Source organism: Amblyomma americanum, chromosome 4, assembly GCF_052857255.1.
Source record: "Amblyomma americanum isolate KBUSLIRL-KWMA chromosome 4, ASM5285725v1, whole genome shotgun sequence".
In the NCBI taxonomy this organism is placed as follows: Eukaryota; Metazoa; Arthropoda; class Arachnida; order Ixodida; family Ixodidae; genus Amblyomma; species Amblyomma americanum.
In genome coordinates this window covers 99,169,828-99,314,006 of record NC_135500.1, presented here as the reverse complement: position 1 = coordinate 99,314,006, position 144,179 = coordinate 99,169,828, and the positions used below count along the sequence as shown (strand labels likewise).

General features: G+C 47.4%; 1 protein-coding gene across 1 annotated transcript; it reads right to left on the bottom strand.

Moving 5' to 3' along the window:
* Positions 1-35,836: 35,836 nt before the first annotated feature.
* Positions 35,837-114,269, bottom strand: LOC144128173 (vascular endothelial growth factor receptor 1-like). Its single transcript, XM_077661276.1, has 21 exons — positions 113,877-114,269; positions 85,093-85,232; positions 83,826-84,006; positions 82,991-83,302; positions 71,255-71,388; positions 68,134-68,326; positions 66,472-66,825; positions 61,913-62,071; positions 60,417-60,578; positions 59,690-59,953; positions 59,203-59,327; positions 58,967-59,117; positions 58,281-58,385; positions 58,044-58,163; positions 57,430-57,595; positions 48,670-48,940; positions 46,646-46,768; positions 39,610-39,680; positions 38,570-38,710; positions 38,370-38,475; positions 35,837-37,520 (listed from the first exon to the last, which is right to left on the bottom strand). Exons 1-21 carry the CDS (start codon positions 113,962-113,964, stop codon positions 37,011-37,013), a joined length of 3,876 nt encoding a protein of 1,291 aa, XP_077517402.1. The 5' UTR covers positions 113,965-114,269; the 3' UTR covers positions 35,837-37,010.
* Positions 114,270-144,179: the final 29,910 nt, after the last annotated feature.

Here is a 144,179-nt window from a genome sequence, read left to right as displayed (position 1 = left end):
TGAGGGTTAATTGGTGTATTGGTGGCTGGACGCCATGGTCCTGACCAGTATGGACAGCTGACTGAAGTCCGGTTGTAAACATCGCAGGCGGCGGCTCGCCTTTTCGACGGGTGTTGAGTCCACGCGTTGAGAATTGGCGTCAAGCATGTCTGCGAAGTCAGCGTGTATGGGACCTGTCACAGCACCTCCACCAAATGTCATCAACAGACAGTTGACGTACGCAGAGCAGGTATACTTAGACGTGCTGGGACGTGCCATACAGCATGGAGCTGGACAGAGGAAGACGACAAACCTCTGCACTGTAAACAAAAATTGCCCGATACGTCAGTAAAAATGGAGTAAGCTGTCCTCTAGCACAGTCCTTTTTATGGAAGAGAGTTCGCTTGAGGACAGCTGTCTTTTTACTTTTACTCCTTTCCATTTAAAGTGTAGCCTCTAGAATGCTCAAGGCTTGCCAAGTGCCAGATCTTACAGTTCGGCCGTGGTACAGCGCCACTAGAGGGGTTAGTAGTGCAGCATCATATTTATACCAATGAAAAAATTACAGGACTGCACTTACGTCTGTCATTTTTCATTTATATTGCCGCGGTATTGTTTACTGTTTGAAATTTTTATCACCTTATCTTTGTTTATTTTTATTTCTAATTTTTAGTTGTTTTTCTTTTTGTATTCTTCTTTCTTTTTCTTTTTATTTCCTTAGTTTTATGTGTTTTTATTTTATTTCTATTCCAAGCTTATTGGATCTTTAATACTAATTAGACCTTCTCACGCACTTATATTGTTTTTCATCGAACCAATCCCGCAAAACCTGCTTCACACGCAGCAAATAATTATACAAATCAATTTTATTCTTTAGCTAATTACAATCCGTCCATTAAATTTCTCCCATTTCAAGATGTAATCACACACCACTTAACAAAATTAAACTTTTTCACACCTGTTTATGGAGGACGACAGGATCGTGCGGAAAAAATCTGCGGACACTTTTAAATGATATAAATCAATTTATTTAATTAGCTAACTACAATTCGTCTACCAAATTCATCCCGTTTCAAGGTGTACTCGCATACTACCTAACAAAAGTCAACTGTTTGACAGCGCGCGACAGCTGGCGCGACACAAGCATACAATGCTCTCACGTTAAGAGAAAAAAACAAAGAAATATTGATGATTTTTTGACCTAATGTTGTTCAAGACCACTAACATTTGAGTACAAGGGCAGGGGAACAGCATGTGGGCAATGTAGCAGGACTGGTGCTGCCCTGCCCTGGAATTTGCTGACGCTGTTCCCCTGGCATAACAAGTATCATGAGGAAGGCGCTGTTTTAAGGCGATAGCCTTTAATGGCTCATACTCGTGGCGTCCGTCCTTTACGTTTTAGGTCACGTGACATGTGTCCGTCTGTTGCATTTTAGGTCGTCACGTGACATCACGGCGCAGTACGTCGTAATGTCACGTGACCTTGTGATGTCACGCGATCTCTCTGCCGCACTCGCGCCTGCTGCTCGTCTCCTTTGTCGTGAACTGATTTCAAGCGCGGCAAATTCAAACCAAACGCAAACGGCTTTCGCATTCCCGCTTTTATGAATGCCGCCAATGAATTTTTTGGGTAGTCGGTAGATCGGGGTGAATTCAAGCCTGAAGGGTGCAACGAAGCAGTGAGTAAAAAATTTGGGCAGTTAAGCTCTGAATTTAAGGGTATGGAGCGAGAGCGTTAATGGGCCCCATCAGAAGTTCCTCTTGCTCTCCCAGACACGGACACTGTTTGCTCTTTCAAAATCACAACTATTATGTGGATGACCACATGACGCACATATGAACCCTCGCTTTAACCAAGCCGTACGAACGGGCCTGCGTGGCCTAGGTTTAGTGTGTCTGACTCTCAATCCAGCAGACAGGGTTTCGATTCTCGACTGATCACCCCAATCTGCCTTTCAGCGCAATTAATTTACTTTATATGGTTGCAGGTCTTAATGACGTCTGAGTCATGTTGAAGCCTTCTAATCATCAGGTTTGCAATGTTTTAATCATGTTTCAAATCTGCTGCTCCATGCGTGACGTACCCACCTTTTCGACGAATCCGTATTTTAAGCCTTTCTTGTCTCACGCGTGGTGTAGACAGAAGCTGTGGACGGAAGTTTGTGGGCGGAAGTTATCCGCACGAACTGTCAGTCATAAGTTGTAGGGTAAATAAAACAAAATGTAAAGCTTGAGTAAGCAATAGTTCATAACCAAGATATATGTATAAAATAAAAACTAAAAATGTGGAAAACAAAACTTAAATATAACAAAACTGAAAAGTAAATAAAAATAAAAAATCGAAAAATGAAACAAAATTGAAAGTAATCAGAACAAAATAAAATAACAAGATTGGAAATTAAGAAATACAGGGACAAACAGGACAGGAAAGGGATTTCGCATTTCCGCTCTTATGCAGACATGAGTAATTCTGTAATTCCTGTAATTCTTTAGAGACGACTGTTTCAAGGAGAGCACTTTGTGTTGACACACGGACTCGTTTCTTTAATGGTCTGCAACATTTTTCGCTCACAATAAAGCCGACGCCGGATTTTCTACATAATGGGGCCTCTCGCTGTCGCGTAAGACACGGCCCAGAAAAGTGTCCAAAAGGTGGTGCCCAATTTGAACGGGCCGCAAGGCATGCTGGGTACTCCGACTTCCGGGTCGTTCGGCGAGATGCATGTGTACAGCGCTTTGCTTGAAATGTAAAACTGCCTAGGTTGAATTGCGCTCTCCGTGCGTTAATACGCGCGAGTGAAGACGTAAAAATGGCCAGGATGCTGTATGTGCTTTATTAGGTCCGTGTTCGACGTTCCGTGTTTGAATTAGTGGCGAAAAAGCGTTGCAAGTGCGAACATTTCGGCGTGCATAGTCTGTTCGCGCAGAAGTCTAAGACGCTTCATTCACTCGCTGAAAACTTCTCCTGTTGTTACTATTATCAGGCACCTGCTACATTGATATTTAAGACATGTTAGGATACATATTTTAAAAAGTTTTCCCGCTGCCAGGCGCTCAATATATGGACTACCAGCAACCGTAGTCTAGCATTACGTAAGAGCTAGTGCACTGCTGCGCACATTGTAGCACAGTGGCTGCGACGACAAAGAGCTTGCATCATGCAAATCCTCGGAGTACTTGCGGTGTTTTTTCTACACTAACCGTGGTTATCTAGTGGTTAGGGCAGTCGGCTACCTAATCGGAGGACCCAGGTTAAACCAGGGACGCGGTGGCCGCGTTTCGAAGGAGGTGAAGCGCGAATGGCACCCGTGTGCTGTGCGATAGAACCCGTCTAAACTAATCCGGAGCCTTTCACTACGGCATCCCTCCTTGCCCATGTATTTCTTCAAGACGTAACGTTATGCACTTTACAATATTTTGCGATTTTATAGCCTTTACAAAGCTTTCACGTGCACTGCGTCTGAGGATTTCTTGCCACGCGGTAGCACCGGAGCTGTTGTTGCCTGCAAGCAAGGTACACCGCATTTTATTTGCTGGCCTAAAATTGGCACAGGCGGGCGTTGAGCTCCTCCCAGAAGTCTGTACTTAACAGTGATTCACAACCTTAGCAAAGGTGCACTATCTGTATTGCGGTCAATTAATGTTCTTGTCAGCTCAACTGCTTTTGTCGACTATTTGCTATGGCTTATGGAATAATGACTGCACAAACTGGCATGCATAACAACTGTCTCAAGCAGTTGAATTTCAGCTCGTCTGTAATGCAAAAATGCAACTGCATGGCAAATTAGTTGCATTTTCAGTCCTACTGTATTCTTTCTGCCGGTACGAATTGCATTGAGCATGCGCCGAGACTTTGTGGCTGAAAACCTGTAGTAATGTGCGTCAAGGGCATGGATATGCAAGTAACATAGCACCTATTCCAACACTGAGAGAGGTGCTCCCATTTACGGAGGCTTTGGTACGTGCATAAGAACCCTACTCACACACAAAATTAACCATGCACCGTTATGCATTGCAATGCATTTCACTGCCTGCATGGTGGTATGGGGCGTTACATGCCATTTACACAAAACTTGCAGCTCTGAATGTTAAGAATTCCTGTGCCTGATTTTCCCAGTGCTAGTTTCTGCATTATGTAGATGAAAAAGAAGTACTAAAATAAATGCGTTGTTTTATGGCATCTCTTGAATTTTCACTAGCTTCAGAGGGTAAATCAATGTGGCGTGCCACCAAGGCAGAGGAGAGCCTGTAGCCATTTTGCGGTCGTGAACTTAATGCTCGGAACCTAGTCGAAGAAGAACCACTAGCCAATGTGCGGACAGATATCTCCAATGGCGGGCACCTCAGCCATTGATGCATATGTACAGAAATGTGGAACTATAAAACTTACGCATTGTATGCCCAATGTTCAAGGTAACGTAGGCAAGGAACAACACAAGCAACTAGGCAGAAGATTAGCTTGACTTGTGTTTCTTTAAATGAAAACCTCAAGCCAAAGCAAAGCATCAAAGCCTGCTGCACAGCTTCGCTACAGGCACCGGAACATAAACAAAGTCAGGCACAAAGACAAAACAGAAAGCAGACCGCAGCCAAAAGCAGAACTAACTCTTCACATAGGCAGCTTTACTGCTGAACTCGGGTCTCCTCGGAAAGCGAACACACCCTTCTTCGGCACAACGTTGACATTGGTCTCTGCTACCTGCCGCAAGCACTTGTTCACAGTCGGTTGGGCTGCGCCGACGTTTTCTTCATTTCCAACGGCGCCTTGAAACCCACCTGTGGCGAAGGAGCGCAGCGCGCACAGCACCTGCCGCTCCACTGACAGCGGCCTCACCCGCGCACCTCCCAGTTCAACGGCGAGTTCGTCGCACAGCCACTGCGCAGTCTCCTTCTTAAGTCGAAGCGTTGAAAAATGTCTTCCCGCGTGTCAAAGTCGTCTTCATGCACTCTCCTACAGCTGCTTGCGCTGTCACCCGCGTATACCACGATGTAAACAGCCGCCATTTTCTGTCTCAAACGCTTTGAGACTACATTTCCCTGTCTCAAAAAATTGTCTTAATCTGCCCGCATAATTACGTGGGCAACACACTTCTGGGCCACTTGCGATATCAGTCAGTGGCGCAAAAAATCAAAATGGCCGCCCACGGCCGACCAATAGGAGAGGGCAAATGAGACTGTTTTGAGACAGTTTCGATTTGTAACGATCCGTAATACGGCCCATGGTGACAACGGCAGGTGAAAAATGATTTGAGTCGTGAGGTGTTCAAGAATGGTTTGGTTGGTTTATGGGGGTTTAACGTCCCAAAGCGACTCAGGCTATGAGAGACGCTGTTCAAGAATGTAGTTATGCAGAGGGTCAACGATATTTCAAGAAAGTATGAAAAGGTCCTGGTATAGCAAAGACCGGTCGACCATGTGCGTAGTTGCTGTTTCCACATTACCTGTAGTCATATCCTGTGTGAGCAGTAAAAGAAAAAGCGTTGTCATTCGTTTGTTCTAATTTTTCATACCACACTAGCATTTCCGCATTAAATTTTCAGCTTAATGTCCCCACATTGGCCTGTCGTCGCATGATCGCCCGTCCTTACTTATACCATAAATTTTTTCATACTTTTAATCAAGAAGTTATTCCTATCGCACGCGATCATCGTATTTCCCGTAATTGTCACCCTAACGCCGTCTACCCTGTGAAAGCCCGCACCGAAACATATCACCAGTCTTCTTTCCTGAAAACAGCCCGAGACAGGAATGACCTTCCATCGGAAGTGGCAACCATCATCGACTACAGCAGATTCAAAACCACCCTCGGACATAATCTGTATTCATGCTAATTGTCTTCTTAGCCTACCCCTCACGTAATGTTCCTCGTGGACCTTTGAGCAACAAATGAATAAAAATAAATAAATCTAGGTTACCAACGAATCAATTTTCACTAATATAAACGCGACAGCGTTAAAGGCCCCGTTACACAGAAAATCCCGCTTCGGCGTTGTGAGCGATAAATAGGCTGGCTTAGAGTCCATGGACCAGGATCCACCCCAGGAGAAGCAACCTAGGTTGGCAACCTAGGCCACATGACCTTGTGACATCATTACAACACACCCACTGGATGTGAGGAAACAAAAACACTGGCAGGTGGCAGCTAAATGAATGGTTGATCGCGATAGGTTGCTAGGGGAAGAGCAACTCGAGTGGCACAAGGCCCATCGCTGCCAGCAACTGCCATCGCAGGGCAGTGGCGCATCCCTTACCGCTGAACCATTGCGCAAGAAGTGTTATGACTCCTGGGAAATATGAATGCAAAGTTGAGATTGACCAATTCCGCATATATGAGAAATGACTCATTAAACTTTCGCGTCATTTCCTTAAGGAGGAGTTTCAGTGCCTCCGCCAATTTAATAGCTCGCTCCTGCAACTTGAGAGGGAGTCTAAGCGTTGCCACGTCACATAACCACGATTAGAAGATTAACTACTGTTGATGAAGCCATCTTGATGGCTTCTGCGTCAACATTTTTCATCTTCCGCTTTCACGGTTAACACATAGCCACAATCGAAACATCCCTTTCGAGGGATATTTGATTACAGCATGACGTGTATTAGTGCGTAAGGTCAGCTTCACCCAATTTATCCTTCCTTTTCAGACTAAAAGGCGAATGATAAGCTAGAAACATAAGGCATGATAATAAAACATGCCCAAGATTCTTGGACAAAAATTTTGAGAATTTGAAAACTGTAAGACACTGGTGTAAGAAATATTGAATGTAATGGTTCATTCTTCCGAAATGTAGAAAAATATTTATTTTACAGTGTTTCCATCGCTTTCATCGGGAGTGCCATAGAAAATCAATAGAGAACGATTTTCAGGATAGCAAAAGTGTTAATAGCAAAAAAATGCAAGCCTGCCGACGGGAGATCTGCGGTTATATATACGAAGTCTTACAATATAGGAAAGAATTGCGATCATAAAATCTTTCCCGTTCAGAAATGCCTTTGTCCAAAATAGCTGGGTTTAATATATACGTACAGGTTGCTATCTTCACTGTGAAAAGATAATTAAAGGTAGTGAAGATGGCCGGCGAATGGCGACAGAGAAATTTCCTTAAATGCAAATGGCAACTGTTAGGGGGATGCATGATTTCGGTGCCGTACACTAACGGGGACAACGTCTGCAGGACGCGCGGAAAGCTATCTAGGCCCATAATGGCCATATATATCAAGGGCCGCCTTATTTGGCTTCGACAAGTAACAGCGAGTTAGTCCAATGGCACCTTGAAGAGGTAGAACGGCATGCTGAAGGCACAAACAGGATCACGCAGCAGTATGGCAAGGCACTGCTTGGTACCCCCTCTACCGACCGATGGCACAGGTTAGCGCCGAGCACGTGTAATGGGAGTGGCTCGAAAGAGTGCACTGCTGTCGAACAGCAAGAAATTCTGCTTTTCTGAAACCGGATCCTTTTCTAACCATACCTTGTACTTTGTGCGGTGGACGGAAGGTTTGTGTGTGTGGTACCGCACCGGATATTACCAAGACGTCGGAGATTACGTGTATTGGCGGATTTCGCCTGCTTTCTTACAAAAATAGATACAGTGCCATATGTATTTCGTGCTCTAGCTTCCTGTTTCACTTGATTGGACACAAAATTTAATTCTTGCTGGAGTTCTTTCTATACCATCCGGTGCGGTTTCTTATCCTAACATTGACATCGTAGCGCTAGGTACGCTGTGTCCTATACACGACCAGTGTTCGGACAGCAATAAAAATAATTTGTTGGGTTTTTTTATGCTGTAAAGAGGGAATTGGAGCGATATCTCTCCAATACAACCTTTGATATTTCTTACAAGCTTCCAGGCGCTTGCAGCAGTAATGAGAAGCAACGTAGAAGCCTTCATTTCAGAGTTGAGAACTTGTTTAAGAATTTGTTTCTGGGCTAGTTGGTGCATGATTCAGGGTAACCGCAGCCAACAGTTAGACGCCACACACGAAATAACTCACGTGCACGAGGCTGAGAACACAAATGCGCCAGCTTCATGAACGTGTATGCTTCCCTGTGTGGCGTCTAATTGGTGGCTGCGGTTCTCCTGGTTCAGAACTTGTTCGTGTCTTCGCAAAACTTGCCCCTGTCATCGAAACGCATTGTTCCGCTTGACTGCTATGTTGTTACAAAAAAAAAACTTTCGGAGTCAAATCTGGGCGCTTTCGTGGGTTTGAACCTGAGGATATACTTCCTAGCTGCCTGAACTGCAAATGTATGCGTTATCGTGATCAAAGATCCAACAAATGGTCATTTTGCCGTGTTCGTGCCCGCAACGGTTGCAGCAAATCAAGAACTTCTTAGTAAAACAATTAACCTGCTGTTTGGCAGTGTTGTGGGACTTTGTCGGGAATGGCATGCATGACATCAAGAAGGACCATAAGCAGCGGCGTCATCCTCCATCTGCTCTCGCAAATACGGCCGGAACGAGGGGGTAGGCTAGGCTGTTTTGTGTTCCATCACAGATGACCGTGCCTCCTCAGTGTCTTAAACGAGATCCGGAATTCCTCTTGAGTGACTTACAAGCAACTGCCTCTTTACTTGAATGAACGCTTTCGAAACGAATTTTCGTCATTGCCGCAATGTGATTTTTCATCCTTGAGCAGCTATATTGCTGGGCGAGTTCGTTGGCAACCAATGTAAGGTTGGTAATCGTATGATATTTGCCTCGTTTGATCCTTGTATAACCTTGCGCATGAGTATCTTTGCCTTCTTTTGCTTGTAAACTTTGTGCTACACTATCAAAGATGCTGTTCGGTTATCCACGAAAATAATGTTGTTAGATAACCGTAGTTGTGTCCACGGCTTGTCCGCCGACCGCCAGCACTGCTTTTCACAAAATTGTTATCCTCCAGTGCTTTTGGGTTTATTATTTTTTCCACTTCAAGGCACTGCCATTATATTTTTACAATGAACAATTGTTGCACTTTTATACTATTTTCACCCTAACAATTGATACTATACCATCGATCCTCGTTTTATTCTTACTTTGCCCTGTGCACCTCTACTTACTGGGTTAAGAAAATGACCTGCAATCGTGAAAAAAAAATAACAGTATAGTAATGAAAGCAAGAACAATATGAAGCATTGCTCTCGCTCACACTTTCTGCGCTATCATGCGCTCAGAGTTTTTTTTTTTTTCGCGTACCGTTTTTCTAAGGCATCCTGGATGTTCCGTGCCAAAAGGCACAACGTATTTCAACAGAGTGACAATATAAGTAAGACATCAATAGCGGGGGTGCTGAAGCAAAGCTGATCGAAGTTGCCGGCACCACCTGCAGCGCAACGTAGTTTTGCAAACACGCACTGACATGACCCCGCCTAATCAACCTTGACAGAACACTGAATCTGTGTACACTCTTTGTTTAACCCTCTGTTTTCCCGCGGTCGATCTTCGTAATATATTTTTCTCTTCAGCAAAGCCAGGTTTCAAGTTACAGATTTGTGCGACGACGCGCTTCAAATGTCTAGAGCCGGTTGCCGGTCTGACGAGGGAATTATGACGTCACGCTGCTCGTCTCGCGTTTTACGAGGTGGCCTTACACGCACTCAAACTATCAGAGAATGAAGCATTCGCTGGAAAACACTCAACCTTGCAATTATATAATGGCGCAATCGCATACCGAGAGTTCATTTCGAACCTTCCTTTTGCTGTCTTATGACTATAACTTATAATAAGAGAGAAATTACTCATTGGCATGCAGGCAAGCGCATTCACATGGCTACAAAGACTGTATAGCTTTTTTTTGTCGCCGGATGGCAGCGCTTGGGTTGATTCCAACGAGTCATTACTCCTTTATTACGAATTTACTCCACCTTGGGGGATTCGCCTAAAACAATCGACGAATCCCTTTAACTCCAGTCTTAACTTGAACGTGGCATGCCACTGTGTCCGCAGTCACATCTTGAAGCTGGTATGGGCGGACTTCTGCTCCAGCCTCGTTGCCGGCTGCATGGCCACGCCACCATCCTCTACGGCTTGGAGCTCGACGACGTAGTCACCGCTAGTAGGAATCAAGCCTGGCTGTCCTAATCTCGCACGCATGAGCCTCTCCGCAAGCCACCATGTGACGCGTTGCATTCGTATGCTGCGGCCACCGTGGTACACAGTGAGAGAGAAGCATGTAGTTCTCTGCATACGAATTCATTGTGCATCGCTTGTTTCTCGAATGTGGCCAAAAATGCAGGGTGGTTGAAAGACTGGCCAAAACTACGATCACAAGACCTTGTATAGCGCTGTGTTTTTTCGAGATGCAGTTCAAGAGTTGTAGCTCCGCTACCTAACAGCTGCTGCGGTGCACTGGTGTCGATTTGTATGGTTTCACTGATTTTCAGTTAACTCATGTTGTGTTTAGGCAGCGCCACTCTACGGGGAGGCTGCAGCTTTACATCAAACCGATTTTTCTTCACCGGTAGGATAGATCAGTCATTAGCTTCTTTTATAGCCTATCTGACTTCCACAATGGTTCGTGAGGCACAAGAAGAGCTGTGTTTCAGCAAGGGGACAGGATATGACCCGCAAAGGAATAGCATGCGGTGACAAAAACTTTTGCCTGAAAACAGCGCCTGTAGCGGCGGGCATTAATGACAGGTAACACGGGAGTGGCTTAGAATGCGCGCCGTAGTGGACGAGAGAAGAGGAGGCTGCTGGTGTACTGTGGTGAGAACATAAGGAGTCTCATATCTGCAGTTGTGCTTTTCCTTTCCTCTGTCCTGGTATTGTATTGTTGAGCGGGGAAATACTTTGATGACCGCAAAAGGATGCAGAACATCTTGCAGATTTGATCTTGCTCACATTTTCACATTGGTGTGGGGACAACGAACATTTGGGGACAGCCATTTGGGGACAGTGAGGACAGCCGTGAATCCGTGTGCACTGGCCCCCATCATGACCACTTACCCAAAGCTATTACTGTTCAAAGTTTTTCTCATTGATATTCACAGTGTACCACACCTACAGCCCACCGCCTATTGGCCCCTGCAAGCAGACCGCCGAAAATGGTCCGCTTCGTTAGGTTCCCATTTTCCTCCCTCAGAACATGCTTCCTTTGGTTTCTGGAAAATAGCAAATGAATAGGAGATGGGGAAGATACAACACTGGATCGGAGATAGCAACTGTTTTTTTTTTCAAATCCGGAGAGAAAAAACCACTCCAAGAGGGCACTCGGTAGTGGAACCCTTCCTGGGCCCCTACCATCACCGTCGACATTATATTACGTCGTAACTCAAAACTGCCGGGTTCGCCAGCTTCCCGAAGACAGCGAAGCCTGCGCCTGAGCCATCGGGGAATATGCGAATGCTCGTGCTGCGTCAGCTGGTCGTCTCGGGTGGCGCAGAAAAGGGTTAACTGGAGGGCGGCGGCACAGGCCATTGACCTGCAGTGGATGTAAATATGCTGATATTAATTATGATGACACGGCCAGTGACACGTTCTTAACAATGTGCCGGCTATAGCCATGTGGTTCAGGTGGAGCAGGGTGCAGGCGCAATGAAGAAGGGAGGGGGTGTTGCGTGAGGTACACCTGTTCTCACTGCCCATAACCGGAAGGACGGCAAGTGTCGTGCCAGTATTTAGGGCACTCCGACTACGGATGGAGCGCCACATATTTTGTGCGTCTGTGTACGTATGTGTGTGGGGGAATGGGAGGGGAGGGGGCTGGCTACATGGCTGAACTGTCAAATTTGACAGCACAACAAAGAGACGAGTAGCGGCCGCTACTGAAGACTGTGCTGGTCAGAACGAGTGGCGGCATACGGAGTCGCCATCGAGGCGCGCAGAATTGTGCGAAACCGGGAGGGGGCATGCTTTTTCCCCACCGTAATCGCTGCCGCACGCAGGAACCAACAGATCATCCGCATTGCGCCCTTTTGTCCCGCCTCGACGGCGCCGCCATCGGATGCGCAGGCTGTCTTTTGTGCCGTTCCTTGATAGCTTGTCGTCAACAAGTCGGTTCCGACGAGAGCTTCGCAGATGAAAACTGGCCGTTTGTTAGCGCATATAAATCTGAAATGAGATGCGCAGCCTGCGGGTAGCGATAGACGCGGTTTGTCCGACAGGCTGTGTTCGCCCGCAGATTGTGCTAACGAGGGTTACCGAGGTGTTTGAGGGATAACAACTTAATAAGTCTGTCTCGGAAACAGGTTTCCGACGAAATTGTGCATATACTGCGTTTTTTTTTGTGAGTATAAACATGCCGCAGCCGTGGGAAAGCGAGGGTGTTCGCTAATGGGGAATGAACTGCTAACTCTGGGGCCTCCGGCCATGCTTTGCTGTCCCGCCTGATGGTGTAGACGCGAGCGATTCAACTGAGGGCAAAATAAGCGCACCGGCGAATACTTTCCCATTTGTGTAATCTCTAGCCATGTTTACATGGATACGACAAGAGCGCATCGTATTTTTTAGTGTATCTCGCGGAAGCGGCACGCCACTGTATACATGTACATCAAGCCATGTGGGACAGTGGTATCTCGCCCATGCGGTGGAGGGGGTCAGCCCCTCCAAGCTTGAGCCAGCACCCTCTGGGGAACTTTGCTTGGTCTGTTTTGGTATATGAGTGAGGGAGTGTTGTTCCCCATGCAGGAGGAGTGGCGCCTACAGACGTGTTTCTATTCATAACGGAAGTCGTCTTGACCTTCTTGGAAGGAGAAAGTCGGAATAATGGTGATGACGTCACTCGCAATGCTGCGTCTCTGCCAGGGATTTCAGCCACGCGTGCCTGCCACGGCTTTCTGGCGACGGCCCGGTTTTCGCACAAGCCAAGTTATGCTCCAGCTTCAAAAGACAGGTTTATTTCAATCTTCGTTTAGAGAAACAGTAAATCACCCTGTTCCGGGGACGCGTAGCAAGCAAGGCGCCACAGCGCGCTCAGGGTGACAAGGACAGCGACACCACCAGCACGCTGCTCATTTGGAGCGCTCCACGCGAAAATGCTGTGATCTTCGGCCGCAAGGCGCGGTAAGTTTGTCGAATATCACTGGACCCTGTAAAGTGATATTAGAGAGTTATAGCATATAGTTACTGTGTTTACGTTACCGTTTACGGGGTCCGGCTACCGACATCTGCGCATGAGCCGGCACTTACTGGTCCTCTAGCACTTTACGGAATGTCTATTAGCTTTGCGGAGAGTTAGCGTTCACTCGCAAACAAACATGGCGGCGCACTGCACAGCCGCTTCGGATCAAAAAGAGCACCGCCGCCGCGTTCTTCGGCGCCATTTCTCGCTATAAATGACGGCATTTGCTTTTAATTTGCAGACTCCCATTCATACGTCGACGTTTGGGTAACAACTAGGCCATGCTTTTGAGATAATTTGCCGATTTCTGAGCAGTTAAGTGTAGATATATGTCGTGTACATAGCCAAATTGCATCCACTACACTGCAGCTCTTCAGTTTTGTGCCCGATTTATCATCTTTCTATATTTTCCTGACTTTTCTCCTAAAAAAAGGACCGGTAAAACTTTTACTACATAAATCAGTAATTGCAGAAATTGAAAGGTTTCTCCAGCCCGGAGTTAGCGCGGCGCTTTAACTTACTCTCACTAGTTGGCGCCACTGTGTTTACATCCAAACACATAAAGAAGCCACGATGCGGCTAGGCAAATATGTGTCGTAGTTGCACTTTTTTTTACAGCGCTCGCAACGCAACGTGCGCTGCGTATGCAAGCTTCCTGAGGTCTACGCATTGAAGTTGTCTACTGGCCAGGGTACGCAAAGGTGTCTAGCTTCACCGGCACATTTGTAACGCCGCTGAGTCGGCTGTTAGCTGAAGTGTAGTCGGCACGTCTTTATATGCAGAGAAAAATATTATTAAAGTCCATGTAGCATCTCACATTGTATAAATGATTGCAATGCACCCCTTTTTTTGTTTGCAATAAAAACAGGGCATCTGCCATCAACATTACTCCTTTTTGCCTTGCGGTAACTTGTTACGGGAGAGGCGGTACGCTAAACCGTCTTCTGGCGTGCGCCGCGCTAACCGGAAAGTCCGGTAACATGGTAAACGGTAACGTAAACACGGTAGCGATATGCTATAACTCTGTATTCACTGGAAAGCTTTCTGGGCTTCTCTCCTGTATACTCTCAACAACTTTCCTTTAATACAGCTAAAGGGGCACCTGCTCACTCTCCTTTCGAACAAGACAGCGAGCATTTCGTCTGCGAATGAGGGTTTCCATTTGGAGCGCTCTCAATGCTATGCAACTTGTGCATGCGGCTACACAAAACGACGTTCATGGCTTCACAAGTGAGCACAATCGGGCAGCCGAACATTCCGGGGACTCACACGATAGAATGAACTTTGACAAAAGAATCATCCTCGCGACCGCCGCAAATTAACAAAAAGTCTCATACCCGAATCTTGGCCCATTGAGACGATCCCTAACCAGAAGAAAAAAAAAACCTGTCATCGACCATCCCGCACATTTCACTTCATCGCTTTCCTTCCTTTGGCCACTTAGCGCCCTATCAAGTGAATTTAAAGATATGCCAGTCACTGAGGAACAGGAGAAACGCAAAAACGCTCTTTTCTGGAGAAAGAAATATTGATTAGAGATTACTCGGAAAGAAACATGTCGAAGTTTAAAGAACTCATTATGCAACAGGACGGGGATAGCGTTACAAAGGAAAAGGATTCTAATAACGCTTATAAGGCATTCGTGATGTTTTTTATTTCTGCGTACAATGAATCCTTCGGTTTTAAAACTCTTAAGAGACACAAGAGAGCAAGAAAGCCCTGGATCTCGCACGACCTGTATAACAAAATAAAAAACCGCAACATCCTTTTTCAAAAGTTTTTAGACACACGAAGTGAAGGCGATCTCCGCGCATTTAAGAAAGCGAGAAATAAATTGAATGCTGATATTAAGAAAGCAAAGAGATCATTCTATGTGAACAAGTTTTCCAATATTGCAGCAAATCCTCGTCTTGTATGGCAAGCGGTCAGAGACATCCCGTGTAAATCGAACTCCCCAAAGCGGGTTTTTTATCACAGCGAATCTATGAGTGAAGAAGAGGTTGCAAACCTGTTCAACGAACATTTTATTAACGTGGGTGCTTCCGCAAATGACTGCGCTGCGATACCATGCGAGGAATTCGTCAAAGCACATTGTGAAAATACTGTATTTTTGTTCCCAACTGATGAATATGAAATACTGGACGTCATTTTGGGTTTAAAGAACCATTGCACCTCTGGAGCTGACGATATTAAACCCGGTCCACTAATAGCCGTGGCAGAAATATTTAATAGTCCACTCACACATATTCTGAACCTTATACTTTCTACCGCAGTGTTCCCAGACGCAATGAAGTTAGCTCGTGTGGCTGTTATACACAAGGGCGGTTCCACTAACGATATGAACAATTACAGACCAATCTCGGTGCTCCCTATCTTTGCGAAGGTAGCGGAAAATATTATACATAAAAGACTAGTAAGCTTTCTGAGTGTAAATAACATAATAGCAAGTGAACAATTCGGCTTTAGAAAAAATAAGTCCTCCGAAATGGCCCTTCTTGAAGTGAAAGAACATATACTCGAAAACATTGAAAGGAAAATATTTACCCTCGGAATATTTCTGGATTTTAGAAAGGCCTTCGACTGTGTCCAACACGACGTGCTTTTAAGGAAGTTGCCATTGTATGGATTTCGCGGCAACGCATGGTCTTTAATAAAAAGCTACTTAACATCTAGAGCCCAGTTTACATGTATAAATGGCGCAAAATCCGACAGCAGACTTGTAAAACAGGGCGTACCTCAAGGGTCATTACTTGGTCCGACACTATTTTTACTATATATAAACGACATTGTAAACATAATAAATAACACTAAGTTAATTTTATATGCAGATGACACGAATGCGTTTTTCTCGGGCGCTGACGTTGTGGACGTGTTTCATCAGGCCAACGAATGGTTAACTGGACTGAACTTATGGCTTCTTTCGAACAGACTCCAATTAAACACAAGTAAAACTAAATACATACTGTTTAGACCGAGGGGAACCCATCCACCCACGAACTTGCACTTAAAATTTCATAACGTTACTATCGAACAATCGACTACAGTTAGATTTTTGGGGGTAATATTCCAGGAGAACCTATCATGGACGCCTCACGTTGACGTACTGCGTAGGGACCTTGGGCGAGCCGTGGGAATTTTAAACAAGATAAGATACCATGTTCCGTCTGCTGTAAAAAAGCAAATCTACTATGCGCTTTTACATTCACGCTTCTGTTACTGTTTCCTAGTATGGGCTACAACGACTAAGACAAATTTGGATTGTCTTTTCTCTTTGCAAAAGCGAGCAGTGAGAGCAATAGGCAATTTAGATCTTTCGGAGCACACTGCAACTCATTTTAAAAGTAATAAAATAATGCCCATTCACAAACTCCATAAACACAAACTGGCCCTGGAAATTTCGCGTCTTCACCAAACAGATATAACATTTCAAACTAAATATCATGCCCAACCTGGTCCTTATTATCTACGACATAACCTAATACCAAGGCCCCGTTCGCGTACAACATACGGTGATCAAAAACTAAGTTATTTGATTCCGGATTTCCTCAATGCGCATCCTGAATTAGTTGAGATACTGTTTACTGCCACCAATGTGCAACGACTGAGAAGAACACTTAGAGACATTTTCTTAAATGAAAACTAAATACCATGCTGTGCTGATAATTTCGTTCGCCTTCACTCCTGATCTTTACCTTCACTGTGATGACTGTTTTTCATAACACCACGCTACTGATCCAACTTATTGTTTCTTATGTACCTGTATTTTTGTGTTTTTCATGCCCTTTCATATCATGCAGTATTGATGTTTCTTTTGCTTTGTAATTATTGTGCTTATGTTATGTTGTTTCCGCCGCAGCCAAGGGGGGCGCGGCCCCGTCAGGCATGTTCTATTGCCTTTTGTCGCGTCCCCCAAGGCATTTCTGTAACGGAATGTCTTCAATAAAGAAAGAAAGAAAGAAAGAAAGAAAGAAAGAAAGGAAGAAAGAAAGAAAGAAAGAAAGAAAGAAAGAAAGAAAGAAAGAAAGAAAGTAAGAAAGTAAGAAAGTAAGAAAGTAAGAAAGTAAGAAAGTAAGAAAGTAAGAAAGTAAGAAAGAAAGAAAGAAAGAAAGAAAGAAAGAAAGAAAGAAAGAAAGAAAGAAAGAAAGAAAGAAAGAAAGAAAGAAAGAAAGAAAGAAAGTGAGCGAATAAATGGGTCACAAGAAGTATTTGCTCGCGCTTGTCTTCATATCGTCTTTCTCCGTTTGATTCAGCGCTTGGTCGATCTAGTGCCACGCTGTAAATGTAAGGCTAATTTTCGCGTTTGCATTACTTCGGTATGGCGCGCAATAATTAAACAAAAAAGAAATTCGCATTTTGCTCCGACATTTGCATGTATGAATACCTTTCTTCCAGATAAGGTCTAGCCTTCTGACTGTGCGTCCAGACGGAGTGTGCTTTGGGAAATTGTATGCATAAAAAAGAAAAAAAAAGGTTTATAATATCGCGCTATGGGTAACAAAACTCTGTAAAGTTTAGACCTAATGACTTACTTAAAGCTAAATGCAAAAAAAAAAATGCTAACACTGCGATGCGATGAGTTCTTAACTGAAGCTAGCCTGCAGGGAGGCCTCCCTGAGAGGCCAGTAGCTGCCCCTCAGGGGACGCACAGATGTGAGGCCGCTGCAGGCGTTTTGCAACTAATTAAGAAACTGCAAAAGAAGAACTACAGCAATAGCGTTACAGCCATACAGAGGTAAAATGCACCGAGACCAAGCGCAGCGGCCAAAAAATATTTTTCGTGTTTCAATAACCTAGAGTGCAAGAGCCACAGAAATTACATATCAGGAAACAAAGAAATTGCTTTGCATAATTAACTGGATTAGAAGCTTAATAAGTATTATGAGCGCACAGGAAACTCGACAGGGCTAATCACGACTGATAGTGATCTTAATGTGACCCCGGGCTCATGACCCGGATTGACATCTCAACATGAGTCCGGACTCACGACTCAGATTATGATCTGAATGTGAGCCCGGACTCACAATCACTAAGATCACGATCTGAATATGAGTTCGGACTCACAACTCAGATCATGATGTGAATGTGAGTCCGCGCTCACTCACGACTCAGATCATGATCTGAACGTGAGTCCGGTCTCACTCACGACTCATGTCATGATCTGAACGTGAGTGCGGACTCACAACTCAGATCATGATCTGAATGTGAATCCGGTCTCACTCACGACTGAGATCATGATCTTAAATGAGCGTGTGTGAGCCCAGGTGAGTCCACTCATGAGAGAGTTCGCCTACACATGCAAGGTGCAGGCAACAACAGCTCCGGTGCTACGGCGTGGCAAGAAACCCTCCGATGCAGTGCACGTGAAAGCTTTGTAAAGGCTATAGAGCCACAAAATATTGTAAATTGCATGATGTTACGTCTGGAAGCGATACATGGGCTCTACATCTGGCGCATAGCCGAGTGTCCTTCAGGACCTCTACTATGGGATATAAAGTTTTACCACCACCACCATGGGCAATGAAGGGCGCCGTAGTGAAAGGCTCCGCATTAGTTTAGACGGGTTCTGTTGCACAGCACAAGGACACCTTTCGAGCTTCGCCTCCTTCGAAGCGCGGCCGCCGCGTCCAGGTTTGAACCCGAGTCCTCCGACTCGGTAGCCGTCTGCCCTAGCCACTAGGCCACCGCGGCTGGTGTAGAAAAAGCACCGCAAGTACTGCGAGAATTTGCATGATGCAAGCTCTTCGCCGTCGCAGCCACTGTGCTACAATGTGCGCAGCAGTGCGCTCTTACGTAATGCTACGCTACGGTTGCTGGTAGTCGATATATTCAGGGCCTGGTAGCGTGAAAACTCTCAGAAATACGTACCCTAACATATATTAGAGATCAATGTAGCAGTCGCGTGATAATAGTAACAACAGGAGAACTTTTAGCGACTGAATGAAGCGCCTTAAACTTCTGCGCGAACAGACGACGCACGCCGAAACTATCGCATTTGCAACGTTTTTTCGCCATTAATTCAAGAACGGAACGTCGAGCGCCGACAAAATAAGGCACGTACAGCAATCCTGCCATTTTTTCGGCTTGATTCGCGCGTATCAACGCATGAAGAGCCGAATTCAGGCTAGTTAGTTCTGCATTTCAAGCAAAGCGCTGTACGCACGCATCTCGCCGAACGACCCGGAAGTCGGAGTACCCAGCATGCCTTGCGGCAAGTTCAGATTGTGCACCGCCTATTGAGAAAAACATTTTGAGCGCTTCATGTCGTCGCCGGTTAGTCGCCACATTTAAAGCTTGAAACAACGCAAGCCCTCTGCTGAACCACTTGTCTTAATCGAACGATTAGATGGGAATGCATATCTGAGGACACGTACTTACGGGGTGTTTTGTGTCATAGTCGCACCGTGTATTTTCCCCACCTAAAGTATGTCACTGCGCCTGTCTCCTTATTTGCACTGGCTCCAGTAGCAGCCTCTAGGAGTGCAACTGCATGCTGAAAAAGTGCTTTCACACGTCCCACATTTGGAACTGATCTGGCATACACGAATGTTTTTTTTTCGTGACTCAATAAGCAATTCCTGCCTATGGCTAACAAGTGCGTGATTGCGAGCGATATTTCAAGTTACGACTTTGGTCCTTACGCCTTGTGCTGCTTTTTTCGGCTTTTAAGGGATATAATTTAATCACGAATCATTCCAGCTTGGCAGGGAAGCAGCATTTGTTTCATAGGTATAATGTATCTCGGGGTTGTATCAACTTCTGACGTTCTGGATACAAGCAAATCTTATAAAATTACTAATCAGTAGCACACGTCCTGAAAGATACCGCAATTTCAGCCGTAATTTTAACATTGGTACTTACTGAACCATTTCATACATGCATACAAGCATGAGTTTAATTTATCTACTTTCATGTTCACGTAGCTCATTTCGAGCGCGCAGGAGTGTGAGGTTCTTACGGGTTCCTCACTATAGACTTCAGGTGCAAAAATGATAATATGGAGAAATTCACCCATGGTAACTCAGGTCATGCAATTTAATACCCAACAAAAGCACGTTCATTTGCGCACTACTTGAAAACACTAGTGTAAGGCTACTGTAAATTTTCCGCGGTCAGTTTTGTTGATGTAATAAGGCGTATGAGATTTGTCGCACTTTCTGTATGCTTCGTAAATTATCTCGAAGTTTAAAACGTGAATGCTGTGCACGAAACACGTTGGGCTCGCTTTGCGGATTTTTGAAAATGGTCGCTTGAGCGTTAGATAAGAATGAAGGCAGCTTTGGCATTTAACATTTTAGTTTCAATATCCATGTCTGCAGTAAGTCTTGCGTGCAAAATAGGGCCGTGTAACGGCATGGTAACAGCAGGCTCAAGCGCCGCTCGTTGGCAGCACTGCCTCCACTGCCGCACCTCCCGTGAGCCGCCCACGAGAAGCCAACATCTCCACTAAGGCGGCTCCCTGGCAGCAGCGTTAGAAAAACCTACTAAAGTTTGTTATTATTTTAAATAATAAACCCCGCGACAAAGGAATGTAAAAAATTAATCCTTCTTGAAGATCGCTGACCCGTGCCGGCTAGCTGGTGGAATCGATAACTGCGATACAGACACGTTTCTGCTCAGTCCTCCATAGTAACTCCCTCCGGTGCGGCGCTGCTCACCTGGTCTGCTTATGCGCCCAACCTGCTGCTAACTCGGCGCTGAAATTAATCATACCTTTCTTTTATCATGGGACAATTGGGTTGAGAATAAAGTGGTACCATGAAGACCGTTTACTATAGCGTTGGCCAATTCCAAATGCTTCGATGCGAAATAATGGAGACCTATACTCCGTTTTATGCATCAGGTGCAACGCTATGAAAGGTGCGGAAGTAGTCCGGACGAGAAAATAAAGGAAGGCGTCTTACTCCGCGCTTGTTTTGTGCCCGAGTGGCCTATGGCGCGAGGAAGTGACAGCGTTTCGTCAGCATTAAGAGTGCATTTAATCAAGATAATGACAAGTGTGTCATGTGGTAAGCCTACAGAGAAAGCATTTGTTATGTTGCGCTCACCACAAATAACGCACTACTTTTTGTCGCGCATGCAGGCAGTGCAAAGAAGAGCGCTAGATTTGACAGCGTTGCGCATGATGTTTGAAACGGAGTATAGTGAATTGCGAGGAGTAGCGCACTGTCAGAGCGCTGTCGTCAGTCCCGCTCGCGGGCAGCACCACTGCGTTGAGTTGGCGGCATCCGGTGCAGCGAGCGTTGCGAAGTTGTCGCCCTACATTCACGATAAAAGAAAAAGGATTGCGGTCACTGATCATGTCATGAAATTCAAGACGTTTCGGAACCTCGAACGGGTTCCGTGATCAAGGAACCCGCACGAGGTTCTGAAACGTCTTGAATTTCATGACATTGTCAGTGACCGCATTTCTTTTTCTTTATTACAATGCCTGGTCAGACGAACTTTGGTGGAACCATTGATTACATTCACGATGTGACCAGAACCGGCCGTTTTTCGATGTCACGGCGCGAGAGTGCGTAGCTTGAGCACCGCGGAACGGTGCTGCAGCACTCCTTTGCTGCGCTGTCTTACGGTTATCGCAGGCAGTATAAGGGTGTTATACCCCTGTCACACGGACACTGTAAAGGTACTTTGAACTAATGCTCCATTACTCTAAGGACGAACGCGCGCTGCCACACGGACGCGCCAAAGGACACCTAGCTCAAAGGAGCTTCGAAACAAGGCAGCTCGAGTTCGTCCTTTGAGGCTTCAAGGGAGTACTCTCTCTCCCAGCGAGTTACAGCATAAATAAATTGAAGAAAGAAACGTTCAAGTTTCGTTTTATAAATTCACTTCATAAGATTAGTGGTGTTTTAAAATATAAGATCATTTGTTTTGTGGCAGTCTCACCACGCCATACTCTCGTTCCAGATATACGAGCGAGTTGGGCTCAGTGTGGCCAGCACTGTGATGTTATGCTCTGTATTTGGAAAATCATGTCATTATTGCAGTTAAAATTGCGTTGCTTTAACATAATACGGTAATAAAACTAATTAACTAAAAAATGTGACATTTATGTATTTACATGTGCAGTGAGGTTTGCAATTTAAATAACGCTTTTCGCCGATGAGGGCGCTAAAAACTTCTTGCGAAGGTCGTTCCGCGACCGTGTAGCACGGACGAACTCCCTTGAAGTAGTGCTCCTTTGGGAGCGTAAAGGAGCATTAGTTCAAAGTGCCTTTAGAGTGCCCGTGTGACAGGGGTATTAGAGGGAAGACTAAAACAATATTCAAAAATAGAATTTTTAAAGTAAAAATTCGGTTTTTGCAGCATGGTTAGTTCACCCTTTTAAAGGTTTTTAACGCTTTGTAAACAGAAACTGTTGTGCTTAAACATTTCTGGCACAGTCAGTTCACCATTCGATGTGTTCCGGCTCGCGATTTAAAACCAAAATACCGTTACTGCATTCCTTTGTCCTTAACCCGGCACGGCAAGCGCACACGTCAATACTATGCACCTGTTTCAATAGTTTGCCAATTAGTGTATTCCGCATGAGAAAAAAATACACCCTGAAAAAAATTTGCGTTATGTTTCCGCGTTGCTTCCTGCCCCATAAATTACGGTGACAAGCTCATACTTTGAAATTGCAGGCTGCCAGCATTGGAGGTAAGTCCAGTTTTTAAATTTTGTTAATGGGCATTGTGGTTCTAAATGTCGAAAGTCGAAAATACGCATTTTAAACTCCTTGAGTTGGCTTTCTCGCATAGCTTATTTGTGAAAATTGGAGCCTCGCATTTCTTATGCATCACATACAGACGCTGTTTATGCATTTGGCGATGTAAAAAAACTTAGCTTTCGCGACAATACCTGCGCAATGACGCCATTTTACATATATGCAATGCGGGAAGTTCAGCCCAACGAGCTTGAAAATCGAAAAATTGGTTTTTGGTGAAAGGAAATGGCGCAGTATATGTCTCACATCTCGGCGGACACCTGAACCGCGCCTTAAGAGAAGTGATAAGAGAGGGACTAAGAGAAGAAAGGAAGAGCGAGGTGCTGTAGTGGCGAGCTCCGGAATAATTACGACCACTTGGGGATCTTTAACGTGCTCTGACATCGCACAGCACACGGGCGCCTTAGCGTTTCGCCCCCATAGAAACGCGGGCGCCGCGGTCCGGTTGAAACCCGGATACTCCGGATCTGTAGCCGAGCGCCCTAACCACTGAGGCACAGCGGCGGGTACCCAACGAGCTTTCAAACCCGTATTTTTGACGTCCGGTATTTCGAACTACCGATTGAGAAAATGTAAAACCTTAGCTTACCGTCTATGTTCACAGCCTCCGATCTCGGTATATAATCTTGGCCCGTAAAATCTAAAAGTAAAAATTGGATTATTTATTTGTAGTTAAGCATTATTTTAACAATACAGTTGTGCGAAGTGCCGTCATTGCAAAAGTGGTGGTTTGTTCCTTACCCGCGTAGCGAAGTACTTATTTGTGGCAGCCCTAAACCTCTGAATCTGTGTAAAGTAAGACGCGCCCTTGTCCTAACGTCTTGAGGGGAGCCGTAAAAGATCCGTTATACGGTTGAGAGGCAAAAACCTGCTGCTTGTCTACTTTTGGAAAAGGGAGTGCGTAATGTCCGTCATCCTGGCAATCCACCTGTACCCATGTCATCAACTTATCCTTACTATTTTTTGAATAAATATCTGTGAATATTAAAAGAAAAAAAACTTTAGGTGTTATCTGTCGGAACAGGGCGGCAACGGCGTGGCGAGAGTAGTTTGAAAATAAAAATGAGTGCGCAGAGGAATACACGTGGGATACGAAACGTGAAACAAAAATTTGTATCCCTTTTCTCGTGTGTCGTTACCATGGCGCCTGTTGTAGTGGGTCCTTCTGCTCAGGCACCGCAGCCCCACGAATGATGCGTTGCCGCAAGTAACCACATTTGGAACCACTTGAAAAACTAAGAATCCTTGCCGGCAGTTGCATTCGATTCTCGTAAGAAGCATAAATGCTTGTTGATCACATCGAGGAACAGAGGGTACCTATAGGCGCACATACGACCAAGGCCTGTTCGGTAGACCTTCCCGAATTTTGCCTTGTTTTAAATGCTCTCAGCATTCATAAATTTGCAGGCTGCTCAAACTTCGAAAGAAGAAACTTCTTGGGTTCCTTTTTTTAGCCGTATTTATTGCCTCTTCGCGTGAAAAGGAAATTTGTAAGCGAATGGTATGAGGGCGACAATCTCATGATTGAAATGAGCTTAACAGGTCTAGTGAAGTACAGGAGATACTGATGATGCGGTGTCTGAGTCAAAAAATTCATAAAATACAAACTGTCAGTTGAAAGACCCACTGCAGCCAGGTGTCAGGCTCCTGTCGGTTTTAAAGCTGCGCGAGAAACCAGTTGTGTGCTTGCGCTTCGTAGTCAAGGAAGACTGCCTGGTACGCAGGATAGCGGACAATGGAAAACTGGTGTTGATTAGGAGTGCGTCTATGCGGTATTCGTATAACCAGGCTAATAGATGGATGCTGGGCTTTCCGGTTATTTATATCAGTTTGACAGTAGACGTACAGTAAGCGGTCGCTGTTGCTTGATCATGACCTCGGAATTAGCCAGGCGATGTCGAATATTTCAAAACGTTTATTATAACCACTAAAAGTGGTTATGTGGGGATATTACTAGTCGACTGAGTTCTGTTATGTCCTTGGGCGAAAAAGTGTTTTATGAGTTCCAAAATTAGTTGCGAACCCTGGAGAAATATGACTGACACAGTAGTGCGAATGCACACAGAAAAAAAAGCCAGACACGTGAAAAAGGCACACACCGGAAATGTTTCGATAATTAAAACAGTGAAACAAGTTTTCTCCACCGACTCGGGAAACATTAAAGCTGTGAAAGCTGAGAGGTTGTTGTATGAACTGTCTGTCTAATGCAAAGTCTAACTAAAGAGTAACTGATGAGATGACGTAATGTTTTGCTTTGAGTTCTTCCTTGCGCTCTACATTCCCTGCCATGCAGACAGTCCAGTCCTAGAAAGAACTGCAATGCAAAATTCTTCCGCATGGGGTTTCTTATAGTGCCTCATCTCACAAATGAATGAATGAATGAATGAATGAATGAATAAATAAATAAATAAATAAATAAATGAATGAATGAATGAATGAATGAATGAATGAATGAATGAATGAATGAATGAATGAGTGAATGAATGAATGAATAAAGACTTTATTGCAAGGGAGGGATGGCTTTCCATCCCCATCTCACCTATAAAGTTTTCTTGCCTGTTATCTTGGGTGTAAGCGTGGACTATTTACACTGCAGGCTCCTGTTCTGCGAAGCCTTTCTTAACGGTAGTCGCTCAATATATTATGCCAGAAAGGTACTGTTTATCTGACGGTGTAATACACTCAACGTAGTGCTGTTGAGTGGTTGTTAAAATAGTGTTTGATTGGGAGCTGTCTTGAGGAGTGAAGTGCGATCCACTGTGCTGATGAAAGGTAACGGCGACCATATTGCCACAGTTATCACCGTTTCCTGGAGCCCGCTTAGTGGCGGGGCATTCAGTAGTGGCTTTCTTGACAGATATTCATGATGGTGAACTTTGGATTGGCAGCACCATTTGTGGCTTGTGCATTCTGGTGGTATTGTTTCCATTCGAACATTCAAAGGTATGTACTTTTTGTGTTCTGTTGCCGTCTAAGCTAACACACCATGAAAACGTATCTCGGTATTGGTGGAAAGCACAAAGTTCGCTTCTTTTTTACATTTTAGAACGCAGCCTCGTCGTTGTCGGAGTAACCAGCGGAGTTGTAGCAAAGCGAAGAGCACAGCAGCCGTAGTGGGGCCGTGGCCTTACGATAACGCAATGATGGCTGCTACTCAGCAAGTGTGCTTTTAAAAAAGGCGAGAGGCAAACGGGCTTCCATATTCAACCTAGAGTGCGCGATGCCGCACTGCATATGAACGCGCTGACCTGAGAAATTGTGCAGGAGGGCAGGTCTTTCCTATGCTATGGCTTTTTCTTTCATGTGCGTGCGTGAATGTGCGTCTGTACTGCCCCAAATTTTATTTTCAACAAGGAGACACCCAAAAAGCGAAGGATCGGCTTTTGGTCTCTCAAAGTACTGGCTAGAGGCGTAGGAGAAGGGATACACACCCTACTCCCCGTCTGCGCTGTAGAATTGCGAAAGACGTAAACTCCGCTGCCCTTCAAGTGCGACACCCCCAACCCCGCTCTCATTAGCAGCCTTCTTTCTAGTGCTGACGCGTTCGAACAAGGGATATCCTGAGCACGGCCCCCATTTCGGGCAGTGTAATCCCAACGCGGCCTATACAGCGAAGCGGCCTCAAAGGTCAGTCACAGAAGCATAACCTATACCGTGCCCTAAATAAAAAAAAAATCCTAAGAAAGAACGTAAATTAGCTTGGCAGCAAAAATTTTAGCTTAATCTCAAAAATAAATTAGAAAAATTATTCAATTCTGCCCTCGGAGTGAGATGAGTTTCAGACCTCTGCGCAAGGTAATCGTGCGAAAAACTTATAGAGCTTGATGAAACGTCGCTATTGTAAGTGTGCGAAAATGTTTTATTTTGTTCTTTCACTCCTGGCTGTCACGCTTTGGTAGCAAAGTCAGGAGGGCTAGTAGCATACATCATTGTGCTTCGCGAAGCCACAAGAAAAGGATAAAGTATGCAGAAAATGAACGAAAGCAAACGCACTATGTTTTTTTTTTTAAACGGAATACAGCGGATAGGATTGAGAGTTTGACGAGTGATGTATATACGCAGAAGTGATTTTCACTCAGATATTGCCCAAGGTTGTATTCGGTTTCGGAAAAAAGAACACTGCTAAAATATTGTTCAACACCGAGGCGCTAAAATTGTCGCGTTATATTTCCTGTCTGTTCCTCGGGATGTCTTATATTTAATGTAGGCTTGAGTATTTATTTTTCTGCTGACATGGATGGAACTATGCAGCATTATTAGAGGATGAAAAAGTTGCGGGGCAAGATTGACGCGCTTGGAGGCGAGACCGTCTCATTAAATCAATGATGAGAACGTAACCAACATGTGTCCTGTAAATAAATCCGAATTGCTCTTTTGCACGCGTATTATACGGCTTCTCAGTCACAAAATTCGGCGTTGACCCACGGTCCACGAGAAAAGGACCAAAACTCCCACGTAGTCTTATGCCGTCATCGGCAGTGCACCTACATCATCAGGAAATAAAAAGAATTTCTTCTGTAATGAGTCTCGAACCCAGGGCGGAGTGAACAGTTCAGCTTCGGTCGCCACTGCATAGAGCGCTACGCTATCCACGTTTTCCTTTTTTACGTGGTTTTTATTAGAGTAATGCAATGTTCTATGTACATAGATAGATAAAGAGGAGGAGGGAAAGGCAGGGATGTTGATGATGATGCTAGGTTTTTAATGGCGCAAGAGCAACTGGGGCCAAACAGCGCCAAACACAAGGTTTATGGTCGACTCGGGCTAAAATGTGTGCAGATGGTAAAGTTAAAACCAGGTGTATAGGGCCTAAGAGTACTGAGTATGTGCATGGTTATAGTTAGAAGAGGGTGTTTAAATATCTGGTGGAATGGCTTAAAGTGATGTAGCGCTTAAAACTTGTTTTAAAAGGAGTTATATTTGAAAGACGAAGCCAGATAGCCTCAACCATAGTCCTTGAATGAGCAAGGAGGGCGAGGCGTCTTCTGGCAGTTATGGGTAAGCTCAGCACTCTCCTCAGCAATGAGGAGGTGCTGAGATTACTTTGAGTATGAAATCCCTCGTAAAAAACCTACACCAGTTAAAAATTTAAAAACCCTATCCATTGAGAACATGCGGTGATCACCTAAAAATAATGAAGGGTGCATTGGTACTTTAAATGTGTACAGTTCAGGGAAGTGATGTCGTCTTTTTGTATCCAGTCTGGGGCATGTGATTAATGTGTGGACAACAGAGATGTGGGCTCCACATCTCGTACATTGCGGTGCCGGAGTATCCTGTAGAAGATGTGAGTGTGTGGTGAATGTATGTCCTATCCTCAGTCTGCAGAGAGCAAGTTCTTTGAATCTATTTTGTTTTTCTGTGGCATACCTCCCAATCCGTGGTTTTATTGTGTGCAGTTTGTTGTCTGTTTCCTCATCCCAATCCTGCTGCCACTCTTTGGGAAGTGCAGTCCTAATATATGGCCTGAGGTCCTGGTACGGGAGTTCTTTTATATCTATACTACTCAGTTCGGCACCTGATGCTGCAAGCCTATCAGCTTCTTCATTTCCGTTTATTCCACAGTGACCTGGTACCCAGCATACTGTAATTTTGAGGTTAAATGTGCATGCAGACTTAAAGCATTTCAAGAGGGAATTCATTACAGGGTTTTTACAGGGTTTTCCAGAAGACAGGGCTATAATCACACTTAAAGAATCTGAGTATATAACAGAGCTTGGGATTTTCTTTTCCAGGATGAATCTAACAGCCAACAGAATACCATGACATTCCGCAGTAAATATGCTTGTGTGTCTATTCATGGTTTTTGTTTCAGAAAACTGACTATTGTAAACTGCACATGAAACTGAGGATGTCTTTGAGGCATCAGTGTAAAACTCTGTGCACTGATATTTTGCTTGTAGGGATAAGAAATGCTGTTTTATGGCAATTGGTGGCCCATTCATACCAACCTCTCGAAAAGATGTGTCGCAGTCAACTGGATACAAAAGGCAGGGATGTTAACCAGAAAGGAGTTCCGGTTTGCTACCCTGCACTGGGGAAGATGAATTAGGGGACTAAAAGGAGGAAGAGACAAGGGGAAAAAGGCATAACACACACACACACACAACGCTGTCACAATTTGTCACTAAATCCAGTCGCACTCAAGTAGGCAAAGAGCGCCTTGTATGCCTTGAGGGCAGCCGACTGCTGTGGCCACGGACCGAAGATCATTTGCTCTGTTAATGGACGAGGATCGAGGCGGTCCAGAGCACAACACAGTGTATGTCTTGTACTCGCAAATGCAGGGCACTCACGCAGAACATGAGCGATGGTCTCCACACAACCACAGTTTTCACAGGCAGGACTGTCGGCCATCCCCATCCGGAAAGCATAGTGGTTGGTAAAAGCAACACCGATCCATAAACGGCATAACAATGTTGCTTCGCGACATGATAGGTTACGTGGAAGACGAAGGCGCAGTCCAGGGTCCAGTGCCTTGAGGCGGAGGTTGCAAAACTCTCCCGTGTTCTACGCTAAAAGTGTGAGCTTCAGCGCCAAAGGGCGAAGCCCACACGCAGCGTCAGGTCTTGATATTGGGATCCTCACTGGAAGTCCGTCGTTGTGAGCATAACGCGCAGCCGCATCGGCCTGGTGATTACCATTAATACCGCAGTGTCCTGGCAGCCATTGAAAAATGATGTCATGACCTTTGGAAACGGTGCCGTGGTACAGTAGACGGATCTCAGCAACAAGTTGCTCCTACGACCCGCGGTGTAGCGCAGCTTGCAGGGTTTGAAGGGCTGCTTTAGAGTCGGTGAAAACCTTCCAGTCATGTGGAGGTTCTTGACTGATGAACTCTACCGCAGCCCGTAAGGCTGCGAGTTCCGCACCAGTTGAAGATGTTGGATAGCTCGTCTTCACTTTCATGAAGATGGATCTGGCCGGTATCACCACTGACATGACAATGACATGACATGTACATGACCTGTGTACAAACCATTGGGAAAACCGTAGCAACCCCTCACGCTCGCTAAACTGCCAGTCTCTCGCGCTCGGTTTCGCTGTGGTCGTCTTCGGCAAATTCCATTCGGGCGTCGCGGATACAGCAGCTTCTCTGGCCACTACAGTAGAAGTAGTACGGCATCACCGCAGCCGAAGACCCTGCACTGCGTGCTTTCGCGTTCACAGCACTGAATTGTCTTATGTACCCACAGCGGTGGCTCAGTGGTTAGAGCGCTCAGCTACTGAGCCGGAGTACCCGGCTTCGAACCCGGCCGCAGCGGCCACGTTTCGATGGAGGCGAAACGAAAAAGGCGCCAATGTGCTGTTCGCTGTCAATGCACGTTAAATATCCCCAGGTGGTTGAAGTTATTCCGGAGCACTCCACTACGGGACCTATTTCTCTCTTCTTTCACACCCACCTGCCTACCTTTCCTCAAGGCGCCGATGAGGTGCCTACCGATAAGTGAGACAATTACTGCGCCATTTCTTTTCCCCAACAAGATCCAAAAAGCCACCCATTAGTATATTCTAGGCGCCACACATTGACGAGGTATCAATTGGCAATGCCTGCGAGTGTCTTAAAACCACCACATTTGGCCCTGGCTACCATCCGAAAATTGACCTTGACTGGAAAGCAACAAAATACAAGAGGTGGTATTAACAGGACGGTGGTGGCAGTGATGGCAGTGGCGCAGCTGTATAGTTAAGAATAAATAACGCAGTGTTTGCAATGGCCAACAAAAGGTGTTTGCAGTGGTTTGAGAAATAGCTGAGCAATAGTTAGTGTGATCTACTGCTTGCTAGAACATTAAAACCTTGCTCTTACATAGCATGACTTGTAATTTATTATGTGTTCTTTTTTCGTTTTTGCACAGTGAGGCTGGCTCAAACATCGGTTATTTGTGATATCATCGCACGCGACGTAACGCATTGAACTGGGAACTCAGCGGCATGCACAAATATCAGCCAGCAGTACGATAAGGAAAGACAAGCTAAGCTGCTCCTATATTGCTGAAGGTTATGAGGAAAGCTCCTCCACCAGCCTGCATTACTTTGAAACACTCACGGCCGTTCCCATCCGCTATCGGAGGGGAGATCGAACGGCGGTATAAGGCTCGCCTCAGCCGACTCTTCCATGACACGGTCTCCCGGTGCGGACAAACCAGAACATCGGCAGCCATGGACTCACCGCAGAGCTGGGTCGTGGCAGCAGCCTGCTTCTGGATAAGCACGTTCTCCTACGTTTTCCTCGGTGCCGCTGGCGTCGTTTACGTGAACATCTAGCAGACCTTCCAAGTGACGAAGTAGGAAGCATCGTGGCCTGTGAGCCTCAACTTCACTCTCTAACTACTCGCAGGTGAAGCCACGCCAAATGGTGCTAAAGAGGTTTTTGTGCAGTTACGCAAACCAGCAGTGGTGCAGCAGCAAAAATCGCCAAAATTGAAGAGAGCACGACAACAGAGGAAAAGCATATTGTTTTGATCGGAGGCTATGCTCCTACAGCTACAGCCTACATCTCTAACCCTGTGTTGGCGGTAATGGTATTACGTGACTGCCACTTCGGATATATAACGGTAAGATAATTACTGTTCCTTCAGGGGAAATCCAGAGCTTTTTGTGATGGGTGGTCTGTTTTCTTAATTTTTGTGGTTTTAATGTACAATTTTTGTGCAGGCGTCTTTTGTGCAACCATGTGCCAGCTGAGCTTCTGACACGCTCTGTTCAGTTCCCCGCACTCATACGGAGAAGCTAATGAAAAGGTGCAACAGCGTGGCATCATGTACAATCAGTTGTGCACTACTTAGTTGTCCTTCTAATCTTTTAGGTGCCATCGATTGCAAAAGTTGCCAGGCACCCATGACTTGCGAGAGGCGACCAACATTTGGCGGAATGATCGCTGTCACTTTCTTGGTGATCAGAAATGTCTAGGAAGAATTTCGCTATTGTTCACGCGGTTACGCGGACAAATTAGCAGGAACCTTTCACAGTTCCTTTTGTACATGAATGTTTCACAGTGTAATGCGTATGTTTTAGCAACTTAAGCGTCTTCATCTCGCAATCTTTGCAAGAACGGGTATGCCGTGAGTGGCTTATGACTAGCTCGCTTTTCATCAATGTCTCCTGACTGTTTCACATTACAAAGCAGCTTCTGGTCAGTGAAGGACAACCGAAGCTTATAGAAACAACGGAAATTTTTTCGTTCACAAGGTACCAGAATGCTGCGCCATAAAACGCTATAGGTACCACTCTCGTCCGCGATAGTGATCCGAACTGTAAGAAGGCGGAAGCGACCACATACGTGCTAACAAAAGAGCTATAATTTGTTTAGTTTATGCGCAGCTTTCGTGAGAATTAAAGACACCACTACTACACATGTGCGCCTGGAACATTCGCTGGGGTGTTCGATGCAACTCTTTTGGCACTCTTATCACACTAAAGTTCTAAAAAGTGAGATAAAGAGCTTCGGATTGCGACATAGAAGGCCCATCACGCAACTCACGTTGCGGTCGAAGTTGTTTGTAAAACGGGCGAAGCCCGCAGTGCATCAACAGGAAGAAACACAAAAAAGCCGCAGCTCTCCTGCAGTCTTTGCTTTTCGTTTTGATCTCTATGAATCTAATCCTTTGGATCATCCTTTAAGCAAACCTCGTGTCTTTCCTTGAACGATAGAAAACTTGAGCAGGTCTCCTGGGTGGTATCCTCAGCAAGTATGCCACCATCCGGACCATCCTGCTCTTTCGCTGTACGGCCAGCGGCATGATGCTGTCATGCTGCTACAGGCCTGTGGTTTTTAATAATAGTACTGAATATTTTACATGGTAGGCACGTCTTCTTTCTCCATAGATCTGAAAAAAATGCCGCACTGACTAAAATGGCGTAGAACGAACATAGACGTCTAAAATTATGTATCAGGTGTAAGACTGCCTCTAGAACTGTATCAGTCGTCTCATTCCTCAAAATGCTGCGCCTTGAGATAGAGCCTCTCAATGCGCCAACTTAAGCACGCACTCATATTCTGTCGGAACAAAAGTATAGCCACGAACCCGCTATTTTACGCAACTTGAAGCAAGAGCTAAGTGATATGTTGCGTGTTGCAGGCACCGCCGAATTCCGCAACCTATCGATTCTATCAATACGAAACGGAGATATTGGTAGGCGCAGGAATTCCGAAATTTGAGCGAATGGGTGGCCCAACTACTTATAGTGATTTTAGACGACACTGGTATTCCAAGGTAATTATAGGAAACGCAATTCTTCCTAAACTGGAGATTCAGGTAGGGCAATTGTCAACGATACTCATGTGAAGCTTAACGCCACCAAAATATAAACATTAATAGCACTGAGAAGAACGCCATCTTACGAGCGTTTTCTTTATCGACAGGTATTTCCGTCGGTTGCATCAGACTAAACATGGTAGCTGTAAACAAACATTTCATCAAGTACCTAGCCACGGCGTCTGGTTTTAACTTGGCCGGTCTCTCGGTGGAAGGATTCATTCTTCCGCCGCTGCTGCAACAGTACTGCTCCATCAGTTCGGCTTCAGAGGAGCGCTGCTCATCTTCGGTGCCATCACGTTTAAGGCCGTCCCCGCGGCTTTCCTACGCGGCGATCTGGAGGCACAGAGGTCCTTGGTATTGTTTTCTACGAGTCAGGAAGTAAGCAGCACACCATTCTTTGAAAACGGACACGATCATGATCACGATAACAAAGAGGCAATGCACGACGTCTGTGATGTTAATGTGAATGCTTCGCACAAGTATTAGAAAATGGTCGGAGTGCACTAAAACCGACAAAGAGAGCACGTGAAGTACAAACGATTTTCTGGGCTGTTGTCGCAGAACACGTCTCGTGCTCTAGAATCGCCGGAAGGCACTGCTCGTGAAGTCAGCCCGAATGATGAAACAGCCTGGAAGAGCCCGGCGGCCAATAGGCTTAGAGTTATTTGCTCAGTCAGCAAATCAACCACCGAACACGCTTTCTCGTTTCCTCTCAACCCACGATTTTACGTGGTGACGTTCACTCACTTGGTTATCTTCACCAACATGGCGACGTACTTGACCGTGGTCATCGACATCACCGTGGACTGCGGTGTTCTCAAGTGGAACACCGATCTTTTAGTGCCTGTGTTCTCCATCGCTGATATCGCGACCCGACTCAGCTACGGGTGGGTGACGGACAGGAAGTACTTGTCGCGGTGCTCGTGGACTGCGCTCTGCCTGCTATGCTGGTCTCTAGCTCTGACGTCGATGCCGCTGGGACCCTCCTTCTATTCGCTGTTTGAGTGCGCCGTCGTATCCGGCTGGTTCAACGGCTCCCCCATGTCTATGGTCCCATTCTTCTCGGAAGTGACGAGTGCGCAACACTTCGAGGTTTGCTTCGGCACTGCTCCAGCCTCGTCGGCCTCGCCTAAGCGCTGCGCCAGTTTCGGCTGAATTTGATTATTGCGCTGCAAAGCACCAATAAAATGTCCACTAACGTTACCGCAGCGCACGTTACTTGCCACAGCATGATGAATCACAGTGCGAGCCTTTAATGTAACCCACCCACGAACAGTGCTGATGTCGGCCAATCAAGTAAGTTTCAGCTTCTCTTCTGGCATAATTCATTCTAATGGGGCTGATAAACCTCTTTAAAAGCACCCCTAGTTCAAAACTGTAAAGAGGTGTAGATGGAAATTAATCAGTTGAAACGCTTTTGTCGAGGCCCAGCGGTACAGGCAGGTGCACCAGTTATCGCATTGCCACTACGATGAGCGAGGACTCAGTGTCCAGCTCCTAGAGCATAGTATAATATGTGGGAAAATTTGTTAGTCTAGATCACGGTGGTATAGACTAGCTGTTTAAAAGAATAAATTTTGCCAGTCTCGACAGCCTTGTGGGTGTATGTTCCGAACTCCTGTGTTAGTAAACACAGGTGTCCAGGTAAATTGTGATTTCCGCACCCGCATAATACCAACCGTGGTAGCTCAGTGTTTAAGGCGGTCAGCTGCTGAGCAAGGGTACCGATGATCAGGTCCATGCCACGGCAGTTGAATTTTCGCGAAGGCTAAACACGAAAAGCACCCCTGAGTTGTGCGATGTCAGTGCTCGTCAGAAATCTTCAGGTGGCCGAAATTTACGCAAAGTCCTCCACCACGCGCCCCTTATAGCCCGTGTACACCGCGTTGGGGATTTAAACCCCACATACCAATTGCCATACACAGCCACAAAGCACGATGCCATAAGAGAGGTTGCTTAGGATAGATTAACTGTACGACAAGCAAAGTTCATAACGTCTAGCGGTCTATAACATCATCATGCTCTCAAACTCATGCGGGGTCTATTGCAGGTTTCTTCCGTGATCGCGTCGGAGGCTACGGAGGCCTCTTATACTATCACGCCTGCTGCACGTGCGTCGCAGTAGTCTTCTGGGTTTGGTTGGAAGTGCGCATCCGGCTCGACGCGCGAAATTTGAAAGTTTGTGCTCTCGGTGACTGCACATGTGACAAGCAAAGGTAAGAAGTGATTCCCCATCCATGTGGAAACCGCGGAACGCAGGCTAAAACCGTACACTTCAATGGCTGGTAGACAGAAGAGTACAATTTTATACTAAGCTTTTTCCTAACCCCCGTCCCTCAATTTTAGACCTAAGGAGAGTTGTCGCTGGTTCAGGGCTGACACCACGGCTAAGTGATGTTTTTGCTAGCATTTTCGTGTCGTTCACCGAAACCGCCTTGCAGTGTAGACGTCAAAAACCATCAACGACTGAGCCAACGAACAACAGCGAGTTTTAAAGCCCTCCACTCACACAAGATGTTGCGCTAAGTGTTAATGGTGCGCTCAGAACACGGTAAACGCAGTTAAGCTGCTAACTCAGTAAACTCTACGGAGCTGATGCTATTTGATACAATTTCCACGCTTCGGTCTTTTCCAACTATTTCTCGGCATGAGTGTCTACCCCGTGAGCACAGTAAAAAAGAAACATTCTGCGTGAAATAAAAAGCGCTCAATATCGTGGGATCATGAATCTAACTGCAGGCGTTCAAAACATGCGGTGCTCCATCACTGCTTCGCTCTTTCAACGACGGATGCTGCTGAAAAAAGAAAACAGTTACAAGTGGCATGGTTTTATTATTTAATTATATTCTCTTCAAAGCAGACCTCTCAGCTTGAGCGCAAAGCACCAACATCAAGAGGTCAGTGTCGTAAGTCTAAGACCAATGCTTTCCAGGGCGCTGTACTTAATGACTAGCTCACACCGCAAGGAGAAAGGTGCTCAGTTGAGCAGAAAGAAAAACAGATCTCATCGCGCTCCTACGTGATCACAACCTTGAGAAAAAAAGACGAAAGTGTGACAAGGTGTCTCATCGATACGTATAACAGAACAGGAAGATGAGTCAAGAATACTGTTGCTGTTGTACTTTTGATCAAAGTCGATGTTCCCAACGAACATTTACAGTCCAGTCGACATGCTATGGTTTGCCGTGACTTAATTAACAAAAAACGTGAAGAAGAACGCGGTCACATAACGTAGAGACAGCAATAAGAACTGACGATGGAAACCAAGGCGTGGAATATGTAAGGGGCGTTTGATGTGTGTGTTTGACGAATTGGTCATTAAATGCACATTTCTATGTTCCAAAGAACGTACAGTGTGTGAATGAGAAACATAAAAACGAGCTTGCATTCAGTTTCAATTAGGACACGTAGTCAAAATAAGTGTTAACGTATTCCTGCCTATTACTGCAAGAACACATCGTAAGTAATATTCCAGGAACCGTCAACTGCTTTTTATAGGGACGATGTGGTCCATTCCTGGGCCAGCACCGCTCCAAGCCGTGCATTATTCAAGTAGCCTGCTGCACAGAAGCTGCTCCCAGTACTGTTAACACGATCAGATCTTCTTTCTCAAATGTGCCCGCTATGCAGACAAGAGGTCTCTGCACATTGAGCCAGGAGATTCATGCACACCGACAACGAGAACGAGTAGACAGTGGCATTATCCTACCACATCTATGAAGACACAGGTAAGGGTGACGAAACAACCACAAAAGCAAGGAGAAACAAAATCTGTATCAACATTATTTACACAAGTTCGACAACAGTCCTAGCTTTTCACGTTGCGCATAAGCGTCGCGTGGTTGTATCCTTTAAACTGAAACTTCGAGTAACACGAGGCAGCATGTTTGCTGAATATTCAGCTCTTTCTCACTGAAACAGTAAAGCTCAAGCGAAAGAGAGCTTAAGCTTTCTGAGCCAAGTTTCTAACTGGAGGACACCTTGCCCATCCAGGCGTGGTCTGAAACCACTCACACCTCTGTGCCGCCACTACCATCGACAATAACGGACAGGTCGGGCACGAGCGATGGCATGGCGCACATTTCGCTCAAGTCGTCCGACGCCCTGGCGTCTCCCGTGGCTGCACCTGGTTGCGGCAGCAGACGCGGTGGTGGACACCGGCGCTTGCCGGCCGGAAGGCACATTTTCAACGTCGGCCCATTGACGTTCATGTTGCTCGGTTCTGTAGTCATGTCATCCTCATGAGTGTCACCGCCGTGGCCTAGTATGGGCATCATTTGGATTCCGTCACTCGCAATGGCGCTGCCGTTGGAGACGGTGGTGTTGGTGATGGCAAGGCTGGCGTAGTTCGGCTCCGAGCACGTCTGAATGCTGGCTAGACTCGTGTTGATGAAGTTTTTGTCGTCAGACTTCATGTCCAGGTAATCCGGGCTTGGACTATTGTTTCCCATGGCGAGGTAGTCGTTGTTCTTCATGAGATGGTTAGCATCGGCGTAGGGGTCGTTCAAGGTCATGTAGTACTGCAGAGAAAGGATTTGGCTTAAAATCTAGAGCCGGCGTATAAATAAGTGCGAAGCCTGAAAGCACGACATTGGTTCATTCTAATTTATTTATGACTTCTTCCTGCTTTGAATATTCGGCTTGCTACAATATTCTTAAATGGTATCACAACGCATAGTTGCGTAAGTCGGAATCTTATAAAACCACTCGCATGCATCATGCATTAAGCTGGCTATGGAGAACTTCGTTGCTTTACGTTAGTGCTTTGTCTGCACTGTGCCGAATGAAAGTTAAAAAATTCTGAAAGGGACCCTTAAGCGCCTACGCTTGAGGTGTATCACGCGATAGCGTTAATGGGTAAATGTCCTTATATACGAAATTGGTCATTCTCTACTTTGCATTCATAGATCACTGAGAGTCGTCATACCACCCCGAGTGCAGTGGTGCAGCGGTAAGTTGCGCCGCTTCCCCGGCAGGTTAAGGCAGCTGCCGGTGGGGGCTTGTAACACCCAGCTTGCTCTTCCCGAGCAACCTCTAGCGACCAATTTTTAATGTACTGCCACCTGCCAAGGTGAGCAGTTTGGTCGCAATCCGGTGGGCAAGGCCTGATGGCTCACCTGCCACCTAGGCGGCCCACCTAGACTGCTTCTCTGGGTTTTTTTTACTCGCGCCGACGACGACGTCGGGGTTTCCGCTGAATCAGACCCTTAACGCTATCGCGTTAATGTAGAAGGAATGGCTTTTTTTGTGCCTTTTTTACAATCAGTGAACAACTGTCTTCCCTCAGCGAAGTCGACGAGATGCGTTTTATTTGCGTGCGATACGCGTAAGAGTGAATGAGAACAGGTATTCATTGCATGTTGACATACATCTCGCACTCCGGCCTGCAGAAGGTCACCGAGTCGGGTGACCAAAGTTGAAAACTCCGGCCGATTTTTTGGCTCTGCCTGCCAGCAGCTCTGCATGATCTCGTACCTGCGTGCAAAAGAAAGTGACGTATTAAGCCACAACATGTGGGCAAGAAAGTCTTTGCAGCGTTTAGCGCATCAGACAGTATGTTGGTGCTTACACGTCGTCGGGTGCGTATTCGGGCTTTTCCATCCGGTAGCCGTTCTCAAGCCTCTTATAGAAGGACTCGTCGATGACAACTCCAGGATAAGGATTTCTTCCCAAGGAGAACATCTCCCAAAGCAGCACTCCATACGACCACCTGTGAATAAGACGAAAGGTCATTTCTATCTCCTTGATTTCATGGCAATCGCAGGCAAGTAAGACAATTTAGGACTACTGTGAGACCGCGTTCAGCTATATTCTCAGCAGTTGGTCCTTCGGCTTTGTTTTCCACGAGCTCTGACGTGCCCTCGCATATGTTCGGTTCAAGCGCTCAGACATAAGAATGCACAATGTGAATCTGGATCCATAGTACATAAGTGTTAACATTGCCTCAACACTACATTTGCTGTTGAAATGCGTTGTATTTCAGCGTGACGGCAAATGATGAGCTACTATTACAGTATTCGACTCGCTCTGGCAAATTTATTTATAGCAAACCTACTGTGGTCACATCAAGAACACATGTGGTCCATACCAACAAGAGGCGCAGAGCAGCTAGTGCCGGCTAAACCCTCGTCACCATCATTATCAGTACGCATGAGTTCACTGCAGGCCAAAGGCCTCTTCCGTTTACCTCCAACTCACCCTGCCTTTCTGAATTACTCGAAAGATGATCAATGGTTAATCCTCACAGCTTACTTGACTGCTCGAAGCAAGAAGTATATACCGCCGCGGTGGTGAGTGGTTATGGCGCTCGGCTGCTGGCCCGAAGGACGCGGGTTCGATCCCGGCCGCGGCGGTCGAATTTCGATGAAGGCGAAATTCTAGAGGCCCGTGTGCTGTGCGATGTCAGTGCACGTTAAACAACCCCATGTGGTCGAAATTTCCGGAGCCCTTCACAACGGCGTCCCTAATAGCCTGAGTCGCTTTGGGACGGTAAACCCCCCCTAAACAACCCATAAACAGCAAGAAGTATATCACTTATGCTGACGGACTCATTCTGGATGAAGCAGGCCTTTTACAATGTTTTCGGATCGTGAAGCAATGGGAACGTACACGTCACTTTTTGTCGTGAACACTCTGTCCATAATTGACTCAATAGCGGTCCACTTCACAGGTAGGAGGCCCTGAAAAGAGGAAGAAGACAGTGCTGCTAGATTATTGTAAGGGAATGGACATGTAGAACGAACTTATTTTAATACAAACACATACAGTCGACAGCGCTCTCTCCAACACTGTGTCGGGTCGTCATCAGGGGCATTTTTTCAGCAAAAAATCGAATATTATTTTCTTACAGTTATGAAGCCCGAAATGCACACAGGCCTTACTAATACCCTTTCCAGCCAAGCATACATTGCCATGAAAACAATGCAAGAAATTAAGTTGATCATTATTTGATTCCAAAACTTTTAGCATGCCAGTTTTATTGCCACTGGCTTTCATACTGCCAATCCTCCGCCGTGCGTAGCTTGGACCACAGGGTCGCATGCATCCCAGTGCTGCCATTTAAGTGAAGCTTTAAAAGGACTGCAATTTCTCAGATGTGTGCAACAAACGAATGTGAGGCGAAATGACGAAAATGCAAGCTGATAGCGGCATAGCAGTAACAACTGGGTCCGAGAAGAACGCACAAGTTATGACTAACGATCTGCTGGTCTGTAAGAACCGTGAGTGAAACGATAGACTACATTATAGTAGATAGATAAAGAGGAGGAGGGAAAGGCAGGGATGTTAACCAGAAAGGGGTTCCGGTTGGCTACCCTGCACTGGGGAAGAGGGATTAGGGGACTAAAAGGAGGAAGAGAGAAGGGAAAAAGGCATAACACACACACGCACAACGCTGTCACAATTTGTCACTCAATCCAGTCGCTCTCAAGTAGGCAAAGAGTGCCTTGTATGCCTTGAGGGCAGTCGACTGTTGTGGCCACGGACCGAGGATCTTTTGCTCTGTTAATGGGCGAAGATCGAGGCGGTCCAGGGCACAACACAGTGTATGTCTTGCACTCGCAAATGCAGGGCACTCACAGAGAAGATGAGCGATGGTCTCCTCACAATTACAGCTCTCACAGGCAGGGCTGTCGGCCATCCCCATCCGGAAAGCATAGTAATTGGTAAATGCAACACCGATCCATAAACGGCTTAACAGTGTTGTGTCGCGACGTTCTAAGTTACGTGGAAGACGAAGGCGCAGTTCAGGGTCCAGTGCCTTGAGGCGGAGGTTGCAAAGCTCTCCCGTGTTCCACGCTGAAAGTGTGAGCTCCAGCGCCAAAGGGCGAAGCCCACTCGCAGCGTCAGGTCTTGATATTGGGATCCTCACTGGAAGTCCGTCGTTGTGAGCAGAACGCGCAGCCGCATCGGCCTAGTGATTACCGATAATACCACAGTGTCCTGGCAGCCATTGAAAAATGATGTCATGACCTTTGGAAACGGTGCCGTGGTACAGTAGACGGATCTCAGCAACAAGTTGCTCCTGCGACCCGCGGCGTAGCGCAGCTTGCAGGGCTTGAAGGGCTGCTTTATAGTCGGTGAAAACCGTCCAGTCATGTGGAGGTTCTTGACTGATGAACTCTACCGCAGCCCGTAAGGCTTCGAGTTCCGCACCAGTTGAAGATGTTGGATGGGTCGTCTTCACTTTCATGAAGATGGATCTGGCCGGTATCACCACCGACCCCGCAAAACTGGTCGAGTGTACTGATCCATCTGTGTAAATATGTATGCGGTGACTGTGATAAGAATGCAGGTGATTCAATGTCAGTTGTTTGAGAGCGGGCAGTGATACACCAGCTTTCTTTGTAATGCCAGGAATATAGAGGTGAACCCGAGGTTCCTGAAGACTCCATAAGGGTGAGCTCGGTCTTGACGCAGGGGTGAACTGCGATAGGAGATATGCGCATTGGGCTTCAATGACTGGCGAATGCAGTACGCGGCCTAATTATTGGGAGTGTTGCGGGGTGATGATAGGGAACTCGTGTAAGGTGCCGAATATGTGTTCTCATGGTGTCAACAGCAATGTATGTACTAACAGGATGTTCCCGGGCAACAAGAACAGTTGCTGCTGTTGATGCACATTTAGGCAGTCCAAGACAGATACGGAGAGCTAGCGCTTGCACACTTTGAAGAGTCTTGATATTTGTTATTCTAATGGAACTGAATATCGGAAGACTGTACCGCATGTAGCCCAGAAATAGGGAACGGTACAGTTGTAGCATCCAGCGCACTGATGCGCCCCAGGACTTTCCCCCGAGGAAGGAGAGGACATGGACAATCGAAATTAGTCTCTTTCTCATGTCGTAGATATGTGGACTCCACGAGAGGTTCCTGTCGATGACAACACCAAGGAATCTGTGACTTCTCTCATAGGGAATGGCTTCGCCATTGATGCGAATGGTGTAACGTGACATTAATTTGCGTGTGAGCGCCACAAGTGAACAATTTTCGGTCGAAATGTTCAGGCCCTGCAAGCGAAGATAAGATATCGATGCCGCTTTTTGAAGTCTCGCACAAACTTGAGGACGGGTCACCCCTGATGCCCAAATACAGATGTCTGCATATACCGAGATCTGAGCAGATTGTGGCAATACGTCGACCAGGCGATAAGAGCAAGGTTGAAGAGAACTGGGCTCAGCACTCCACCCCGAGGGACTCCGTTCGAAGTTCGGTGTAAGGACGTTGGTCCGTCAGCAGTCAGGACAAAAATGACCTCTCTGATAAATAGCTGCGTATCCAGATGAACGTGCGGCCTCCGATCTCAGCAGCTTCCATTGCGTCCAAAATGGCCTTATGCGTTACGTTGTCGTACGCGCCCTTGATATCCAAAAACAATGCCACCGTCAATCTTTTCAAACTTTTGCTGTGGTGCACCGACGTTACAAGGTCAACCACGTTGTCGATAGAAGAGCGGCCCCGTCGGAACCCAGACATGAAGGTTGGATATATCTGATATCGCTCCAAGTACCATTCCACGCGTGTGAGCAGCATTCTTTCCATGTCTTTGCCGACGCAGCTGGCGAGTGCAATTGGACGGTATAATGAAAGGTCGAGCGGTGATTTCCCCGGCTTAAGAACTGGAACCAGACGACTGGTCTACCAATCATGAGGAACTCTGCCAGCAGTCCATGTCTTGTTATAAGTTTCCAAAAGAGCCCGTCGAGCTTCTTGGCCAAGGTTGGCAAGTGCGGAGTACGTCACACCATCGGGCCCTGGTGATGATGACCTTCTACAACATGCCAGCGCAGCATCAAGTTCTTCCATAGAGAATAGTGCATCCATCCGAGAATCCCGTGAGGGTGGAACATTGTTGCAGTGCAGCGTTGCACCTGGATTCGGAGGGCCTGTTATTCTTGCGCAGAAATCTTCAGCTACCTCAACCACACTGTGCCTTTGGTGGAGCGCTACAGATTTGAACGGGTTGCGCTGTTGAGGGGACGTGTGAAGACCCCGAATTACACTCCCAACGTGTGACAAAGGCGTCCGTGGATCAAGTGTTTGGCAAAATGTCCTCCAGCGTTTTGTTTGCAGTGCCTGAATTTTGCGCTGAATCTTCTTCTGTATGCGCCTAGCATCTCTTAGGTCTAGGTGTGACTTTGTTCGGCGGTATTTGCGCTCTGCCCTGCGCCGTTATGATCGCAGTCGCTGCAATTCGAAGTCAAAATCGGTTTATTTAGCGACAGGGTTAAAGGGGCAGGTGGCGTGTTCCATGGCCTCCTTAATTTTTTGTTCAAGACCGGTAGAGAAGCCCTCTGCGCAAGCAGCCTCCATAAGTAATTTAAAAACTATCGAGTCAATGCGCTGCCTACACGTGGCTGGGGAAAATGTGGAATGGCCGGTAATAATCAGATAGGTTGGGATATGGTCGCTGCCATGGGTTTCTACATCCGAAAACCACCGGACGCTGTTGTTAAGGCACTTTGAAACGAAAGTCAAGTCCAAGCAGCTGCTATAAGTCACCCCTCGTATATAGGTCGGGCTTCCGTCATTCAGGCACTGGAGGTCATGGTCAGAGACGAAGGACACAAGCTGTCTTCCCCTAACGTCCATCCTAACGCCTCCCCACATGGTGTGACGAGCATTGAAGTCACCCATAATAACCAACGAAGCAGGTGTAGCTGCCATCAAACCACTCAACCTTCTGGCGTCGAAACGACTTGATGGCGCCAAGTACATTACCAGTAGCGTAAACGTCAGGTCACGGCTCTTCACTGTCAGGCAAACGTACTGATTGTCTTCGTTCGGAGGAACTGAATGTTGCACATATGTAACTTCACGTCTAATGTAGACGATGACTTTGCTGGATCTGTTGCACGTGGGTGATGAAAATGCCTCGTAACCGGATATTCGCAAAATTGCCGGGGTCTTCGGTTCACAAATCACAAGAATGGAGGAGTGATTCTCGTAGACGTAGTGCCGTAAATCGGAAATCTGGGACTGGAGCCCACGAGCATTCCACTGGAAAATGAAAGCTTGCTTGACTTTCTTTTGAAAAGACAGGTCCGAAGGAGCCATGATGCCGTCTACTGTAGAGGCACTAGAACTGGATGTAGCGCGTCCAGCACTTGAAGTGCGCTATGTGCTACTGGCGTGTGTAGGCTGGAAAGCAGAGCACGCATGGCATTCATTAGTGTCGTGAGCATTGCAATCACTTGCATATCTGGGCCATGGCCGTGATCGTGCCTGTTGGCTGGATCAGTCGTAGGCGCTGCACACTGCCCTGAGTGCGCCAACAACCCTGACGCAGTAGGCGTAGAAGGCTTTGGCAGTGGTGGCCAAGTTGCATCTGAGGCAGCAGGTGCAGCCTCACCAAGCGCCGGGCTCCCTTGATTTGGTACGGTTTTTGGTGGAGGCAGACAAGGTGCAGTTGGGTTTGGGGCATTATTGTCAAATGTGACTGCTTTCTTTGACGACCTTCGGCGGCGCGAACGAGGTCGTCGCACCTTTGCGGCGGCTTGTTTGTGCGTAGAATGGTCTTGCACCATTTGCTTCAGTACCGCCCGCTCGGTCTTTAGACGGGGGCAGTCTTTCGAGGAAGAGTCATGAGGGCTGTGGCAGTTGGCGCACTTCAAGGTAGTCGCGCGGCAAACATCACCGCTGTGTGACTCGGAGCATCGCGGGCACACGATGGAGTTGATGCAGACGCCGCTCACGTGGCCGATCCTCATGCACTTCCTGCATTGAAGTGTCTTAGGCACAAAAGGTCGAACTGGATGACGAAAGTGCCCAACATTAATGTACGATGGTATGCAGTCACCCTTGAAGGTCAGCTTGATGCATGGAGATCTGCCTAACCGCTGAACTTGAATGATGGAAATGCCGTTGGTTGCCGGCTTGATCAACATGGGTGAATCTGCATCACAGGTGGCGATATCGACGTTGTAGATTACGCCAGCCCTAGTGCCGCTGTCCTGGAGAATAAGGGGGCGTACACTGATGTTGCCGAGTTTTGTGATTGCGGTTATATTCTCTAGTGAACTTCGCTCCACCACATCAATGGCAATGACGTTTTTGATCGGGTTGATTCTGACATCTTTAATGCCTCCTGGTACAAGGCTCTCCAGATAAATAGAGATGGCTTGCCTGTTCAGTAGGTTCAAGTTGTCCGTTGAGTTCAACGGCACAAGCAAGGCTGTATGCGCCGAGGAACTTCGCGCCGTGATGATCGTTGGCGTTCTTGATAAGGACACCGTTGACGTGCTCGATGAGGACGATTCGGCTTGTCTACGCAACTTGCGCTTGCCCTTCTTACCAACAACCGGTATGAAACCGTCGTCGGCCGAGGACGAGGAGTCTTCACTTGGCACCGAGTACACAACAGTGCCCTGGCTGCTCGAGCCACTCTGGCGGTGCAGGCGCTTCCTCTGAGCGGCTGCTGCCGACCTATCGTGTTCCAATAGAGGCACAGCAGCCTCCACTTCCATCGCCGTGGCAAAAAGGGAGCGGCGCCTCCCTGATTATAGCAGAAATTACCAAAAAACTGCACAGACGTGAAGGCAGCGGTCTGATACAGAACAACTTCCAGCATTATAGTAGCGATAAGCGAACCGAAAGCAATAGGTTACTAACATGGTCCTGTGTTATAATCGCACATAATGTGGCCTTAGAAAGTAACTATTGACAAAAATATCTTTGTCTTCTCTAGAGCCGAAAATAAGCAACTAATTCCTAATCGCATTTTCGTGCCCACATATATGCAAATATATGTTTTTCGAACCACATGACTATTCTGCCAGTGTCGTGAATGAGAGAAACTTTGTAAACTGTGCAGTTTGGGAGCTTATTTTGGTGCGATAGTAAAATTTTGTGTCCACCGAACTGCAAAGCACAGTGAACCCACTATATTGCCGCACAATTTCAGCAACCACACAGCGACAGATAAATGAGTGTAAGCAGAATAACAAAATGAGGTACAGTTGAACCTCGTTACAATGAAGTTGAAGGGGAACGAAGTTGAAGGGGCCCGCCGATTACTTCGTTATAGCCGTAGCTTCGTTAGAGCCGTGTTGGCCGTGTTGGCCGTGTTGGCCGGGCTTCCAATGGGAATTGTCATCCCTTAATTATAACCATTATTTCGTTATAAATAATTCAGTTTTAGCAAGGTTCGAGAGCACTTCTATTCGTACAGAGATCTGTACTGAGCTGTTAATGTTATGTGGCCCCATAAAATACACTACTGTAGTGAGTCACACTTTCAAAAATAGTCAAAGGAGGCCTTCCCACCAATGGCGTCGGGCTACTGTCATGACGTGGTAGTCAACCGCTTCCTACCCGACAGCTACGTGCGGTGCCACCACAGCAGGTATAAGGCGGTTACTCCAGAGTCGACTCCGTTCGTTGGAAAGCTCCCGTATGAAATGTGGGATTTGCGGCTTCATTCTGCAACTGTACCCGACAATAACGCAACCTGCGTTTAGCTGCTCTGATGCTACACAAATTTTTCTGAAGCGCAAACTTGTTGGTTGAAATACTTATTTTAAATAGCATAAAAACTCCAGCGATCGAGCTACACTGTTTTAACTCTCGCACTGCGATTTCGTCAACTCAGCTTTGATTGACAGTGAACAGAACGCATGTGAGGAATGGCTGGAAATAGCGAACTTACGTCTCCCTTCATGACGTAGTTGGAGTACTTGTAACAGTCCTTGGCGAGCCCGAAATCACAGATTTTCACGACGTTTTCTCCACTCACCAGGACGTTTCTCGCCGCCAAGTCTCTGCGAATCAACTGCAAGAAAAACAAAAAGAATAAAGTCTTTTTTTGTATCTGAGTGTCATGACAATACAGAAAGCAGGGAGTTTGGTTGCGCGAAGATAAACTACGATCATCAAGGCGTGCTGAGAGTTAATTTTGTTTTCTTTTGCAGCTATCGCTGTGTTTGATACTCTGCTAATAATGCAGCCCTCTTTTTAGATTTGCTCACGTTCTTGAGTCATAGACATGTACTACATATGCGTCAAAATATATTTACTTTTATGTGTGGGTCTTTGCCCTAAAGCATGCCAAAGCGTTGTCCTTTCGTTTCTAAATTAAGTCGGTGTTAGGCGACTTTTTTATTATTTCAGTCCGCCGGCCACTTCTTTTGTCTTTGAATAAATGAACTCACCAACGGAGTTATCGTGAAACATCTAAGATAGGAAACTGTTTAGAGAGGAGCTAGACTCAGCTGAAGTAGGTTCACTCTGCGGTTCTTCGATGCTAAAACACGCCGTAGTATTTTCTGCGTTGCTCTCCCCACGAAGTTGCTAGAAAGGCCTACAGTACACCAAATTAACGGTACACATGAGAAACATAACTCATGTAATACAACGCTAACACAATAATGTCAACAAAAGCTCAGGCACAGGCTTCTAAACTAAGCCACTACTGTGACAGACAAATCGAGATATGCGTGCAGTCGTTTGTCATCGAATGTTCATGTTTTCACTTTTAAACATAACAATGAACGCATAGATTCTTGTTAGCGCTTGATACCGCTATGAGCTAAACCCAATGTCCAGCAAAAGTTCATAAATAAACACCGCTGCCCACAGCGTACGGATGGCTGAAGTAATCCGCAGTGTAACATGCAGGTCTCGTTTTATCAAATTTCCGACCACTGAAGCCGCACGTTAGCGGAGATGACGCGCAAAAGCAAACGTTTCGCTGAAATTTTTATCAGATGCGTTGTGAACGTGTACAAATGCCCAAAATCGTTTGGTGGAGCAGAACTCCGCCTATGACGCTTCGTTAGAGCTCCGTGTACGCCGATTCACACAGCTATTCGCACACCAGCTCATTATATGACAGACCGGGGTGAAACCGCTAAGCAACTCGACACCCGACAAGATGAGAGCTAAGGGGCGAGCCGATAATGGTCTGTTCTTGCATACGACAAACTTTACGTAATCGGCGTATATAGTGTCAATGCAAAAACTTAATGCACGGGCACTTATGGACGCCAGGAATAAAAGTATAACTGTGCAGCAATAATGAGTCTCCCTTGCTTCATACCCGTTGAAACGATTGGCCATCACGGCTCTGTGCGCTCGGTGCCATGTGTAAATAACGGACTACGAGTGCCACTCGTATGACCGCATGGTCGGCTTTTGACAGATGTCGCTTCGCCCTCAAAAATCATCGGGCTCTTTGACACTTGGAGTGAGCCCACGTCAGCATATTGAAAGGAAGACGACATAGCGCTGCTGCCTCTTGCCATCATCCTCAATTCAAGAGAGAAGGAGTAATATGCGTGAAATGTTTGTAGGAGGCGTACTGCGCGCACACGTATACCATCCTGGAGGCAAGGTTGGCAGCGCTAATGCGAGAAACATATACTGTACCGCGTGTGCATCGAGGAGTGACAGAGACGCCGTCTCAGTAAATCACAGATGGCAAGTGGGACCAATCTGTGTTCGACAGATTCAATGCTGGCATGACTGGTGCACAGATTTAGAGATTTAACAGAATTTGAATTTTTGCGTCATTTTTCTCTTCATCTCTGTCCCTCAAATAACGCCTTCAATTCCCGAAGCCCTAGATACCTTTCACTGGCTCCCGTGGTTAGACGGAAATCGCACTTCGACCAATCACGAAGCGCTTGCACCCAAGCGCAGTTTTTATAGGAACCGAACTGCGCCCGCGCGTACCTTCCTGGAGGCGAGGTACTCCATTCCGCGGGTGCACTGGAAGGCGAAGCAGAGCAGGTTGCAAGTGGTGAGCGCCGCGTCCCTCGGGTCTCCGTGGTCCCGCGGAGAGGAGCCACTCATGAGCGGCGCGTGGTTGCCGCTCTCCGGCTGGAAGCCGTCCGTGGTGCTTCCGCTCTTCGACACCGGGGAGCTGAACTCGTTCCCGTGGCTCGAAGGGTTCGCACTCATCGCCAGGTCCGCGTACTTGAGCGTCGACGCATGCCGCTGTTGGCTGTGAGTGGTCATGCAGAGCCGGTGACTCAAACAGTACATGCAATATGCAGTCGGAATCAGTATGAAGGTAGTCGCTTTATATTTAAGCGACTTCGATTAAATGCTGGGTGAGAGTGCGTGAGGGAACAAACGCGGGTTAATGGCATCCTAGTCGAAACCAAGAGGAAGAAATGGGCTTCGGCATGACATGTAATGCGAAACCAAGAAAACCGCTGGCTCTTAAGGGTAACGAGGTGGGATTCCAAGCGAAGGCAAGCGTAGCAGGGGGAGGCAGAAATATATATGGGTGAATGAGATTGAGGAGTTTTCGCGCAGATGGTGGGCGCAGCTGGCAAAAGACAGGGTTTATTTTAGAGGCATCGGAGAGGCATTTGCTTGGTTTATGCTTTATGGGGGTTTAACGTCCCAAAGCGACTGAGGCTATGAGGGACGCCGTAGTGAAGGGCTCCGGAAATTTCTACCACCTGGGGTTCATTAACGTGCACTGGCATCGCGCAGCACACGGGCCTCTACAATTTCGCCTCCATCGAAATTAGACCACGGCGGCCGGGATCGAACCCGTGTCGTTCGGGTCAGCAGCCGAGCGCCAAGGAGAGGCATTTGCTTTGCAGTGGGCGTAGTCAGGCTGATGATGATGATTATTAAATTCTCTACCACAGTTATTATTCGCAAGATGGACGAAAAAAATCACAGCTGACCTTTTGGTCCCTCTACTTTTCACCATCTCTTGTGTCCGAAAGCGAGTGATCGTTGCACACGCTACATACAAATAACTCGTCTCGTTCGTTCCACACAGAAGTCACCTCCGTCATTTTGACATTGACTGTACATAGGGATAATATGCAGTAACAATACTGTCAATGGTTAACACGGAACAGCCCACATTACAATTATGTTCAAGAGAGTAGTTATCTAGTATCGGTCGACATGACAGTGCCGTTCGGCTACACAACGGAAGCTGTGCATCGTTTTAAATATCTGTAATTGACAATAAATTGGATTCGCACGGCCAAATACTCCTTGAAAGAGCACTACTTCGACCGAAGAATTTCTCCTGTCCACGTTGGATGGCTTATACTTTTGGCCGGTGCTCCAGAGCACACCATAGATGGAGCGCCCGGAAGCAATCACGGGGCACTCCTGAACCCCAACAACAACACAAAGCCGGAAGCAGGAGCCGTGTTACAGTCTTTTTACGAAAGGATATCAGGAATTCTAAGTCGACCGCGTTAAGGGCCCCGTACCGCAGAAAAGCTAGAGCGAAAACGCCAGAAGTAATAATAAATAAATACGAGTAGGAAATTGGCCGAGTTGGGGAATCGAACGAGGGCCTCCGGAGTGCAAGACGAGCACGCTAACCCCTCCGCCACCCCAGCTCGATGGTTTGGGGCGAACATAGGCGTGTCTAGTGAACACGGTGTTGCCTTGGAAGGGTGTTTTTTCTTCATTTACGGCGCGGTTTGAGTGTCCACCGAGATACGTGAGACAGGCGTCATTTCCTTTCCTTAACCAATGCAATTTTTTTTTCATCTCCTTACGGCGCGGTTCGGGTGTCCACCACGATATTTTTTCCTTTCCTTAATATGTCCGGGCAAGGCGTCACGCAGAACGGTCGATGGCGTTCAGTGGATTCCTTGCCACCGCTGCAACACGCTGTCGCCTCCTGCTCTTAAAGACGATGCTTAAGCGTTTAAGCATCGTTTAAACTTTTCGTTTAAGCATCGGACCGATGATTCATTGGCAGAAGTAATGCCGCGAAACTGTTGTACTACTTGTTTGTTTGTGTTTAAAATCGTTGGCGCTCGGGAATATCACTTTGTGATGCGAGATGTGAGCGCGTTATATAGAAGGAATGTAGCCAGTCGCAACTATTTCGCCATTATTGTGGGTTGTTGTAGTTGTTTTTAGCGCCTTATATTGAAGGTTCCTCTTCGATGACCACTGAGCACGTTTGTTGCTATCGGCGTCGCCGAATGCTTATGTTTATTTATGGGCGATAGTCACATCAGTAACTAAATTACTGCTGAAATACTTCGTTTCATGTCTCCTTCCCTACTTATAATTTCACCACGGAAGAAATGAGACTTGGTTAAAGGGTGAGATGTGTGGTTTGCAAAAGCACTGAGATCGTCCTGTTGTTATTCGTAATGACTTTGAACGCGAATTTCGTCATTGCACAAGCGACTACCAACTGTTCTGGACAAAATTGCTATTAGTTGTTTATAGTTAAAAATAATATAAATTGCAATTTAATAGAAGATAGCCACTGCAGCCACGCCAATCGCGTGTGCTCTTTGTGGACACAAAAACGGCAGCGCACCTGAAATGTCATGAGGTCAGGGGTTTGAAAGCGAAAATTCCACACCTCCTTTGGTTTCCGAAATAGTCTCATAATGAGCTCTATTTTTATTTTCCTTTATATATATTATATACTTTTATGTATCACATATATTTATATATGTATTTATATAGCGTCCCTTCCGAGCGTTTTTTTGATTAAAATGTGCGACTTTTGGAAGCGTAGTGCAGGAGTTGCGACTAGGTGTGGCGTATACCGACGCGCATCTAATTGGGAGGATAAAGACGGTTTGGAAACGCTTGACAGATGCGAAACTGGTTCAGAAACAAAACTGGATGATTTTGCCAGCGAGGCCATGAACGTTTGTCATCACGTTATTTACACCACGGAGATATCTATTCTGGAGTAGGGGGCTCGGAAATCCGCGAGCTCTTTCTACAGATAATGTGCACCCATGCTTCCTTGCGTAGAGTGGAGAGCACCTGCACTGATAACGCGAACATTCTGGCAGAGATATGCTTGGTCGCGAGCAGAATTGGAGAAAAAGAGCAACGCTCGACCAAAGATTCGTTAGAGAACCGATGTTTCGGTGCCGATCCGAAAGATTCTGGTTTCATTAGCTTGGAGCCAAATCCGAACGTTGGCTTCAACCGGTTTTCATGACATCGCAGTTGAAGTGCAGCAGAGGCTGAGCAGGAAAAGCAAGGAGACGGTCCTTTCTCCCCGTGATGTGGGCTGTTGCACTGTCATACATAGTTGTCCGCGAGTATAGCGTGAAATCGCAGGTGATTGGCAAGTGCCTCAGTGAAAGGAGGTTAATCGCTACGTCATGACAATCAGCCTCCGCCATTAGCCCTGTTTACTTGAACTTGATAGCGTCGGGTCGATTCGGGGATTGGGTTGAGCATGGTAAATTGAACTCAACCACTGCGTGATTACATGAACTCGATTTTAGCGATTTGATACCGGTTCAGCTGTAGCGACACCGAGCGTCGAGCAAGCAGTAGCAGCCTTCAAGATTGAGGCACGCCATCGCTGTTTCGGAGGTGCGACGGCGCACGTGGACAGCAAGTTCGCATTTATCCTCTCCCCTCTCAATTATCATACTCTTCGACTCAACAGAGTTTACAAGCATATCGGTTTAGGGTCGAATGAGTCACCTACCCCTTGCGGCGGAAGTGACTGGACCCGCCCCGTCGACTTCCGGCTCGGCGTGTGTACCGGTACCGGTTTTCAAACAACCAGGTGTGTGGGTTCATGTAAGCGCCGCTATCAGCTCGAGGCCCTCCTATGAGGAATATCTGCAGCTTCATTCTTGACTTGTGTCGACAAATGGGTCACTGCGCCCTTGCGTTGGGCAAGGAACAATGCTGCTCTCCCACACTGTCCTGAATAGCGAGCCCCCTTCCTGTGTTTTGGCACTAACAATGCCTGTCACTGCCACTGTCACTCGTTAACCCTCTTAAAAGGGTTCACCAGTGACAGCGTCCGTCGGAAATACATAAAAACTTTCAGAAGCTCTAGCATGTCTAAAAATGGCTCGATTTTCAAGAGGTCTGTGGCAGCGCTTTCTTATTTAGTGAATGGAGGAAATGTTGCGGACAGATATAATTTTTTAAGTTTCATCTATTTACAAATCAGAGGTAAATATACAGAAAAATTGCACTTTTATATATGCCGGCTTTCATGTCATCTCGTGAAAAAAACTAAGCCAGATATTAGAATTTCGTCTGCAACATTTCTTCTCTTTTTCTTTCTTGATTGTCGATCAGCAATTTTCATCCATATCGAGCTAAGTGTTAGCGTTTTACAGGTTCTGAAAGTTGCGTATGTACTTTATGCGGGGATTTGAAATTCGCACCACATTTAACTAGCGTGACGTGGCTCCACCTGGCGTCAGAATATTTTGTCGCTACTACAATCTACCACCAACCTTTTGGTTGTCTGAGTTCGTGCGCGCAGGATTTTACTCAGAACTTGGACGGACGTGAGCTCTTTCTTTCCTTTTTTTCTTGCCTGAGCTGTATTCTGAAACAATTTCAGCTGTTCTTTTTTGCTCGAGCTCTTGGTGCGGAAAGGAAGTGGGTTGAGAGGCCACTCACAAAAGCGCCCCCCACCCCTTTCCCCTTCCGGCAGCCACACAATAAGGCATTCTTAGTGCCAAAACACAAGAAGGGAGCTCCCTATTCAGGGCAGTGTGGGATAACAGCATTGTTCCTTGACCAGCGCAGGGGCGCAGTAACCCGGGTGTTGATACAAGTCAAGAAAGCAGGAGCAAATATTCCTCATAGGTGGCCATCATGAACTCAAAACGCCTGGTTGTGTAGTTATCGGGCCGAAAACCGGTACTATGTTCATGTAAGTGCGTGCCGAGTCGGGATTCGACGGGTCAGGTCCAATCAACTCCGCTGCAAGGGGCAGGTGACTTAACTCGACCCTGACCCGGTGTGCTTGTAAACGCTGCCGAATAGAAAAGTAGAGTTTTGAGAGGGGAGAGGATAAATGCAAACTTGCTTTTCACGTGCGCCGTCGCACCTCCGATACAGCGATCACGTGCCTCAATCTTGAAGGCTGCTACTTGCTCGACACTCGGTGTCGCTACAGTTGAACCGGTCTCGAATCGATAAAATCGAGTTCATGAATTGACCATGCTCAACGCGTCCCTGGCGCTACCGGGTTGACCTAGCGCTACCGGGTTCATATGTAAGCATGGCTAAAGGCGTAGACTTATTTTCATGACGTAGCGATTAACCGCTTTGTACTGAGGCACTTGCCAGTCACCTGCGATTTCACACTATACTCGTGAACAACTGTGGCAGTGCAACAGTCCACATCAAAGGGAAGGGGAGAAAGGACCGTCTCCTTCCTTTTCCTGCTCAGCCTCTGCTGCACTGCAACTGCGACGTCATGAGAACCGGCCGATGCCAACGTTCCCCTCTGGCACCAAGCTAGTGAAAGCAGAAGGGGTTGGATCGGCATCGAAACATCGGTTCTCTAACGAATCGTCGGTCGAGTGTCGCTCTATCCGCCCAATTCTCCTCCCGACCAGTCATATCTCTGCCAGAATGCTCGCATTATCAGTGCAGGTGCTGTCCACTGTACGCGGTTAAGCGTGGGTGCAGCTTGTCTGCAGAAAGAAGCTCGCGGATTTTCGAGCCCCCTACTCCAAAATAGACATCTCCGTGGTGTAAATAACGTGATGTCAAACGTTAATGACATGGCTGGCAAAATCATCTAGTTTTTCTTCTGAACCGTTTTCGTATGTGTCAAGATTTCCCCAACAGTCTTCATTATCCCATGTTGATACGCCTTGGTTTGCGCTACATCTAGTCACACCTACTGCAGTATGCTTCCGAAAGTCGCACATTTCTATGAAAAGACCGCTCGGAAGGGGCGCCATATAAATACATATATAAAATATATTGTGGAGGTTGCCGATGAAGGTGTCCGCGGCCACATTTTTTTAGGGCTGCCGGAGATAAGATAGTGTGGAGCTGCGGCGGTAGCGTCCGGCCCTGGTCGTTGTTGATGTTGTTAGCCTATCAAAAGATGGCACGTACCCACACTGGGGGAACGGCCAAGAATCGGGTGCCTATACACCTGAACGCAGTTAATAAAAAGGAGAAACACCTGGGAGCGCAACACCGGTGAATTCTTCCTCATGAACAGAAAAGGGATGAGAGTTTTGATTTCAACCTTTTTCTGCCATGAGTCCCGAGCGTTCTCCCAAGCGCGTGCTGGGAAAACTTCGGCCTCCTCGATATTTCGCTAGTGCCGGCCGCGTGGGTTGCTACAATAAAATATATAAAAACATAAAAAGCAGGCCGCATAACAAGACTTTCCCGGAAAGTATATAGTAGGTGTGGAATTTTCGCTTCAAACCCGTGACGTCATGCCAATTCAGGAGCGCTGCCGTTTTGTGCACAGAAATAGCACACGCGGCTGACGTGGCTGCACAGACCATCCTTTCTTCTATTAAACTATTCTATGAAACTGCAATTTTTATTATTTTTGAAAATAAACCACTAATAGCAACTTTGTCCAAAACAGTTGGAAGTGCCTTGTGCAATGACGAAATTTGCGTTCAAAGTCACCACGAATAAAAACAGGACGATCACAGTGCTTTTGCAATCCACACATATCACCCTTTTACTCAAAGTTTATTTGTTCCGTTGTGAAACTATAAGCAGTGAAGGAGACATAAAACGAAGTATTTCAGCAGTAACTTAGTTACTGATGTGACCATCGCCCATAAATAAACTGAAGATTTGGGCGACGTCGATAGCAACAAACGTGCTCGGGGGTCATCGAAGAGGAACCTTCAAGATAAGGCACTAAAAACAACTCCAACAACCCAGAATAATGTCGAGATAGTTGCGCCTAGCTGCAATCCTTCCTGATAACGCCGATCGCATCTCGCATAACAAAGTGATATTTCCGAGCGCCAACGATTTTAAACACGAACAAACAAGTCGTACAACAGTTTCGCGGCATCACTTTTGTCAAAGAAGCATCGGCCCGATGCTTAAACGAAATGTGACGCCAACAACAGCAAAGACAATAAAAAAAAAACACTGGCAGAGCAAACAATGAGAGCGCAAAAAGCTTTTCACTGAGGCCGCGTAATCGAATCGAGTGTGGACGAATCGGCGTCCACACTCGTACACAGTCACCAGGCTTGTATTGCGTGTGGCGACGGAGGAATACGTGGAATACGAAATAGCCGGCCGAAGTGCCGAAGGGAGGTGTTCCCAAGGTGTGTCAAAAGATTACTCACACTTATCTGTTCTGGCTAGGCGAACCCAAAACTGCTTCTAACTACAGGCTGTATACGCCAACCTGCCATTGTAAATGTATTTTCGCAGAAAACTTGCAAGGCAGCTTAAGGGGACCCAAACAGGGAAACGTACTTTTCCTTGTGGCGGCTCAGTAGTGGGTTACTGCGAAAATGTCAATTCTGGGACCACCAACCTTTGAGACGGGTTATTATTTTGTGCTTCCGTCTCCCAGTTTTGGCAGGATATGCACAGAAGTTCTTGGCCCTACTTTTTGTTCGCGGAAGAACTAATACTGCCATGTCGCAGTCAAGGAGGTGTTGTGGTAACATTTACACAACTGGAGGGGAAACAGAAGTTCCCTCCTAATTGTGGTACTTAATTGCTGCCATCTATCGACAGAAAAAGTTCAAATCTGAGCTGCCTCGTAGCTGGTGAGCCCTCTCAAAGACGAAGCTTAAGCGTCCTGGAATTTTTTAAATAAGATATATCCGCAACTAAGCAAACCAAATCAGACTGAAGGGGCTTACTACCAAGCCAGTGGCCCAAAAGCTGCCCATGTGCTTGTTTCAAGAAGAAATTAAATTTAATTGCTTATAACAGAGGCAGAAACTAACGCAAAGAATTCATCTTCTATTTTTTCTCTGCCATTTTTTATTTTTCCAGCATTTTATTTTAACTAGGGTCAGCTATATTTGCTGACTGAAGTGCGAAGCTCATTCAGACATGAAATAGAGATCTACAGTACGCCTACAGTGCGATAGAATGAGGTTTTAAATCCTCCTGGCCTTTTAAAAGCAGTTTCTTTTCGTTTGCTACGCCGCTTAACATCGCGACAAGACTTTTTTTTTTCATCCACGCGAAGCATCACAGCTGGGTCATTATCAAGCAACAACTGCTCTGCTATGCGTATCCAAGTGCAGTGGTGGAAGAGCAGATGATAAGCACCAAACAGCAGGTAAGCAAACCCTATCGAGTAATGGTGTCGTCTGCGCGTTAAAGGGGCACTGAAAAGAAATTCATCAAATTTTGTTCTTAGTAAATATCGTCTCTATGAATCTTTCGGGCTGTGTTGATTGTTTTCCGGCTGCAAAAGACGCATTTCTTGAGGCAAAAATTGTATTTAAAACTTTTTTCAGCCTCTCGATTCAAACCTACGACGTCAAGACCGACAAAGAATAGCCTTCGCCTTACACCTGCACAGACCGCACTGACGTATCTCTCACAGTTCTTATAATAACAACGTGCAAACGTTAAAACAATAACCGTGTATAATAAGCTGCCAAAAATTACCAGCGTGTGCGCACAGTGCGCACAAGCTAAATCCGGTCTGCTTAATCACACTGCACCGACCCACAGCACAGCCCTCCCCAGTAGACGAGTTACGAAATGACAAAGGCAGCACAAGCCGACCGGAAGCCGGGTGACGGCGACGTCGGTGACTTTGGGCTGTAGCATATGTCCGGATCCACTCTGCCCGTCTCGGGGTTCAGCTGGTTGATAAAGCGCCCGCGGTGCCTCAACAGGTAGTGCCGAAGGTTTCCGAACTTGCAGTACTCCACGATCACCATCAATTCACCTGCATGCAGCAGAACAGGTGCTGTCGGAATGGCTCACAACAGCGCACTTATGAACGCAGTCATGCCGCCCTGAGCATTGGCAATGCGCTCTTCCTCGTTTTGTCACCGTTTCCACCCTTTATGCTGAAGAGCTGCTAGGCATTAAACTAATAACACAAAAGCAGTGCTAATTCGGAAAGGACAATCGAGACATCCCAAGCACTGACTTTCAACCAGTTCATGCAGGTTCAATGCTGGAGGCTTGCGATGGCTTTTTTCCTGCCTGTTGTTCACATCGAATTTAGTACTGACCATTGCCCCATGAGGTACCAACAAGCCAATGGGGAAATTTTAGCCGATGAAATTTACACTTCGTAATCAGGCTGCGGCATATTTCGCCCGTACTTTTTGCTAACTAGTTCAAGTGCGCAAAGTACAGTTGTAGACAAAAGCGGCAGTGGACCTTACCCTTGGCGACGTTCTTCGTGACAGCGCCGAGGATATTCACAATGTTCAAGTGCCGACCGAGATGAATGAGGATCTTGAGCTCCGCTATCAATGCCTTGCGCTGAGGCATGTCGGCTCCTTCTGAGGAACGCAAGAAAGTCAGCAAGAACAAACGCGAGGTATATTAAAGACTATCACCTTACCTTTCACAGAAGCAGAAATGTCTGCTACTTGTGCGCACTGCACGTAGTGGCTCACCTTTGAGCATTTTCACAGCAACCGTAAGCGACTGTCCGTTGGGTCCAAGACCAATGGCTTCAGCCTTGACAACACGACCGAAAGCACCCTGTCCCAAGGTTCTGCCTGTAGGTGGTGAAGCAGGCTATGCTAGACTGTCTTGAAAACACAACGCAATTCACCTTCTTTCGCCACAGACTCAATTGCTATAATTAACAAATTGTATTTTGCGGTTTGCTATTGCGACTTGAGTGCCGAATAATCCGTATAGGCCAGGGACTTATTGGGCGCACCAGTTCCGAATTCAGTACAGCTGGAAGTGGCTCTCTTCACTTCCGATGGAGCACTTAAATGGCCACACTCCGTAGGGAAAGAACCTACCTGCTCTTCGCGTCATTGACAGTATGAAGTTGCGCGCAGTTATTCTTAAAGTTGCATTAACCATGGCTGAGTTCTCGTTATTGTTAAGATTAAAGATAGTTGGTGCTGTCTTTGTTCCAAGGCATATTTAAATCATCATTAACGGATGAAGACAGCAATAAAGGAAGAAGTTATAATCCACTTGGTACACTTTTGCCGTCTATCAATTTCGCCGCTTTGCAGCAGGCGTTTCTTTCTTCTCATTACTCTAAGCTTTTCCGATGGCCTGTGAAACTGGAGGCGACGAGTGTTTCCGTCAGAATACCGTATTTGTGTTGTGTGCGTACCCAGCTTGAGGCGATCCCTGGGGAATTCCCAGCGCTCGTTGTACGGCAGCAACTCCACCTGCTCACACAGCGGCAGGTCTGGGTTGAACATGTCCACCTGACACTCGTCGAAGAGGGTTTTGTTCAATAACTCCATCTCGTTCTCTTCTTTCTGTGTGATTCGAAAAAAAAAATGTGCGCACAGCGGTAAGCACTCACCCGTCACTAACTGCGCACTCGTCGAGGGCATACTCAACTCTTTTAACTGCGCCGTATTGCTTGCAGATGAAGAATAAGGTGACGAGGATGCAAATGCCGAATACCGTGAACCCGACGGTCATCCAAGTGACTTGGGTGCTACTCTTGCCATGCGCAAGTACTCCTGAAACAAGAATAAACAGTTATTCATATATATTAATGTATTGCACTGACTACGCCGCCGGTCAGATATGCTGTTATATCACGGCGGCGCAGAGCTCACCTATGGCCACAAAGCAACGTTGAGTCAAAGAAGGCACTCTATCACCAAACTCACTGAATCGAAAACAGCCAAAACTTGGTTATCTATTGAGGAACACTGCTCGTTATGTAAAATGCCGACAATATTTTGTGGCAATATATACAACTTGAAGTTTGCCTTAGCTTTACGCCATACCCTTTTCATTATGAAACGAAGCTCGTGGACTCGAGCGAATTTAGAATAAGAGTGAATGAGCCCAGAGAAGCCTCGTGATACATACGCACCACTTGCGGCGTTGATGGTGATGTTGGCGTAGGTGGCCCCGGCCCTGTTCTCGGCCCGGCACTGGTAGAAGCCGTTGTCCGGGGGCGTCACCTCTTCCTTGGTGAGGCTGGGGCCAGTCATGTTGAGCGGCTTGCCGTCTTTGAACCACGAGATGGTGGGTTCCGGCACGCCGTTCGCTGAGCAGTACAGGAGGAGGTACGGCACGGCGCTCACCTCGTTGTTCCGCAGGGTGGTGTTCGCGCTGAACTCGGGAGGGCGCATGTCTGCGTAGCGGAAAGCAAAGAAACCATAAGACGTCCATTGAAGTGTTCTCAGACTATATACTGCTGCGGCGGGTGCTGTACTCGTTGGGTATATATGTTCTAACGAGCCTTATAAGTGATGGACCAGTCGTTTCTGATCATCAAAGCGCGAGGATGTGCGCAAAGTGGAAATTGTGACTCGTTCAGTGAAATGAGGAAATTTTAAGACGATCAGCGCGATTCACGCGGCAGAGTATGCTTCAGCAATAGTGCTCCCAACGGACGGAGAAGCCGCTGCCGCAGGCGAGCTCAGACCGTGCTTAGGTGACAAAGTCCCCGTTGCTCGCTGAACACCCGTCTGGTAGCCGATTCAGTGATATTCATAAAAATTCTAAAGCTGTATACCGTCTAGTAAAGCCAGAAAAATTTTCGGGACCAACCCTAAGGCACTAAACTAGCAGGAAGATCTGACACCCCGTTGTACCTCGAACAGCGATGTTGACGAACTCGATGTGTCGATGTGTGTTCTCTCCGCGGGTGGCACCGATGCACTCGTAGAGGCCGGACTGGTTGCGCCCGATAGGGTTGAAGTACAGAGTAAGGTTGTTGGAGAATGCCGTCGACGATATATTGATCTGCAGAGCATCTGCATCAGCACAAACATACGTTATGGCACAAAACACACTCTAGTTTCCGCAGTGTCTACCATGCATGTTTTACTGATGCACGCAGTCAGTCGCGCAAGCATATGTAAGCAGTAATGAATATGGAAGCGCAAGATTTTAAAAATTCTAAAGTAATGCGTCAACTTCGCAGTGAATTTTTTTTTTGCCTTCTTCGCTGAGAGGCATAGCCAGAAGTTGCTGGAAGTAGAGCTGAGTACTCAGAACTGAGCAGCTGCGATGGCAGGTTCTCCCGGCGGTAAGTCATGTGCGTCCCACGTTGCTCTTTCCGAGCGACTAATCTTTAATTTAACTGCCACCTGCCACGGTGCGCAGCTTGCTCACTATCCGGAAGGCAGGTTGCGATGACGCCACAAGGTCGCGTGATCCATGTGGCCCCCCTACCTTCAAGGTTGCTCTCTGGGCACCACCTCCCAGAGTTATGATTCTGATTTTTGTATCAAGACGCCGACACCATTTCTCTGGGCTCAGGCCTTCATCTTTTTATTTATTTATTTTCTGCTGCGAAATGCAGTTGTACTACCTATTTGTTTAAATATTGTTTGGCTTCACCATCGCAGAGATGGCCAAGTGATTGAGCATGCGACTCGCATGAGGGAGGTGTGGGGTTCGATCCCCACTGCCACCGTGTAAAGACCAATAGGTACATTTTCGCTCACAGCGCAACACGAACGGAACACAAGACGAAGGACTAGCACAAACAGGCGCTGACTATCAACTGTTTTTTTATTGAAGAACGAAACGCGTATAAATACAAACACTGAACTACTTATGAATCAACAAAAAGTTATCTGGAAGGCACAGGGGAGGTTAGATAGCTCACTTCCCTCTCGGATAACGTTATGGAAGGGCTGCTGATACATTTTGCGCCGTTGTGGTAAATTTAAAAAGCTTCCATAACTTCGCGTGTTAATTTATTGTTATGTCGGAACAGGATGCGCGTGTTCTTGTAATCGGGAACACATTGGCATTTTTTGCACTGGAAAGACGCCTGGGCAAGGGGGTCCCCTTTAGCTCTCCTTTCTTACTTACCAATTTGACCAAATTTCCGCCTTGCTCAATGGGTACAAGCTTTCCCTTAGTCTCGGGTTGGACTTATTTAGGGTGAAATGCTTGGGAAATGGGTCTTTACCCAACCTTTAGAAGTCAAAAATACCTTGTGCCATGGCGCTCTTTGGCCATAGACGCTCTTGTGCCATAAAAATCTATAACCATTATATTATTTGGTTTCCCTGCTTTCAACTCTTATCAAGTCCATCTTGTGCGCAGAGGTGAGGACGTTCCGTTGTCTGCTTACCACTCACGTTGAGGCTGAAGTAGTCTGGGGAGCCTTTCGCTTTCCACCGCCAGGTAAGGTTCTCGTACTCGAATTTGTTGGCCAGGCAACTCAGCCTCACTTTGTCCTGATCTAGGGGCATTACGTCCGAAGCGATGATCTCTAAGCTGTTCTTGACATCTGCATGACGTTGGAGCACGAAACTGTTACCGGCCCGACGTTCACTTGCAAATTAAGGTAAATGTGCCCCATTGCAAAACATTGGAAACCGAAAAATCAAAGCCAATGTAAATTAAAGCGTTTCTTGTGTGTAGTTACGTGCAGTTCTTGAAAATATGTGTTTTGGTATTGCATACAATTGAGCACGCAATAACGAACGTCCCAGATTCTCACGTGTTTACAACCTTAAATATTTCTTGGAGTCCTACAGTTGGTATTATTTTGAATCCCTTTCCTTTCCGGGGCACTGTGTTTTCAGCATCCTCCGGATGCAACCGTTTTTGTAGTGTTTTGCAAATATACAGAACATTATACCTGTAGTACACGAATTTCTGAGTCGACACATCAGTAAACACATCAAGAAACATTTGCAAAGGAAGACGGCAAAGTGGGTCAGGGATCCAAAACGGGTTTATGACATCCTAGTCGTAATTGAGAGGAAGAAATGGACTTGGGCAGGGCATGTAACACGAAGGCAAGATAACGACGGTCCTTAAGGGAAAAAGATTGCATTCCAAGGGAAGGGGGCGTAGCAGAGGGCGGCAAAAAGTTAGGCGGGCGGATGAGATTAAGAAGTTTGCGGGGATACGGTAGGAACAGCTTGTACAGGGCAGGGTTAATTGGAGACACATGGGAGAGGCTTTTGACCTGCAGTGGGCGTAGTCAGACCGCTGCTGCTGCTGCTGCTGATGATTTCATTTATTTGCGTCCATTTACAAGGAAATGGAAGAGGACAATGTAAAAGCTGCTTGTTGGCAGCTTGAATGGTCCTTGCTCCCCTATGCATATTGGCAGATGGGTGACCAAGAACACTTTTACAAAAGAAAAAGCAAAACAACATACTTGCATGTATAGCGATGATTTAAATTCTTGCTTTTACAACAGAGATTAGCTCCGACGGCGTTAAGGTAAATCAACCAATAAAAAGACGCCAATAATAGTTCATTTCCAAGATCTTGATGAAAAGAACGCCGTGTTTAAAAACATAGGGAAACTAAAAGGCACTGGCATTTACATTCAGAACGACTACTCTCAGGAAATATTACGAAAACGCAAGTTACTCTGGCAATCAGCTCGAAAGGAAAATGATGACGGCCATAAAGTGAGGTTAGTTCACGATAGACTGATTGTTGACAATGAAACGTTTGTCTGGAACGACGCATCGAATAGCCGTACTAAAATCGCCTCGGACCCTGCACGGAACTCCGACTGACTACCCGCTCGCACTTCTGCAAACTATCGACACCTAACTATTATTAACCTCAATGCTCAGAGCATAGTCAATAAAGCAGAATCGCTTGAAGTCTTACTGATCACTCATAGTCCCCACATAGTTGTGATAACTGAAACTTAGCTTCACTCTGGCGTTAGTGACGACTGCGTTTTTCCTCTCTCTTACCATGTCTTCAGGCGTGATAGGGGTTCCCGCGGCGGCGGCGTCGCTATCTTATTAAAACGTGATATTAAAAGTGAGGTTTTGCAGAAAATAGACAACCATGAAAGTTTATTCCTAAAGGTTAATTACGTTGGTCACACTTTCATTCTGGGCGCGCTGTATAGGCCTCCAGATTCTGGTCCTGACTATATGCGCAAATTGCAGGATCATATGTATACGTTTAGGAACAGTAAAATCATTATTTCTGGAGACTTTAATATACCAAATATGAACTGGTGTACTGGATCTTTTGAACCTTCTGAAAATGCAGACCTAATTTCAGACCTAATGATTGCTCATGACCTTGTAAAAGTTGTAACTGAGCCAACAAGGGTGCGAGGAATGTGCAATTCCGTTTTAGACTTAGTATTTGTCAGCCGCTTGTTTTCTGTGCACATGACTTCTGTATTGGAGGGAATATCAGATCACAGACTGGTACTTGTTTCTGTAATATTTTCTTTTTGTCATAAACCGCGCAAAAATTTGCTTAAAGATATAAAAGACTTTTCACGTGCAAATGATGAATCAGTACTTGATTATTTAGACATAGCTTTTGACAGATTTTCGGGTGAAGATGTTTCAGTTTTGTGGGATACTTTCAAGGAGCACTGTGAATTTTGTCTGTTGAATTTCATTCCAGACAAAAAAAGAAGCTGTAAAGAAAAAGAATCCGTGGATTAATCGCCACATTATTCATCTGAAACGTAAAGTAAAGCGCCTGAAGCGCTCGAAACGGGCAAACATAGATCTTTTAGCAGAACTTGCAGCTGAACTTTCTTCGAATATTAGATTTGCCAGGAAACGGTACTTCACAAAATGTCTCCCGGAATTCATAAAAAGTAACCCTGCTAAGTTTTGGAATCATATCAGAGAGTCTCGTAAGCCGATCGAGCAAATAGTTGCGAATGGATGCGTTGTTAGGTGCCAATGGGCATTGCCACAGCTTTTAATAATTATTTCCACTCTGTATTCTCAGCTGATGAAAATGGATATGACGATTTTCTTTGTGATCCCTTTGAACCTTTAGACATTGTATCTGATGGGGGTGTCATTGAAATGCTACTCCGATTAGATACGAAGTGTTCTTCCGGCCCAGAAGGCATCCCTAATGCATTTTTGCGGCGCTATGCTGAATCATTGTCTCGTTTTTTGTCCAAAATATTTCGTGCTTCCTTATCTTCTTGCTCCTTGCCGCCTGATTGGCTGACAGGGAAGGTTATTCCTGTTTATAAAAATGATGATCGACTCTGTGTAAACAACTACCGCGCAATCTCTCTAACGACATCCTGTTGTAAGCTTATTGAACATATTATTGCCAATCATATACTTGTAATATTAAACATTAATGGTGCGTTAAACACTGCTCAGCACGGCTTTAGGAAAGGATTCTCTACTACTACCCAACTGATAATAGCCATTCATAATTTCATTGGAGCTTTAGACAAGTCAGGCCAAATTGATGTTTTATTTTTAGATTTTGCCAAAGCCTTTGACAAGGTGCCACATAACAAACTTCTTTTAAAACTGAAGCTCATTGGTGCACCACCTCCGCTCATTGCTTGGATAGCAGCTTATCTACAACACAGGAAGCAGTTTGTGGAGATTGGCGGTAGTTGTTTTCCCCCGCTCCCTGTAACCTCTGGGGTCCCTCAGGGATGTGTGCTTGGTCCTCTACTTTTTTAAATTTATGTAAATTATCTAGTTTCCGATATTAACCCAGCTGTTAAGATTGCTCTGTTTGCCGATGATTGCATGATATATACTCCGGTATCTTCCGTTTCTGACAGGAACATTTAGATAATGCTCTGCTTAGTGTCGTTTCCTGGAGTGAAAAATGGGGTATGGAAATAAATACTCAGAAGACTGCGCTCTTGCGGGTAACAAGGAAGAAAAATCCGTTTTCTTTCAACTATTGCATTAATGGCGTTCCGGTTAAGGAAGTGCCAAGGTATAAGTATCTTGGCATTGTAATAAACTCGCAACTAAAATGGAATGACCATATAGACCACATTAAATCCTCAGCTTTACGTAAACTTGGTTTTCTTCGCCATAAACTAAGGGGCGCACCTAGCAGCTGCAAGCTATTAGCCTATAATACGCTTATAAGACCAAAACTTGAATATGCCGCCATCATTTGGGACCCCCATGCAAAAAAAAAGACATAGCAGAATTAGAAAAAATACAGAGACGCGCAGTACGTTTCATATTTAATAGATACAAGAGAACTGATTCCCCATCTTCGTTAATGGCAGCAAATTATATTAAACCACTCCACGTCAGACGCAAGATAGCCCGCCTATCCTTCCTTCACCAGCTAATCCATGGAAAACTAGGCATTTCACCAGTCCCCTATGTGCAGTTTTCAGAAACGCGTAGAACTCGTCGTCATCATGATCACACCTTAGCACAATACTTTGCGCATACTAACACTTTTAAATTTTCTTTTTTTCCACAAGCTATTGACGAATAGAACGCCCTGCCTCTACAGGTGATATCGGCTGTTGATTTTGACAAGGCACTGTGTGAGCTATTTTAAATATATGTACTGCATTGCACAATTTTATTGTTCTGTGTTTTACGATGTAACTGTTTTTGTGTTGAGTGAATTTATTTTTCTGCCCTCCCTGCATGGACTCAAATGACGGTCTGCAGTATTGTGGAAATAAATAAAATAAATATCAATTCCGGCTTCTAAATAGTAATTTATTAGCCGTGACGGGGTGTTTGCATCATTCAATGACTGCAATTTCTTCTGGAAACAGGAATGAACCATTTTCAGCGATGATCGTAATGAATTCACCGTTGTTTTCTGAATTTCCCTTGCTCGCAATTACAGACGACAAATGTCTGTTCGTCTGGAAGCTTAACTTCGGTGCGGTACAGGCGCAGGAAGATTAACACCCAGCAACACGAAACTCGCGCTCACCTGTGACGTAGAACTTGATGACGCTGGAGCTCATTCCCACAGAGTTGCTTCCCACGCATCGGTAGAGCCCCGACTGTTTTGCGCGCAGTCGCAGCGTCACGTTTACGTGTCGTATGCTGTCGGCCATCTGCACCAGAGTACCGTCGCCGGGGACGTTCACGTGGTGGCTGCGCGCCGTCAGGGGCTTGAATGCAGTGTAGATCCTCTGCTCGAAGCAGGTGCGGGGCTCGACACACTTGAGCCACTCCCACCAGGCGTCCAGGGGCTTGCTGCCTCTCACCGTGCACACCAGTGTGAAGTTGGCACCGTACGCGAACAGCTCCGTGTGGTTCACCACCGTCACCACAGGCTTGGCTGCGGAGTGGGGGTCGGAAATAAGGAAACGTATCGAGCGACGTATGGAAAACGGAAGCATCCGGCGGAAAGCTGTTTTCATGGGTAAACACTGAATCCCCTGAAAAAAAATCGTAGCCTCGCACCCTCCTGTTTTTTAAGCAAGGCGACCTGAGATTTCTATCAACACGGTTAGATAAAAATCATTGTCTTGTACACTACATCCAATCGGTACTGTCCAAAGACTGAAAATATTTGCCTTCTGTAGCGACATTGTGGAGGGTAGATACACACTTGATCTCCTCTTTACAAATGACCTTTGCATGCTTCCAGAAAGCGTCCTTAGTTTTAGCTTCCCTCGGAATACACAGCCGGTGGTTTGTATATGCATTCTTGCACGCGCTGTTGTGGCGTCGTTGAAATGGCGTTGTCGTGCGGGACAATTAAGGCATAACAGAGATCACCGAACTGTATAAAGTTTAGTCTCGCTTTCTCTCTCTAGCTGCGCCCTCTCCGGAAAGATTCTCCCGGCCGTCCGCGCATTATCGTCACCTCTTTGTCACTAGATGTCGAAAATGGAAGTAGAACTTTTAGAATTGCTTATCTGTGTCTTTCAACATGGCCATTTATGCTCCCTCTCCCTGAAATAAGAGCGGTAGCAAAGTCGACAAACTTGCATAATGAATTTCCGGTGAGGACAATGCGAAAGACCAATACAGCGGCGACTGCTTCGCAATTACAATTAGGCAAGCCGGCGTTTCGGGATCAGAATTAGCCCAAACAAACAAAGAGACGCTTTCCATCGTCGCAGTATTTGGCCACCCCGAAAGAGAAGCACGCGAAATTTCTCGATAACTGCGTCTTGGCTTACCCACCTTAATCTCGTCTAGGCTGGTTATACAGCTGTCTGTTCAAAGACATGACACTGTCTGCATTCTGCATATACAAAGCTTCTCAAACAGTGACAAAGAAAAGGAAAGAGTGCGAAGAATGCAATACAGAAGGCAGCAACCGGAAACAAGGGCTTGACGCTTACTAAGTCATATCTGGTGAAAATCGTAGGGTGTGAGAAAATAACAGAGTGCGATTATACTGGAGGAATCGTTTTGAAGAGAAAAACAAAAACTCTCAGACTTTCTCCCCATCTTGTAGAAGAGGGTAGGGAAGAACTTACGAAGCTGAAAGCTGCAATAAAGTTGGTACAACCTTTTTCAATAAGGCCGTATGTATCGGACCCCTGCTCAACTTTAAATACATTCCCAACTTGTTTCACTGTCAAGTATACGTGTATATAGACTGCGCCTTGAAAAGTAAATGCATGTGTCTCACCTTTGACGTGGATGAAAACGGAGTCATTGTTCGTCTTCCCGCCGTGGTCCCTGCAGGAGCAGGTGTACCACCCTTCGTCGCTCCACTGCATGTCGCGAACTGTTAGCTGTGACGTCACCACGGACAGTATGAAGCGCTCCTGGCCGAAAGTTTTGTTCTGACGGACAGGCTTCTTCACTTCAATGCGGGAACTCTGGACGAGGCGAAAAGACAATAATAGAATCTATGCTGTCGTAGCCTTAATTATTCACGTGCAGCTCAGCAGCGTTGATGAGTTAGGGTTAATTTTATACTAGTTCCTTTACGACAATAAAATCTGAATAAATCTTCGCTCAAACGCGCACATAAAACATACACAACGCAGTGTACTGCGTCGTGTATTTGTGTCAACTTTCTGTTCTTTAGTCATTTGCGGAACGATCCATTTCTTCAAAGGTAACAAGTGCTCATGTGCTTCCTTTTCTTTGTCTTTTCTGAATATTCAGTGCACATTAGGAATCCAGCTTCAGCATTTTCAGACAATTGAAAGGGACACTGAGGAGAACTCTATCATTTTTTTTTTGTTAGCAAAATCTGATACTTCGCCATTTCATGGCTTTGTTGCCGCTTGTCCGGGCGCGAAAGAGGCATTTATTTCAAAGAAATTTGGATTCGAAGTTGAGAAAGTTTTTCCCGCCGCTCTGATTCTAACTCGAGAACTCTTATGATGACACGGAGAACTCTTATGACGTCACAGAACGGAGTGACGTGATACGTGACGTAAACGCAGACTCCGTGATTTCTGAAGGCTAGCGGTGAGGTGCGCAACCTTCCTTTGCTAGCCTCAGAGATTCGTGTGTTTTCCATGAAGTAAGGAAAATTCCTCCAAGGCGTCGCCTCTTGTCCTAGGAAGTCATCACGCTTGTACTTGCGAGATTGGCCTGTGGCGGCGACACCTGTATTTTGGTTCTTGCTATTTTATACCTTACAAGAGCTTTGTTTTCAGTAAGAGTGGCGTTTTTGTGATCAGTAGCTGCTATTCTAACGATACAAGCCAACCTCAATTTCTCCTCAGTGTCCCTTTAATAACCTGCTTCACAAGGTCACGAACTCTTGCATTACACTAAATACGCCACTAGCGGACGCAAATCAACGCGAAAAAAGAAAACCGGCTGGTTTTTATTGATGAACTTTTTGTGATGCAGGCGAAATAATTTCCAGCAGAGAGAGTAGCTTTGTTCCTTCTGCGGACACTGGCTTCAACCTCATTTTTTAAAAATCTTCAGAGTTTGTGGACATCGGCCGCATCCACATTCGTTATGCCTGAGGTAAGACTTCCTCATTTGTGCTTACCGGCCAAAATTAGTGATGGCTGGTGGCTTTCTCCTATTCCTTAATACTCACGCAAGGTATTATAGGATAGAAAATTAGCCTCGTAGCCAAGCCAAAATGGCTGTGGTTTAGCTCTGGATAAACCTGGAGTGACGCGGTAGCTACAGCTGGCCGAGTGGAACTCGCTCAGTCGAATTGCAAAGTCGGTCTTTCGCCGCTCCGTTCTACTGAGCGTTCATTCATCTTCGTCCCTGGACGTGGATTCACTCTCTCCCCCTCTCCACTTCTCCCCCACTCGGTTTCTCCAACGCGCAGCGCCGCCGGCAGCTGCTCCGCACCGCGTGACCGTCCACGTGACCAGCCACGGCGTCGCCAAGGAGCTCGACGGGTGCCACGCTGAAGGCTCGAAGAGGTAAAGTAATGTAGCTATCGCCGCAAAAACTTCGCAATAAATCTTACCTTTTAAACTAAGGGCACTTGCAGAAAGTGCAGGCTTGCGTCACTATGGGCCCTGTCACGGCTTTTGGAAACTCGTCCGAGAAGAGAAGCCGTTTTGCATTTACCCACCGAAAAGCATCTGCGTCGGCAGGGATTGAGCCCGCGCTCTCGTTCTCAAGAGAAGAACGCAATGGATACGGAGCCACCACAGGGGCTATGCTATTTATTTGTTCCCTCAACGCTTCGTCGTACATATGTTGGGCCGGCCGGTTTTGACGTTTGAAGCTGGCTCAATAATTACGCTACGCTCTAATTAACTGAGTTATGTACAGATTTCTCTTCCCTTACTAAATTTTCCTTAGACCGTATATAGACTGTCCATGAACTTATGTCTATAAAGATTATATACTGTCTATAAGCACACCCCAGAGAACAGTCAATACAAATCCAATCGGCAGTGTATAGAAAATTTATAGATTTATGGTCATACATCTTTAGTATATAGACGGTAGATATAAACTATGAATAGAAAAAATATCTACAGGAAGGAAATGGAGTCTATAAGAAGTCTATAGACATTGTATAGGTAATTTTTATAAGGGTTTCTTCTGTTTTCGCGTTTATATTGCCACTATGAGCAATCAACTACTAGGTTGGCTCCACAAATAAGCAGCAGAAACCTGCAGCTTGTTTCCCTTGCGAAGCAAGGGCCGCTGTAATAATGTCCGGAGAAAAGAAATAGAAAAACCGGTTTCTCACGATTCAGTTCACAAATGCGAGCAAGCGGTGGAAATAGCATGGAATCGTTTGTCGTATTCAGAAAATCGCTAACGTTGTTTAATCCACAATTTATGGAAACCTTTGTGTATCTGACTACTTACTATAGAAGATACACCCTTAGCCCCTTCAATATTTCGTGTTGTTCCGGAAACCAGCTTATGAAAATAACACACTGATCTGAAACTCGACGCACAACCAATATCTTTTTCGGCGACATGCATGCAAGTGACTGGTCAATCATCTCTCCTGCAAAATGTTAACAGAACTATCACCGACTCTCCTCTCTTTCCACCCGGACTCCATTCCCAGTGTTAGGAGAGAAGGAAAAAGAAAGAAAAATGGGAGGGACCCGTAATTCCGTTATGTGTTGACAATGCGATAGCGCTAGCAGCTGTGGATGTCTTTATCGGACGCAGCGTCATTTTCCGGTCTTGAGACACCACTTTCCTCTAGACAACGGGAATGCTTTCGTCAGTTGACGTCTCTCCCCTTGAACCGATGAACGAATTTTATCGCCGACGAAGCATCTGGCCCCATGGAGCTCCTGATGCATTAAATTTTCATGGCGCGCCTATTTAGACGCAAAACTCACGTTCTTGTTGGGGTAGTCCCAGGACATGACGACCATGGCTCCCTCCTCCACGGTGACTGTGCAGCTGAGCGTGAAAGATTCTTTCAGCATCTGGGTAATATCGAAGAATCTGCCGGCCGGTTTGTCTACGTGGGCTGCCGAGATCAAGGCACAAATTCAAAATAAAGGTGTCAAGGAAACCATCACCTCTTGACAAGCCATAGACTGAAAATACCAACTGCAGTTATTATTAATGAGTGTACCACCCTCCTCGCCCGAGAAGTTGTCAGCTCCACTCAACACCAGACGATTATATGGCGTGCGAACACTCCCGGTTTGAAAGTTTTGAGCGAACAAGCTGTCATGTTGACACACTTTAGAAGTAGCAAGCTCCAAAAGTTGCTTAGTGCCTATCTCAAATCATCATGTTGAATTCCAATGCCAGATCCGGATCAAGTTTTTCTGCTCTGTTTGGAGCAAATTTATTCTAATGGCAGAATGGAAGAGAGTTTCCTGTTCCACTGGCAGATTGGGATCAGCTGTAGATTCCGGATCGCTCGGTGGAGCAGCGATATTTGCTCTGCCAAATATCGCTGCCATTGACTTAATGACTGTGTTAAAGAAAAATCTGAGCTTCGGTGTCTAAACATTAACGCCCGAAGCATACTAAACAAAACTGCCGAATTAGAAAGCATTGTAAACGCACACAAACTCCACGTTCTAGTAATAAGAGAAACCTGGTTACATAGTGGCGTCTCCGACTGGGAAATAACACAATGGGTATAAAATTTACAGACACGACAGAGACTCCCGTGGCGGCGGCGTCGCTATTCTTCTCAAGGAAACGTTGAAGGCTAGTAGGCTGCCTGATATTACAGGAATTGAATGCGTTGTTGGAAAACTTTTTTTCAATTAATGTAATTTAATTGTAGGAGGTTCTATCGTCCACCAAACTGCGACAACGTCTTCTTCGAAAACCTTGATGAGTTCTTGTGCGCCTGCAGGAAAAAGCGCTGTGCTATGCTCCTTACGGAAGACTTTAATGTTCCATCTGTCAATTGGAATGATTTTCCTGAGCCCCTTTCAAGGGCTTCCCAGCCTTTCGTGGATATAGTAGTTCTCCATAGCCTTACTCAGCTTGTCAAAAAACCTACCCGTGTTCACAATAACACACTGCCAATTCTGAACCTTTTTCTTGCAAACGCCGCTGTTATTCGTAGAAACCCACAAGTTGAGGTGTTGGAAGGCATATCAGACCACAAAATTGTTTACCTAACTTTGGAAGTGAACTTCGATTAACATATTGAAAAACAAGAAAGAACTGTCCCTCTTTTCTCGCGTGCCAATGATATTGATGTGCTTGATGCACTGGAGAGCTCGTTTTCTACATTTCAAGTTATGTGTGAATCAAATGAAGATTCAATTGATGACCTGTGGTGTTCCTTTAAATTCCTTGTCCTAGAATGTATGCAAAAGTTTGTTACGGTGAAGCGAAAAGTGCTGCGGAAACGCAATCCCTGGGTAACAAAAGGAATCGTGCGGCTAGAACGTCAGCTAAAAAAGGCGAGAAAACAACACAAACTACGCCCCACTATTTCCACTTGTAGCAGGTTGCTTGGCTTCAGTGTATCATTAGGTGAAAAAATAAAAAAACGCAAAAGATCATTTTCAGAAAATAACGCTAAAAAACTTTCCGGTCTCTTCCCCGGAGAAGTTCCGGTAGCACTTATCGCCGAAAACGAAAGTTGCACCCAAACTGTGTATCGGTGATACTTTTATCGCTGACAATGCAAATATCGCGGATGCGCTCAACCAGTACTTCTGCTCGGTGTTTACGCATGATGACGGTATCAGCCCCCACTTTCCAGTTTATGAACACATTCTGCCAATTGGTGACGTCACGATTACTCAGGAAGAGTGTTAGCACTTTTACTCAATCTAGACACCAAAAAATCGCTTGGAGCTGATGGAATTCTGAACGCATTTCTTTTCCGCTACGCCGAGTGGGGTTCAAGATACCTAACTTTAATATTCAAGAAGTCATTATCAAGCGCGGAACTCCCAACCGAATGGAAGTACGCAAAGATCGTTCCCATACCAAAAACAGAAAATCCGTCCCTCCTCACGTCATACAGGCCAATTCCTTTACTTTGCACATGTGCTAAATTGAAGAGTTCCCTGCGCTCGAGTCGGAAGCTCGGGACGTGGTAGCAAGCGACGTCGCTGCACGACCTGATCCGAGCAAGTCGGCAATGGCCTCCGAGGGTGAGCTGGCTGTTCGATCTGCTTCTGCAAAAAGTGTCCATGTTCCTCAGCGACCAGATCACAGCAAGACTCGACAACATGGAGGACATCCCCTTGCCTTAAAAGAGATGCAGACACCAGCTACCGTGGCCAAGAGTGGGTCCCAGTCCCCGTCTTTTGTCGAAGTGGTGCGCCAGTGCGTGCAGCAAAATAAGGAGCTCAAAAGCCGGAATCTCTCCGACCTTCTACGCGTTTTGTTTGATGTCCTGCGTTCATATAGCCAAGCGATGCAGCCTGGCACTTTGAAGAACTTTATACAGCTGGTGCTTTCCTTTGAGACCTTGATCACCGCCTTCGCAGAGACATTCAACTCCTAGATGGATAGTTTTCTTCACCCTGTTGCAACTAAAAACCCTAGAAAAGTGCCGTTTCTCATGCAATGCAACTGTGCTGGGATTATAAGTCGATTAGCAGAACTAAAATTGTTCATGAAAGAGACCTGTGTTCCAGTACTGGCCCTCTCGGAGGCTGGCTTGAGGTCTTTGCCGGGATACGTCGCCCACAAGAATTACAGCATAAAGTCTTTTCCCGCAGGAAGTGCCGCCATTTACATACGAAGGGAGATTCCTCATGTGGCTTTGAACGTCACCGATCTTTGCACCGACAGTATTGACGTAGTGGCTGTGAGGATTCGGCTCGCCTTCCGAACTCTGTCCATTGCATCAGTATACGTGTCCCCGCGGAAGAAGGTCGATATGGCGTTGTTCCTCCAGCAACTTTGTGACCGCTGCCCAGCACCCAGAATCATCTGCGGTGACTTCAACGCCCACCACCCTGCCTGGGGTGACAGGAACACAGATCCTCGCGGACGCCAACTTGTAGAAGTCATCGACAGTTTGAACCAGTGCGTGGCCAATGACGGAAGTCCCACTTTCTTTCGGCATCCAACCTCACCCACATCTATAGACATTCACCAGACGTCCGTGTGCAGTGGTCAACTAGAGCTGACCGAATGGGAAGTGATCACTACCCGATATTTGTGTTTACTGCCGACTTCCATCTGCGTGGTCCTAAAATTTGCCATGTTCTTAATTGGGACAAATACAGGGAGCACTTAGCCTGTGTTTCCGGTGATGTGACAGACAAAATGATTTATGCTAAGATGGCTGCTACCACGGCGCTCAAGCTACCTGACCATTTTCCGACTCCGGATTTAAAACTCAGGAACCTCTGCGCAGCGCGCAGAAGGGCGGAGCGACCACTGTTGCGGAAGAAGGACGACAGAGCCTTGAAGACAACTTTCAACAGGCTCAACTCTGCCATTAGACGTCATGCGAACAAGCTCTGTAGGTCCCAGTGGGCATCCTTTTGCGCTAGTTTGACTGTTTTCTCACCCATAACGAGAATTTGGCGTGTCGTTGGCAGTCTTGCTGGTGGCTCTCGTCCGAGTAAACCTTTCGAGGCGCTTGCATTGCGCACTCAGAAACATCTCGTGTGCTTGGCAGAGGAATTTGCGGATGCATTTGTAAATTCCAGACCAGGCATTCATCCCTGCGCTCTGCCTGCTACGTCTCCGTCTGTTATGGACGCCCCGTTCACACTTCGAGAACTACAGACAGCGCTCCGCAGCCTGCGGCGTCGCTGTGCACCAGGTCCTGACGGCATTGCCAATCAAATGTTACAGAACCTGCCTCTGGAACACCGGAAGATGCTCCTAACCTATCTCAATCGAGTGTGGGAGTCTGGTGACGTTCCCCCTTCATGGAAGGTGGCTTGTGTAGTCCCACTGCTGAAGGCCAGCAAAGAGATGACAGACGCGGCCTCGTATCGTCCTGTATCGCTGACGTCGTGTGTGGCTAAGCTCATGGAGAAGAAGGCAAGTAAGCGTTTGTCTTGGTGGCTTGAGGATAGAAGGGCACTACCAACATGCATGACTGGATTCCGCACAGGTTTAAGCGCGCAAGCTAGCGTCCTGGACTTGATAAGCCGCATTGAACATCAGAGTGCTTTTGGACTTTCAACACTAGCTATTTTCCTAGACGTATCAAAGGCTTATGATAGCGTCCTCCAGAGCTCAATACTGAATAGTCTGCAGATCATAGGCGTACAGGGCTATCTTCTGCGATTCATTCACTCATTTCTCAGTGATCGTAAATTTCGAGTGCGGTTAGGCAGTACAATGAGCTCCGAAAGGGCGGTATCACGAGGGGTACCTCAGGGTAGTGTCCTGTCCCCAACGCTCTTTAATGTTGTCATGGCTGGTCTTCCCGCAAAAGTGCAAAAACATTGTAGGCATGTCCATATGTCGATATATGCAGACGACATTTGTGTTTGGTTAACCGGATATAAACACAAACGCTTAGCTCTATTAGCGCTACAGGCCGTACTTTCAGTTAAAAGTTACCTTCAAGGTGTTGGGTTGACTCTCTCGGTGAAAAAATCTGACTTCGTCCTGTTTCCTGGTAGGGGACGACGGTATGCGCGGCTGAGCATAGACCTTGATCAGTCTTGCCTTCGTCAGGTTAACCACATACGTTTTTTGGGCGTCACTCTTGATTCACGTCTACAGTGGCGACGAGCTGTGGACTCGATTGTGGCTTCACTATCTTCGCGTCTCAATGTGCTTCGTAGAGTTGCTAGTGAGCAATGGGGAAACCGTCCTGCTTCAATGATCAGGCTTCACGATGCCCTGGTGACAAGTCGCATAATGTACCAGCTCCCTTTAATTTCCCCCTCGGTATCGCAGCTGGAACGCCTTGAGGTTTTGCACAGAATGGGACTAAGGAGGGCTCTCGGCGTTCCGCAGGCTGCTCCAAACAATGCAGTACTGTATGAGTCTCAATCGAAACCTCTTCGGCTAGCCGCTTCACAAAGAATTTTGCTGCAAATTGGCCGCCTCAGAGAGACTGTTGCCGGGAGAGCGCTTCTACAGCGCCTTCGAAAGAGATCTGAGTCCCGGGCGTACTTGGCTTTAAATACTCTTCGTTCTCTGGGTCTCGACCTTCGAGATCGACCTAAGACGTTGAAGCCACCTTGGTCCTTTCCGAGCCTCGATTGTTCCTTGACAATTCCCCACGTTCGCGCTAAGCGGAATTCTCCTTTAGCGGCAATGCGTTCGCTCGTACTGGAACATCTTGAGACCGAATATGCCAGTCATCTTCAAAATTTTACAGACGGCTCTGTGGACAACGTCAGAGGATCTAGTGCAGCTGCTTTTCATATTCCTTCTTTGAAGTATGACTGGTCTGTTCGTTTTACTAAAGTCGTGTCCTCCACAATGGCCGAAAGCGTTGCCATTGAGGCAGCTCTAAAGAAGCTACGGTGCTGTACGCCTCAACCTACTGTCATAATTACGGCTTCAAAATCTGCCCTTCAAAGGTTAGAGTACGGGTTCCCCACTGATGCCTTGAGTCTTAGATCCCTACGTTTGGTGCAGAATCTACACAGCAAAGGCTTCTCTATACGTTTTCAATGGGTGCCCTCGCACATAGGTGTCTTAGACAACGAGATAGCAGACAACCTCGCCCATACAGCTCTCTCCGGGATTCCAGTACATGGAGTCCCTCATGAAGTCAAGCAAATGTTCAGAGATGTGGTGTTGTGCCACTTCAGTTCTTTGTGGAGCTCTCCTCATCAGCCATGTGTGACCAAAGGTCTCAAAAGGTACCAAGCCACTTTGCTGCACCGCGTTCGCACGGATTCTGCTCGTACGCCGGCGTGGATGTATAAGACTGGCCTAGTGTTGTCACCATTGTGTTCAACGTGTGGTGTGTGTGGTGACATAGAACATTACCTCTTGTGCTGTACTTTGTACAACGCGGAACGGGCTGTGTTATTCGGATCCCTCAGGAAGGCAGGAGTTCCTCACAGTTCTCTTCAGGACATAGTTTTCCCGCGCGGGAGCCAGTCGAGTAGAAGGGATGCTTCTCGCCTTCTACTTTACCTGCAGGACACGGATTTGGCCTCCACATGGTGACCGCAGGAGTGTCTATTTGGGTTTTTGCGGACAGTGTTTCTGTGATTTCTATTTAAGTGTCGCTACGGTGGAGCAATTGCCGGCAGCAACTCCAAGGCTTATCCCACCTGTAGTTTACAACCAATCAACTCAACTCAACTCAATGTGCTAAATTGCTCGAACACATAATATTCAAACACATATCTGTCTTTCTGAATGACAACGCATTAATTGATAGCAGACGACATGGGTTTAGGCGAGGGATTTCCACCGTAACTCAGCTCATCGAAACAGTTCATGATTTAGGAGCAGCTTTAGATAAGCAAAGCCAAGTTGACATAATTTTCCTGGATTTCGAGAAAGCATTTGACCGCGTCTCTCACTCCAAATTACTGCTGAAACTAAGGCCCATACTAAAGAACAACACCTTCATTAACTGTATTCAAGAATACCTTCTCTTTACGGAAGCAATGTGTTCAAGTCAATGATGCAGCTTCTTCTCCTGCAAACGTTCACTCAGGCATTCCACAAGGCTCCGCTTTAGGTCAGCTATTCTTTATTTTCATAAATGATATCGTCAGTGACATAAGCGTCAAGATCAGGCTTTTTGCAGACGGCTGCGTCCTGTATCATGAAATACGCAATGCGAATGACTAGGCCGTTTTAAACACCTCCCTATCTAAAATACAAACTTGGTGCTCGAATTGGCAGATGACTGTTAATCTTAAAAAGACCGTGGCAATGACCGTTTCACGCAAAAAGAACCCCTTAACATTTCCTTATAACATTAACAAGCAGCGCTTATTTGTCGTTTCCAGCTACAAATACTTAGGAGTTATTATTTCATCAGATCATAGGTGGATTGAACATGTAACACGCACATACAATAGAGCTATGAAGAAACTTGGATTTTTAAGGCGTACGTTAGGGAACGCTTCACCTGAAATTAATATTTTAGCGTACAAAACATTTATCCGACCCGTTCTAGAGTATGCCGCGATTATCTGGGATCCACATACATAATCTAATATTACCAAACTTGAGAAAGTTCGAAAAAAATCAGCTAGGTTTATATTTAACTCATACAGCTCGCGCACGTCACCATCATTACTTCTAGAAGCTGCGAACTGGAAAGTCTCACATTGAGACGTTACAGGGATAGGATGAAATTTTTCTGTTTACTCTATCATAACCAGTTGGGAATAAACAAAAGTTTATACATTCTGCCAGCTAACCGCCGCTCTACGCGCTCATATCACACCAAAAAGTCCTAGATTTTTCGTGCAGGGCTAACGCAGTTAAAAATTCTTTTTTTCCGCGCACTATTTGCGATTGGAATGCGCTATCCGCCGGCACTGTTGACTTCCCAACGGTTTCGTCATTCCTTTGTGCACATGCGTATAAATCCTGAGTCACATGTGCCTCCCCCGCAAAAATGAAATTCATGTTGGAAATAGTATCTTGTGTGTTTGTTTTAAGATCTGATTTATTATTCAGCGTCCTGTATTTTGTTTGCTGATTTTGATGTTTTTGAATTTGTTGATTTGTGTTGTCCACGCCTGATCAAGGCCTGATAATAAGGCTGGCAGTACCTGTAAAATAAATAAATAAATAAAATAACACCGACACATTCGACCGGAAGCCCGGCATCATGCCTACCTAGATTATGCTCCCAATGCATATTTTTATATACTACGTTGTCCGCAGCGGGTCCAACTGGGGAGGGAATCTGCACCATTGCGGTGATGCACGACGAAGAACAGGTGAACGGCATTACTAGCTTAGCTCAGCTATGCCAGGATATACGTAGCGAGAGCTGAAGTTCCCCCCCTTGTATTATCGCGTGGTCAGTTATACAACGAGCCTTTAGATCCTCCTCTTCAATTATTGTTGATGATGATGTTGTTGCCATTGCTTCATCTAGATGTTCTTGAGAAGGAACCATGGGAGCTGCGATGCGCCGCTTGTTGCGCTCTGCCTCTTGGCATCTCCACTTGGCAAGACGTTCTTCTCTTTGCTCAGGCGTCTCCACCGCTCGTTTAGCCTCCTGATGTTCATTCTTTCTTCGCAGATCGGCTAAGTGCCAGGCGACGACTTCTGGGTCCGAAGAATTGATCTTTTGATGATACCTGTGCATAACTGTGGCTGGAGTCTCCTTTTCGTCACTCATACGAAGCTATAGTGATACACCGAGTCGTATCACCAAAGCTTTTATGCACAAAACAGCACATACGCAGTTTGTCACACGACCTCACACTCGGCGGCGGTGGCTGCCGAGCTATGACGTCATGCGCCTCCCACCTGCTGTCCTCCTCGAGTTGCCGCGCATGCGCATTCACTGGTGGCGTCGGCGGGCGTAGTTGGGCCGGCGCGGATCCTCGCACGGCGGCGGCGGCGGCGAACTCTGACGTCATGCGCCGTGCACCTGCTGCTCCTCTCTGGTTTCGCGCATGCGCACTATCGGCCTGCCAGGCTCACGGCGAAATCCTCGAGTGGGTAGCGTAGTGCAGCTCTGGCTACAAAAACAAACAGTATGGTTGCCCGGTCACCCGGGTGTTGAGGGGAACGAGGCCGCTCCCGCGGTTGCCCAAGCGTTCCTTTCCCCGGGTTCCACTCGACCCCCCGGTTATGCCGCGGCAATTATACCGACCCCACTAATCTCTTACGCGGACAGTACAAACCGTTTACGCCCCTGCAGGGGGGTACTCCTGGCACCCGCCAAGGGCCTCGACATAACCAAGGAGTGCCAGCTTATAGACGGCTCTAAACCGAGTATTTCTTAAATCCCGCAATACTAAAACACAAGGACCCCACAATCACGGGCAGGTGGAAATTTTGCGGGCAGTATGCTAACCTGTACCACATCGCGTGGGCCTGTCAGTAAAATACATATATTGCCGCTATAAGTCAGCAACACATGAAGGTCTTGGAGGCGTCCCTTTTCATCTCGGACCTGAAGGTCCAGCGGGCCCTGGTCCGGACAGCCCGGGGAGCAGCGGCGGCCAATGGCGTCCTACAATAGGGAATGCCACCCACCTCCCATTCCCACCATCCCCAGCTAATAATATTAATTGGTTTTTTGGGGAAAGGAAATGGCGCAGTATCGGTCTCATATACCGTTGGACACCTGAACCGCGCCGTACGGGAAGGGATAAAGGAGGGAGTGAAAGAAGAAAGAGGTGCCCATAGTGGAGGGCTCCAGAATAATTTCGACCACCTGGGGATCTTTAACGTGCTCTGCCATCGCACAGCACACGGGCGCCTTAGCGTTTTTCCTCGATAAAAACGCAGCCCCAGCTCCCATTTCCAGTTGAACGCAGTGCAACAATAAATGGTTCGTCCTCATTCTACCCTTCTCTTACGGCGCGGGTCAGGTGTCCGCCAAGGTGTGAGACAGATGCTGCGCGATTTCATTTCCCAACAACCAATTTTCCTTCCTCCCTTCTCTTACGGCGCCGTACGGGTGTCTACCGAGATGTGAGGAAATCGCTGCGCCAGTTAATTTCCTCAAAAACCAATTTTTCTTTCCACTTGCAGAGCCATCTCAACCTATACTTGTAACTTTCCCAAATATAATTATTTTTCGCGTTGTTTGCGTCCGCATAAATAAAAACTACAGCATTAATAAAAACAGACTGTCAATTCGTTGTGACTGCTTTCTTTTACAAAGATCGCTAACCTGTTCGAACCTCCCGCACTTAATGGCATGAGGAGAAATTTAAAAGAAATGAAAATTTGTGTTTGGCATAAGGAAATGGCCCACTATGGTCTCATTTCTCGGCGGACACCTGAACAGCGCCTTAAAGGAAGGGATAAAAAAGGGAATGAAAGAAACAAGGAAGAAAGAGGTGCAGTAGTGGAGGACCCTGGAATAATTTCGCTCATTTGGGGATATCTAACCTGCAATGACAAGGCAACAGCACACAGGCGCCTTTGCATTTCGCCTCCATCGAAACGCTGCAGCCGCGGTCAGGTTCGAGCCCGGGTACTCCGTCTCAGTAGCCGAGCGCCCTAACCCCTGAGCCACAGCGGCAGGTGTCAGACGACGCTCGCTAAGCCTATCAGCTCTTTGAATACGGAAGAAATCTGAAAAGTATAGCTGCTCTGCAAATGAAAGAAATCTGAAAATTTGGCGCATTTTATCGCTGAAATGTTGTGGTGCGGGCATCTTCTGACGAGGCGAAAGGTTCGCGCGCCTATAGTTTGCTGTGAACTTGACACGGAGTGCCGGCAAGGACTAATCGGTGGTGCAACGGGAGGCCCCGCATGATGCCTGAACGTAGAGCTTTTGTTGCACCAAGTGTCCCCTCGGGAGCGCACGCATTCCATTCGCAGAATAGGAGGGAGTAATCGTCGGAGCTACGCTCTCCGTTCGTGATGCGAGGGAGCGCTCGCGACCTGAAATTCAAATTCAACATGAGACTCGACATTTTGAGCCGAATACAATTACTGCTGGTAGGCTTTATTCCCTGTAACTGTTCACGTGCCTTATAGGCCAACATTTTAGTACAGCAAAAGTTATGCAGTATAGTCTGCACGGTCAAACCTTCCATTATTACCATCCATCATGCCCAAAATAATGCTTCCTTCTTTTGATTGTAAAGGTTATTCGTCGTAAGCAAGCGATGCAAGAACTGACTGGTGGAGACGGGAGCAAAGATATTGAACGCACCATTCAGTACCGGTCTTGTGAGAAGCCGTCCTTTCTATAGCCTAACTAGCCTGGCGTAAACTTTGCGGCAGTTGTAGAGATCTTCGTACGATACGCGTTTCCAGTATTCATGACACGACCACTGTTACTGCCCTCATGTCTGGCCCGTAGCCTGTTACAATCCTTCAATATACATGTCGCCAAAAGCTCACTGTGTAGCCTCAAAAGATGCTTCCAACAAAAATCTGTTGCATCTTGCTATTGTCGCATGCTAACCAACCTGGGATCATATTTCATTACTATTCTTTTCTCCATTTTTTTCATAGTTCTTTTGGTTAGCACCGGCCTTTAAATCAGGAACTACTGACACTGATTTCTAGTTACATGTATTGTCTTCACACTGGTAGCAATTAATGAAAAACAGGCAGAAAAAAAAACTCACAAGACGGTTACGACTACGTAACGCGAAATTCAGGGATAGCTGTTTAGGCGCTTAGTCACGTGACCACTTCTGTAGTGATCACGTGATGCACCCCTGCATTGGAAGGCGGCTGTTCCAAACAGTCACACGCAGTCTTTAGGCGACCCAAGTTCAACGGCACAACCGGTGGTTTCGCTTTACGCCGGCGAGAAAGCCACGGACGGGGGCCTATAAAACAGGCGCCTGTAAAATTAAGGCGGGCCGGGTACCACTCTTGGTACCTCTCAGGGACATTCGTATTTTTGTTGGCGTAGAGATCACACACATGCTTCTTGACATACGCTCAGACGGTGCAGCCGACAATATTACACCCTCGTCATCACTTCACGCTATCATTGTCTACATATTTAGCGCCACTTGTACACAGTTGACAGCAGCTAGGAGCAGAAAACTCCTGGTGTCTAGCAGAACAGGGTGCACACTCACGCGCGTAGACAAAGACCACGGACATGGAGGAGTCTTTGTAGATCCGGCCAGGCACTGATCCGTTACACATGAAGTGTCCGGTGTAGTAGTTGCGCGCACGGTAGATGATGAAGCCGCGCGTGGTGTCGAACTCGACAAGGGGGGATGCCAGCGACACCTCCTCCATCTCGCCCTGGCCCAGGTCCTTCCAGATCTGCACCTTGGCGCCGGAGTGGGTCGGCAGGCAGGGCACAACCAACAGCTCACCGAAGCGCACATTCAGGAGTACCGGCTTGTCCATATGCTTCTGCGGCATGAAGAGGTAGTTGTCGTCTGCGCCAGCGACGAGAAAGTAAGGCTGGTTATTTAACTATATCCAGTCTGCAGTCCCAAGATTCAGTAATGGCAACAAAGCGAAAAAATAAAAAGGTAGCAAATATACAACACACACACACACACACACACACACACACACACACACACACACACACACACACACACACACACACACACACACACACGCGCGCGCGCGCGCGCACACACACACACGCACACACACACATGCACGCACGCAGGCACACATAATTGACTTTTATATACAAACACCCATTAACATTCAGTAGTCAAATGACACTGATGTCGATTAAGAAAATTTCTAAGCTTTTTTGCTCCTAAGATAATTACTTTTGAGCAAGCACTTCTTCTCCTTGCGGTATGTCTTTATTCCTTTTTTTTTCACGGTGTAGTCCGGCTGGGTCTTCTATAACGGCAACAATAAGTCGTGTGCATGCCCAGCGTGGGAGCCTTCGAACTGAAGTGCCGGCGCCCTCATGCAAATAATGGTAGGAGGACCTACCATTGACAAAGACGTAAGTTGACGTGGCGTTGGCAGTGTTTGTGAGATTGGTGGATTCCGTGTAGTAGCAGGTGTAGTGGCCCTGGTCCATGACGTCAGTAGTGTTGAGCTCAAAGACGCTCTTGAACGTCAGGTCACCCATCCATTCTTCGCTGATAGACGAACGCAGAGAGACGTTACTCTAGAATTAAAGAAAGCATGAATAGAAGAGAGTTTGGGACGTCAGCAACAAAGGAATCATATAACAGCAAGGAAAAAGTATCTGGAGAGAACTGTTGTTCCATATTCTATCTCACCACATTTATGGAAGAAACTGGGCGCATTCGAAACAGCGCTCCAATTTAATGGACGTGGTCTCACAATTAAAATCTCTGATAGTAAGTGAAAGGTCATTAATGCGTTAACGTTTAATTATGTATTGTTCAGTAAGGCCTAAACATTTGTGACATAATAGCGAAACGTCCGCAACTCACAAACAAGAGGCTGCTATCTTTTTTTGTATCTATCACCACTTTGTATCTGTCAGGTACATTCACACAAAGAAACAAATATAAACGCAGTGGAGCAGTGTAAGAAAAAAAATTCCGCTTCCAGTGACATAACGACCGCGCCCTACCTGATATGGATGTGCGATTACCCAGGACGACAGTTACTCCAAATCTCTCACGTGGTAAAGCAAAAATGCCCTGTTCGCGAGGCCACGGCGTATACAGGATAAAAGGAGACAGACAAAGATAAAAGTATGAAGCCTGAAAGAACGGTCGCCGTGATCATTTGTGGCTGTTATCAAGAAAATAGGAGGTAACGCGACGGACAAATGAATCCAGTGTAGCTGCTAGGGTTTTGTCATCTCGTGAGCCGGAAGCTTTCTGGGCATTCATCATTACCTGCGCAGGCTGGTCTAATATTGAAGAAACTTCTGCGGCGCCCGGAAAAAAAAAAGAGTTAGGGGACGGAGGGGGGGGGGGGGGAATAAAAAAGAAACAGAAAAAAACAGGACCTGAAGAGAGGCACGTGGTCACGACAATATTCCGCGTGGCCACAGAAGTATTAATACAAAGCTGTGTGAGAACAATAGACACTGTCGTGTTCGCCACTATTATGTCAGCAAGCGTTATCGATCTTTGCGACCTGTAGAGGCCCACTCCTGTACTGAGCTCACTCTGAATGCTTTGCTATAGCAATTTCCCCAGTTGGCCCTCGCAACGTCCGGCAGGCCCCACTAATAGGCAACGAACTTTGCGAGGCGCTGATTTCAACGACTTACCGCGAGGGACGGCAGCGCCCAGGCCACCGGGTACATCCCGTAGCACGTAATGCGCAGGGTGCTGTTGACAGCAATGTCGATGTAGGACGCAGTGATGTCCAACTTTGGTGGCAGGTACCGTGACACTCCCGATGTCGGATCTGCAACACGGAGACAGACCAGAGGAGCGATATGTCTGTCAGATGGTCGAGGATAGCCCAGAAATAGTTTATAACGCAATGATTACTTTTGGAAAGGCTTTATAAGGGTGTTAGGCAGATATGTGGAAAACTATTAGCGGCCTGTTTTATCGTGTTCATTCTCTTCGCTTTCGACGAGTTCAGTATTGTTTGTTATCATAAACTGCATTAGTTTTTTCGCCGGTTCACTGGTGCCCTTTGGAGCTGGTGCTTAAGACGCATTCTTCGCTTTGTTCCCTAGCGGCAACCCTCTGCACTAGGCTATACCATCCTACGTCATTAAGAACGCGCGTCTGCAGTTTTGAGGAAGATCGTCCCAACAGTTAATAAATAATATCCGACCGCTGTTTTCATTTAAGGCAGTTGCTTCAATTCTCAGTGAATACGTAATCACTTCTGTGTCTGCCGTAATATCAGGCATACAGCTTCTCTCAGTGTGTAGTCCTCAGGACTCAATTTTCTAAAAAAAAAATGTCAAATTTCCAGCACCGGGCGACGGCCGTGCACGCCCGACACATTAAAAAACCTGCAAAGCCAAAAATTTTAAATTTTAAAGAAGCATATCCTGTGGTCAATATGCCGCAATTTTCGCTATTCTCCTACGCTACCTCATCGCTTTTCTTATTTTTTGCATGATGTCTCTTTTTTCCCTTAGAATTCGTTGTTCTAACAACCAGGAACGATTCATGTTCATTGCAGTATCAGCTCTGTTTTCTTTCAGTCAGCGTCCTCCTCGTGCCCACGTCTGTGAGAACAGCCGCCCCCTGACACTGTACACGCAAGGTAAGCTGACCCACGAGTACGCCTTTCTCGGCCGAGCGAAACGGGTCGGCCGTCAGATGGTAATCAGAATCATGCCGCCATCCGACAAACACGGGTCAGTGCACACCTCTTAATCTTCGCATGAGGCACGCACCCCTGCAGCCGCGTTTCTAGACGGCAATGAAATTTGGACAGTGGCGTAGGCGTCGGGTGCGTGGGTCATTTGCTGCAGGCAACACCCCCCCCCCCCTCCCCCCCCTCGCTCTATCTTCCAGGCTTTGTCGAGACTGAGCAATGGGCGACACCACCTGGGCCAGAGGGCACTGCGATGGATGGATGGATGGATGGATGGATGGATGGATGGATGGATGGATGGATGGATGGATGGATGGATGGATGGATGGATGGATGGATGGATGGATGGATGGATGGATGGATGGATGGATGGATGGATGGTGCTGAACCCTTCATATCGCGCGGTGGTTCAAGCCCCCTAGCCATGCCTTGTAAAATTTTACTCTTGTCTTGATTTTAGCCACCAATGAGATAACCTTCGCTTGGTTACTTCTACCTGCTTAAAATCTACTTTTCCTTCACTGTGCTTAAACCCCAATTCTTTGAATAAATCAGCCCAGCTCCTTTGCACTGTAGCGGGAAGCCCTTTACAGAAAAGTGTCAAGTGTTCAGCCGTTTCCTCCTCCTCTCCGCACGCAACGCACAACGCCAGTGAACAGCGCCCTCTCCGAGCGACTCCTCGTAATTGATCAGGCGACGAGCTTCGCCACTGACTCGGGTGCGTCTGCGTCGCCTGCACGTGAAGGGAGCTTGTTTTGCTCGCTTGTTCTCTCTGGCTCGCGCTTCGCTAACACTATGCTGTCTTCGCTCGTGCACGGACGCCGTTGTGAGACAAGAGCGCGCCCGCTCGAGGGTTCTCCTCGCGCTTTGACGCTGTTGCAAGAACATTCCGCGCGCTGTCGTGCTTTAGACAGGGAGCAGCTCGTGCGCACGGCGTCCAGCAAACAGCCCGAAAGAGCGCTGTTTTCATCACGCCTAGTTCTGTGGCCTGAGTGCCCAACTAGGTGCAAACCCGAGTTCAAAACTGAAATTAAAGGCTCCCTTCGAACGAAGGTGCGGCACGAAAGCGCTTAGCGGTTTTGTTTTTTTTTGTGTGTCTTGAAACTGTGCTCGCTCAGCTCGATCTGCTTCCTTGCGCCGTGCGTGCTGGTCACAAGTTTCTGCCACCTTTTTCTTTTCTCTTTCCGCGGTGTTTCAATGGCTTTGGCGCTAGGCTGCTCACCCCAGTGTCACAAGTCGAATCGCGACGCGTTTAGATTTGTAAGAAATACGAAACCACAATTCGCGATGTCGATACGCGTTGATGAATCTTATTCTGGTGAAGTTTGAGAGTTTTAGCGTTCGTGTACGGCTGATATGGACATGTAAATCATGCTAGTTAGCATGTAGCTCAATCAATTGGTGTGCACAATCGAATCAGGCGTTGTTGTCCATGAAAACTAAAAGGCAGTTGTATTTTTCTCTAATCAATTCTAACCTGGTATACTGCAATTTAATCTGGGCTACATTATACAAATCTGACTCAGAGAGATTATTTGCTTAACAAAAAAGAGCTTTGCGCGTATGTTCCTCAGACCCTTCTATGGGCGACCGCTTATTTCATTCCTTTCGTATTCCTCCATTTCCTTTGTGTCATAAGTATTATTTTGCTGTACACATTTTTCAGATAATTAAGCACGACATCACATCTCCGAGAGAAGAAAACATATGTGAACAAAAATATAGACGCGTTACTTCTCTTCTCTCCACTCGTGCTCGGACTAACTACGGCACCCAGCACATAGATAAGTTTCTTCTCTTCTCTCCACTCGTGCTCGGACTAACTACGGCACCCAGCACATAGATAAGTTTCTTCTCTTCTCTCCACTCGTGCTCGGACTAACTACGGCACCCAGCACATAGATAAGTTTCTTCTCTTCTCTCCACTCGTGCTCGGACTAACTACGGCACCCAGCACATAGATAAATTTCTTCTCTTCTCTCCACTCGTGCTCGGACTAACTGCGGCACCCAGCACATAGATAAGTTTCTTCTCTTCTCTCCACTCGTGCTCGGACTAACTACGGCACCCAGCACATAGATAAGTTTCTTCTCTTCTCTCCACTCGTGCTCGGACTAACTACGGCACCCAGCACATAGATAAGTTTCTTCTCTTCTCTCCACTCGTGCTCGGACTAACTACGGCACCCAGCACATAGATAAGTTTCTTCTCTTCTCTCCACTCGTGCTCGGACTAACTACGGCACCCAGCACATAGATAAGTTTCTTCTCTTCTCTCCACTCGTGCTCGGACTAACTACGGCACCCAGCACATAGATAAGTTTCTTCTCTTCTCTCCACTCGTGCTCGGACTAACTGCGGCACCCAGCACATAGATAAGTTTCTTCTCTTCTCTCCACTCGTGCTCGGACTAACTACGGCACCCAGCACATAGATAAGTTTCTTCTCTTCTCTCCACTCGTGCTCGGACTAACTACGGCACCCAGCACATAGATAAGTTTCTTCTCTTCTCTCCACTCGTGCTCGGACTAACTACGGCACCCAGCACATAGATAAGTTTCTTCTCTTCTCTCCACTCGTGCTCGGACTAACTGCGGCACCCAGCACATAGATAAGTTTCTTCTCTTCTCTCCACTCGTGCTCGGACTAACTACGGCACCCAGCACATAGATAAGTTTCTTCTCTTCTCTCCACTCGTGCTCGGACTAACTGCGGCACCCAGCACATAGATAAGTTTCTTCTCTTCTCTCCACTCGTGCTCGGACTAACTGCGGCACCCAGCACATAGATAAGTTTCTTCTCTTCTCTCCACTCGTGCTCGGACTAACTGCGGCACCCAGCACATAGATAAGTTTCTTCTCTTCTCTCCACTCGTGCTCGGACTAACTACGGCACCCAGCACATAGATAAGTTTCTTCTCTTCTCTCCACTCGTGCTCGGACTAACTACGGCACCCAGCACATAGATAAGTTTCTTCTCTTCTCTCCACTCGTGCTCGGACTAACTGCGGCACCCAGCACATAGATAAGTTTCTTCTCTTCTCTCCACTCGTGCTCGGACTAACTACGGCACCCAGCACATAGATAAGTTTCTTCTCTTCTCTCCACTCGTGCTCGGACTAACTACGGCACCCAGCACATAGATAAGTTTCTTCTCTTCTCTCCACTCGTGCTCGGACTAACTACGGCACCCAGCACATAGATAAGTTTCTTCTCTTCTCTCCACTCGTGCTCGGACTAACTGCGGCACCCAGCACATAGATAAGTTTCTTCTCTTCTCTCCACTCGTGCTCGGACTAACTACGGCACCCAGCACATAGATAAGTTTCTTCTCTTCTCTCCACTCGTGCTCGGACTAACTGCGGCACCCAGCACATAGATAAGTTTCTTCTCTTCTCTCCACTCGTGCTCGGACTAACTGCGGCACCCAGCACATAGATAACCAAATTACTACGATATGTAATGCCTACCCTTCAATAATCCATGACGCTTTAACCAGTAAAACTATTTCTCATTTTAAAAAGGAAATAAGGTTGGTATTTTCAATTCCTCCTGATGCACCAAATACTTATGACATATATTGTTTTCCCTATAGTCTCATCATCTATTCTTTTGTGTCGCGAATTGTTGCGTTAGTGCTGTATTTTTCTGTGCTTGTAATGTCATGTGTCTTAATATCTAACTATGACAAAACATAAATTGTTGCTATTTGATTTAGTTTTTATATTTGTTGTTATTTAATTTTTAAATATTATTTAGGAGAATGAATTTGCCCATCATTTTGCCATTGATGTGTGACCCGGTGTGAGGCCTCGTCAGGAAGTATGCGATTAGCTTCCTTTTGCCTCATCTTGTGGGCATGTACCGTGTTTCATGTGCGAATAAACTGATTTGATTTGAATTGGTAACGCATTGCCGTGCGTATCGGTGTTGCGCTTGCCTAGCCGCGTCTGCCGTATGGTCGTATACCGCTGATGACGTATTTACCATACAGATGTACCAAAAATATCTGTTAATCCGGAGCCCTTCAAAAACGGCTTTGCGCACAATCTAGGTACGGTGTTGGGACGTTAAACTCATAACCCGCTGCACGGTTCAGTTTAGATACGCATCGATGGGACACGTAACGCTACTGCGCGACCGCCCGAGGTCTACAGTCCGTGGTCTGTAATCTGCAGAGCCACCCTGCCCCCGTGTGTGTACGACAGAGACGCAAGGTTAGTTCACATGTGCAAACGTCTCCGCCTTCGCAGTTGTACGCGCTGCCAGTTTACAAGGTGTCGGCCCAGTAACTATAAATATATTATGGGCCCGCCAGAGCTCTCTCCTGCTGCCGCAGGGGATGGATCAATAGTACTATTTAAAAATCAATACTTCAGCAACCGATACTTCACCGGTACTTCGCATTGAACGATTCCTACCACCTGCGAAGTTTCTGTTGACAGCACACACGGGAGTAAGCAAATGCGTCATTTCAGGGATGCTAACAAATTAAGCAAGATGCTTCCCCGCCTTTCGACAACCACGGTGCCGCGTTCCACTTCAATCAGCGCGTAAAAATATAGGAGGACGCTCAAGCTTCGCCTTTATCAGTGCAACGTGACAGCGTGTTGCAGCACTGCAAGCGAGTCCACGGAATGCCATCGCCCGTTCGGCGCAACGCCTTGCCCGTTAGACAAATCGCGCTGCTACGCACGGTGAAATGGACGCGCCGAGCGACAAACCACGTAGTTGCAGTCGTAGTTCGTTGGCACATCGTTCTCGAAAAACCCGATGCCACGAACGCTTGCATAGCTTCCGCGCCGAACGAGCGGGCTGCAAGCCGCAAGCTTTGTGGTTAATACGCTTTGTACGTGCGCTGCGTTCTCCGCTCACCGCATGATTCCTGCGTGCCCGCACGGCCCCACTGCGCCCGAACGAGACGAGCGGAGGCGCTGCAGTCGAGCGCTATCTGTTGGGCAGTGGCGTACATTGCGAGGAGGAGGAGAAAGAGGAGGGAATTTTCGCTCACGGCCTACGCCGCCGACGCCGACGACAACGGCATTTCTGTGACACGGGGCCTTAACGCTGTCGCGTGAAAACTGCCCACCGGTGGGCATAATGGGCGCACTGTGCAGCCGTGAGGCTGTGCTCGCATCCGCCGCGCCCGCGAGGAGACGAGCGCACGGGCGCGAGCACCTCGCGGAGAGAGATAGCGCTCGCAGCACGCGAGAACGGTCAGTGAGAGCACCGTGGCACCGTCGCTCCCAATCAATGCCTCAGAATTCTGCCGCTAAGGGAGGAACACGGCACTGTCGTCACGCGGCAAACTTTATACAGGCTTTACAGCCTCGTATCATGGGGGCTGCTATCTTTGACCACGTGATCACGCCACTATTGCACGCCTCCTGACTGCTCGGCGCGCGCCTCTTCGCTATGTCTGCTGCGCCCGATGGTTGGTTGCGAGAGGCAGTGTTTCGGCTGATACGGCTGTAAAGGAGTGCGCAGACGACACTATGGTTTGCCCAAAGCTTCAAAGCGCATGTGAGAGGCCTAATTTGATCCCTTGAGGCGTGAAAACGTGATCGGGCTTCATGTCACGGAGAGCCCCTCAGCTCTCCCTCTTCGAGCCAATGGACTGATCGCCTGAATGCTTGTCTTCGCATCCGCTGAAAGCTTTGCTGAATGTTTTTATTGTAATTATCTATAATGGCTAGGTTTAATGCTCTAAGATCGTTGTAGTGTTGTTTACATGTGTGCAGATACCACTCTAAAACGCTCACATGCACCTCGCACACATTTGTTTACAACCTGATAGCGGTGGTTTGGAAACCTAAAGTATTTTGTACTGGTTTTTTAAGCACAGAAATGCAACAAAAATAGACACAGAAATGCTAACTATAATGGTAGCATGCAGTACCGTGCATAAAGCAATCTTCACGAGGTGGCGTGCAAATGTATCGAAAGATTCTGCGATATTATTGTTAGAAAGCGCGCATGGAAACGCGTTAATGCTACACGAAGTACACTTTTTTGCCAGCCACGAATATAAAGCTGTGGTATGCTCCCCGCTCGATATGCGGACATGAAAATGCTCGATGTGTTGCTGACGGCAAGTAATCAGCTTCCCTCTAAGTGCTGGCCTACGGAGTCACTTTTCGTGGCTGTCTCGCATGAACCGCGAGGAAGTCACAACCACAAACCCACCAACCGTAATGCAAATGCTTAATTACGAATGTGGTCCATGAAAACCGCGCTATTTGGAGCGAAGTTCAACAGTAGCACGACGTTTTGTAATACACGCACTGACGGTAAGTGTTGTCCGCTCGCGTGTGTTTGCACTTCATAATAAACAGTAGAGTTAAGTATGAGTGTAAGTCATCTTTCTTTGCCGTTCCTGATTCTTCCTCGGGCGCTACTGTCCACACCTAATGGCCGCTAATGTCCACTAATGGCCCCACACCTTAACTTGCGAGCAATTGGGTCTCGCTACACATGCGGAAGCAACTGCGCAACGTTAGTGACGGCTTCGGTGCCGGAACAGCTTGTTCATGCGCTATGTTGTGTACTCGACCTCGCATATTTTTCAAGATCGAAACCTCTCTTCCTTTATTGGCTATCTAGCGCTGGCGAACGTCCTTGTTGCGTTCGCCCGTTGGGAAAGGGTGCAGGCCGAACGGGCGCGACAGGGCAAATGCGTCCTTGTACAGTTCGGTTCCGGGATGGTCGCAAACGATCTCATCCCACATCTTTAACTCTCTGCCGCAATTCATGCAATCCGCAACACAGCACGTATTTCCTCTGCTTTTCCACACATCCCCAGGATTCTGGTCCATGCGCCTCGAAAAAACCGGTCGCGCCATCTCGTGACAGCCGGCGGCGCGGCGGCGCCTAACTCAATGGCGATGAAAAATAAAAATTAATAGCTCGTCGCGTATAAAAGTCAGAGAATAGCTCTCTCGCCAAGATGTTAAACTCTTCTTGAAGTTTATTTTACTAAAGTTTTATCAATGTAGCTTACATGCTGCGTTTACCATCCGCAATAAGCTGCGATAGCATAGAGCCTAAGGCGAGGCCCTGAATAATACCCCACTTCACCTTATCGCTCACCTCTGCCCTAATCTAAAATATATCGACAAGCTCTCGGAGCTTCAGGTAGCGTAATTTCCTGCCTTTAGAGAGATAGAAAGTATGTTACATTTTAAAGAAGCAAAATATTTCCTGCGCTGTTTTTGTATTGCTCATGCATTCTCAGCATCGGCAAGAAGCGCGTGGCGCCCTCTCTCGGTGTATTGGCAAGGCGCACGTCTTTGCTGCAGTGTCCCTGTTTTGGTAGTTTGCTTTGGGAGGTTGACAGTGCGGTATGAATGCGCACTTTTATCAAAAGTGCCCCCATCTGAGTGAGGCTATGACCATGGGCTGCTACATAGCATGCTACAAGAAAGCGCATGCCTTCTATGAGGTATATAGAGGAAACTATAAGGAGACTCTTTTGCTTAACAGGTATATTTTTAATTAAGCGCGTACAGTGACCACACGGGCATTGGTGATAGTGGAATTGCGTGCGCATTAACAGTGCAAAACAATGAAACTCCGAAACTGCGGGGGAATGAAATTCCCCGACGCTAATATTTAGAGCTCACTCACCGATACTTGTATATGGGCCTTGCACTGTGGATTGAGAATATCAAAATCGTTTATCAATGACTACATTTGAACAATAATATTATTAGACTCAAAATCAGACAGCTCTTCGAAAGTTTTGTCGATGTGGAGAAAGTGCAGCACGGATGCCTTGAAGTGAATGTTGTAAGTGCCAGGCGGCAAACCTGATGTTGCGTTTTAAGGGAGTAGGTGATTTGTCCAAAGTAACAATTAGTACTGTAGTAGTTCACAAAATTTTTTTCTAAGTTGGTAAAGTGCATCCCATGATTCGATTGTTCGCCGTGAATAAGGGCTTTACCATTGCTGTAATCGATGCTAGTTTCGGCAATTATATCAGTGGTGTACGTAAACTATGAACCGCTAACGAAGACTTCATAGAATGGTATGCTGGGAAGTATTCAGAAGACTGCGCCATCTGTTCGGCATGCAAGTAAATACGCCGTTACCCAGAGCAACAATTAATTAAATGTTCTTGATTAGGATTTAAATTTGCTGAGAAATGAACGGAAGTTATTGTCGTATAACACGAGGTTTCAAAGCTTACTGGGTTTCTCCAGCGCGGCGGCTGGGCTGTCCACCCAGCCCGCTTGTGCAATGTGGCAGTCGCATGATTAATTAGTTACAGTACGCTACGTGCGCGCGGTCCTGAATATGCAGTGAATTTAACGATTTGCGAATATGTGCAACAGCACTTATAGGCACTCTGGGACGAGTGGCGCGAACATATTAATTTTTTTGCATATGGGGTGCAAGCCTGCACCCGCCTTTTTATTTTTTTGCTGTCGCTCTCCTATATACTTCTCGGTATCTTCTCTCTTTGCCTTTAATTCTGCCGGTTGCTGTTCCGGTACTTGAGAGATTAGATAGCAATCACCGGGCCCGCAACATTTTTATATTTCTTGTATTTTCGTCAACTGTTGTCTATGAAGCGATTGGCAAACTATTACTTCTTCGAGGTGCGGCTCCGGGGGAGTTGCGCCGACCACGTGTGTAAGAAGAGGGTGCCATTTCCAGGGAACGATTAACATCCTCCCGCGACTTTTAAATTTGCCTTGATTGGTTTTCACGGCCTAAGATACCAAGCACTCGAAGCAGGGTATTTTCCATATCACGTCTTAGGCCTTTTCTGTAGGATGACTGTCTTTGAAGGGGCAGAGGAGGCTTCCGATAACGGCGGCCGGCTTGTGTGTAGTTTGCATCCATTCCTTTCTGTCAATACTGGCCAAGCTTTCGCTGACACCTTTCGCGTGCGAACTGCATGCACGTTTTTGCCACTGGCGTGTCCTTAGCGTAAGCATATAGAGTTGTTTGCGTTGCTTCCTTTTCGGTTTTGGATGATACAATGAGTGAAGATTCTTGGGTATTCATTTCTTAGAAATGTTTTCTTTTGCTGATGATGAGTTTTAATAGTGCAATGGCAACCTCGCACCAAGCGCAATTGGATGAAATGTTTTCTTCAACACAAGGTTAGGTGAAAGAGCATTTTCCAAGCACTTTAACTCAAAGGAACCAAGCGCCAGGCTTCGAGAAAGCTTGTGCCCTTTGGAAACCACTTAATTGGTACACGGCGGCGCTGGGGAAGGACTCACACACCGTCCTCGAGCAGCATGCTTAAAGCGATATGTCATTGCTGTTGTCGCGCATTTTAGAACAAAGAAGAAAGAATTTGGAATCGTCTCAACCAAAACTTGCTTGAATTTCACCCTACCTTTCAGACACAATTTTTGGCAATGTTCCTCCCAAAAAAGGTACGAGAACAAGACCCACTGTTCACAGCATCAAACGGATGAAGAAGGGTGAGGGGATGTAACATGAAGGGACAAGGATGTGAGCAAGCACATAAGTAGGGAAAAATTCTTTTTCCAGAGCTACACAGACAGCCGGTTGCAGGGTGGTAAGGGGGAGGAAGAAAAGGACCGTGGGGAGGGGTCTTCTGCTGTACCTTTGCCTGCCGTTCTTTTTTTTTTCCTCCTTTTACTTTTCCTCGAATCGTGGAGCGCAGACCGTGGTTGCTTGTTGAATGAAAACTGAACATTTTGACAGATTTCCCTATCTGGTTTGGTTTGAAGACTCATATAAAGTGTAAGTCTCAAAACAAAAGCATTAATTTTAACGCAAAGTTTCGAAGCAGACTCGGCTCCTTCATCAGGGGTGGCTGATACCTCTGTCACACGGGCAACGCAAAGGCCTTTAAGAATCAGGTCCTTATATCCAAAGGTCGAATTTCGATGGAGGCGAAATTCAAGATGCCCGTGTACTGTGCAATGTCAGTGCACGTTAAAGACCCCAGGTGGTCGAAATTTCCACAGCCCTTCAGTACAACGTCCCTCATAGCCTGAGTCGCTTTTGGACGTGAAACCCTTATAAACCAAACCTTATATCCAAAGGTGTAAGCTAGCAGCTATAAGGCACAAATGTTGCGTCCTTGCCGCTAAGGGCCTTGGAGGCGGAGGCGCTCGTCATATACCTTTGGAGCCCAAAGGCGCGGCCTTAGAGAACCTATGGTCGCAGTGTCATCCAACGGCTAAAGTAAAATTAATAAAAAAGATACAGCCAACAATGTTTGAAAATATTTTTTTAAATACGAAAGGTGTGTCTGGCTTTGCTTTTGGTGCGGGTGTTTATATTTTATGCACAGATTTCAAGAGATTGAAAGTGTTGCAGCAACACCGAGTGCTCCTGGTGGCCAAGGCAATAGACAATACGTGCTGCTGATGTTGAGAGGAGCTCTTGCAATACTTTTAAGGAAGCTATCAGAAAAAAAATTCTCTGAGATCAACGAATGAAAAGAATACCCCACTTTAATTTTAAAACACTCACTTCAGCCGCCTCGAGCACAGCAGCGGGTGCTAAGCCTGAACGACTGTTTCGCCATTGGGCTACACCGTGTAGGTGCGTCGCTGCTCCTTTAAGCTTTCGCTCCTTTGGTGAAAAAAGATGCCTTTGCTGGAAAGGCCTTCGAGGAATGCCATGTGACAGGGGTATGAGGGAAGTAGCTAGCTTCTTTAAGTATGGAGGGGAGGAGGCGGTCAAATGAGCAAAAGCTGTGATGTGAAAGGCGTGGGGGAGGAGGGGGAAGGGGGTTAAGGCTGTGAGTCACGTTGTCGCACTGTGGCGAGGCAGTCAATGGCGACTTGCTTTCGTTGAGTTGAAGAAAGAAGTCCCTGGGCCTCTACTGGGGGCAGGTTTCGTTGTGGGCGGTTAATGTCGTTCGGGGTGGTTTGGATGCGCCAGGATTCCAGAAGCCTTTTTGGTAATTTGTTTGGGTTCCGAGGATGCTGGTTTCTTCGAAGTTGATTATATGGTCTGAGTCCGCGGAATGTTCGGGTACAGGAATGCCCTCTCTTGCGAAGTTGCGGACGTCGTTTTTATGTTGCCGAATCCTTTCTTTGAGATTTTTGGTTGCGCTGATGTAGCTTGCGTCGCAGTCGGCGCAAGGAATTTTGTAGACAATGCCTTGGGTTTTTTCTCTCGGTGGCCGGTCTTTGGGAACAGGTAGGCATAGCACAACAGTGTTTGAGAGCTTGTGCAAAACCTGGAGACCACCTTTTTTCAAGCATCGGGCAATGGTTTCGCTCACGCCTCCGACATAAGGTAGAGTGGCGTATTTTGTTGGTGGCGCTGGTTTTTGTGCGTTGATTTCTTGGTGCATATTGTAGTGTTTTTGAAGTCTAATGGTTTTTTCAATAAAATTTTTTGGATAGCCGTTCATGATGATTTCTTTGAATATCGTGCGTTGTTTCTGCGTTATGTTTCTCTTCCCTACGGTTTGAAGCACGGCGAAGTCGGGGCCTTTGCGACAACGGCGCGGAAAGGTCAGGGACACACTCTTGTCTCCAGTCTGTCAAAAAAAAAACAACCGCTAATGTGTCAGTCCCGGCAAAGGGTCTCTCCACACACGGACAAAAATCTCCCAAAAATGACATCAGAGCTTGTGCAGAAGATCAGTTACATTCTTTAATGCCTCCCACCAACCTAAGGAATTCCACCAGCATTGTTAAAAGCGAAGCGCATCACACAGGTAAACAGTGGCACAAAAACAAATTTCGGATGGTTTATCATGGTTTTGCCCAATGCAACTAGGAGCGCTAGCACATCGGTTTTCAGTGCTGTTTCGGTGTTTGGTTCCGTTGAGCACGGGTGCAGTTGAAGAAGATGACGATATAAAAAACACAGCGCAATAGACTGGTATTTTAGGATGCAAAATGTGCGGCTGTGGCGGTGTTGCAGTTGTCTAAAGCAGTAACCAGCAAAACTAATGTGTTCTCGCCGCCCCGGGTTCGAGACTCACTCGCGGCCGTAAAATATTTCCGATTATTTTATTTCAGGTCAAGTAAATCTCAGACATACAGACAGACCACTTCAAAATCCAAAATTGAAGCCTCAGTGCCAGAATAAAAAATGCGACCCCGTTAGCCAGCTGTTGTTCTGCCAGCTTGTACAGGGAGCGGTTGTCACCAATGCGGCCGCTCGATGGAACCGCATCATCGAGTGGCCATGGTTCTCACCTGCTCACTCAATGAAAAAGACTGCACGCTGAAAGGCTTTTACTTAGAGCCTTTACTACGTTCCTTGTCATGGCCTGTGTACAGTACAAAATAAAGCCGACCATTGTGAATGAGCAAGACCCTTCTGCGGCCACGTAATTGGCGACAGCTTCAAAAAGCATGTGTTTTCGCCTTGTGTGGCAAGAAATGAGTCGAATGGAGCAAACTGCCCATCTCACTAGAGATCATTTGGTGACGAAAGGGGTCGAGCACGGTGCATCGAGTCTCCAACGCCACTATATCAAAAACAAAAGAACACCGCTAAGTACAACACAAAAATTAGGAGACTCGGTTAAAAAACTAAACATTTTGACAGATTTGCCTGTCTGGTTGAGTTTGAAGACTTATAATAAGCTGCACATCTCAGTCTCATCTACACAACAAAAACATAACTTGACAGAAAAAGAGAGCAACGCACGATATTCGAAGAACTCTCCATGAACGGCTAGCCAAAAAACTTTATTCAAAAAACCATTCGATGTCAAAACCACGACAGCATGCGTCAAGAAATCAACGCACGAAGACCAACGCCACCACTAAAATACGTCACTGTACCTTATTTCGGAGGTGTCAGCGAAACCATCGCCCGATTCCTGAAGAAAGGGGGTCTCCTGGTGGCGCACAAGCCCACAAACACTGTTGCGCTTTGCCTACCTGTTCATAAAGACCGGCCGCGGAGAGAAAGAGCCGAAGGCATTGTCTACAAAATTCCTTGCGCCGACTGCGACGCAAGCTACATCGGCGAAACCAAAAATCTCAAAGAAAGAATTCGGCAACATAAAAATGACGTCCGCAACTTCGCAAGAGAGAGCAATCCTGTAGCCGAACATTCCTAGGACTCAGACCATATAATCAACTTCGAAGAAACCAGCATCCTCGAAACCGAAACAAATTACCACAAAACGCTCTTTCTCGACTCCTGGCACATCCAAACCACCGCGAACAACATCAACCGCACAAAAAGAAACCTGCCCCCAGTATATGCCCAGGGACTTCAACGAAAAAAAGTCGCCATTCACCACCTCCCTGATGTGCGTCAGCGTGACTAACAGCCTAAACCCCCCTCCCCCACGCCTTTCGAATCACAGCTTTCGTTGCTTTGACCCCTCCTCCCCTTCATACTTAAAGACGCTAGATACTGCCCTCATCACCCCTGATGAAGGAGCCGAGTCGGCTTCGAAACATTGGGTTAAAATTAAAGTTTTTGGTTAGAGATGTGCAGTTTATTATGAGACTCGGTTACCACTGCTGAATGCCATATATCTTATTCTTTATTGCCATATATTTTCACATTTCTTTGAGTACGCATGGCGCCACTATTCTTTTATTCTTTTAGTCGTGATGTCCTGTGCTCGTATACCGCTCAGCGGGGTAACGTGAGCGCGTGCTTGTTAAGATTAAAGACTTGTTATCTTGTTCGGTGAGAATTTGTGTAAGAAAATGCGGCTTTTTAAAAAAAATAAAGGGAAGGATTGGCCGCGTCATGTGTGTGTACACAGGTTGACTCATTCTCATGTACAGTTGTGTAACAGAGCGGCTTGCTGGCAAATATAACTAGGAAGTGTGTCGCCGTGCACGGAAGCGTGACTTTCTTGAAGATAAGCGATTCATCCAGCATAAAATGTCTCTTTTTTTTATGCGGACTTGACCCAATGTCGGATCGAAATGGTCGCGTTTCCTCGAGGTGTCCGCTTCGGAGGAAAACCGCGCCCCTGGTGGTGTTTGCGGGTGGGTGGGCAACTTAATATAGGCCGGCTTCGTTCAATCGAACACGCTAATTCTTTTAGATAACTATGCCCGCATCTTACAGTTAGTTCAGCGGCGCCGAAATCAAATTTTGCCACTAACAGACTGATCAGCGTCGCTGCTTTGGCAGGCTTTCTCGCTTAGTAGTGCTTGCCCATCGTTGACGACATTTAGCTTGAGCATTGAGCGATACCTCATGTTGCTTTTTTGCTTTATGTATCTCCAGCTTAGCGTCGACGCGTCGAGCGTCGACGCTTCGCAAATTTTGTCGAAAAAAGCGTCCCAGTCTTACAGCGTCCCGATATTTTATTATTTTTTTAAACAATGACCGTAATGAGCTTCCGAATACACTTTTAGCGCATAAATTCATCAAGCTCCCACATTCAGCGGACTGAATAAATAATAATAATAATTGGTTTTTTGGGGGAAAGGAAATGGCGCAGTATCTGTCTCATATATCGTTGGACACCTGAACCGCGCCGTAAGGGAAGGGATAAAGGAGGGAGTGAAAGAAGAAAGGAAGAGATAGGTGCCGTAGTGGAGGGCTCCGGAATAATTTCGACCACCTGGGGATCGTTAACGTGCACTGACATCGCACAGCACACGGGCGCCTTAGCGTTTTTCCTCCATAAAAACGCAGCCTCCGCGGTCGGGTTCGAACCCGGGAGCGGACTGAAGCGATACCTTCCGAAATTCCGAAATTCGTTTGACGGCACTAAAAAAAAAGAAAACTGCAACCACGAGCGCAGAGAAGGATTGTGACCAACTCCGCCAAAAATAGGCATTCTTTGTTTCCGTACGCTGCATACCACTGAGCCACAGCCCTGCCAGGCATCCCGCGCTATGATAAAGTGCTTGTTGGAAGGAAGGCCTCAGACGTTGCTGGCACATACCCACTACGGGGGAGTGGCCAAGACACAGGCGGTTAATTGCTGGATACAGGAAAGTTTTTACGGGAAAGGAGTGGTTATAGTATGTAGTCTGTTATATTGGACGACAGAAGGACAGGGGTCCTGTTAACTTGGAGATCGAGGACGAGACAATGGCTTAGTGTGCATAATAGTATACATAATAGTAGTGTTTCAATGTCGTACTGACTGAGAGCGGGAAAATGGAATTAGAATGGGAGTCGCTGCGTTTCTTGAAGAAAATTTTGCACAGCAGAGCGCACATTCCTGTCGCTTCGTCCAAGCAAAGAAGCGCCAATGGAAAGAACAACCGCGGAGGACACAGGCAAGCCCCGTTGATGAAATGGAATTTGCAAAAGGCGCTTCCTCAAATGAGAGAAGCGGTGGCAGGACAGCAGCAAGTGATCTATTGCCTCAGGTTCGGCCCAAAAAGGGGCACAATGGTGAAGCCGCCAGGCCAGATAAGTGAAGGTAGAAATTTACAAGGGGAACCCGGCAACGCAAACGCGCGAAAGAGACCTCTAGTCTGCGCGAGCGCCAGTCTTTGCTACGGTGATATTCAGGAGATGATGTAAGAACCGAGGCAGCGAATACCAGAAATATTGTGTAGCTGCGAATCCTCACCGCAGCTGTATATGCCCACGTTGGCAGGACAGCAACAATCGGGCCGCCGAGAGAGGCTCTTGCTAAGGAATCTGCAACCTCATTTAAGTGAAAGCCCAAATGACCTGCTACCCAAAGCAACCTTACCGAATTTAGATGGAGCGGAATCAGGATCTTAAAGAGGTGTAATGCCCGAGACTCAGTGGGTGAGAATAATGAAGAGCAAATGGACAGAGTGTCTTGTTGGTAGGAGTTACCTATATCGTCGTCATCATCATCTTTCATCGCTTCGTTCTCTGGTTCGCAGGGGTTGTGCCGTGAAAGCGGATAAGTGATTAACGATAAAGCAAGACTCGTCTTTGTCACCCACAGCAGCTTTTATGTAGCCGTAAAAAATAAAGGCGTGAAGCGGACAATCTCTTGTGTGATGTGCATACTTGCAGTAGTTTTAAGAGCGTGAGCTCTTACTCATCATGTTTCTCGATTTCTTAGGGTCTGCTACCAGCTCCCGTCGGTGTGCAATTTTCTAAGTCCGAGGAATTCAAGATGGCAGCCTCCTTAGTAAATCACTTTTTCCAACCAATTTTGTGATTGACTGGCTAGATCATGAGTATATCGAATTGGTGATTGATTGGCTACATCCATTATAAATGTAAGATGTCAAATTTGTATTTCCATTGGTGTCCCCTCACTTTAATCTCATTCATATCAATTCTAGTAAACCACACAGAAAAGCGCGAACTCCAAGCGCCCTTCATTGATTGGCGTGCGCGCTCAGCGTCGGCGCTTTTGGTGTACACCAAAACCGGCCTGCGCATGCGCACTGCTGAAGACGCCAGCGATTCTCGGCGAGGCGCCTATATCTTTCCGTGGTAGATATCGTCCGTGCTAGATGTCCGTGATAGCGAGCCAGCGCCAGGAACATGGAGATGCATGCCTCTTTTCGACGCCCGTTCCCGCGTACACCAAGAGCGCCGACGCTGCAGGACGCGTACGCCCAGGAAGGGCCCATGGAGTTTGCACTTAACGCTGGTTACTTCAACGTCTTCCATACTGACGGGCCGGCATATTTTTTGGAAGATGACCGCTCAGCATCGGACAAAGACGGCGCGGGTATGCCACGTTAGCCGCGACCCGACTGTTTTCGTTTTCTTACAACCTAGCCAAGCAAATGAGTAGGGGAGCCGCACAGTCTGTCCCCCTTGACCACGCTGGGTGAGAAAAGAAAAAAAATGGCCAGGCTTAGCTTGGCTAAGCCAAGAATGCGTTGCATATCTCGATGGAGTTCCGTGCTGCTCCGTTGGCTCGATAGGCTATTGACTCGATCGCCATTGAAACTGCTCGTGTAGCAGCGCTCGATCGCCTTTGAGTCGATAGACTATCGGTTCGAGGGCCCTCGAAATGCCCGTGTGACAGGGGTATAAGACTGTCCCGGCGAAGGAGCGCAGCTCTTTTATACATATGCCGTGACGTCAATCATAGCGCAGCGCCCCTAGCGGGAGGAGCGGGAGTCAGGTGGTGGCTGCGGCCGCGCGCGACCGCGCCAGTTGGGGCCCAGCTTTTCCTCCATGACGCGCCGGCGCAGCGCCCCTAGCGGCAGGAGCGGGAGTCAGGTGGTGGCTGCGGCCGCGCGCGACCGCGCGAGTTGGGGCCCAGCTTTTCCTCCGGCTGTCGTGACGTCACGTCACGTGGTTACTCTAAAGGTCAGTGGTGGCTGCCCGGCCGCGCCCAAGGGCTGAACTGAGTGATTGCAATATGCAACGCATAAAAGAAACAGAAATGCAAAGCCGCCCCCTCCCCCCCCCCCCTCCCCGGCTCGGGAAGCTCCCCAGTGTGAGGGGACGACACACGAAGTGGACAATGCGCGAAGCTTATCGGCGTCTCTCTCCCAAACCAGGGAGGGAGAATGTAAAAGAAGGAGGAGGCGCTCAACTTTATGCGGCGCGTGGTGGCGGCTTTGTGAACTAGCGGCGCATGAACCAGAATCCTGGCCATGTCTTCGTATAAAGAAGGCATTCGCCAGCCACTCGCGATGTTTCCACTCCTGCGTCGAGGCGTACATGTTGGCGACTTACGAGGCTCATAATGGCGCCGTGTTCCTAGCGCGACTGTGGCGCCATCTGGTCTGAAACGGAAGAACCATGCGCTGTAAAGGTTCTATAGACCGTTTAAAAGGTGTCCTCTCCAGGTGTCCTCGGCTCTCCCGGTTCCCACGGCTCTCCCGGTGCCCACGGCCCTCTCGACGGCCCAGGCCCTTCGAACAGCCCTGGCCCTGCCGACGGCCCCGGCACTTCCGACAGCCCCGGCAATCCCAACGGCCCCGGCACTTCCGGCAACCTCGGCACACTCAGCGCCGCCCGCCATCCTCGCGGTCTCGGCCCTCTCGGCGGCCCCGGCCCACCCGGCTGCCTGGCCTCTCCCGGTGGCCCCGGCGCTCCCAGCGGCCCAGAATCTCCCGGCAGAGAACAACAATGTCGCCCCGCAATTCACTATTGACTTTCACTTGTCATTAGAAGCATATATCCACAGTCAACCTGAACTTCGCTCCGCGCACACGATACCCATTCACATCACTTTTCCCCTTATCTAAAGCAAGATGTCATAAGACACACATTTCAGTGGTCGCCCTGTTATTGCCTTTTGTTAGCAGTGGCAACACAAACACTTGCTCAATTCTCGTTTATGCGTTCTTCCCCACACCTAACCACACCATGCGAGAACGGTGAGCACATAGCGACTGCATAACAAAAATATATACAAACAATAATGATTTCGGAAATTTCTGAACAGTAACTCTTGCATGTGCTCCCCTCCCCCCCCCCCCCCAGAAAAAATAATTATAGCTAAAGCTAAAAATAATTAAAAGTAAAGTGCTTTCATATAAATTGCGTGCACGAGTTCAGTACGTACAGTTAGGCCGTAATGAAGCGAGAAAAGCGTCTGTGCACAAAACAAAATAGTTCACCTGCACACTTTCAGCTGCAGCGTACATTTCGCCTTATTCTTGTAATGGGTCTACCGAAGTGCACATTCATGAACCGGTTGTAAAAAGAATATGTTGCTGCAAAGCAGAAAAGTGCGGAATACGAGTGTTTGCGTTTCATTCCGGCCTGACACGCAAGCACACTTGCGAGCCAGCCGCCACCTTTTCACGCGATGCGAGATTAATAGGCGCCCTTACCGCCCTCCCCAACGTTCTGTCGCCCTCGCAGTTCTACACGTGGCCCTAATCAAGCCGAGTGCGCGCCAGCTGCCCAAAGGCGACTTGGCAGTGGAGAGCGAGGAACGAGCGTCGCAGGCTGTTGCCATCGCATGAGTCGCAGGCGGCCTCACTTGCTTTCTTTCCTGCTGCGACCGTCGCAACAGTTCCTGTGCCGGCGACGCCCGACGCGCTCGCTATCGGCCGCTGTCAGCCGGCAGCGACGGAGGAAGAAATCCCCGCCGCTGCGCACATCCTCCGGACAAGCGGTCGGTGCCGATGGCCGACCGCTCCGCAGTCGGAGACAGCTCTGCGCGAGAGCTCTCGTCCTGTGTGCGAGGCACCGCCGAAGGCGCGACCGGATGCTGGGTTCGCTTCTAGGCTTAGTTATGTAGGACTAGTTTGTGGAAACGATCTTCTGGTCAAAATGCACCCCGACATAGAACCACACAGAGGGAAAGAGAACAACACTGCTTCTTCAGGAGATACTCATCAGAAGGAGTGGACGGACACGCGCTTTATGTGAATTCGACGGAGGGAACGAATAAAACGATCTTATGTTCTTCACCAGATGTCGGGCAAAGGCTCACCTTCGCTCCAAAGCTTACCGTGAAAACAGGTGGCGTCTTCGAGTAACGTAGTTCTTCTGGTCGTCTAGCGCTACAGATACTGGAAATGTGCTCGTGGATAGCTCGTACGCGAATAGTCGGATAAAAGTTCGATTAGCGTGTAATGTATCCACGAGGTGAGCCGTTTCAACAACTGTTGCCGCATTTCATGAAATATGGTGCTCGTTAAAAAGGCGTCTCGATCGTTTCCACGCTTTTGCAGGAGCCTTGGTGGAATGGGCCATTCAAGAAACGTTTCTTAGCAAGTTCAGTTCGACTGCTGCTTCTGAATCGCATCAGTACATAACGCCGCGACACGCTCACACTTGAAGCTCGTGTCTTTACACGTGTGAACCTGTGACCCATGTTTCGTGTTTTAAGGACGCCTGGGTGTACTCCGATGTTCTAAACATCCTAAGCTCGATGTTCAAACTAAATGGCGCTGCAAAATTGAGTATTTTATTTCAAATTGAGTATTTTATTATTTTATGATTTGTGCTCACTGAAGACCACTCCAGTTGCTCCAAGAAACAAAAAGCTACATATTGTTTAAAGTCATCTTTATGAAGTAATGAATTTTACGCAAATAAACATTATGAAGCTGTATGCATTAACGTTTACTCTATAAGATAGAGGCGGTAACAAGAAAGAACGAGTGTAAATGAACTGAAGGTGAATTGCAGAAGGAAATCCTATTTTTCGTTCTCAGCGAGCCAAGCCTCTGTTACAAGTACCCGGCGGACTAAAAACACTAAAACTCTCCGCTCTCCCGCCCGAAGGTTAAAAAATACCGCCGAAGCCCATATGCTGCTCCGCGCCACTGACGCAAGCGCAGCGTCAGAGACTCCGCCTGGTATAGCCGGAGCGTACTAGCGCACTGGTACTACGGGAGGAGGGAAGGATGCAAGAATTAACCCAATTGTACCGGCTCGCTAGACGCTCGGCAAAAAGATAAAGGCGCTGGAAATGCCTCCAAGGCGTTCTCGCGCATTCCCCACTTTTTAACTCTCGCGCTGTGCAAGTGACTGGGAAAATGTTCGGCCTAACGTACGTGCTCAACTAGGGTGCCGCCAGCATAGTTTAAGACCATTTAAAGCCATATATAGACTGTGCTACACACTGAGTGATGCGACTGTCGTGTATTGACCTTGACGTTACTAGTGGCAAGGCATACTTCACTTCCGCAAAATCTGCCGTTATTTATCAACAAAAACTATAAAACGTTATGCCTATGCAACCAGGCCGCGGAATGAATGCTGTTATATTCTTGGGAAAGAAGGGTGAAATTTTTACGAATGCATAATGAATCAATTCCTTCATTCCCTAAAAAAAGATTTTATGATGCGCCAAATACAGAGCGCTCTTAAAGCGCACCTGTGTCATTAAAGCAGGGCGGAGAATGTACAGATTTTGCTCGATTCCGCTAGCATGAATGAAGACGAAAAGAAAGTAGCTTTTTCTTTATTGAATTTTGTACCCCTCTTAGCCCGAAGGCGCTACATCAGGGGGTTGCAATGATGAAAAAACAAATCTTCTTTCATACAGCAGACTTGCTGACCTGAAAGGCGTTTCAATTCATTGAAAGAATTCCTAGATGATTCCGTAGGCAGGTCGCTTGGCAACAGTCGAGCAATTCGATAAATAAAACAGTCACAGACGGCGGCAACTGGGAGCATGTGAAAATGAAGGCCTCATAGATGTGCCTCTGCGCCTCATCTCCCGCAGCCGCGATCAACAAAGAAAAAAAGAAACAATGCCACATGTTCTGCGCACCTAAAAATATCGTGCTCCGTATGGTTGTGACACACTCTAGCTGTGCATTTCACGTCTCCGCTCTTGTGCTGAAATGACTTTTCTAATTTATGACGTTAACTCGACAACAATGCATTGAATAAAAATAAAAAAGGAAAAGTGTACGAAACATCAAACAAAGCACAGAACAGCAGTGCCAGAACCCTGCTTCTGTTTGCTATGATATATTAGTACATGCTAACGGAAGGGGAGATCCTTCATGTCAAATTCTGTACGCTGACATGCATCAGAACGATAGGTGACACCCTTCTGCTGCAACGAGAACATTTTTACTAAAGAGACAAAATTTTTCACCCTGTGCAGATCTCGCAGCGGCGTCTATTTTCTTCCTTTTTGTGGAACCCTCGTGCATAAGAACTTGTACCTTTGAATGACCAAAAAATAGACATGAAAACGTTCGACCTAAGGGTGTACCGCTGGTGTTTGCGACATTATCTCTTTCACCTAAGGGAACAGTAATCGCCCAGCCAGGGCTTGAACAACGCCCAGTGCTCATCTTTCAAGTAATGCACTGGATCCACCTGCCAAGCAAAGGCGCTCTATAAATAATTCAGGTTACTTGTCTTCAATTACGAGACAATCGCTGGCACAACACCCGCTCGGCGCGATGCTGTGCATTTGTCTCAAGAAGCTTTCCTTGCAGCTCAAAACGTCGTTACTCAAAAACTTTCGAGCAATGACGCTTTCAGAGCTCTAGGAACCACGTTTTCGGAGTAAAGTGCAAGAGATCTTATTTACCTCCCAACTTCCCTCTAGGGTTAGGCCAAGTTCTTAGCGGCCATTTGACTCGGGTCGTGGGGTCAACCTGGAGGGATAAGAATGAATGGAGAGTTTTATTCGCTGTCGTTGATGCCAGTCGTGTCGTTCGCTATCCGGTTTCCGCCTGTCCCGGCGTCTTGAGCTGGTTAGCATTGGATCTTTGGCGCCAAAGTTTCGTGGCCGCGTTGCGGTTCGCGTCGGTGGCTATTTTCGGGACAGCAGTAGTACCACCAGCGCTCCTTAAGGCGCCTGGCTGCTCGAGCGTTGGAGTAGAAACGCTTGCTCCTACCGTTCTCCGCGGAGCGCATCGAAAACGAGAAACATATGTCATTTTTTCGTTGGACTTCAAGCAAGTGAAATATTTCCTCCAAAACCCAGCGTGTAGTAACAAAGGGGATATGAACGAGACCAGAATTTTTTTTATTTTCTCTGGAGGTCGCTAAAGTACAAGCTCTCGTTTTGTCAAGTTCATTGTCTGCAGCCGTAATTACATGCATATCCATATCTATAGGTACATAAAGCATTGCGACATTATACTCAACCCCTGTGTACATATCGTGGGTGGTCGGCGTAGGCACCGGAGGCGCTGCGTGCGGTTATCTAAATGAGAAGCACATCTAAGCTCCTCCGAAGACAAGCGATCGCTGCTGTACAATCACAGGCGAACAGGCGACGAAAACGCTGCAGCGGTATATAAGCCTGTAAACAAACTGCTGATGCGTTCCGACGAAGTAAGCAGATATACAAATTTAGAATGCCGACTGCATTTGGTCTTGGGAGAAATCTTGCAAGGAGACGATGCCAGAGTACAAACAGAGGTTTAGGGTGGCCCCATTCTATACTCACTGCCATAGGAACAGACCACTTTACTCATGGAGAACTTAGTGCATACTACGTGATAATTAGTCTCGCCTGACGAAGATTAGTGGGAGGGAATAATTAAGATCAACATGAATAGTCCTGACACAAGGAAGGGAGCGACAAACAAGCATCAAATACAAGCCACAGTACGCGGATCGTTAGCTTGGGCTTGGCACCCCTCCCGTGCTTGCTCTTCCTTTTGCATATTGAATTCAAGAAAACCGGGCGGGCTCGTTTCAGTGAAAGTTCTCGGGAACGCTTCCTGCGGGCGGCTTGCATACAAGAAAAGGAAATCCGATTTATGTGCTATTATTAAAGCAATCAACACGGCTTCTTTTTTTCAGGTGAAAGGTAGCTTGAAAGCGTTGTCCGCCCCGAAAGGCCTTTCATGTTAAAACTTAGCCTGTATACTGGCTACGCAGCTGCAAGCAAGTATAGGCTCAATTTGAGTTTTATTCACTAAGCGGCAAAGAACCCAGAATATTTAGAGACTCCCGGGCCTCTAACGCGCACCTGTGAGCAAATATAATTCATTTATTTCCCGATCAGACGGCTCTACTCTGTCTCGAAATCTAGTCCACTTGTTAGGTAGCAACAGTAAAGCCACGTGAGTAGCCAATGAGGTCACATTTTATATTATAGCAGCGCCGCGTGCTCTTGTGCTACTGCTTCAGCATATTTACAAGCTATCTTCGGCCTTTTTTGTAAATAAAGGCATATGTTCGTTCACTCGTAGATTAGTCCACCACAGATGCCGCTGTCATACGAAGCTAAGCGAAACGGGCAAAAGTTGTGGGGACCTGCCCTGCAGCCCTCTCAGTTTGCTTTCCCGCGAGGCAGCGTGCAGCGGCAGTCTCACCTCGAGGCTGAGCGCATTCCCTTGTCAGTTACATTAACTTGCAAGACAGGGCGCCAGCATCGCTGCGCGGGAGACAGCCAAAGCCCGCGCGCGATAGAGGGGGCTTCGGGTGGGATCGTCGGCGCGGGCGGACGTGTCGCTCGCGGCTCCGCTCTTCGCCGGCGGGGCGAGGAAGCGACGGGGAGACAGGCTCCAGTACTCGTCCCGTCCGGCCTTCGGAGCATATATCCCTTACCCTTTGAGCGGGCGAACATTCGCTCGAAACATTGCTGGTGAGTCGGACGACCTTGATTCATTAGCGTACCTTGTTGCTAGCTGGCGTTATTGTTTCTGTAGCAATAAATCCCTGTTTGCGTCAGCCAATGTGTCGTTCCTTTGTTCCCCCAGAGCAAGGCCCGCCGTGGTCGGCGAGCGCTCGGTAGCGTACGCGATCACGGGTGGGGTCCGGGCGGCTTTGAACCGTGTCAGCCGCGATTGAGTGGGGAGAACGTACTTATCTCCCCAAATCAAACCCCACATCTGGAGCCCAACGTGGGGCCTGCTCTTGGACGACTGTCGGTTCGGTTCGAGGAACGCTCCTTGTCTGGACTTGACAAGTGCTAGGCCTAAAGTGAATTTTGATCGCTAGGACCTGCGGCATGCTTTCTTGAGTGCGAGGTGTATTGCGCTGTAGCATGTTTGAACTTTTCGACATGCTCAGCACATTTTTCCCTGGAGTTTCTTCGTGAGAATCACTTGGTCCGCATCGAGGGAGCGTGAGGCCAAGCGCCCGCGGAGTTGCCGAGCCCAAAGCGAGTGAGTACGAACGCTGCGTGGGTGGTCCGAGTTTCTGTATATATTTTCTCTACTGTCACTTTTTCGACTCTGGGAGTCGCGGCTGCGGGAGCCGGGTAGCCTGGGGCCACGGGTGCCGCTACGAGCTCGCTGGTATTGCAGCTCGGCACCGGGCGCTCCGACACCGTCCGATACGTTGGGCGCCGACCGCTCAGAAGCTGCTTTGTGCAGTGAGCGGGGTAGGACTACCCCACAAAGCTGACGTCTCCTCGCGGCTGCGCGCACATAACCCGTTTCGGGTCTTTGTTGTGGTCACGGTCGTTGTCGGAGTGGTAGTTAGGCCTGAGGTTTTTCGGAGCTGCCTGCACCACCTAAAAGAGACACGACCACCGGACCGTGTCGTTGAGAGGGGGCGCACCTGCTGCCCGCCCGTTTTTTTTGTAACCTCGCACGAACTGAGCAGTCTCGTTGAACTCAAGAAAGGGCTTTGTTCACTCGAACTTTGCGTTTACATAGCCGCCGACCCGTTTTGCTACCGAGTTAGGCATTGTGCCACGAGGCCCTTGCGGATGCCGTTTCCCCTCCCGTGACCTACGTTAAAGGCACGCCGAGAGCGTTTCGGCAATTTTGCAGATCCGGTGGAGCCACCCAGGCTTGCTGCCCGGTGCGCATCGTCTTGCTGCCACCTGCTGCGACGGAGCGGCCTGTATCCTGTTCGCCGCATCCATCCGGGGCAGCTGTGACGAGACCAGTCAGCAGTCACCTCCGGCTGCAGCTGCCCTGGCGACTACGGCAGCATCCTGGCCTGCAGTTTTCCCACCGGCCTTCGATTCGCGGGCCTGCGGACACGGTAGTCCGCGGGCCATACGAGTCGTCCCAGCGGAAGTCTACGTGGACGCTGTCGGCGTGACCTCCGCTGCAAGACGTGCGTCAAGGACATTAAGACCCCGAGACTCCTCCATAGCATGTACTTGCAGGCGCGTGGGTCTATTTAAGGTTGGGGGATGTGGGGACCTGCCCTGCAGCTCCCTGAGTTTGCTTTCCCGCGAGGCACCGTGCAGCGGCAGTCTCACCTCAAGGCTGAGCGCATTCCCTTGTCAGTTACATTAACTGGCAAAAGAGGGCGCCAGCATCGCTGCGCGGGAGACTGCCAAAGCCCGTGCGCGGGAGAGGGGGCTTCGGCTGGGATCGTCGGCGCGGGCGGACGTGTCGCTCGCTGCTCCGCTCTTCGCCGGCGGGGCGAGGAAGCGACGGGGAGACAAGCTCCCGTACTCGTCCCGTCCGGCCTTCGGAGTATATATCCCTTGCCTTAGCGCGGGCGAACATTCGCTCAGAACCTTGCTGGTGAGTCGGACGACCTTGATTCATTAGCGTACCTTGTTGCTAGCTGGCGTTATTGTTTCTGCAGCAATAAATGCCGGTTTGTGTCAGCCAATGTGTCGTTCCTTTGTTCCCCCAGAGCAAGGCCCGCCGTGGTCGGCGAGCGCTCGGTAGCGTACGCGATCACGGGGTGGGGTCCGGGCGGCTTTGAACCGTGTCAGCCGCGATTGATTGGTGAGAACGTACTTATATCCCCAAATCAAACCCCACAAAGTTTGCTGACCAAAAGAAACGCACACAATATAATCCAGCGAAGGCGTTTTTTTCTTTTTTGTTGCGCGCAGCCAATTCAGTCTACAGTTAGAAAACATGAGGGCAAGCCTTTGGCTTCTCTTGAAGGGCACTTTCCCGTTTTCCTTTTTTTTTATCTTTGCCCTCGGGGATAAGACCAAATGCCTTTGTCGCCAAAGTACCTTCTTAAATATCGTAAATACAGTAGAGAGATCAGAGGTTCCACCTGGAATTAGTTTTTTTTTCACCCGGGTTTCTGGATGATTTTCTGAGCTTGTTATCTATCCTCTGTCCAGTTCCTTCTTCTGGTAAAGAAGTTTCAATGCTTGCTTGGTTCAGGGCAGATGATTGTGCCTAAGACCACGCATTCGCAAACGACTTCACGAATTGAAGCTAATTTTCAACCATGAAGTTGATTGCATATTTTATTTCTGCGTGCTTCGTGGAGTCTAATGCTCAAACCTTATTGCTTCGTGAACCAAGCACGCGATGATAGCAGAGGCTCAGCTTTAAAGCTCATCACATGCTGACACGTACGTCATTGTCTCTTGCAAAGAAACGAATGTTGTCGGTACTAAACTCAAATAAAGGGTGCTACTCACCCGGAGTTCATCGTTAACCTTCACGTTACCCACGGTGGCTTAAGGCCGCCTATAAAAATCTAGAGACAGTAATAGCGTTAAAGTGGCGCGTAAATAAACTGCCTTTTAGTGGTCATGTTGAACAACCCTACAGGACAAAAAGTAAATTAATTAATAATGAATGAATGAAACATCAAGCTTGGCGCGTGACAGCTTGCGAACAATAATGTCTGAGCGGAAATCAGTGGACACATTTTATTGTTGCTGATAGCCCCGCTCTGTACGCAACGATTATCTAACCTGCTTTCACAGTGTTCTAGTAATTGATCTAGACGAACTGTACCCTCGACGCGTAGCGCCCTCACGTGCGCACATTCTACATTTTAAGCTTTCTTCTTTTTTCCTTATGTGTAGGAAGAATGAACAAAATTTATTCTTAGCTTAGACCTGTACAGGTTTTTCCCAGCACGTTACGGATCTGCTGGACAAAATACTGAACAATGGTGACGCCGGATTGAGTTTGAGGAGCGAGCCAGTCATTGAGGGAGGTAGGGTTGAGAGCTGGATGTACGCGCTGAGCGTATTCATCCGGGATTCTTGGGCTATGGGCCACTCCCAAAGTGTGTGAAAAGATGGGAAGACCCTGTAGTGGGAACAGGCAGAGGGATCTGGGGCATGCTAAGTTCGAGAAGCAGGGTATGACGGGAGTAGAGGTTGGGTAACTACCGCATTTTCTGTGTGGACACGAGTTTTTTAATGTGGATGTCGAGTGTTATAACTCGTTCGTCGCAGTATTTGGTGTTCTTTAGAGTCATGCACAAAGCGATGCCCAGCGAAGAAGGCAGTTCACAGCTGATATGTTACACATAATTTTATTTACTTATTTGAACTTTCATTTGTGATCCGTTCATGGATTAAGGTTTCAGATGTAGAAGCTAATTAATTTTTACTTTTATTTCATTTCCCTGCGCCTCACCTATTCAAGTCGCCGACTGAGCATTGTTTTTGCCTGCATTTGACACAAAACACTGTGGCTTTCAAACCAAAGCTTTCCCGAACGGCTTCCCGTTAGCAAAGATACGGTTTAGAGGCACGGTTACTCTATTTACTAATATGTCGTGCCTAGCCTGTCATTCCGTACCACAATAGTATGACGACATCATTAAAAGCGTTCCAGTCCTGTGATGGCCTTCCACGTACACTGCCTAACCATTTGTCCGAAATCCTTAAAAATGAAGAGTACAGCGAAGCCACTCACCGGCATACATCCAGCAGAGAAGCAAGCCATAGAAAGCACCACATTCGCACCAGAAACGGCGCTCGAACCACACAGTCCTTCGCGCCATGTTCGCCGCCCCCAACAACGAACTTGCAGTGGACGACGAAAAAAAAAAGTGTCAACGATGATCCCACTGGTGTCGTTTCTGCCGCGTCGACATGGAACTAATTAAACATCGAACCGCGGCTGAACGCGGTATACCCGGAATCCCCAAATCCGCCCTCAGATCCGCAGCCCCGAGCGCAGCGACTACTCCCTGGTGCACAGCTTGAACTTCGCGGCGCCGACTCGGCGCGGATGGAGAGATCGAAGGCACGAAGAGCACACCTCCGTAGAGGGCAGGACCGGTTGTGCACGCGTCGCAAGCCGAGGGACCCCAACTGCCGGTCTCGAGAGGAAGCGCACAATCTTTCCACGGCTGCCGCACTCGCCGCGGAAGCAAAGCGAGTTTTTCTCCGGAAGTTACGCCACCCGCCGCCGCTGGAGGCGCGACGACCCTACCGCTGGCGCCACGCCTACATCTGCGGCGGCGGTTGTCATTCGCCTGGTTTCACGCTGTAGCCCGCTGGCTCATGGTGAGCTCAGCACCGAAATCAAAGAAAACAAAATCCAGATGCTTAAGCTGCGTATCCTCAACACAGTCAGGACGTGCACAGATTCTTCATCACAGAATTTGCTCGCTGACAATGTTAAACATGGATCATCACTCTCCCATTCTTCAGAGCTATGTTCAGCACTTGGGGCTTTAAATCTAGAATGAAATACTCTGATCACTTCCTCTCTTCCGTCTCATGGTCCATGTATAACTAAAAAGTTCATGCTAAGGGGAAGAGGATGAAAACTCAGAGAGCGAAAGTTTGCGCCTATCTCAAGAATGCACTATATCGCGGAGGAAATTCTCCACTACGCGTTAGCCGTAAATACGATAACGCCGTCACATTAGGTGGGCATTTGACTTCGAAAATTTCGAACTCACCTCTATTCCAATTAAAATTTGCCGGCCTCACTCAACCTCAACCTTATCAGTCCAGGTTGAGGTCTCCTGAGACGCCCTCACCCCACTTCTACTGAGGCCATTGACGTCCTCACTCAACCTAACCTCAACCTGTAACCTTGAGGTTGGGGTGGCCTTCAACACCTCACAAAACAAACAAAATAAAGCGATTAAAAACTTTTTCATTTCAAAGAATTCTGAAAATACTGTGAGACAGGAAAGCCAAAATGATGATGGTACCTTTGTGATGAATAGTTATAACAATAGCGGCCCTAAGCCGTCTGTAGTTATCAAACAACTTGTGTACACACACTATTATCGTGCGCGCAATAGGAGAAGCTTATAATCTGCGACGAACCCTTGGAGAGCTTATGGCCTGCGGACAAGTGTGATTTTTACGTGGTTACCACCAGTGCGTCGGAGGGTACTTTTTTCATGAAGTTTGCTTCCCCAACTATTTGTTAGCTTATCAGTGTCATTAATCGGCAACCTACTTCGCGTATACTTCTTAGTATTGGAAGCCTCTGGCTCGTTCACGCACGAGCCGGCAATAGACAAACACAGACTTTCTACACCATCTACCAGAAAATGGGGATGGGGGAGGTATTCACTATACTCTTCTTAGACTTTAGGATAGTTAGCGAATGTAAAGAAACCGGTCGCCGACAGAAGTGGGCAACCTCATGAGGTTTCGACCTCTTGAGATTGACCTCAAGCTCAAGTCGTGAGGTGAGGTTGAGGTGAGGTCGGAGGCGGCTTGAAATTTTGCGAATAAGGTCAGAAAATCAGACCTCAACGTCCCGCGTGAGTTCGAGGTTGAGTGAGGTCGTCATTCAGTGAGGTCGAAATTTTGAGGTCGAGACTTTCTGCAGTTCTTACGAGCGCCGCTTCCGAAGCGGAGTTGGAGCGCACCATCTCAGTTTTCATGCTGTGAAGCTTGGTGTTCCGTTTCCGCTCTTTCGACAACCGGTTGCCACAGTCCGTTCTGAGCTTTCGTTGGAGCGCCGTAATGTCCGTTCAGCCCGAGCCTACATGAAGACGCACCCCTCTGGTCTTCCTGGAAGGAGTGCCGCTGTCACGGCAGGCGACCCTCCCTCCCCCTTCTTCCGCTGGCGTAGCAGCCGTAGCTGCGTGCCGATCGGCTCGAACTCCCCGGAGCGCGCAAAGCACGTAACTCATTTCGACCGTCGGTAGCTTCCACTGATAAAACGTGACATTGAAAACGGCGACCACAACAAAGAAAAGAACACACAAAAAATGTTTCGGGTCCCATACGGGAGCCTTGTTCACAGTAAAAAACGAGAAGCGGATACGCGAGCTTATGTATGCTTGAAAAGGGGGCGCAGGGTGCGTGCGTAAGCAGTTGTCAGATTTCCGCAGTTCCGGTTCAGTTCAAGGTGTCACAGGTCGTTTGTATAATCACCACCATGGAGTCTGTCGAACGTCGGGCGCTTGCAACGTTTGCTCACCCTCCAAAAGTTTTCCTCAGATATGTTGACGACTGTTTCTGCATGATTCAAAAAGGCGCTTTGCCTGTTTTTTCATCACGTTTGAGCTCCATAGAGGACGCCGTTGAGTTCATCACCGAGGTCGAGGCGAACGGTGGATTGCCCTTTCTAGACGTCTTGGTAAAACGCGATAGTGGCAGACTATCATTCAGCGTTTTTAGAAAACCCACCCACACGGGACGTTATCTCAACTTTAGAACCGTCCACCTATCGCCACATAACCCATCGGTTGCTGCCAGGTTATTAGAAAGGAGCCAACGTATTTGCAGTTGTCCCGAAGACAGGGCAAACGACTTTGATATGGTGCGGGAAGAATTTTCACGCAATTACTACCCAACATTTTTCGTAGCATCGGTCGAAAAACAGCTGTGTCGACCAGAACGTGCAACTGCTGTGTCTTCCGCCCTGAAACGTGCCGCTGTTTCCTACACCCCTGGAATCAGAGAGGCATTGGCACGCATTCTGCGCACCTTCATTGTTGACATTGCTCACGTTCCGACAAGAAAACTGCGACATGCTTTGGTCAACGTAAAGGACTTTCTTCAAAAAGGAAAAATATCCCAGCGTGGATTACAGCATTCCCTGCTCCGACTGCGACTACGTCTACATTGCCGAAACGGGCAACTTCGAAAGGCGCCTAAAAGATCACAAAAACGACGTTAAAAACAAAAGAGTGGATTCCAGTGCTATCGCCGAGCACTGCATATCGAAACAGAACATCATCGACAGGGGCAAGGCAAAAGTTCTTGTGGAAGAAAAGAGGAAATTCCTTCGCCTTCACCTGTAATCTGACAACTGCTTACGCACGCTCCCTGCGCCCCCTTTTCATGCCTACATAAACTCTCGCACCCGCTTCTCGTTTTTACTGTGAACAAGGCTCCCGTACGGGAGCCGAAACGACTTTTGTGTGTTCATTTCGTTGTTGTGGGCGACGTCTTCAATGTCACGTTTTGTGATTCAACCCAGCCGGACGAGTTTTCGTCCAACACTTGATTTCATCAGCTTTGACTGATGCCGCAAACAAGTAAGTTCAGTCGAACCACCTCGCAATAAATTCGTCGCAGTGCAGATGGCCCAAAGCAAGAGTGTTTCGCGTTCATGCTCGTTTGCTGACGTCACTGCCCTTGCCTTGCATTCGAGTAAAGAGGATCCCGCTGTACAATTCACGGTGATTTAGCAGAAACTGGAGCAGTCGGCACAGGCGAGAGAACGTTATGCAAGCGGTTTCCAAAAAGGACATTTGCTGATTTGACGAAAAAAGCACGAAGCCAGAAAAACCTGTATAACACCGCCAAAGCTTTTGATTGGTGTCTTCCAGCTGCCGCAGTGGCTCAGTGGTTATGGCGCTCGGCTGCTGACCCAAAAGACGCGGGTTCGATCCCGGCCGCGGCGGTCGAATTTCGATGGAGGCTAAATTCTAGAGGCCTGTGTACTGTGCGATGTCAGGGCCCGTTAAAGAACTCTAGAGAGCAAAGCTATTACCGGTTCCAGTTGGTTGATCATTATGCGAAAGAATGCGCTAAAAGTGACACAAGAAACTTGTTTTTTGGTTTGAATAACGCGCTACACACTAACAAAACGACATCGGAACGGACACAGCACAAGTGCGCACTAAAAACTAAAATTTATTCTGGTACGAGGGTACATAAATACATTCCACGAACATGCTGAAACAATCAATTCATTGCCAGCGGCTGTGTCGCACGCTCCTTCGTTTTTTGATTAGATGCACCTCCTCACTTAATAACAACACCGAGGGTGTGCTTACGCACTCTTCTCCGGCCTCCAATATCTCCAAGGCTTCTTTTATTTCCCTTTCTTTCTTTTCCTTTGCCCGACCTAAAATTGCTGTCTGATCAAAGTACGGTGAACATTTGTGATTTGCGCAGTGGGGGGCGAGATTTCCAGGATTCGTTATTTTTCCTAAGTTATTGCTGTGCTCTTTCAACCTGGTGTTTAGACATCTGCCTGATTGACCTATGTAGCTCATGCCACATGACAGGGGAATTTTGTACGCTATACCGGTGGCACATTCTAAGAACTTTTCTTGGTGTGTCGTGTGTGCTTGTGTCGTGTGTGTGTGTTGTCTTCTTGTGCCGCTTTTAGCGCATTCCTTCGCATAACCTTATAGAGCCTTTCACTACGGCGTCTCTCACAGCCCAAGTCGCTTTGGGACGATAAACCCCCATAAAGGAAAGCAAGAATGGTGTCTTCCCCTTTCGACTCTCACGCTGTTTCTGTATATTCCTGTTGTGTAATGCAAGCAGATAAAATATATTTAAACTCTTATATCCGTCCTAATAAGTTCTCTTTCGTGTCCTGTTCCTTGTTTCTTATCGAAAATTCGCATATGCCGAAGTACCGCCGCACTGGACGAACGTACCAGCATAGCGGAGTTGTGGCGGTGAAAGATGCCAAAGTATAATGACTGTATGATTATGCGGTAGCTAATTCATTTTACTCTTTTTTTTTAATGAAGATGTGCGAATAGAACTGATGACGTGCTGGCGCTGTACTGCTCATTCGCTGTTTCAATCCTTCGAATATAACGTTTACTGGGGCATACTCTTCGGTTCTATTTTTAGAGTGCAATTTTTGCTTGCGAGTTTGTAATCATTGTCTTTGTTTTACTTAATTTGCTCATATGTTATCAGCTAGGTTGGCGGCCTGCCTTGCAGACGACTAGGCACTACCCACATCGCTGCCTTTGGATTAACTATATTGCAGAGAGGCATCGTTCAACTTAAGCGGCTTCGCGGAATCCACGTGCAGTGCTCCCGGATACAAAAATCGCACTCTAAAGACAGAAGCGAACACTGTGCCCTATTAAACGTTATATAAAACGTTTGAAACAGCGACTGAGCAGCACAGCGCCAGCTCATAATCAGTTCTATTCACAATCTTGATGAAAAAGAGGAAAATGAATTCGCTACCAAATAATGATACATTCATTGCACTTTTCCAATTTTTACCGCCGTAACTCCGTTACGCTGGTACGTTCGCTCCGTGCTCCGGTAGCAAGACTTTGATTTGAGCTAGTTGGTTGCAGCATGATATGGTTTACGCAAAATGCGTACAGGCGCTAAAAGACGCAGACAGCACACACACAAGACCGGACTGGCGACAACTTCCAACTGAGTTTCCAAAAGTGTATAGTCTGGGCTAGTCGGTACATTTCGCAGGATAAGGTACACCGCAAAAAGACGAGACTAAAGGAGCGGGCAGACACGCGTGTCTGTCCGCTCCTTTAGTCTCGTCTTTTTGCGTTGTACCTTTTCAAACTGAGTTTATTCATAAAAAAACCATAATAATCACACGAGCAGGCAAAGATACAAGCAGAACAAATACAAACGTTGATATATACAAGTGGTGACGTAACAAAAGCACACGTGCCAAAACGACCAAGTAATGATTATATCGCTGATAATGAACCACTAAGAAAACTAATCTCTACTTCTGGCAACGATACAAGATGGCTTGCTGATGCAGATTCGACTCCCTCGCTTGATGCAATAAGCTTTGATGATTTCCCACTCTTTTTTTCCCAGGGTTTTCTACATGAATTAACTTAGTTGGAAGTCGGCGACAGTTCTGTCTTGTGTGTGTGCTGTCGCCGTCTTTTTGCGCCTGTACGCTTTTTGCGTACATCATGTCGTGCTCTGGTACTTCGGTGTCATATGTGAATTTTCGATAAAGAACAAGGAACATGAGACCAAAAAGAGCTATACGGAAGGATTAAAAGTGAAATTATATTTGCATCTGCTCGCATTAAAGAACGGGAATATACAGAAGTAGTATGAGATTCGAAAGGGGAGGACACCAATCAAAAGCTTCGGCGGTGTTATACAGGTTTTTCTGGTTTCGTGCTTTTTTCATCAAATCAGTAAATACCCGTGTTAGGAACCACTTGAATAAAATTCTCTCGCCGGTGCCGACTGCTACAGTTTCTCTTGGGTCACCGTGTGTCGTACAGCGGGATCCCCTTTACCCGAATGCAAGGCGAGAGCCGTGACCGCAGCAGCGGCAACGAGCATGAACACGAAGCAGTCTTGCTTTTTGCCACCTGTGCTGCGAGAAATTTATTGCGTGCTTGTTGGACTGAACTTGTTCATTTGCGGCATCAGTCAAAGCTATTGCTGGTCAACGTGAGTTATGTGCGTTGCGCTCTCCGGGGAGTTTGAGCCGACCGGCAGGCAGCTACGCCTGCTACGCCAGCGGGGGAAGTGGGAGGGAGGTAGGCTTGCCGCGACAGCAGCACACCTTCCGGGAAGGCCAGAGGGGTGCGTCTTCCTGTGTCTCGAGCTGAACGGACATTACGAGCTGCACTGAAAGCTAAGAGGGAACTGTGGCATCCGCTTGTCGAAACAAGGGAAACCGAACACCGAGCGTCACTGTATGCATGAACACTGCGATGGTGCGCTCGAACTCCGTTTTGGAAGCGGCGCTCGTCGAAACTGCAAAAATTCTACAACTCAAAATTAAGACCTCTCTGAATGACGACCTCACTCAACCTCAAACTGACGCGGGAGGTTTGGGTCTAATTTGCTGACCTCATTCACAAAATTTCAAGCCGTCTCCGACATCACCTCAACCTCATCTCACGACGTGAGCTTTAGGTCATTTTGAGGTTGAGGTCAACCCCATGAGATTGCCCACCACTGGCCGTTGCTGGTAGCATGAGACAACACTTGTATTGTTGAAAGTCAGACTCATGTTGACTAACGTTGAGCTGTCAAATAAATTGATTGCTTGGAGATGCATATAGCACCTAACTACGCCGATGCCATTTTTCGCACGTCTTGACTGCACTTATTTTCACTCTCATATACGTCACAACTCCGTTAAACGAGAGGCATGTATTTAAATTTTAAAAGAATGTTAACTACTAATGTGCGAGCAGGTATCAAGAAGCATTGTAATGCGTTGTTTTCTGTTCGACGCCAATGTCACGCGGCCATTCCGCTTTTGTTTGTCAAACGAGAGGCCACCAGATTTCTCTGGAATGTCTGTAGCCGCGCGCAAGTTTCTCTTCATGATCAAAATTGTCGTAAGCGCATTAGGCGTCCAATGTTTCAATTTCCTTGCCACCTTTAAATTTTACAAGGCCAAAAGCGGCCGTCCTTGTGACCTTCGTTGACCGAGCACTTGTTTTATTGCTGCGCCGCTAAACTTTAGTCTGTTTGAGGACAAGAGTTCGCCCAAAAGATATTTTTCAAGTTGGACGCAAGATTTTTTGGTGCCATTCTGCATTGACTAACGTTTCAGAACGTAATAGAACCAACCAAAACTAGCTGCTTGTGCTGCCACAGATATTGACGTGTACTGAGTATTGAAAATTCAGAAATTATGTATGTCCAATGAATGACTTCAGCTGCCATAAAGAGCGCCATTTTTTGTTGTCCACGTATATTCAACCTGCGGCGTGTCCAGAAGCTAACTAAAAGTAATTGGTTTAAATTTCTTTGTAAGGGATCTTAGATTATGCTGTTGAATGTCCAATGCTCTCTATTCTCTCAAATCAGGGACATTTATTAGCACGTAAGCATCGCGAATCTTAACTTTTAGTTCCTTAAATTGTAAGCTTAGCCACCAGTATCGCGCATTGCTTTGTGGTTTAGTGGAGCTCCGTTAGTTTTCGGGAAACCTTTTTCGGTGCTACTTCGTTTCCTGGATGACGTGAGGAAATTTCCTGCTCACGGGAGGTTTATCGAAAGCGATGACGAGCCTGCAGAAATGAAGGAGAATGATGCAAAGCTCGTATTCATCGCCTCTCAGACAAGTTTGTTCGCTCGTGAAGGCTGATTTTATTGAGACAGGGCGCAGTTCCTAATTTTCCTTCGCTGGCAGTTAGCTCTTGCTTGCCGTTACTGTCAACAACTGAAATAATTTCTGCGTTGTCATCGGGTGGGACGGGTGGTCGTGAGACGCCGCCAAACTCAAAAATGCCTTTCTAAGAGGACATCTTGGAGGTCACTGAGTGTACCGTGCTCTGCTCCTGCGGCCAGTGTTGGGTTCTGTCTACACCCATTCCATTCGCGAATGATACGTTTTCCTGGGGAGAACTATTAATCATTGCTAATCCCGTTGTTGTGCAAAGCTAAAGCAGCTGTACTTGTAATTTCAGGAACTATATTAGCGCTGCAGAATCCTTTACTGTTTAAACCTTTCCATCCAAGTGTTGCACGTATACAGCATATCATTCTACACACACTTTCAGACATGCCGGAAGATGAACTTCAGAGGCTGACAGCATTGCTTTAAAACCAAATATAAGGGGAGAACGCGTTGACGTCTGTGCTCGAAGCATACATTCGATCATATATAGTCGGGTTAAAGGAGAGAGCGCGCAAACGTTAATCCGTGTTTTCAAATTTCTCCCATGGCAAAGGGGCTCACTAGGCGGTGTTTGCGCAAAGCGTAAGAGGTAAAATATAAATGCTTGACGGTTACCACTGGCGCGGGACGAACTGGACGCGAGCGCGCGTTCTCCTTCCGCTTGAGCGGCGGTTGCAGCTATGGGGCAGTGGCGACCCCACCGAGGTGCGACGGGAGATGGAAACAGACCCCACTGCGAAAGCCGTAAGAAAAGCGCACGGTGCCCTCGAGACCGGCAGTGCCTAAAATTTTCCGCTCCACGACAGCGCCGTGCTCCTCCCTTAGCAGCGGAATTCTGCAGCGTTGATCGGGCTCGACGGTTCCGCGGCGCTCTGACTGGCCGTGGTCGCGTGCTGTGCGCGTTTCCTGCACTCGCTGCTACGCGCCCGTGTTCTCGTCTCCTTGCGGGTGCGGCGAATACGGGCACACGCCTGACGGCTGCACAGTGTGCTGATTATGTCCATCGGTGGGCAGTTTTTGTAGCGAGAGCTACACTACGCTATCCAGTCGTGCATTTCGCCTTGAGACTGGGAGGCCGATAGCGCGCATGCGCGAAACAAGAGAGGAGCAGCGGCTGCACGGCGCATTAAGGCACGGGCACACTGGCGGCAAAATGCGCGCGGCAAGCCGCGTGCCGTGAAACCTACCGCGCAGAGGTTGTCTCGAGGAGCCATTTCAGGCAGATTGCCGTGTGCCGCGGAGCGGGGAGACCAATCAGGAACGCCCGGCTTGGTCACGTGGGTAGCGTCTGTGCTGTCACCACTTGGCTCCTACCAAAGTTGCATTCCAGCGGCAGCAGCGGAGCCGCGCGCGCGCTCCTTCGGAAGCAGGGACCTCGACTGCATATGGGTGAAAATGGAAGCAACGCGAAAAATTTGCGCAAAACAATTTTTCTCCTCTCTTTTTCCACGTAAACAACGTAAAGGTGCCAACAAAAACGCGACACGAAAAAACGCGCCCTTGAAAGTGAAAACAGAACAAGACAAAGCACGCCGCCGCGGTGGCTGAGTGGTTATGGCGCTCTGCTGCTGGCCCGAAAGACGCGGGTTCGATCCCGGCCGCGGCGGTCGGATTTCGAAGAAGGCGAAGTTCTAGAGGCCCGTGTACTGTGCGATGTCAGTGCAGGTTAAAGAACCCCAGGTGGTCGAAATTTACGGAGCCCTTCTATACGGCGTCTCTCATAGCCGAAGTTGCTTTAGGACGTAAAACCTCCTTAAACCAAACCAAGACAAAACACAATATGGAAGCACTAAAAAAACGAACCCGATGAAAAATATGATGCACAAAAAAAGCCAACAAGGAAACACCGCTATACGAAAGTCGAGGATGACAAAATGCGTTAAAAACGAAAAAATGCACCTGCAAGCAATCATGTCATTAAAAGCGAAAAAAAGAGAGAGACGCAACCTTGAAAAGCCGTAAAGGGAAAAAATTGTAAAATACGGAACATGGAAGCAGTGAAAGCAACAATGAACACAGCTATACAATAAAATATTGAGGCAAATGACAAGAAGTGACAACACAGAAGCTAAATTTTGATTACTACAGGGGGAAGACCAGGCATGTAGTGGCTACTATGAACGGTGGGTGAACGAAGGTAAAATCAATTAAAACCAGACAGGAATGCAATCTCCTACAGTGAAAGTAAAACAGGGGGCGTACTAACACATTCACTGTTCAGATTTAAAATCTTCGCTGCTTCTATTATTTCGCGAGTCAGCTGATTGTGGCATTTCTTTAGAATTGTGTTTTTTTTCAAACACGGGGGCACTTTTTTCATCAGGGCCTAGTTGTTTGTGCTGACATTGCCCGCAGTGGTGTGGAAGGTACCTGAGTGAACTTACAGAGAAGTCTTTTCTATGTTCCATTAGCCAATCGCCGGTTTACTCCTCCCCACATGTCAGAGGAACAGAATACACTCCTTTGTTCGTGCCGTTTATATCCTGCTGATTGATACGTGCTTTAAGTTCTCGGGTTTTTTTCCTGGTGAGCGGTGGCTCGGAGGGTATATATGTAACGGTTGTGCGTTTTTACAAAATAAAGTAGCAGTTCAGCCCGTTTGTCTTTGTCCGTTTTCCTTCGTCCGCGTCTTCTAGCGCTGGAAAAACACCACCGTTACTGAAGCTGTTGATCTTGCTTGTCCATGGCGATGCGTTATTGTCCGTTGTCCGAGTCACCAGGTGTGGGATGTCGCTTCTCCTGCAGGACGAATGCCAACATAAAACGTACTAACTGTTTATTCGATTAGCGACGGCAGAGGACGAGCATACCAGCGCTACGCTCGTCTCGGTAGCGGAAGGAAAACAGCCGCCCTTCCCAGCCGGGCAGCCTGTTTTTTCAGCCACCGTTGGTGACGCAGCGGTGGCGCCGTGTTTTGTCGGCAACGCAGTCCAGCGTGTGGCCGTGTTACGCTGGGCCGGACGATAACAAGGCGGAGGCTGCGCGGAAATATGTGCAGAGTGTGTCGCCACATCCATATATGTTGAATTGGTCGTTCTCGACTTGTCACTTATCATGCCACTCCTGGCGCAGTGGTGTAGTAGTTAGGCGACGCACCACTGCCCTGCGATTGCAGGTGCTGCCACTTGTAGGGCTTGTGCTGCCCAGGTTGCTCTTCAAAAGCTACCATAATTTAACTGTCACCTGCCACTGTGGTCAATTTGCTCACAATCCGGTGGGAAGGCTGTGATGACGCCACAAGGCACGTGACCTAGGGACCCGCCTGGTTGCTTCTCCGTAATTTTTCACTCAGAACGCCAGCACCGATGACGACGACGCCGGATCGTCTGCAGAACCGGAGCTTAACGCTGTCGCGTTGACAGAACTGGCAGCGTCTTACCCTTTTTGATTCGAAGACGATGTATCCCAACTTTGTCGTCTTCATGACAATTACGCAGCTCCATTTTTGTAGCCAAGTCAGCCATCAATTACAGCTTTCAAGTTCGCGCTATTGGTGACAAAGACCACGCAGTTCTAAACATGAAAGTCTGCTGTATTGCTCTGCGTTGTTTAGCTGTGCCCGAAGCTGTCCAGTCTCTTCGAACTGGTGTGGCTCCGTTGGCGCACGCATGGAAACTTTCTCTTCAAGGCTTTCTGCACGGAGAGAACTGTCTCTAACTATCGTCTGTGGGGGATGTGGAGTTCGCTTACCTTTCCGCAAACTCGTTGATCTTGTGTTCGCAAGGAAGGCCGCTCCAGTGGGGCCGGAAGTCCCCAACAAAGGGGCCCGTCCCGTCCCTGCCTCCCCTTCGTGCGGCGGACGTCCTCGTTTACGCCGCGCCGTCACGGGCATGACCCGCCGGGAAAAACGCTAACCATGTACAGCTGTCGACATGTGGTCGTTGTTAAGGGGTTGACGAGGTTTCGGGGGCGCACGAGATACGGCTGAGTATTAGCCGAGTGACCGAAAACCCACTACTCCCGTAACGACTGTGTTCGTCTCGTGCGGTGTGTTCTGTAAAAACTTTATGGATCGTTTCGTCGACATATGTGCGTCGCGTGTGCGACAGAGAGAGGAAAGTGGTAACGGCTGGGCCGTGGGTGCCGTGGGAGAGGGTGGTCACGTTTGTGCTGTTTGTGTATTTGATTGCAACCTCTCCTTTCCCAAATGTTTAATCAGCACTATTTCCCCAATCTGTGATTAGTTGGCGGAAACCTTATTTTCCTTTCCCTGACCACTGATTTGTGAGGTGTGTCGCTTGTAATCTTATTGGTGGCTGTCCCCGCTAAGGGCGGAGACACAGTGTTTAAAAACAAGCGCGCTGGGTTGATCGAAGGCTGAATTCGTCTGATCAATGGTTTAGTCATGTAAATAGTTTTCTCTTTGCTTTGTTTCTTCTTGTTTTATTAGTGTAGTAAATAAATAGCTAACCTTCTCCTTTCTTCGAGTAACGTGAATGTTTGCGAGTTAGAACCACCGGGTCATCAAGAGACCCCGATTTCATCATCACAAGGTGTCTCCTCTCATCGCCACCTGAAGGGGGAAACTCAACTGGGGAGCTGTTGCAGCGAATGTGATCATAGTTTCCTTTAGAAACGGCTTCAATGTCAGGAGTGTGCTTACGTTTACAAAAGGGCCCACCTCTTCCAAAACACTTAATCGCTGCCACAATCACTCGTAGCTACAAATGGATGGCGGTAGCAGCCGCCTCGAGGGCACTTCCGAAAGCGACCGCTAGGCGGCTTCTAGTGGCGCTCCTAAAAGCGGTGCACGGGGCCTATAGAATTATGGCAGCACTATTTACAAGAAAAGCAAATCAGGACTTTTGCTAGAGTTAGAACTGGAGGCGGTGTTGATCCAGTATTTATGGAACTATTTTGGTTAAGGCGAAAAGATTATACTTAGATAAACATTTATTAATAAGGGAACGGAGAACTTTGAAAAATTATGCGAATTGCATCTAAAATAGTAATAGGCATGCAACTATTCAGCTTTAACGGTCAGCTAGCATGATGGGTGCTTCGGCTAAGATGTTCTGCCTGGAATTTTTAAAAAATCGGCTTTTTGAGTTTGACGAGCGCTTTTTCATCGTAGCATTCTCATTGGTGTAGCGCAGAAGCATAGATATATGAAGTGCTAAGTATTTACCTGGTTAACTAAAACTAAATATTTAAATTTTTAGCTCTTACTGCTGGCCTCCTCATTTACTTTTCTTCAGTTTGGAGAAAATTACGTGACACTTTAGGTGAGCCGACCATACGTCTTCTATTATAATACAGCTTGGAACTGTCCGAATTAGGTATAAACTCGCTCTGGGTCGTCCAAAGTCTGTCTGAGTTAAAAACAAGGCCATAAGAAGATTCGATACAGCAACGAAATCAACGGTTTTCTGAAAGCAGAACAAAACAGGAACGGAATGACCTGCAAGCTCGAGCTTTCATGGGGGAAGATCAATACAGGATAGTGACAAAAGAAAGCTGGCTGGCGGTTTTCTAAGCAAGAAATATTGTGTGAAAGCATGTAATTTTGAAGGCGGACACTGGAGCCACGTACAGGCGCCCAAATCTTTAACTGGCGTGCGCGAGCGGCGACTTTACCGTGAGTCAGCGCGGTATGACGGGGCGAGGCTGGAAGCAGTTTCAGGCTAAAGCATGAGGACAAAGCGCGCTCAGCTGGGCCCACCGTCTGCTAGGCTGTTCCTTCTTAAGGACGTCACCCCCCCCCCCCCCTTATCGCACTTGATAAGAATAGGCGGGATGAGTAGAGAATGGGGTTTCTAGCATTTTAAGTTTCAAAGATCAGCACCGTAGGAACCAAGCAAGGAAATAAAATATAAAGTTAGGCTGAACGCGTTCAATCACGCGAAAAACCAAAGAACATGGATCGTTCGTTTAATACTTCCAGACGTAAACGCTTTTTTCATATCTAAAAAAGGGGGGGGGGGGGGCAGTTGTCAACACACTGCGTTCTTTACGCTTACGAGCGGAGGTGAAGCCATAGAGAAATTGTGAAGCTATAAGACCGCTGTGAAACATCAGTGATGCTGCTCTCCACGATGTGTTCACGGCAGTTATCGAAATGCTCCCCATGTACCTCAAGGGGAAAGACAAATAAAATGGGATGTCATCGCAAAGGGAAGCTCGGCCTGCCTCGCGCATTATTTGTGAGGAGCGTAAGAAATATTCTGTGAAAGAAGAATAATTGAGGTCGTAAACCACTTTACTATGCGCTTCATTCTTGCTGACGCGCTAAGAAACAACAAAATGGTGTGACCAAAAATGGGCGCACACAGGTCGTTCAGTAGCGGCTGAAGTCACCGTCATTCCCGACCATGGCAGGCATGCATCGTGGCAGGGAGTCGTAGAGCTCCGGCACAAGGTGGCTGTCGGCCTTCAGCTCTTCCCACTGTCTACTGGTGGCCTCCCACAACTCATCAGGAGTAGCGGTACGGAGGCCCATTTTTGACATGTTGTGTTTTAAAATGCACCAAAAATTTTCAATAATGTTCATATCTGCGCCCTTGGGCAGCCAATCTAGCGTCATCACTACAAGGTTTTCGAAGTGTGCGGTCACTGCGTGCGCCGTGTGGATGGGTGAAAGTTCATGCTGTAGCAGGAAATCTCCACCTCTGTCGGGGTGCATCCAGCATGTGAGGAAAGAGCTGGTGGCAATGATGGCTATATATGTTGCGGAGCACAGCCGGCCATGAATGCGGTGAAGAGGCCCGAGGCCATCCTTCGTGATGACCCCCACATGTTCACAGGTGTTCGGCCACTTGCCTTGACACGTGGACGTAACGGGGATCATACCTTAAAAAAGCAGTATTTAACGCGATTTAATCACAGTGGATAGCAAAATAATAATATCGTGTATAATAAAACAAGCCACGAGACGAAAGTCAAAAAGTTATTGATTTACCGTTTTGCGACTGGCCGGTATACTTTGTTTCTGGTCCCACTGACTGCAGAAAGTGCTCTCATCTGTAAACGAAACGTTTCGCCAATCATCGACGGTCCATTGGAGATGCTCTTGAGCAAAGACTAGCCTTTTTGCTCGGGCACTGTCGGAAAGAAGGGGTTTCTGCGCAGCTGTCCTGTTTCTGATTCTTCCTTCCTTTAGTCATTGCCTAATTAATTCATCTGACACATTAAGGCCCAGAGCAGCATTAAATAACACCCGCTGTGATGAATGGCTTGTCACTAGCGCAGGCAACAATCTGCAAGTCTTTTTCTTTGCTTGTTTTTCCGCTGAGACAGCGAGGAGCATCTCCAGTCTGTTCTTCGTCCCGGTAGGCATGTTTGATTCTGGCCACTGAAGCTTCAGTCACTCCAGTTGCTTTAGCAAGTTCCTTCTGCGATGAGCCGCCTATTGAAATTCATATAATTCGAACTCTTCGTTTGAGGTATACGAGGCGGCATTTTGGTAGCAGTTAGAAGCTCCCGCAAGCACGGCCTGTAGAGCAGCTTCACTAAAGTTTCACAGCTGTCTTAAAGCTTCACAATTTCTTCGCCGTCGCGGTGAAGCATAAAGAACGCAGTGTGTTGACAACTGCCCTTTTTTTTCTAGATATGAAAAAAGCGTTTACGTCAGGAAGTAACAAAGGAACGATCCATGTTCTTTGGTTTTTCGCGTGATTGAGCGTGTTCGGCCTATCTTTATATTTATTTCCTTGCTTGGTTCCTACGGCGCTAACTTTCGAAACTTAAAATGCGAGCAAAACCATTCGCCTACTCAAGCTGCCTATTCGTCTCAAGTGCGATAATGGGGGATGGCGTTCTTAAGAAGGAACAGCCTAGCAGGCGATGGGACCAGCTGAGCGCGCTTGGCCGGCATGCGCTTAGCCTCAAACTGTTTCCAGCCTCGCCCCGTCATACGGCGCTGACGCACTGAAAAGTCGCCGCTTGCGCACGCCAGTTAAAGATTTGGGCGCCTGTACATCACAGCGCGATTAAGTTGTCCACTGACCCAGGGAGCCAGTTAAACGCTTTTATTTTCCTGAATATCAACGGTGTCTTCAACGTTTTCAACGCCAACGCCATATTTTTCCCCTCTGTTCACACATACATACCCAATGAATTCGACGAGTCACGACCATAGCTGCGCCACAACGTTGTCAACGCCAATGCATGCAGCACACATCTCTCTGTCACTTCTGCTACGTATAGCTGAAAGCTTTAAAGCGGTGTCCACTGACCCAGAGGGAAGTTATGAGCATTTCCTTGCCTTTCGTGACAGCCTCACAAGCTTCACGTCCTCCTGAGGATTTTGTGGGGTATGAAGTTAATCGTGCTTTTTCTGTACGGATGTAAGTTGCTGAAGGCGACGTGCTGTGCACAACACGACAGTGCGGCAGACTAACACGAGGTGTGATCGCTTGCGGCAATAGCATGCGTGTCAAACCGTGGCTTCCTGAAAAAGGTACTTTTGTGCCACGGTCTGTGAACTGTCGCTTGCGTCAGCAGCCAGAAACTATATTGATCATTACTTTGTGTTTTGTCGTGATGCCGTGTTTTGCTGTTGTTGCTGTTTGTTTGTTTGTTTTTTTTTTGGGGGGGGGGGGCAAATCTTCAACGAACTCTGAAAAGGACACTGAGATTACGCCCTGTACTATAAGATTTTTGCCTACAATGGATGGTTCCAAGGTTCCATGTGATCTATTATTACTTATGGGAATATTCAGCCCGCGAAAGAGCCGTATGACAGATCGCCGCATAGAGCCGCCACGTTTATCGAAGTCTGTTGAAACAGCTGCGTGCTATCGTGTGCGGGGTATATGCTGCGCAGTGTCGACATCCGGACTGGCTGCCTTCACTCGATGCATGTGTATGTCTCCCGTAATTTTGATGTGCAGGCAAGTGACAGCATGATGCTAATGTGGTTGTGTATGACGTGTTGCGGGATGCGACGTGGTTAAGTCGGGCTTGAAGTCTGTCTGCGTGGTCGTACTTCCGTGCAATAAAGGAAAAAACTGCGGCGATAGCATAGTGCTCTCGTGTAGTGGCCAGCAAAGCTGATGTGTTCACAGCGCCGCGGGTTGGAAACCCCGTCGTTGCAATGATTATTTTATTTTTGCAGGCACCTGAGAGGCTTCAGGTAAACAACGGCTTTTCCATGATTACTAATGAAGTAAGTGCTTTCGCAGCAAGAGTTTAAGCGCCTAACTGAGGTACCTGTGAGAGCACTGAGAAGCACGCCGACGGCCACATTTGCGACGAGAGCAAGTAGACAGCTCCACAAGTACGATAGCCGAAAAAGGAAGAAGGTCTCCTGTGATCTAAAAGAAAAGAAAAAAGCTTACAACATTGCTTTCAACAACAATGGGATGCAAGAAATTGTATTCCATTCCCCTCACTGCGAAAGACCAATATATAATGGCTAATATTCTGAATAATAAACATAATAATATCAAACTAGCTTTAACTCTCTTTTCGGGCATTCCAAAGTAATTGCTGTAAATATGGGTCTGCTGTACAGGCAAAACGAAAGCGTAATAACCAGCCAGAGAGTGGTTGACGTATAAAACATACAGCCTATAACACATTTATTTTACCTACATATTGAAAAGGACGTCTTCATTTCTCTGATCGTCAGCAAAGGAAACATTCATTCAAGGGGATTATTGAGGAACCTCGGTGCATAGCGTCGACGAGCATGCTCGCCGTATATGGTGCCAGTTTCCGGCAACAAACATCGCTGACGACGTCGTAGAAGCAGTGCTGCAGTTTGCGCAACACGATATTCTTTAGACAATATGTACCTTAAAAGCAGTTTCATTGAATACAAGTTCACAGTCGAGCATTTTTAGGTACGCATAAAAGCTTGCATTAGGATCAAGAGACCAACCGTAGCTAACATTGGTGATAATACCGTTTCAAATGTAATGAACCATTTCCCTTCAAAACCTGATAGCCAAATGAAACCATCATCTTCCCACAAAAGAAAGAACTACGCCCTAAAGCATGGATGATCTGCTTGCATGCAAGAAAACTATAACAGTGGTTTAGTAGCAAGGATACGCTTAAGACAGACAGGCTTGCGCAATTCCGTGCAAACTTGCTCTGATTGGCTATACCACGGAATTTAGCAATCGAAAATTACACCTTACAAGTATCTCATCATCGACGCATCCTGGAAAGGTGCACAGTCACAATATTAATATGTAGGTGCCTGCAATAATACAGCATTATTGGACGGAATGTGTTCTCGGTAATTACTGGATTTTCGTTTTGTCACGTGCATCCTCCTTTATCGCTTCCCTTACGGTGCGATTCAGGTATTCGCCGAGATTTGAGACAGATACTGCGCCCTTCCCTTTTCCCAACAACCAATTTTCAATTTTTTCAACAGATATGTAACTATAGCAAAACTATTTTACTTCTTTTGACATTCTGTATGCAACTTGCGACAAACGACGTCATACTCTGCATGACTCCAGCCCAGAACTGTGTCACGAGTAAATTGAAGTACACCAGAATCGGAAAAGCATCACTTATATCATATCGATAAACATTGTGGCGCCAGAATGGAACACTGCATGGCATTTCTGTTCACTAGAATAGTATGGGTGTCAATCTTTTGAACCCATCTCGGTCGAGTGCAGTCATGCAGGTAGTCATTACTGAGACAGGAGGAGGCCCGCGAAATCTATAGGCGCACAATATTTCACGCAGAACATTGTGAGCAACACTGCGATCAAAGAAATAATAAGAATCAGAAGGTAAAAAATTCAGGGCGTCACTTTGTTGACCTAAAGTGCGGTGAGGCGAAATCCTTTAGCGCGGTGTTGATGCTTGTGTCACTGTTGTGTGGTTAAAGTCTTAATTAAGTACTTTCGTTTTTCCCGCATTCTGAGACTCCACCTAAGCAAGCAATAGGAGGGAGGTTGCGCGGCACCCGACTCGCCTGTCGACAGCTGCGAGGCGTCTGGCGCGGTGCGCGCCGGTGGCGTCACCTAGCGCATGCGCAGTGAACTACTATTGGCGCAACTTGGCCTCAGAGAACATCCTCGAGCGCTAGCGCATACGTGATCTCGGAGGCTATAGGCGCAAGACCGTAACGGGCGGACGGACGGTCGGACGCAGCAAAAGACATTAAAGGTTTTTTTTTTTTTTTCGAAGCGATGTTTATTGCCTCAGGGCATAAAAACTATGAAGTGAGAGATGAGTAAGGTGCTTCAATAAATGAAAAGTTGAGCTGATCTGATGAAATGAAGAAGTGAACGATGATATGAAGTGAGAGATGAGTAAGGTGCTTCAATAAATTAAAAGTTGAGCTGATCTGATGAAATGAAGAAGTGAACGATGATTTGGACCCTGTGTCCAGGCAATATATGAATCCGGATTGTCCGGTGAGAGTCCCACTGACGCCAGGTGCCGAATTGTCGTCGGCTTCAGCGCCGGGCAGTCCCATAAAAGGTGGTGGATATCCACCTCAGTCTCTGTTCTTGCAGACTGGACACACGGGGCGGCTCCACACAAAACATGGAATACCTTCGGGCTTCTTGCAGTGCCCGAGAAGCGAGCAGTCTTTGGGCAACCATTTGATCTAGACAGAGCCGATAGATGGTTGCAGCCATCGCGCCCCAGAAGCAGGACCAAACGTTTTCGTCGTTGGTCAGATCAAAGCTTAAGCTGTTGGAAAATATGGGAGAGATTCTGTTCTGAAAGAGAATATCTTGCTTCTTCGAGCTTTATTGAAATAAATGTGGATTTAAGCAGAGCATAGATTCCGAGTGCGCGAGAAATTAATATAACAGGTGAAATATATCATTTAATGACATATTGAATTAAATCCCTGCATGAAGTTACACAAACCGACTACAAATACTCTAAGCAGACCTTGAATATTCTGCGTTCTTCATTTAAAAAAAATAGAATTTTCAAATAATGAAGTACATTGTATCAGGGCTCTTGGAAATGTATATTTATCATGCTTTCACGGTTTATATGTATTGTATTTCTTTTCTGCTGACTTTTTGTTCTGCTTTCGTCTCTATTTTATTCAACTCAAATTCGTTGAACGATGCATAAAGTACACCGTGCTGTTGCCTTGTTTACTGCTTTGTGCATAATGTTTAATTTTGCATGCATTAAATATGTTGTATATTCAGACTAACAATACGTCGTCCTGCTGAGCACTGTACAGGTGGAGAAGCCTCGTCAGCCAAGTCATTCGTCTTTTGTCCCATCACTTTTTACGAAGTATGTCTGAATAACATCTCAATCAATTAAATCAATAGAAACGTGGCGTCTCTGGGCGAATGGTGAGACCCGAACCAAACTCCGCCTTTTTGAATGTGATAACTGGAGATCATGAAGGAGAAAAACAAACTTACTCGGCAATGTAATCTCCAAGGTTCCGATCACTCACTGGCGGAACTTTTGCGTTTGAAGAGAGCGAGTCGATTATGACTATCGTTATCAGAGTCGTCAGAGCGACCAGAATTAATAGGAACTGCGTGCAATCTGTCCACACCACGCCACGAAATCCACCCTGGCTACAGAAACATGATAAAAACAGGTGGATTTGGCAAGATTTGTTTCAGTGAAATACCTGAATACAAAGAGACATTAAACAGCTTCAGGATATTCTGTAGCAGTTAGAATGTTTTGAAGTCATCCTGGTGAAGTATTCCGAACGAAGCTTAACACAAGGGAATAAGCAGACAGCATAACTATAGAAAGCGTTGCATTCTTACATGTCCAGTGTACAGTGTGCCCGAAAGTCTTGTGAGCCCATTGCACCAGAAAAGAGGGGCTCTGAACTCTGCAAAATAGAAAAAGAATAGTTGACAAAGGGCGCAAAAACCGGAATGAAAAGTGTTTTCGTATAGTTAATGGTGGTGTGATCTACAATATGGAACAATTTTAATATTGTGAAAGCCATTTAAAATAAACGCCTAGATGCCAGTAAAGGCAGACAGGTGTTTCTATTCGTTTGTTCATAACAATTTCTTTAAGGTCTTTTATTCCATTTTCTGCCACCGTATTTTTCTGCTTTCGTCACATGCGACGCTTAGTTTCTCGACTTCCGCTTTTACTGTCCTTTGTCGTTTTTTTATTTCACTCAGCATATTTGTAAAAACATTTTTTCAGGAGACCTGCATGATGGTAGCTGTACACAAAAAGTGCAAAGAAGCTTTCACTACTGAATCTCTTACATGCATAAATGTATACAGGCGGCATCAAGCGCAAAATTGCATTAAGGTTTGCAAAGCGCTCCGTTTCGCATGAGCATTGCGCGAAATCGCAGTGTTTACGCGCACTCTGCCTTAAGCTCGGGCAATCTTCGCAAAGTTTGTCTGGAAAAAACTTAGGCGTCTTCTTATCCGCATCCACTGAGCGCTTATCCACGGAGCGCTCCGTCCCGTCTTTCTACCTTGTGTTGTGTCTGTTTTCGTGCCTGTAACCAAAAAGATGTACAGTTACCAACTTGTCCAGCAAGACATTCTTTTAATCCATAGCCTCTGTTGCTTGCGGGGTCAAAACTGTCGCCATTTTCAGTTCGTCTTTCAATGCTTCCCAACCACTGATAAATATTCTTCATTCCATTTATTGATGTACACTCAGGTCGTGAATGAACTGAGAAGCAATTGTTGTACTGCTGAAAGTGATCATTAGGTGTCACCAGGAGAAGCAAAGCAGTGAAAAAGGCCTCATCAATGCCACTCGCAGCATTGGGTAGCCATTTTATGAAGCTACCCTTTGCTGCAGATACGCCTGGTAAGCCTCCCTTGTTACCGCCCTTGAGGATGAGGACTGTAGGCGTTAGATTTTTAAAAAATCAGCAAGTTGGCGTGAATGGTGTGGTTAAATTATCTTTATTCCCGAATGTCCTGCCGAGTTTGAGGACGCGACCTGTAAGCCTAACAGGAACTCCGACTGCATTAACGCATATTCCTGTCACGAGTTCCTCATATATATTGTGATTATATACGTACCGCTGCATGTGCGTGCTTCCGTCTTTGGCGAGCATTCTTGCACTTGTTGAATGGAGTGGAAGCCACCTGCTGGGCCAAACTTCAGTCAGCACGTCCTGCGTCCATCAGTCGTTTGCGTTTGTCCTCGCTCTGTTTGATTAACTAATTATAAACTCTACGACGAAGTCAGCTCACCAAAGGAGAAGCCTTCGAGCATTAGTTCACCCTAGTAATCACGCAGTGAAGAGAATGGAGATTCTTCTTTACTGGGAGGAGCACGAAACAACCTTATTGGCTCCAAGAACTGGGTCAGGTGAAAAGGGGCGGGGGGGGGGGGGGGGAGGATCGGGTTAGGGAAGAGGAAGATAATGGGCCCCCAGGCCGCTCTAGGTTGCCGAAAGTCCTTGGGCTTCGGCGGCCCCCATGGCCCAGCGCACGATCCGCATTTGGCCTTCCGGCCGAGAGCTGAGAAGAACAGCCTTCCATCGCTCTTGTCGCTCAGCCCCCCCGCGCTGTTGGGGCAATCGCAATATATATGAATAAAGTCGGCTTGCGGGCTCGAGCAGTTACGACAATGGGGTGAATCGGCACCTGGATGAATTTGGGAATTAAGGCAATGGGACTGTCTAGTCATCATCAGCATTATCAGCCTGACTACGCCCACTACAGGGCAAAGGCCTCTACCATGTCTCTCCAATTAACCCTGTCCTTTGCCAGCTGCGCCCACCCTGTGAATGCAAACTTCTTAATCTAATCCGCCCACCTAACCTTCTGCCGCCCCCTGCTACGCTTGCCTTCTCGTGGACTCCTCTACTTTGCCCTTAAAGACCAGCGGTTATATTTCCTTCGCATTACATTCCCTGCCCAAGCCCATTTATTCCTCTTGATTTCGACTAGGATGTCATTAAACCGCTTTTCCTCCCTGACCCACTCTGCCCGCTTCCGGTCTCTTAACGTTACACCTATCATTTTTCTTTCCATGGTTCGCTGCGTTGTCCTTAACTTAATCTCAACCCTTTTAGTTAGCTTCCGCATTTCTGCCCGTAGGTGAGTACCGGTAAGATACAGCAGTTGTACGCTTTTCTCCTGAGGGATATTAGTAAACTTCCATTCATGATATGAGACAACCCACCATATGCGCTCCACCCCATTCTCATCCTTCTAGTTACTTCCCTCTAATGATCCGGATAACCTGTCACTACCTGCCCTAAGTAGACGTATTTCTTTACCGAGTCTAGCACCTCGCTGCCAATTGTGAACTGCTGTTCTCTTGCTAGACTGTTGAACATTATTTGGTTTTCTGCATGTTAATTTCAAGACTCATCACTCTGCTCTAACTCATTAATCATTATTTGCAGTTCATCTCCTGAGTGACTGTATAGGGCTCGTTTGTAAATTGAGAAGCCTTGTCCGGTGCCGACTGATGAAGACAAGGTAGTGACAGAAGTACCTCTACTGGCGTGAAGCACCGAACGATGCAAAAAGAAACAGTGTAGAAAGAAGCAACGTGCCCTCTTTGAAAACACAAATGCAGTGAATGAAGACGAGGTTCAAGACGGTCATTCATCCAGGAGCGTTCGGACACCCACAAACACTCTAGTGCCATGGAAGCCATGGGAGACATTCTACTAAAAAAAGCGAACTTGAGGCTAGAGGACCGTGTACTGTGCGATGTCAGTGCGCGTAAAAGAACCCCAGATGGCCGAAATTTCCGGAGCCCTGTGCCACGGCGTTCATCACAGCCTGAGTCACTTTGGAGCGTTGAACACCCCTAAACCTTAAACTTGAGGCATTCCCTGGCATGATGCTTTAGTTTAGTATGAACCCACCACACCATTTTTATTTCCAAGACCCTTTTCCCCAAGCATCTCAAGGCAGAAGAGCCGAGCACCAGGCCGGGGGAAATCTTGTACCCATTAGGCAACTGGCGGGTACCCAGCGGCACTAGAGATCGAACCCACCACCTCCTAAATGCGAGGAGGATGCTCCACCACAGCGGCTTTAGTCGAAGAAATTTCCATCCGTAAACACTGATAACAAGGTGGACGCATTGCGACCCTTTTTTGTCTCCAAGAACAAAAACTATGTAAATTGAAGAAAATTTAACAGCTGACGTAGCCAGAGAACTACTTCGCCAGGTGTCGTTGCTACCAGGAAAACACACTGCATTTAGTTACGCGTAAGAGCTTGAAAATCACCAAATTATATAAAGAAACATCGGCTAGTTATCGGTTGTACCTCTAAGTGTGGCAGATAGTGTGCGCTATAAAAGCTAACCGCAACCGTTTGATCTTGCTATCTCGTCGACCAATGCAGCGGTGACGTGTTCATTCCGAAGCGGGCGAGCAGGCCGCCGCCATCTTGTCAACGCATTTTGTAACCTGCCCGTAGCGGGCGCGCGGAATGGTTTATACGCCCCCATAGCGCGACGAAACCCTTAGCATTCTGCGCATGCGCAGTCTGTACCCGCAGAGTCGCTGTGCGCGCTGGCTCACGTAGTAAACGTCCAACTAAATGTGTCTAATAGGGATCGCCGCTAACGTTAACATAACACTCAAGAAGTCCGTTGCGTTCTGCGCATGCGCATTTCGACTCTCCAAACTTCTTGGGGCCCCTATTCATTCTGGCGACCAGCGCGAAATTCTACTAGGGTTACAAAGAAAAGACAAGACGTGCGCTGACTAACGACCCAAAATTTATTGGAAAGGATTGCGAATATATGCGGGAAAATAATCTGCAAGACAAAAAGGAAAGAAAACATCACTGATCAGCGCTGTCGGAGACACTCATACAAAAATGATAATTGATTACTTGTCCGCATTTGTCCTGGTATAGCGTGCTCCACCTGTTCAGATTGGTTGAGCAGCAAAACATATTTAACAATCGAACGCAAAACGAACGCACTGAGTTGTGGGCTTTTCTTGAGAGTGCTTCACACAAGCAGCGTGCGGCGCGAAGCATCGCAAGGCGTTTCCGAAACAGGGTATGTCCCCCACAGCGAACGAAATTGGCGCGTTCCGGCATACTCACTTGGCGAACTGGCACAGGAACAAGCCGCAGTCATTGCCGTTCTGCTGGAGTGCGACATCATCGCAGGCGAAGAACCGCCAGAAATCTAATGGTGTCTTCGGCTGACGGCACTCGTGGAGTTTTCCACGCACTCGTGCGGTGCTCCACGTTCGGCTGGATGCTACTCGTGCAGTGCCTTACGTTCGGCTGGGACGAGCACGACACGAGTGCGCGCCACCGCGCCACCGTGGAGACCGACGGTGGAGCGCGGTGAAATCCCGTCGTGCAGCTCGCGCTAGCAGACGTCGCTGGCGGACGATGCTGTTGGCGCAGACAATATCACTACACAGTGGCCGATAGGAAGCATCGACGAAGAGGAAAAAATGCGAAGCATCACAAGTGGGCATATTTTAAAGAAATGTTGAATATTGTAGCGGCTGCAATGCATTCGCGCTGCAATCATGCAGCCACCGGCCGGCGAGCGCTGTGCCTTGACTGTTTGAAAAAACTAAAGGTTCGTCAATATTTTTAGTGCGGCGAACGGCAAATGCGGTTCATCTGGCACGCCTGCACTTTATGACATCATACTTTTTGCCAACGTGAGCATAGGTTAAAATATATATTGTAAGCACTGTGAGTGACCTTCATCTTCATCTCAGCGTAATCATCATCGGTCATCGGGTCGTGCGAAGAAGACGAAGTGTTGCTAAGCTGTGACTAGTCGGTAGCTGCTGCTTCGGCCTACCTGAAGTAAAAAGGTGAATTTGCTGGTGCGTTCTTCTGCCTCACAAGTGGTGGAGGTGACTCCTGATCCCAGCGTCCTCAACGCGGCACCCCCTGGAGCTCCGTTCCGGTCGTGTTCTTGGCGGCACATCAACCGCCATGGCGCAGTCACATTCCCCTGCTCTCACCGTTCCGGCGCCTGTAGCTACCGATGGGCATCCCACGGCTGCCCATGCCACCTCTGCACCACTGACGTCCCAAGGTGCACTTGCTCAGCACCATTTGACCCACCCAACTTGGTCAGTTACCTCACGTCAGCGCGACCCTCCGGTTTTCGCCGGTCTCCGCGGTGACGACGTCGAAGACTGGCTACAGCAGTACGATCGGGTGAGCGCTTTTAACGGTTGGGACGCTTCTATGAAGCTACTCAACGTCTCATTCTACCTGAGTGACGTGGCTAAGACGTGGTTCCTCAACCATGAGGACGCCATTCCTGACTGGCCTCAATTCACGACACAGATCCGCCAGATATTTGGAACTGTTGGTGCTGGTCCGACCTCTTTTCAAAAGAAGCTAGAGACCCGTGTGCAGCTTCCAGGAGAGACATACACATCATACATTGAGGACGTACTCGCCCTTTGCCGGCGAGTTAACAATGGCATGGTCGAGGCTGAACGTGTCGGACATATTTTAAAAGGAATTGGCTCTATTGTCCACGCAGCTCTAGCTGCCCAAAATCCCGTCACGGTGGCAGACATTCGTGCCACTTGCCAGCGACTTGACTATCTACAGTCGCGCCGCCTCAACAACACCTGGGATCCGAGCCAAATTCCCGAACCTGATCTGCGCACCATCATACGATCTATAATACGGGAAGAGCTCCACAATGATATTTCGTCGGTTCCTGCCTTCTCACGCCCACCTGCTCAATCTACTGGGTTGCGTGGCATTATCAAGGAGGAGCTTACTTCACTCAATCGTCCCATGGCTACAGAACCACCAGCCCCTCCCTACGTTCCGACGTATGCTGAAGTCACTGCGGCTCCTCCTCCTTGTCCTCCTGTCCATCACGCGCCCGTCCCACCCAGCCTCGCCGCCCTGTCCCCGCGACCACCGGTGTATGGTAATTGGCGGCCTCTCCCACCTCGTCCAGTATGTTTCTACTGCGGAATCCGCGGCCATGTAACACGCGTTTGTCGCCGACGACTGCGAGATGAGCGTGCGAGCTATGGGTACGTTCGACGTGACGACGCCTACCAGCTTCCTCCTCACCAGTACTACACCGATAATGACCTCCGTCCCTCTTCCTCCCCGTCGACTTCTCCTGACCGGTCTAGGACAGCACGGCCATCGCGTCGTCGCTCCCCGTCACCCTTTCGCCGGACTTCGTCGCCCCTTCGCCCTCCATCTTCAGCTTCTGCCCGCCAAACGGAAAACTAACCTGTGCAGTTTCCGGAGGTAAAACTGCACCGCCTGTCGTCGCTCCAATTCCTCCTCTGCTCCCATCAAACATGTTGACTGTATTCCTTGAGGGACATGAACTGGAAGCTTTAATTGATACCGGCGCCGCTATTTCTATTATGAAACTTGACTTGTGTTTAAAACTGCGAAAAGTGCGCACACCTTATACCGGTCCTCCTTTACGTGCTGCAAATGGACAGAATATTAACCCTTGTGGAGCGTGTACAGCCCGAGTCACCATTGATGGCATCTTGCACTTCATTGAGTTTGCTGTCCTATCCTCCTGTGTCCATCAACTCATCTTCGGCTGGGATTTCCTCCAAAACGCCTCAGCAGTCATTACGTGTTCCCCTCCCACTATTGAAGTCACTGAATGCAACATTCTTGCCGATAGAGAACCACTTTCTTCCCGTGTAGTTATGCTTGCCGATCACGTCCTCTATCCGGGCAACGAAGATATTCTATCTGTGACTTCTGACGCCGTCACCGATGGCGACGTCCTGATTACACCCAGCCCTCGTCTCCTGTCAAGAGGTATTATCATCATCGTGTCCCTTCTTCGCTTCTCCAGCGGTTCTTCTCTTCTCGCCGCATTCAACACCACATCAGAGCCCATTCTTCTGCGACGCGACTCTACTGTTGCATCAATTGCTTCCGCCCAGCCTGTCACACTTCTTCCCATTTCCACCTCCGATCGCTCTGATTCATCCCCTGCCTCGCTCAGTGCAGCACTTCGCCACACGATCAGCACCGACCTGACAACAGACCAGACAGACGCATTGCTCGCTGTATTGAACAAGCACGCAGACTCGTTCGACGTCAATTCCGGCACACTGGGTCAAACCGCTGCAGCAACGCATCGCATACTCACCGACGGATCAAGCATAGTTAGACGCCGGCCTTATCGTGTTTCTCCAACCGAGCGCAAAGTTATTCAGGACAATGTTGCTGACATGCTTGCACGCAACATCATACGCCCATCGTCTAGTTCCTGGTCATCGCCTGTTGTGCTAGTGCAAAAAAAAGACGGTTCGGTTCGTTTTTGTGTAGATTACCGTGCTCTAAACAGAATAACTCGTAAGGATGTGTATCCCCTCCCTCGAATTGACGACGCCCTCGATTGTTTGCAAGGTGCCCAATTTTTCTCCAGCCTTGACTTAAGATCAGGCTACTGGCAGATCCCCATGAATGAAGATGATAAAGAGAAGACCGCCTTTGCAACACCGGACGGTTTATACGAATTCAATGTAATGCCTTTTGGACTCTGCAACGCTCCTGCTACATTCGAGCGTATGATTGACACAGTTCTCCGCGGCCTCAAATGGAAAACATGTCTCTGTTACTTAGATGACATCGTCATTTTTTCTTCGTCATTTCCTGATCACCTTACTCGTCTCGATGAAGTTTTGACAGCACTTTCCAGCGCTGGCCTACAGCTAAACACGAAGAAATGCCGTTTTGCATCAAAATCCATTAAAGTTCTTGGCCATCTCGTAAGCAGCGAAGGAATTAAGCCTGACCCTGAAAAAATCGCTGCTGCGCTGCACTTTCCCCGTCCAACTCGGGTCAAAGATCTCCGCAGTTTCCTCGGCTTGGCATCATACTTCCGCAGATTCATCCGCAATTTCGCCTCTATTGCCTCACCTTTACATGCGCTTCTTCACAACGACACGCCTTTCATCTGGTCTCCTGCTTGCGAAGAAGCATTTGAAACTCTGAAGCGTGCTCTGACTTCGGGTCCCGTCCTCTGCCATTTTGATGATAAAGCACCGACAATTTTGCACACCGACGCCAGTAGCCATGGCATTGGCGCTGTCCTTCTGCAACGCCAAAACACCTCTACAGAAAATGTTGTTGCCTATGCGAGCCGAACTCTGACTTCTGCGGAACAAAACTACACTATTACCGAACAAGAATGTCTCGCCGTCGTCTGGGCTGTTCAGAAGTTTCGTCCTTACCTGTACGGCCGTCACTTCACAGTCGTCACTGACCACCACGCCCTATGCTGGTTATCCACTTTGAAAAATCTGTCCGGTCGTCTCGGGCGGTGGATCCTCCGCCTTCAAGAGTACGACTTTACTGTCACTTACAAATCGGGCAAGAAGCACAAGGACGCCGACGCTCTCTCTCGATGCCCTATTGCTTTGCCGTCGCAACCCATGTCCTCGCATTCCTCTCCTGTCCCAACGGAGTCAAGCCATTTAAACCCTACAGTTATGCAGTCTTTGAGCGCCGCCTCTATTGCTCCCATGCCAGATATACACTGCAATCTTGCTCACCACCAGAGTGCTGACCCTTACTGTCAAAAGCTGATTGATAGTCTCAGCGGTGTTCTTAGACCTCCAAATGCCCGTCTCCGTCGTCGGCTCAAAAATTTCAAGTTACAGGATGGCACATTATTTTGGCACAACTACAGCCCACTGGGCCACACATGGGTTCCCGTAATTCCTTCTTCCCTGCGTCCTCAAGTTCTACAAGCCTTCCACGACGACCCCACCGCAGGTCACCTTGGGTACCACAAAACCTATGACCGCATCAAACGTCGTTTCTTCTGGCCTGGCCTTTCAACCTCAGTATTAAAATACGTAGCGTCTTGCATCCCTTGTCAACGACGCAAGCGGTCTACGTCGCCTCCTGCCGGTCTCTTGCAACCTCTCCCATGTCCTTCCACACCTTTCGAAGTCGTCGGAATCGACTTGTATGGACCCCTGCCCTTGACTCCAGCTGGCAACCGCTGGGTCGTTACTGCCGTTGACCACCTCACCCGATACGCTGAAACCGCAGCACTTCCTTCCGGCTCCGCTTCCGAAATCGCCCACTTCTTCCTCCACACCATACTTCTTCGCCACGGCGC

What these genes read in the sequence shown, in the direction of transcription:
- LOC144128173 (XM_077661276.1), bottom strand. Translation starts at nt 113,964, where the DNA reads ATGGCGCGAAGGACTGTGTGGTTCGAGCGCCGTTTCTGGTGCGAATGT. An exon ending in GGGCGCTGCCGTCCCTCGCG is followed by an intron (nt 84,007 to 85,092) that starts GTAAGTCGTTGA and finishes CTTTAATTCTAG; the next exon opens with AGTAACGTCTCTCTGCGTTC. An exon ending in ACTACGTCATGAAGGGAGAC is followed by an intron (nt 39,681 to 46,645) that starts GTAAGTTCGCTA and finishes TCCTCTTTTCAG; the next exon opens with GGCCTCCTACCTGTGAAGTG.